The 121,896-nt window shown below is 38.9% G+C and overlaps 9 protein-coding genes across 14 annotated transcripts in view; 6 read left to right on the top strand and 3 right to left on the bottom strand.

Moving 5' to 3' along the window:
- Positions 1 to 7,583: 7,583 nt before the first annotated feature.
- prkacbb (protein kinase, cAMP-dependent, catalytic, beta b) lies at positions 7,584 to 24,356 on the top strand. 2 transcript variants are annotated; one of them, XM_041803067.1, is made up of 11 exons: positions 7,584 to 7,922; positions 12,700 to 12,708; positions 13,347 to 13,408; positions 16,514 to 16,642; positions 16,857 to 16,955; positions 17,060 to 17,142; positions 17,247 to 17,373; positions 17,460 to 17,555; positions 19,222 to 19,344; positions 19,445 to 19,609; positions 22,886 to 24,356. In XM_041803067.1, the coding sequence occupies exons 1-11, from the start codon at positions 7,877 to 7,879 to the stop codon at positions 23,009 to 23,011; spliced, it is 1,065 nt and encodes a 354-aa protein (XP_041659001.1). In that variant the 5' UTR covers positions 7,584 to 7,876; the 3' UTR covers positions 23,012 to 24,356. The 2 variants fall into 2 exon arrangements, with proteins under 2 accessions (XP_041659001.1, XP_041659002.1); XM_041803068.1 differs by lacking the exon at positions 12,700 to 12,708 and having other exon boundaries at positions 7,586 to 7,922.
- A 2,797-nt stretch (positions 24,357 to 27,153) lies between these two features.
- On the top strand, positions 27,154 to 28,831 carry exosc4 (exosome component 4). Its single transcript, XM_041803888.1, has 3 exons — positions 27,154 to 27,362; positions 28,010 to 28,216; positions 28,312 to 28,831. Exons 1-3 carry the CDS (start codon positions 27,192 to 27,194, stop codon positions 28,669 to 28,671), a joined length of 738 nt encoding a protein of 245 aa, XP_041659822.1. The 5' UTR covers positions 27,154 to 27,191; the 3' UTR covers positions 28,672 to 28,831.
- A 2,538-nt stretch (positions 28,832 to 31,369) lies between these two features.
- Positions 31,370 to 38,550, top strand: gpaa1 (glycosylphosphatidylinositol anchor attachment 1). The gene is made up of 13 exons (XM_041802431.1): positions 31,370 to 31,452; positions 31,775 to 31,892; positions 31,977 to 32,156; positions 32,934 to 33,045; positions 33,194 to 33,338; positions 34,524 to 34,625; positions 34,731 to 34,927; positions 35,023 to 35,219; positions 35,312 to 35,465; positions 35,603 to 35,674; positions 35,761 to 35,957; positions 37,282 to 37,452; positions 37,547 to 38,550. The coding sequence occupies exons 2-13, from the start codon at positions 31,819 to 31,821 to the stop codon at positions 37,788 to 37,790; spliced, it is 1,845 nt and encodes a 614-aa protein (XP_041658365.1). The 5' UTR covers positions 31,370 to 31,452; positions 31,775 to 31,818; the 3' UTR covers positions 37,791 to 38,550.
- A 3,074-nt stretch (positions 38,551 to 41,624) lies between these two features.
- On the bottom strand, positions 41,625 to 58,984 carry LOC121520528 (ranBP-type and C3HC4-type zinc finger-containing protein 1-like). 2 transcript variants are annotated; one of them, XM_041804019.1, is made up of 9 exons: positions 58,507 to 58,984; positions 51,325 to 51,499; positions 48,559 to 48,654; positions 48,317 to 48,458; positions 48,120 to 48,210; positions 46,471 to 46,756; positions 44,122 to 44,225; positions 42,540 to 42,641; positions 41,625 to 42,440 (listed from the first exon to the last, which is right to left on the bottom strand). In XM_041804019.1, the coding sequence occupies exons 1-9, from the start codon at positions 58,768 to 58,770 to the stop codon at positions 42,390 to 42,392; spliced, it is 1,311 nt and encodes a 436-aa protein (XP_041659953.1). In that variant the 5' UTR covers positions 58,771 to 58,984; the 3' UTR covers positions 41,625 to 42,389. The 2 variants fall into 2 exon arrangements, with proteins under 2 accessions (XP_041659953.1, XP_041659954.1); XM_041804020.1 differs by having other exon boundaries at positions 42,540 to 42,638.
- A 3,338-nt stretch (positions 58,985 to 62,322) lies between these two features.
- On the top strand, positions 62,323 to 70,227 carry LOC121519919 (alanine aminotransferase 1-like). The gene is made up of 11 exons (XM_041803026.1): positions 62,323 to 62,448; positions 62,530 to 62,619; positions 62,699 to 62,807; positions 65,291 to 65,424; positions 65,522 to 65,765; positions 65,849 to 65,928; positions 66,010 to 66,146; positions 69,450 to 69,624; positions 69,710 to 69,865; positions 69,987 to 70,099; positions 70,212 to 70,227. Exons 1-11 carry the CDS (start codon positions 62,344 to 62,346, stop codon positions 70,225 to 70,227), a joined length of 1,359 nt encoding a protein of 452 aa, XP_041658960.1. The 5' UTR covers positions 62,323 to 62,343.
- A 995-nt stretch (positions 70,228 to 71,222) lies between these two features.
- Positions 71,223 to 80,194, bottom strand: dhx30 (DEAH (Asp-Glu-Ala-His) box helicase 30). The gene is made up of 19 exons (XM_041804016.1): positions 80,023 to 80,194; positions 79,716 to 79,852; positions 79,519 to 79,629; positions 79,192 to 79,440; positions 78,957 to 79,106; positions 78,724 to 78,876; positions 76,434 to 76,907; positions 75,715 to 76,101; positions 75,543 to 75,621; positions 75,335 to 75,439; positions 75,052 to 75,227; positions 74,756 to 74,962; positions 73,830 to 73,911; positions 73,533 to 73,726; positions 73,269 to 73,428; positions 72,611 to 72,768; positions 72,331 to 72,431; positions 72,104 to 72,243; positions 71,223 to 71,885 (listed from the first exon to the last, which is right to left on the bottom strand). Exons 1-19 carry the CDS (start codon positions 80,192 to 80,194, stop codon positions 71,626 to 71,628), a joined length of 3,495 nt encoding a protein of 1,164 aa, XP_041659950.1. The 3' UTR covers positions 71,223 to 71,625.
- A 2,248-nt stretch (positions 80,195 to 82,442) lies between these two features.
- Positions 82,443 to 84,042, top strand: LOC121520529 (chymotrypsin-like elastase family member 3B). Of its 2 annotated transcripts, XM_041804022.1 has the most exons (7): positions 82,443 to 82,533; positions 82,622 to 82,793; positions 82,961 to 83,086; positions 83,293 to 83,429; positions 83,518 to 83,660; positions 83,750 to 83,902; positions 83,983 to 84,042. In XM_041804022.1, the coding sequence occupies exons 1-7, from the start codon at positions 82,494 to 82,496 to the stop codon at positions 83,998 to 84,000; spliced, it is 789 nt and encodes a 262-aa protein (XP_041659956.1). In that variant the 5' UTR covers positions 82,443 to 82,493; the 3' UTR covers positions 84,001 to 84,042. The 2 variants fall into 2 exon arrangements, with proteins under 2 accessions (XP_041659956.1, XP_041659955.1); XM_041804021.1 differs by having other exon boundaries at positions 83,750 to 84,042.
- A 69-nt stretch (positions 84,043 to 84,111) lies between these two features.
- wrnip1 (WRN helicase interacting protein 1) lies at positions 84,112 to 93,595 on the bottom strand. Its single transcript, XM_041804017.1, has 7 exons — positions 92,941 to 93,595; positions 92,002 to 92,196; positions 90,755 to 90,984; positions 87,172 to 87,392; positions 85,760 to 85,915; positions 84,972 to 85,051; positions 84,112 to 84,849 (listed from the first exon to the last, which is right to left on the bottom strand). Exons 1-7 carry the CDS (start codon positions 93,586 to 93,588, stop codon positions 84,568 to 84,570), a joined length of 1,812 nt encoding a protein of 603 aa, XP_041659951.1. The 5' UTR covers positions 93,589 to 93,595; the 3' UTR covers positions 84,112 to 84,567.
- A 15,231-nt stretch (positions 93,596 to 108,826) lies between these two features.
- Positions 108,827 to 121,896, top strand: part of mylk4a (myosin light chain kinase family, member 4a) — a 19,406-nt gene continuing 6,336 nt past the window's right edge. The window contains exons 1-6 of one of the 3 annotated variants that reach the window (XM_041802446.1): positions 108,827 to 109,675; positions 113,873 to 114,010; positions 114,362 to 114,458; positions 114,586 to 115,018; positions 117,661 to 117,989; positions 121,406 to 121,511. In XM_041802446.1, coding sequence (XP_041658380.1) covers positions 109,145 to 109,675; positions 113,873 to 114,010; positions 114,362 to 114,458; positions 114,586 to 115,018; positions 117,661 to 117,989; positions 121,406 to 121,511 — 1,634 coding nt within the window. In that variant the 5' untranslated portion in view covers positions 108,827 to 109,144. Of the gene's footprint in view, positions 109,676 to 113,872; positions 114,035 to 114,361; positions 114,459 to 114,585; positions 115,019 to 117,660; positions 117,990 to 121,405; positions 121,512 to 121,896 lie in introns of all 3 variants that reach the window. The other 2 variants (XM_041802445.1, XM_041802447.1) reach the window with 2 other exon arrangements.

The raw sequence follows: 121,896 nt of genomic DNA, 5'->3' as shown, positions 1-121,896 counted from the left end.
AAGTAGCTAGCTTTGAGAGCTCTCTCAGACACCAGAAAAATAGTTTGGTTCTTGTTTTGAAGTGACAGGTGTTTCATTTGGAGATGGCGTTTAAGCTTGCTTGGGACCATGGCACTGTTAGACAGCTTTTCCCCACACAGCAAGCATAACAAAGTCGGTACAGTCGGATCTTCGGTGAAAGTAAATCCAAATGAAAGGTAACTTTCACTGCACTGCCTGGAACTCACCGCTTTTGGCTTCTTTTGACCACCACTCATACCAGGAGTTTTCATTTTTCCTTTTCAAATACTGATCCATTGCTGTCGTGCTTCTCATCACTGCCACATTCATCATGCACCACTAATTCTGTTGTCTTAATTTTAAAAATAATTACTGCGCAACCCACTGCCACCCACTGACATGGAGGAGTATTATTCTTACCAGCCACCACATTGCTGGCACTAGTACTGAACAACTACAGCAGTGACTAAATAATATATGTTTTGTTTTGTTTATTTATTAAGTGAAATTGGATAATTTCCCTCAGCACACCTGACGATCTCTCATGGTACAGTAGTGTGTCGCGGCACAGTGGTTGAAAATCACTGGCTTAAGCTACACAGGCATGTTATCTACATAGCTTACGTAGCTCTGTTAGCTACCTAAGCTACGTTTGCTGTGTTAGAATGTATAATGAAGGACAAGCTTTTTTCCTGTCAGTAGATTGTTTACTGAACTTCGTTAAATTTTTTGTAATCAGGTTTGCAGGTCAGGTAGTTGGTAGACTGTAGTCTCTGTATATGGGTGCTTGCTGTAACTGAGACAAGTCTAGGACAATAAAAAACTTAGTAACAAAATCCGTCTTTAGGCATTTGTAACAGGTCATTTGAGCCTCTTGTCCTCGGTCCAAAGTATATATTCAACTGTAATATATTCAGTGGGAGAGCCGTCATGTGTGTTGACACACTCTTGGAAGACCTTGTGCAGTTTGCACATGATTTGTATCACCTGCATATCATTAAAACCACGAGCGTTTGCTTGCGTCGGATGTACAACAAAGACAGGACCTACATCATGCTGAAATATCTGATCGTTCTGCAGCTGAGGACAATGCAACACAGTCCTCGGCTGTGTTTTCTTTAAGCTTAATTACATAAACAATGCATGATTAAAAGTTGTACTGCAGCTCCACGCCAGCTGTTTGAGGCAGGCTGACACAGCTGTATACATGTGTCTTGCACACTAAATCAAATGTCCCATTGTGCTCATCTGGAGTGAATTAGGCTGAGAGAGGGAGGGGGACCTCAAGGCTTTGATATACAGAGGAGGAAATGGGTAATGTCCTGAAACCACATGGTTACATCCTAATAGGAGCTGGTGACTGATAAGAAGGAGATAGCCAGATCTTCTCTGTCTGTTTCAGACCTGTAACCTTTTATTTTCCTCAACAACCTTGAAAAGTGCAGATAAAAAGATACGGGCTGACTTTATAAAACAGAAAATCTGTAATAAATTAAGTATGCAGTAAAGGTCCAAGGGCATTTATATTACACACCCTAAAAACAGTTTTCAAACATAATGAGTCAAATGATTGTACTGTCTAGGTCTCAGTAATCTTAAAATGATAAAAGAATGCTTGCAATTGCAATGTTTTAGGTTTGAATCCATACAAGAAGAGGTAAATTTAGGGATCCAGTGACAACCAGAAGCCAGAGAGCTGCAAATATCACACACCCCACTCCCTATAAATCCAGTTGATGTGCTGTGGAGGAAGGCACTCAAGCCCCAGCCACTGGAGTGGAGTTGGTTGGTAGCCAACAGAGGAAATCTGTGGTTGTACTCAGTAGCTCCTGTGTGAATGTGCAGCAGGGTGTGTCTGAAATCCAGTCAGTCCACACAATATTTCAATAGCCTGGATAAATAAAGGCTCAAAATGATAATTACAAGATATTTGTGTCTGATTATTTTCAAGTGAAAGTGGATTTTTTGGAACAGGAAAGAATAATAATTCTTATTTGTTGTTGTTGTGAAATCCAGATGAAGTCAGGCTGATATAATGCAGATGAATCCATAGAAACAGCTCTAAACAGAAAATGGGAAAGTTATGGTGTTTCATTCATTCATTTGAGGGCATAAATCATTCCCTTTGAAGCACAGCAGAGCCTGTTTGCAGCTCACATAAGAAAGCCAATATGGAGAGCAGCTGGTCAGCTGGGATGAACGTGACATACTGTTTGTTGGGGAGAAAATACAGTGAAAAGAGAAATAAGGAGATAAAAGAGTGAAAACAGATGAGCGTCACATTCAATAATAAAAATATCTCTTTGCAGTAAGGCTTGCATGTGTTTTTCTCTGAAACACAACATGAAGCTCTTTGATGGGAGAGAAGTTCTTGGACGACAAGGGATACACAAAATACTGCTTTTTTAAACCATCAGGCATACCACAGCTCTAACAGGGCACGTTGCACCCTCACATGTTTGTTACAAAAAAGTGAAATTTGTTTACAAGAGAAAGCCCTGTTTGTAAAATTCACAACATAGGCAACCAGCAGAAGTGCAGAAGCCAAATGCAATACAACCCTGAACCGAGAAGGAAAAACTGACCACAATTAAATAAAGAAATTAAATTAAGTCACTTTGGCTGCGGTCAGGTCACAAACAGCACAGCACACAGAAGTGGAACAGGTTTCAGGTTATGTAACAGAGATCTGCTGCCCTCTTGTGTAGGAACGTGTCCCTTCAGCACGGCTTCTGAATGCATAGTGTGTCACGCACACAGAGGAGGTGGTGGTGGTGGTGGTGGTGGTGGGGGGGGGGGGGTCTTAGAAAGTCATATTCCTGTAAACACAACATCCACTCATTATAATCCACCCAAATACTAACCTTAGGATCATTAGATGGCATCTTTTCCTCTTTTTTGCTTTCATTAACATGTTTTTAATCGATATATATACATCAACTGTAGGATAAGGCCACAACATACAACTGTAAAAGTGAAGGGGGTCTGAAAACTTTTCAAATGCGTGTTACATTCCCTAATTTGTATCATTTATCACAAACAGGTCATTATGATATTATACTATTAATAGAATTATTATCCATTCTGACATGGGCCAGTGACAGCATGCAACATCAATTCTGATGCATTATGTTTATGGTGCAATTTATTATTAACCAAGAAAGCCTAGCTAAGTTTAAGATCAAGCGTGAAACATTAAACACAAAAACACCAAAACCATAGATCAACCAAGTCCTGAGTCATGGAGTAAAAAGCCATTGGTCAAAAACATCTACAACCTGTTGCATCTTCCTCCAATACCTTTAAACTACTTTTAAAGCAATTTAAGGAGACCAGTTCTCCAAGTCTTGAATTTTCCTGCATTAGATTTAAGGCTGCAGGAGCAGCATAGCCAAAACTCTTTTTACCCATCTTAAGATGGACCTTGGGTACAGATTACATAATAAATTTGTCACAGAGTGAAAAGTGTAGCTCCAAGAACTTTTCACATGAATTAAATCACTGTTTTTGTTTTTTTTTAAGAAATATCCCCCACAAAAACAAGAATTTCCTCCATGACCAAAATGTGGTTTCCTTCAGTTTTCAAATTATGAATTACTGTTAAATTCCTTTTTTAAACATATACCGTCAGTATTTGCATACCCCCATATGTGCCAGTCTCTGTTATTGTTTTAGTGCAACATCAAACAAAAATTGACACAAGTTTATTCTTATGACAAAAATTGGTCATTCCACCTCACTCTTACAAAATTATGCATTTTTTAAGGATTCATCCCAAGGCTTTTTGTTCAGCTCTTTTGCCAAGGATTTATTTTTAAATAGAATTTTTACTGAAAATTTTTAATTTATCAGTCTCTGTCCTCCTCCCAGGCATGACACACAGCCTTTCAATGCCAGAAATTTGCCACACTTAGCACAGACATTGAGAACCCTTTAAAAACTTCTGTTATGTGAGCATATCTGTGTATGCATTCATGCTCATGCGGCGCAACGAATAGAAGCAATGAAAAAAAAAAACATGGGAATCACAGGATCACTTGTGATAGACTTGTGCATGATGGACCTGCATGTGCACCACCATTACAACACAGTGAAGAAGTGAGAATCATCTTCATTAACTCATATTTCAAGGGCAAGAAAAAAATATGGTTCCATTAAAGTCAATATGTCAAATTTTGGTCAAAATGAGGTAAACTGTGTTTTTTTTTAATCCTAGTGTGAGATGTTTTCACCTACCCATCTGTATGGAGGCTAAAGTATGATCACAGCCAAAACTAATGCAGAAAATAAAACTCTGAAGATTCACAATGGTCAAAGGGGATGTAATAGTTCTACTGAAAAAAAAAAACAGCTGGAGAAGCTTTTTGCAACTAATTAGCTTAATTATTAAAAAGTCAGGGTACAAAAGGAGCATTTCAGACAGGGAAAGCTTCTTAGACGTAAAGATAGGCAGAGACTCACCAAGGATATTTAATTATGGACCAATTTCAGTAGCATATTCCAAGACGTAAAATTGTTAAGACTTTATTATCCCACCATCTACAAAACATAACATCAAAGGAGTCAGAGAATCTGCAAAAATCTCTGCGCACAAGGGACAAGGCTGAAGGTCAATACTGGATGCTCGTGTTCTTTAGGCCCTCAAGTGGCACTGTGTTACAAACAGGCATGATTCTGTACTGGAAATCACTGCAAGTGCTCAAGAACACTTACAGAAACCAGTGACAGTCAACATAGTTCACTGTGCCATCCACAATACAAGTTAAAGCTGTATCATGCAAAGTAGAAGCCATATGTGAGCATGATCTAGAATCGCAACTTGTGCTCGCTCTTTACCTTATCATTTTGACTGGATTTTTCCATACCTCCACATAGACCTCACATTTATTTATTACAAATATAACAGATATGGTGGAATGATTTACAGATCTGCAAAAAATAAACACATATTTAATTGAATTTGTACCTTTTTTGGTCCTTTCTTGTCTTCCCACTACTCTCACAGTACTTCTACACTACATGTTACAATCATCCATTCACATCCCATTCACACATGATGGCAGAGGATTCTATATGAATTATCGATATAACTAATCCCATTATACACATTCAGAGTAGAGTGTTTTTCCCAAGGGTGCTTCATCATTTGGACTGTAGGAGATTGAACAATCAGCCTTCTGAGTTGAAGACAACTGACTCTATCACAGTTGTTTTTCCCCTTTGTAATTATTTGATACAGAGAATATGCTGCAGTAACTCACCTAAAGGGGAGCTCGCAGGCTTAGCAGCAGTTTATAATTCAAATAGGAAACACCAATCATCAGATACCTTATCTAAATATGACAGCTGGTGGAGTGTGACAGTGAAGGAGGAGACCTCCCTTCCCACATGCTGATGATAATTAGATGTATGATACCTGCACAAGGCTGAGCAGTGAGATCTGACAACGAGACCACCACAGCTACAGCAACCTGCACTCTACATAACCCTGAGTCTTCTGAGGCTTATCCCTCATTATCCAATCATTTCTAAACTTACTGGTGGTCTTTAGGACACTGGGCTGATAGGACATCTGACTGTCTGCCTTAAACAGCCAGTGTGGCTACACTGCAGTGTTGAGATATTACTTAGAAATCCTGAACAGACAATAGAACATATGCTTAATCATAAGGTCTGTATAAAAATGCAATCGAGTGATATTACAGAAATATTATCATCTAGAACAGTAGTTCTCAACTGGTGGGTCAGGAACCAAAAGTGGGTCATGAGGCTGTTCTCACTGGTTGCCAAGACGTTTCTGGTTAAATAATAAAAAGTGTCAAAAAAGTCATTAAAGAGCTTTTGTTTGTTTGTTTTTCTCAGTTTATTTGTTTTGTACCCTCTGAGGTCTAAACTGCACTACTTTTTTCACTGAATAAAACAGTGTGGTTGAATTTTTTAGAAATCCAGGTTTCAATTTTTAATGAAGGGGCTGGTGGTGAGTCCTGAGGTCAGAGGAAAGGAGAACCACTGATCTAGTAGGATGCCATTTTTGCCCAGTCTCTCACTTATGGCTGAATCATGAACACTGACCTTAACAAAGTCAAGTGAGACCTCCTGGATGAGTTATGGATGCACTAAAGTTTTCCCTATTTGTGAACAATGGCTTTCCATCATGGTTCGCTGGATTTCCAAAGCCTTAGAAATGATTTTGTAACCCTTTCCATACTGATAAATGTCAATGACTTTCTCATCTGTTCTTGAATAGCTAAAGTTCGTAGCATGATGTGTTGCTTTTTGAGATCTTTTAGTCAATAAGGCTGTGTCAGGCGGGTTATATTAAGGTAATTTCTTGATTCAACTGGTCTAACAGTAATCATTCCTGGGTGTGGCAAGTGAATTTGAACTCAACTTTCCAAAAAATGTGGTAAATGGTTTTTGTTATTATCTTAATAATAATAATAATAAAATACATGATAATTATAATAATAATAATAATGTGTCAGAGCACTTTCACTGTGATTAAGTGAATTAAAAAAAAGCAACCCCTCAAAGTAAAAAGATATATATAGAATTTTATGGTTTTCTATTTCGATAAATTTACATTCCCTAAATTAGAACAAATTCCAAATCAGTGTTACTCAACCCAGCTCAACCAAGGAGCCAAATTGTTGAGAAATACCTCTGAAAGAGCCACAATCTAAGTGGTGAAATGTGGATGAAATAAGATAAGGGTGGCAAAAAATGGGCAAAAAGCAGCAAAAAGGTGGGATAATGGGCAAAAAGTGGCAAACACATAGCAAAACATGGGTGAAAAGTAATTATAATGGGCAAAAAGCAGCAAAAAGGTGGGGGACAATGGGAGAATAGCTGCAACTACATAGCAAAACATTAGCAAAAAGTGATTAAAATTGGTAAAAAGAAACAAAAAGGTGGGAAAATGGGAGAAAAGGTGCAAACAGATATCAAAACATGAGTGAAAAGTGATTAAAATGGGCAAAAGGCAGCATAAAGTTGGGGTAATAGGAAAGCGGTATGTAAAGGCAAAAGGCATGTTAAAAAAGTGTCAAAAAGGTGGAAAAATTACCGAGTGCAAAAACCATGATGAAAGTGGCAAAAAATGGGGAAAAGTGGCCAAAGAAAACGACAAAAGGCAAAAAAAATTGCAAATAAGGGCAATGGAAATATTCAGATAATAAATTAAGGTTCACAATAAAGTTTGACAAGTAAAGCTATATCAGTGTGGGAAACAAACTGATTAATGTGACTTACAAGGGATAATTTCTGAGGTCAAAGTTTCCCTTTTTTAATGTTTTCTGGGGGAATAAGATTTTAAATTAAGACATAAAAGAGACACAAATGTTCACAAAGGAGCCAAATGTGGTTTAAGAGCCTCGCGTTGAGTATCACTGGTCCAAATCAAACAAAAGTCCAGGTTATATTAAGCCTCTGGCAAAGTCAACACGAGTACTCTAATGTCATTAGACTATCAGTGAATGAAGCCTAGTTGTGATGCCTCAGAAACGCGGAAGCAGGTCATCCCTGGTATCTCCTCTCAGTCATCTCTTACCGTGCCGTGAGTGTTGAAGGATGGTCGGGGAGGGGGGAGCAGCAGGAGCAGACTAGTCCGAAACAGAAGTGACCGCTAGCTTCATGTCCACCAAACAGACATTACTGAAGTAGCAGGAGCGGAAATCTTTGCTGGGGAGAGGGAGAGGGCGAGACGGACTGGGGGAGAGTAAGGGGGTCAGCTGGTAGGAATACTGGACTTTTCCATGAGATAGCCAGCGTTTGGGTTATTTTGCTTTGGGTTGAACTAATCTATTTACGGGGCTCGGGGATATCAACTGTAGGAAGGTTAGCTTGTAGCCACCGCCATCTCCTCGGAGTCGGAGCCATGGGGAACGCTGCCACGGCCAAGAAGGGCAACGAGCTGGAGAGCGGTGAGTTTGTTTGCTTCATTTATGTTGTTTTTAAGCTTGTGGCACTTATGGAGCCTCCTCTACGTTTATAGCTTAGCTTGTTGCAAAACTATCAGAACTGGCAGCTAATAGTAAAACAGTGGAGGGCCGTGTGTTTGTCCGTCTTTCATGTACAGTTAACCCATAGACGCTGCAAACAGTCGCTCTTTAGATAATAAAAGTCAAAACTCGGGATGTTTTGTGCTATTTTACGAGCTAAAAGGGCCTCGCTAAGTTAGCAAGTTGCAGGAAGACCCCGTGGATGTTGTGGTTTGCTTTGCTGCAAGGAGGTGGAGAAGGGGAGAGTTGGCAGTGGAAACAGCCTATTAAAAGCCATTACACGGCAATGCTTATCGATAAATACACTTTGCTGATGCTTTAACCCGTTACAGGGTGTTTGCATGCCAACTGGGGCACTGGGAGGATCAGGCTTGATGACCACCTAGTTAGCATGCTAACTTTAGCCGTGAGGAGGGGGATTAGCCTTCAGAGGCCCCCTGTCATTTCACTGCCTTTTGATGGTGCTAGCTGCTCAGGCCTGTACAAACAGAGTAAGGTAGCCGTGGCGTTGAGACTCTTCCCATGTAAAGCCGTAGATAATGGCTCTAAAACCTCAGGCTAGCATCACATCATCTCCTCTGTGCTGTCATACTTGGGTAAATATGAATATTTGTGGCTTCAGCCAGAGAAGCTAGCTTTATCACATGGAAACTTTGTCCCGATTATGTTAAAATTACACCAATAAGCCACATTCCCATGTGTTATTGCTTTAGATAACAAATGTTTTACTAGAATACACTGTGGGACTGCTCTTGACCCAGGCTTCACTGCCGTGTTTTATTCCTGGCTACATAAACAAAGCTTTCCCTCTGTACTGCAACTGTGACCAAATATGGTGAAGAAATGACAAATGCCTGCTTTCCATTCATAAAACTGGGAGCTACTACTGTCTTCCTGGCATTTGCAGACACACACACACACAATCACATAAACACCGGATTGTGTGCCTTGGTTTTATTAAAAGCAATGCTGCTGTTAAGGTCCATCAATGCTCACTTCTCACACTCAGCATGTCATTGACTGAAGCAGCTTGTCATCAGACCTTCGTCAGAGGATAAGGGGTATTACAAGCTTTGAAAGGTTTGACGTAACTAGGACTAGGCCAGTGTTACTTTGCGCTCATATGCTTTGATGTGCACATCTTGTCATCACTGAGCATCCCCTTAGATAAACTGAATTGTTCCCTCATGCATGGTTGTAAACATTAAAGCTGTTAAGCATTTCCTGCTAAATGAATTGCATTTCTTCTCATCCTCAATAGGCACTTCTGCAACTTTCAAGCATTTTGCATACTTCAGAACATACATAGAACAATCTGTGTTCAGTCACGATTTGTTTAAAGTAGCCCCGCTTAATGATGCAGTGATGATTTCTTCAGAGATTTATTGACCCATTGAGAGAGAGCAGGCACACCGTGCGAGCAGTGCCAACCAAATACACTCAGGTGGACAAAGATGATCAGATCAGCAGTGACAATACTGGCAAGAATTTCTTTCGAGAGTTACTGTGATCCCTAGATCCTGCACCTTGGCAAACCGGTAAACCTGTTTAAGCTGACACTGGGCCTTGAGCTGCAGATCTGTCTGGACTACAGCCGCTCTGGCTACATGACCTGGTAACCTATAGAGCTGTGTATACACCAGACTACCTGTGTTTACTGTATATAGCTATCTTTAGGTGTAACAGTTGGAAGAGCATCAGTGCTGTCATGCCTGCATGGGAAGAGATTAAACAGCTAACAGCATGACACCTTTATTTCACAGTGACTATGAACTTTGTCTCTAACTAATAACAAAATTCTGGCGAAGATCATAGCATATGTAAATTTTGACTTGGATTTGACTCACCAACTAAAAATAATACTGATTTCATTTTTAACACAGATATCTAGATAATTAACAGAATTGCAAATTACTGGAAAGGCATAATTAAATGCATTTCCCCCTTGTGCACAGCTTTTCTCAATATTTTGAGAAGAAGCTGCAAAGAGTTATTTGATAATTGTTTTCCTCCTCACATGCAGATGTAAAACTCAATTATGACATACATAACAAATGCACAGCTGAGATGATGATACCTTGAATAGCCACAACCATATTTTGACAGACAGCTTCTAGTTTCTGTAATATCAAAACAGTAGTTTTCCTTGCACATTTTCACATCACTTAAGTCGATTATGAACAGATGCCTGTGTCAGAGTGATCTTCCTAGCTAGCCTCCAAGGTTTGAAAAGTGGAGCTACCATGTAACATTATTAACACCTTTTGTTTTACTGTAGATACTGTACTGACTGTGGAAATTAGGGCCAGTACTGATGTTTTCAGTAACTCAGCCTGTAGCCAATATCCATAATGATGTTTTGTCAACATGTAAAAAAAACAAATCATTTAGTTTGTCCAACAGGTGACTTCTTCTTATTTGATCCAGGTGTTAGGTATACCAGATGCCGGGATTAAACTGGTAGGACAAAAAGTCTTGGTTGTATAACAGTAATAGAGGGGGTGCATGATATTAACACTATATCAGTATCAGCAGATATTAGCTTAAAAAGGGAATTATTGGTTTTGGAAGATTTGTGAATTTCTGCACATATTACTTGCACATATTTTGTACCTATAGCAGTGGTAAATAATGACCATACGAAAAAATAGATAAGTGGAGTTTTAGCCTGGGCCAACAGACCTACATCAGCTGAAGTCTTTTTTCTTCATTCATCACCATTCCTTACACTTTAAAGTGTGTTTTAAGGACTGAAATTTACTAATTTATTCCTCCTCAAATTTTGAATTGTGTAAAATAACTTGGAAATATCTGCATATTGGACATCAGCAGAAATCCAATATCCTGCATTCCTAGATACAAGTGAATCCTGGGTGTTTAAAAAAAGCCACAGAATTCCTTTAACTATCATAATTTAAAAAGATGCGGTGTAACAGTGCAGCTTTATAAATTATGCCTTAAGAGTGTGTGTCTGTTTTTAGCAGCAACATTGCTCATATGTGAAGATGCCACAAAAGTGATGACAGAACTCCTGTAGGCCTAATATATCAAACAACAATCCTGTCAAAGTAAGGATTCAGTGTTTTAACATGCTCATACTACCTTTGTCACAGAAATGTGAGTTTAAAAACACTTTCATTCTTCTCTCTGGGGATGCATCAGTGACAAGAAATTATATATAGTGTATAATCAATAAGCATATGTGACAGCAGCAACACCAGACAAAATTAAAACCATTAGAATTAAAAAAAATGTTGAAACATGTGTTAACCCATTTTTTAGGGGATATGTAGATAAAGTTATTTGGTTGTGGTCGGCTATTTTAGATGCTAAAGTAGTCTGTAACTTTCTTATCTTTCTGTATTCTTCCTGCAGGGTGAATTTGTGGCTTGACGGAGCTGACCATAGTGACACAATGCGAAATAACATTTACAGCCTTTATTTTGTATTGGCTCAAAGCATTTCATACTATGCCTGCTGAGCTTGGTGCAACTTGTTCCTTGTATAAAGTGCTTTTTAAACACATTGTGGTAATGCCATACTATGTAGGGCTTAACAGTACTAAAAATTGGATTTTGCCCACTCCTTTTGGATGCAACAGATAAATATCGGCCACTAATATTGGTTCATGCCACATAATTTGGAAATACAAATGTTAAACTGATGCATCGGTGCATCCCTTTTATTTACTGATTGCTGTATTAAATAGGTTTTGATTAATAAGCCAGCGAGAATGCTAAACAGCATCTCAAATGTGAATTTTCATTGCTTTTCTCTAATTTACATAAATATTTTTGATACTTTTGGTAGGTCAGAAGAATCAAGTTTATTGCCAAGTTGCGTTGCCAGTGTTTACCCATACCAGGAAAATGACTGGGAAATTAGAGGCTATAAAACAGCAGGTATTCTACCACCAAGGAACTTAAATACAACGGGATAAAAGTATTAAAGTCTATATAAAATTTAATAAGTTCAAAATAAAAAGAAGGTGCAGCTACAGTGCAATGAAGGAGCTGTACAGGTGTGCAGGTATGTGCATGATTAGAGCACATATGCATTTATCTTCTGATGACTGGGAATTAGGACTGTTTTTGATGCTTATTGACCACACCAATAGCTGATGCAGGGAAAGCTGAAAAACAGCTGAATGGTTGAAACTAGAATGTCTAAGGAGCTTTGGGTGAAAAATCCTCACCCAAACCCTCAGTAAACTGATTGTGAAAGCAGTTGACAATTTATATTATTTACAGTGTTTGATTTGAGCTGTTTCTCTTTTAAAACAGTCCTCATTATTTCCAACCCATTTCTGAAAAAGTTGATCTCAGCCTTAAGTTTCATGCTAGGCCTTATTTTAAATATAACCCCTCTCTTAAGTATTGTAGCTTATGGTCAAATGTGAAAGTGTTGTTCCCTGGTATGATGCCTTATCTTATCCATCTGAACTAAAACTGTATTTCTGCTCCACGGCATTTTGGTGAACCTGTTCTTTGAATACTACAGATAACACTCAGTGTCTGTTTAAATTCCTCAAGTGAGCGTCAACTCTGTTTTCATTGCTGTTGCTTTTTTACTCACTACATATGCTGTTGATGTGTTACATTGGTTGTTATGTACATGAACTCTATATTTCTCTGTCTTCTCTTTCGTGTCATCTCATCCATGTGGGTGATTGTTCCTGCAAAACCTTGGTGATCAATAGAGATTTTTGGTATGCTCATTCCTCCAAAAGATGACCAGAATTGCAGAGTAGCATTGGTCTCACTGTGACAACTTCTCTAGCTGTGCTTGCTTTGATTGTGTGCTCTGATAATGAGTCCATGTTTTTGTTATCCACATTCTCTCAATCTGGATTTCCCCTACATTGGTTTGTCTCTGCTTACCATTTTTATGCTGTGTTTAATAGCCTTTCCCCAAACTGTGTTAAGTGATGCCCAAGATGATGAGAGAAACCTCCCATGTGACTCTCAATGTGTGTTTCCCCCCCTTTTGAATAAGGCTACTAAATAACAGAAGCAAATGTATACTGAGTTTCTTGGCATGCATCACTTGTTGTCTGCCTGTCGTGGATGTTTTCGTCTTGTGTTTGTGCTTTGTCCAATCTTTAGAATAAAGTTTGTGATTTTTTTTAGCCGCCCATTTGATATTACATCCAGATGAGAGTTGAATTTTCCCAGATGTGTGCTCCGTTGACTTACAATTTTAATTTCCATTTCTCCCATGTCTGCACTTCCCCTTGTAGTACTAAAGCATTTGATGTGATCTTAAAACCCAAATATGTATGCTAATATTTAGATATGTGTCAACAGACTAGCCCAGTGCTAACTTTGTCTTTCTTTGCCCTTTTAGTAAAAGAGTTTCTAGCCAAAGCCAAAGAAGATTTCTTACGGAAATGGGAATGCCCACCACAGGTATGAATGATGACACTCACTGTAATTTTATCACACTTCTCTAATTTTATTGTAAGAGGTACATGATTAAAGTTAATTAATGAATACATTTGACTCTTTCACACTCAAATTCTTAAAAAAGGTGAGACGCTGTTAAACATGAATAAAAACAGAATACAATGTCCTTTTAACCTGGAAAAACAAACAGGACAAAATATTTAATGTTCAAATTAATTAAATTCAGTGTGTTTTTGGAAATACCTATTCTGAATTTGATACCTCCAACTTGTTTCAAAATAAGTTGGGACAGGAGCATGTGTAACTACTGTGTTACATTACCTTTTCTTCTAACAACACTCTGTAAGCGTCTGGGCACTGAAAACACAGATGGTTGAAGTGTTGAATGTAGAATGATTTCCTATTCTTACCTGATAAACATCTTTAAGTTGCTTTTCAGTGTGGGATAAATTTGGTCATATTTTGCCCTTCATAATGTGTCATACTTTTTTTAGAGAGTCTAGTACCTGTACTCTTTTGCTGTGAAGCCATGCTGTTGTAACACGTGTAGAAAGTGGCTTTGCACTATCATGCTGAAATAAACAGAAACCTTGCTTAAAAAGATGCCATAATATACCTCCACACCATCATAGATGCTGGCTTTTGAACTTTGCTCTGATATCTATCTGGATGGTCCTTTTTTCTCTTGTACCTGGAGGACCCAAGGTCCAAAAAAAACTTTGAAATGTGGACTAGTCAGACTAAAGCACACATTTCCACTTTAGGTCAGTCCATTTAAGGCACAGGACCTGAGAAGTCTGCAGTCCTTCTCAATGTTGATATTTGTCTCTCATTTTGCATGGTAGACTCTTAACTCACATTTTGCTAGCGTCAGGCCAAAAACTTGTATCTTCAAAATCAACACTTTTCGGGAATGAAAAAATCTGTATTTTTCAAATGACTATGAAGACTGAATGGTCAACGTTAGCATCTTTATAAAACTTTTTTTGCTTTACATTTTGTTAAAACCCACTGGCAGATGTAAAGGGTGACCAATAGCATTGATTTATTAAAAGAATAAAATAGAATAATGAAAGATGGAGATACAAGGTTTTGGCTCAACACCAGCAATTTGTAGATGCAGGTACATACGGTTTAAACAGACAATGTTTCTTTTTTAAGTCTTCCAACGCCCATGTTGTAACATCCATCACAGAATGATGTCAGTCTTTTTAATGCTGTTCTGCCTGATGGATCAAAGGTGATGGCTGTTCAGTGCTGGTTTGTGGCCTTGCCCCAGTGTGCAGAGATTTCTCCAAGACTCTCTGAATCTTTTGAGCTGTAGATGATGAAATCTCAGAACTCTTTGTGATTGCACATTAAGGAATGTTGTTCATAAACTGGTGGACTATTTGTCCATGCAGTCTTTCCCAAAGTGAAGAACTACATGCCATAATTGATTGTGAATGACTGAGCCTTTCTTTTCTTTTTAAATACCCAATCATGGTATTTAACAGTTTTCCCCCACTCATAGATAATAATTGTATGGGCCACACAAGTATATTTGCAGACCATTTTTTCTTGAATCTGTATGTTATTAACCATCCATACATTAGAGAGGTTTCCACTCGTGCATTCCTCCAGTAAATGCACTGTCCAGGGAGCAACATTTTTCTGCAGTTTCTTGCTGCAGTTATTCTACTGCACTCCTGCGTTCTAGGATGGTAGTTGCAGTACAGCACTTGATCAACAATGGGAGTTCACATGTGAAGCTCACTTGTTGAGCATCTTTATACAATGAACTAGTGGTCAACCGATATTGGTTTTTAAGAGCCGATATGATAATGATTATTAGTAGTTGACTAGACCGATAACCTATATTTAGATCTGATATGCATTAATATGTATTAAAATGTACTTTATGTGACAAAAGTAAAATTGTATGATCAAAAAATGAAGTAAAATTAACAGTTTATCCCCGCTTTATCAGTATGATAAGTGGCACAGAGCAACACAGTAGCAGCAGGGAAACCGGAAGTGTTGCCGTATGCTCACCTTGTCAGGCCTAAGTGTCGATTGGCTAGTAATCATGTGATATGTAGCCAATCAGACTGAGTTGTATACAGGAGAGTTAGTGAGACTATGCACAGTGAAAATAAAGCACCTGGGAAAAGACAGCTTACAGTAGAGCAAAAGCTGCACATTTTTTTTGTTAAAAAATTGATTTATTATCAGTAAATGAAAGTGCCAAAAGCCAAAAAACAAATGTAATAATCTGTGAACCTGATAATCTGTCAACCTCTACAGTGCACTGCTGATAAAGGCTGTCAAAAGGGCAAAAATGCACAAATATGGCCTGTCCCAACAATTTTGGAACATGTTGCATGCATCAAAGTTAGAGTGTGTCCTTTGAAACAGGGTTATCAGTTTGATGATTAAATATCTTGTCTTTGTGCTTTATTCCATTAAATTCAGGTTGAAATGGACTTGCAAACCACTCTAATGTGTGTTTTTTTATGATTCACAGTGTCCAAACTTTTTTGGAATTGGGGCTCCTATTTAGATACTTTGACAAAAAAAATGCTTTTGATTATTTTCCTTTCTAAATGTAATACTTTTTAATTTTTGAGGGTATATAGTTAAAATGATTTATTTTTTTTTATAAAGCACATCTACAAACTTAAAAAAGAGGTATTTAGTTTTTTAAAAGGCAATAACAAAAGAGAATTGCATTATCTTTCTTATGCCACAAGGAATGGTTACATTCCTACCATTGATACAGCGTACTTTGCTGAAAACAAACGTTCTCGTAGTGAATAATTCGATTTTGAGGCAGACATGGCCTTGCAGAGGGAGTCTTACAAGTAATCAGCCATTTATCATTGTTTTAAGTGCCATCTTATTCTGAAGAGGAACACTGTCTGGTGCTCAGCTGTGGTGCTTTGACATTGTACTACAGACTGTTCTTAGAGTACTGTAAACAATGCAGATTTAGCGCCTCTCTAGAAAAACTACCTGATGACACCTTTTCTAAGCCAACTTAAGTGTTGTTTTCTGTTTAACTTGGTGTGTAAAGGTATGAATAACATTGCTGATTCTGACTACACTAAAAGGATTTTATTTTCACAGAGCACAACGTGCCTAGATGACTTTGACAGATTAAAGACCCTGGGTACGGGCTCATTTGGCAGAGTCATGCTGGTGAAACACAAAGGAACAGAACAATACTTCGCCATGAAAATACTGGACAAGCAGAAGGTCAGTGGGAAAATGTAGCGAGAAATGTTGACATGTGTAGTATGTACTCTAGTCTGACTTAAAAACAAAACAAAACTTGTTTTTCTTGTGTAACATCATTACAAAGGAAGACAAGCTTAACAGATAACTGAAAACTTCCTCTCAGAGTCTACTATCTCTGTCCATCCGGTTGGTTGATTTCTTCTACAAGGTCATCTTATCTCTTTATCTTTAGGTGGTGAAACTCAAGCAAATAGAACACACTTTAAATGAGAAGAGGATATTACAAGCTGTGAGCTTCCCCTTTCTTGTCAAGCTTGAGTATGCATTTAAGGTACAACTTTGTTTAATTTATTTTACAATATATTGAACTGCAGTTATGCATTGTATTAAAATTAATGCATTCAGCATAGTGAAAGTGTCCTTTACTTTTCTTAGGACAACTCAAATTTGTACATGGTGATGGAGTACGTTCCAGGTGGAGAGATGTTCTCACACCTAAGAAGAATCGGCAGGTTCAGGTGAGTCTTTTATTGCAGTTTCTGTAAACTCAGCATGCACAAGTCCAATTGATTAACTTCTGAGATTACATTAAAGCATTTTGTTTCTTCCTCGTTCTCTGCAGTGAACCACATGCAAGGTTTTATGCCGCCCAAATAGTGCTGACATTTGAGTACCTCCATTCATTAGATCTCATATATAGAGATCTGAAACCAGAGAACCTTCTCATTGACCACCACGGCTACATTCAGGTAAGCTAAAGCACCCAAAAATAATCACAAACACAGATCTATTATGTTGTTCTTACAGGATGTGGTGTATGCACTGTCTGCCCTAGGTGACAGACTTTGGATTTGCCAAGCGAGTAAAAGGCAGGACCTGGACGTTGTGTGGGACACCGGAGTACTTGGCACCAGAAATTATTCTCAGCAAAGTATGGCCTTTTTTATATGTAGGAAAATCTATTTCCAATGCATTAATGTCTTAAAAGTTCAATTAGCTGGGTCTGAAACAAAGTCACAAAACACCTTTTTTAGTTTGCACTGAGCATTTTTGAATGTACATTCAATTGTCTGTGTCTCAGCTGGGGTGTAATGTGTAAGTGTTGCAGTATCCTAAACTGAGTTTCTCTTGTTCTATTACATATGGAGATGTCTTTAGCAAAGTAGCAAACTTCGGCCCATGTTGTATTAAAAGATATTTTTAATGTGAGAGACGCCACACATGGCATCATAAACTAAATGGGCAAATATATTCAGCCCCCTGACCATTATACCAATGACATTGTATTTAAATACTTGTACTTAAATATGAACTTCGCCCCCCTTTTGCAGCTATAACAACCTCCACTCTTCTTTGGAGGCTTTCAACAAAATTTTGGCATGTTTTTGTGGGAATTTGTTCCCATTCATAGGGCCCTCTGTTTTTTTTCCAAATTCTGTTTTTTTTACCAAATTCTGCTCTTTCCGTTTTAATTTTTTGGAAATCCGGAATACCTTTCCACTAATTGTACCATAAAAAAGAGTGTCCTCTTTATGTAAATTAATAAAATGTTCACTGATTAAATAGAAATCACCCTACATTTATTGAAAAAGGACCACAGTTGGCCCAGGAGCTGTTGTTTGGATAACCCTGATATAAAATAATTATAATCAGTGTAACAGTCGGATATTTCCAACATTTTAAGACACATCCACTTCTATAATCACATCCTAACTGATGTTATAGAGTAAATGAAGAAATCCTTCTGTTCTCTTAAACACAGTGATAGGAACATATTCCCCAGATATATTCCTCTTTCTAAAAAACACAGCATTTCAGTCGAATTCATTCATTGTCAGTGATTTTTTTATTGGCCAATTCCGCGATTCTGTTAAGGCGGAAATCATAGGGCCCTACATTTATTCTGTAGAGCATTTATGAAGCCAGGTACTGATGTTGGACACTGAAGGCCTGGCTTGCAATCTCAGTTCCAGTTCATCCCAAAGGTGCTCTGTGCAGGCCAGTCAAGTTCTTCCTCATGTACCTCGTCAAACCATGGCTTTATAGTCCTTGCTTTGTGCACTGTGGCACAGCCACGTTGGAATAGAAAAGGGCCCTCCCCAACAAAGTTGGAAGCATAGCATCATCTTTAATGCCCTGGTATGCTGTAGCATCAAGATTACCCTTCACTAGAGATAAGGGGCCTAGCCCAAACCCTGAAAAACAGCCTCATACCATAATCCCTCCTCCACCAAACTTCACAGTTGGCGCAGTGCAGTCAGACAGGTAACATTCTCCCAGCATCTGCCAAACCCAGACTTGTCCATCTGACTGTCACACAGAAGTATGATTCACCATTCAACAGAGCAAATTTTGCAAATGGAGCCTGCATGTCTAGGTGCTTGGTTTTACAGTCATGGACGAAAGTATTGGCACCCCTGGAATTTTTCCAGAAAATACACCATTTCTCCCAGAAATTGTTGCATGATAATGTTGAGGACCATCTGATACTCAGACCTTTGCCGACTTTGGTCAGAACTAGACCAATAATCAGCTTGATTATCTTGTAGTGTGTGCCAGGCTTCAGTTATGACGGTATTTGTCTTGAATCATTTTAGGGATATAACAAAGCTGTGGACTGGTGGGCTCTTGGAGTTCTCATCTATGAAATGGCAGCTGGCTACCCTCCATTCTTTGCAGATCAACCCATTCAAATCTATGAGAAGATTGTATCTGGGAAGGTAAGCAGGTGTTGGTTTGTAGATTTATCTGTATGAAAACAACAATCCCTTAAAATTTGAACGTACATTCTAAAACATTTCTGTGTCTTCTTCCTTTTAGGTACGGTTTCCTTCCCACTTCAGCTCTGACTTAAAGGATCTGTTGAGAAACCTGCTGCAGGTAGATCTGACCAAACGTTACGGTAACCTGAAGAATGGAGTCAACGACATCAAAGGCCACAAATGGTTCGCCACAACAGACTGGATCGCAATCTATGAGAGAAAGGCAAGACAGCACACACCTTATGTAGCGGTGCCAAATAAAGTTACCCTCATGAAAACAAGTTAATTAGATATTAATAAGTTCACATTGTTTTTTTGTTATTGTATAGTTCCCAGCTATAATCTTCATCAGTATCATTTCATACTTCTTTGTTTCTATAAAGGATATTTCTTCATTTCAGTTTTGTTTAACAGTGTGATGTCTATTATTTGCAGCCATTGCTCTACATATTTTTCTACTGTTAATTACTCTGCTCCACTGCTGGCTGTGAACAATCAGCATGTCATTTTGCAGGGTGACAGTGTTAATGAAGTTCTTCGATTAATCAAAGTAGATATTTAGCTCAGGCTTGAACCTCATTGATCTGTTGATTCTGTTTAACCTCATTATTGTAACCTCATTATTATACAATCAAGCTATTATTTAGACATTATTTCTATCTCAAAATCTGCAAAAGTCCACCTAAACCTGTGCTGATATATTATAGCTCAGTCTACTTCAGCCCCATTTTTACTACCCATGTTCTTCCCCAGTTTATGGTGACCCCGTTCTTTATGATCAATACTGGTTTTAAAACAACTGCCTCCACATGAAAAAGTGTAACTGGATTCTGTGATGTTGAAAGAGTTGTAAAAACATGAATTATTCAGCTGAAGTTGGTGTGAACATTCAGAAGCAGTTTTTGTCTTAAGTTGTGAATGAAACAGTGAAACAGCTAAAAGTAACACAATAAAACGGTCTAAACTACTGCTGCACTATAAGGTTACTTATGATTATACTGGACATTACTCAATTTGCAGTTGTGTTTACAATATAATACAAAAGTGGTATCATGAGTCTACTTGCTTGGTTATCACAGAAAATGCATTACTCAACTCAAAATAATAATAAAATACAAAGTGGCATTAAAAAATACAAAAGAATTAGGTTTTTAGAGTACTGCTTTGAAAAATAACTTATTTTTTCCCCCATTTTTTCTGTTTTGAAAATAAAGGTATTCTGCAAAGTGCAATAGTGGCACTGTTGTAAACTTAAAGGCCTTTCAGCACTTTTATAAACCTTTAAAATTCTAAATTATAGAACAATAATTGCAGCGTTTTGTGTGATTGTTACCGCACAGCCTGACATCAAGATTGCAATTGTTATCACAGTGCTTGCACAGCGCTACTCTTAAACCAAATGTCAGGGACACAAACTTAGATCTGTTTGTTTCAACCTCACTGTTTTAGTAAAACACATAAGAATAGTAGTGTGCATGAAGTAAACATTAAAAAGAGAAAAATGAGGTCAAATAAAGACCAGATTCAGCAAAAATTGGCCCCATTATCTTGAATTTTGCACAACAATACTCAAGTTGCTCTGCCTGCACACAAATACATCAAGCCATTTTAGAGGCCATGTATCTCTGTATCTTTCCACCTACATTACCCTTTCTGGGACAGCTAAAACACTTTGTTTAGTAAATACGCTGTGGAGGGAGGTGGACTGACAACTTTGAAGACCTAGCGCACAGTAAAACTGTATTTGTATGGTGCCTTTTACAGCTGTGCATCATCACTTTTTTTGTGTTTTGATTTGATTCAATATCACAATGCATCACGATGCATGGCATCCTCAATTTAATATATTATAATGCTACTTTAATGCTACTAGGACCAGGTTTGCTGGGCCACAATGTACATTTACAAAGACAAAATAAATGGCAGTGGCTCATTAATAGTACTTTGCGATGTGACTCCACAAAGTAATGTTAATGTACCTCAAAGTAAAGCATTTAATGAAAATATGTACATGTTTATGATTTTTTAATGGCACTAGTTTCAAAACCAATACACCTAAGAAGTCGTCTGAGAAGTATGAAAGACAATTGGAGCTACGGTGTGGCATGCAAATTGAGACGGACACATAGACAGACAGATTGCAAAAATTGCATGGCCCTTAACCTGTGAAAACTCTTCACAAAATCTTTTTTTTTTTCTTGTAAATGGCTAGCACCATTTCAAAAACGTGTCCATGTGAGTATTTGGAACATCATGTAAGGAATTATTTGTAGAAACACGATTTATCAGCTGGTAAAAGCGGTGGTGTTTATCTACAGTGCAGCCACCTGCTGACCTGACTTTGATCGTAAAAATCATCATTGTTTTTTGAAAATCAAAGTCAGTTTCATTTGGTTTCTTTTAAAGCTGAGGAAGCTAGGAAGTGTCATCCAGCCATGCCTGAAAAAGTGCACAAATGTTTGACACCGTTTTGAATGGCAACACTTGAAGTTGGGATTAAAGGCTGCTGTCAACAGGAGAGGTCTGGATAATTGTTAAATGGGGATTAAGACGCTCACTGACAAGCAGTCTCTTCCCAGAGTAATTAAGGGTATTGCACTTGTTTGTACAAACTAAGAGTGATGAAGGTCTCTGTGTTAAGTGCAGAAGCCCTAAGCAGACATGCATCCATGAATTTTATTTACTCATGTTTTCTGTGGTATAGTAATTTCCAATTATTTTCTTGGGGTCTCTACTTATTTAACTATTTTTAACAAAAATAAAAATGGGCTTCACTTGCCTCTTTCATTTAGGAATTGGTAGCATGATATGTCATGGTCTGGCACACCACAGACCAGCCTGTTGTTTTGTTTTGAAGATTGCCACGAAATTAGTCCATCATCATGAGGAAACAAACTCCAAAACCAGCTTTTTCATCCCAATATTGGGATGAAATGAAATTTCATGAAATGAGTCAGTCTTGAGAAAAAAGTGAAATTAACTTATTATAGAAAAAAAGGCATTGATAACCTGAAATAACAAATTACTAAATCAAGATAACATGAAAACAAGACATTACACATTATCACAGGAAGGTGGAGTAAATAAATTGTCCTGCTGCATGTCCACCGTAGTGAAGAAAACATAAGGCCCTGCTTTGTTGTGCTGCATTGCAAATGTCTGCTGAAAGATGCCTGATTGTCAGTTTCAGAAGTTGTCTTACCTAGCTTGTCTCAATTTCAAAGCCTGAAAGGTGTAAAAGAAAACATTTCAAACACTGACATCTGACAAGCGGGGCTTTTAAAGCATAGTGACCCCTTAAAGCTGTCAGAATTCAGTGTATTTTACCATCATATGTCTTCTCTTCATTTCCAGACACTGTTTGACAGTGTAAGGCACTCTCTGGGTTCTTTCTCTGAGAAATAATTGCCCTTTCTCTTTCTGCCTGTCTTGTGATTGGCAGGGCAGACAGAGATATAAATCCTGCCCACTAAAACATGTATCTCTCTTGTACCTGTAGGTCGAAGCCCCGTTCATACCAAAGTGCAGAGGGCCAGGGGACACCAGCAACTTTGACGACTACGAGGAGGAGGAAATACGCGTTTCAGTAACAGAAAAATGCGCAAAGGAGTTTGCAGAGTTTTGAGATTTGAGAACATGGATATATCAGGGAAATAACGGGATATTTGCACTCTTTTAAAGACTCGGGATGGAGCAGAGACCATCATTTTTTCAGATCTACCACATATTCCCTTCATTCCACAAGGCTGAATGAGGTCTCCATGATCCTTGGGTGCCGATAACTTCTCACTGTCACGTACACCTGCGTATTACAGCAGACACATCACTTTTTTTCTTTTTTTGTACCTACCCACATTTTTTTTTTACTTTACAGCAGTTAGTAGGATGTTATTACCCCTTTTTGAAATGTGATATTTTTTCAATTTATGAGGGAAAACTGAGACAATGGCCAATAAGAGTCCAGACATTGTAACTGACAGTTTTACACACACGCAGATGCTCATGTGTGGGTTGTATACTGTTCTCTCTTGTTGCTAGTGCTGCATATTTACCTGTTTGTTACAAATCTTCACCATTTTGGCTATTATCAAATTCTGGCCAGCTTTCAGAGGTAGCATTGGTCCTATGTGCTTATCTTTTTGTTTGTCAGACATGTAAACATGTTGGGTGTTGAAAGAAAGACCAAATGGGGAAACATAAGAAGGGAGTCTTTTTCTTTTATTTGCTTTTTGTCCAGAAATCAAATCCTCACACTCGCCACAGAAGCATCCTGTCGCTGTCTTCTTGGTATTCAGGCTCAGTCACAGAAAATATAATACCATGTTATGCTCAAAAAAAGCAAATCATGTTTGTTTGATCTTTTTGGGTCTGTTAGTTACATGTAAAATTTGTCATTTTTACTGTTGTTTTTCTTGCTGTGTCTAACATTGTAGTCATATTGTCCCTAGATTAGGGTCTGCTTGTAAGATCCTTTCATATGAGTCTGTGGAACAATATGACTTTCATCAATGGGAAAAAGAGTGAGTTTGAATCCTTTGTAGGGTTTTTTTATTGAGTGTACTGTGAACTTAAAAATGTCATAATGGATTCGGTTGGGGCTTGTGCCCCAACTTTGTTAAGCAACCTTTTAAAAGTAATGTATTAATCAAAGGTATTTGAAAATCTTCAAATACAGAAATTGTCTGTTTTGAATGCTCTATTTTTCCTGTTACCACCCTCAAACAGATTTCTGTTTCATTCTTATCAGAGAATGTAGATTTGATTTGAGACTTATAGGTATGCATATTTGAAAGCTTGATCTCAAGGTACAGTTCTCCTTACAGTACACTGGCTAAAATGAAGACTGCTTCTTTTTATCACATGTAACCTTGTTATTGTAAAACTCATTACATCATACATATATTCATGGTTTCATATATGTTTTTATTTATACACATTAGAGATGCTAATAAATTTTATTTTTAAAAGTGTTGAGGTTGTTTTTCTACCTGTGCGCTATATGACCTGTTTCATCTTGGTCAGTCATTCGCAGTTTTGCAATGCCTGGAGCTGAATCCATAGTAGTCCAGGATAGGTAAGTGTTGGAAAAATATACCACAGGAATTCTTGGTAGGAGGTTTATTTTAAAGCTCCTGTTAAATTGCTGATTTTGCCCTCCTTTAAACAGAGGCGCATTTTATCTCTCCTGTTTATTCCTGGACACATACATAACAGTGTTTTTTGACAAATGAATCACATCCTGTTTTATTTTACTCCAGTGGTTCTTAACCGGTGTAGCTTCAGGACCCATCACAGTCTCGTAATTACAAATTATGACAGAAAATACCATCTATTTGTCCATCACTTAAAATTATTTCTTTTAAAATGCCCTGGTTTTGACCAAAGATGGAACAAAACAAATTACTTAACAATGAGACAGAATAAAAGAACACTCCTTTTACTCTTAATTTCCTGTGATGATTTCCATTTTTGGCAATTTTCCAGAAATTTTGAGAAATTATCTCATCATAATAAAGATCACAGTGTTGGTATCCTGAAAAAGAAGATTATTAAGTTGTAATATTTGAAAAACATTAAAATTTACCCATAATCATTGTAAAAAAAAAAGAGGAATATAGAACAGGTTGGGGGTCAAAATCCATCACCACCTCCTCAGGAGAAATGCAATTTTTTTTGTTTTGTTTTGTTTTTTTGTTTTAAAGAATTCAGCGACATGAAGATATTTAATTGAGAATGGTTCAGTTTGGACCTTGGCTGGAGCAGAACATGACAAAAAAAAAAAAGGGAAAAACAAATTTGTCTGAAAGGCATGAAGTTACAGAAGGACATGCATACACTTACTTCACAAGATTGAAAGGAAACTTGGGCAGTTATCTCACTTGGGAAACTGGCTTTTTTATTCCAAGAAAAGAAGATAAATAAGCTAAAATGTTTTGTAAATTACTGAAATTTACTTGCCAGTTCCACCCACTTTTCAAAAAGTTGGCAACTACAGTCTATATTTACAAAAACTGAGAGAAAAGCCCCCAACATCCCCAGCTTCATGAAGAATCTGTCCTCTGCCTTTAAAGATGATGCCATCCCCACCCTTTTATTGCAGGCACACATTGATGACCCACAGGAAACAGCTCAATTTTGGGTTTGACCCACCAGTTTGATGACCACTGTTTAGTCTTAATCTTGTAACTCACCTTAAAAACTTGGAAAATGTAAAGGCTGTTTTGAAGTGTGCAGTTAAGTGCCTTGCCTAACACCTACCCTGTGGCAGTGATTTAACAGCATTATCATTAGGTAGAGACTGTCTTTCTTTATGCAGATGATCTTGTTTGCTGTTGTAGGTCATAAAAACGTATCAACATTACTTTCAGTTCCGTTCCATGACTAGCCAAATGCTCCAAACAGGAGCCAAGGCTTCCCAGAAGCAGGGGAAAGGGGTTAAGTTTTCTGGTGCCTAGAGTAATGGAGGGGCCCATGAACAACAACGTTATGCAACAATGTTAACAAAGACATAATCCATCCTGAATCTAAGTAATGATTGCCATTTAATTTTATACAAAAATATTCATTAATGTGAATATTCAATTAAGCAACAAGAAATAAACATTTGAGTCACTGTTGCCTGTTTCAAACTGTAAAACCCATCTTTTTTTTTTTAAGTTGTATGAGCCTGTAGTATTAGCAACGTTGTGGGTGGGCCTATTAGACTAGGACAGTAATGTTGGTGCTTACAGCCATGCAAGGGGAAGTGTTAAAGACCTGCAACAATTTTTTTTGTCCAGTCCAAAGCTGATTGGAGCCAAGCCCAGGATGTGAGTGCTAACCAGGGGGCGAACGCAGATGTTAAGAGCCAATACCTGTTTGAGAGCCATTATATACAGCCATTACATAATGATATAAATATATATGATATTTATATCATCATTACTATTACTATTTTTATAAATTTTAAGTGTGTCTATGTGTTGTTTTGTTTGTAGGGATGATATTTTCTGCACACAGCTCTACCACAGACACACCATCTCTTAAAGACTTGTGTTTAATAGTATAACATGAATGTTTTATATCAAATGTGCCATACAGCCTGGCCAGTGAGCAGATTTCATCTGACCTACAAGGAATTTTGGGGGTACAGTATATTTTGAAAAAACATATGTCTTGACATTTCTTAATTTGGCAGGTCAAATGAAACCAAACTGTTACCCAAACAAAGAGCCCTATTGGGATCTAAAAGAGTCGGCTGTTGTTGCTGAACTGAGCCAAATAATCCCTGAAAAAATAATCACTGAAAAAAAAAATGCAATTTCCATCAATATTAGCAATATTGCAGATCCAAAGTGCATGTGTTGATACAATTACATGGCATCATCAGAGAGCCCATTTACTGGGACTTTGAAGGGTCAGGTCATTTCTGAGGACGGGCTGACAGGAGCTTTAATTTTGTAAAAATGTAATTTATAAAGATTTTATGTTTACAGATAATACAAGTCAGAAATGTATATTTAGTCTGTTGAAGATAAAACAAAAACCAATGCAATATCATTTTAAAAAAAGGTTTCCTGAAAAAAACCGTGTTTATCATTTATGAAACGTAAAATGTTATTTCAACAAATGAAGGTAAACTAATCATGATTTCTTCCCGTATATTTTATGTGACGTGTTTAAAAGCAGCATTAGTTTTGCTAAACCAACCTTGCCATTTTTGGGCCTCTATCCTTGCCGTAGTTCTTCCAGCGAACTGGTGTATGGGTAATGTAGTACAGCGGAAGACACGTGGGGCGTTCCTGTCCATTTGAGTTAGCGGAAACATGGCGGGTTTAGAGCTGCTGTCTGACCAGGGTTACCGGCTGGATGGCAGAAAATCCACCGAGCTGCGGAAGGTCCAGGCCCGTATGGGAGTGTTCGCTCAGGCGGACGGCTCTGCGTATTTGGAGCAGGGAAACACCAAAGCTCTGGCTGTTGTCTACGGTCCTCATGAGGTAAGTAGAATGGGGTAAACACCAGCACGAGTTATTAGCCATTAGTGCAATGCAACGAGCTTGTCTGGTTGTAATAAAGTGGGACCGTCTACATCAGTTTACACCGATAAATGTACGATTAAGTGTTTGTTTTCAGCGTAAGTATCGCCGTTCACCTAGATAAATAACATTTTCTATAACGGAGCAGGTCGTTGTTGGCTGGGGTGGTCCAAACTACCAAAACAAATGAAGTGTTTGTTGCAGCTACAATGAAATACAATTTAACTGAATCACTATGCTTTTATGAAGCTTGAATTACTCATTCTTTTTCAGATGTGTTTAACTAATGTATGCTGGACTGTTTTGAATGTGTGACTAGTGCAAAATTCAACAATCGTCTCTAAATTTCTGTCAGATTTTTGGGTAAAACTTATCAATATAGTAATGCATTCTTGTTAAACATAACCAAATACCTCTCAGAACGTCAGTCAAGACACTGTTCAAATACAATGCCAGTGTACATAATAAAGTGACCACTTAGAGTATAATAAAACAAATGATATAATACAATAATAATATTAGAAACCAAACTGTTTTATTTTAAGGGTTAGCAAACAAACTCTTTAACCTGTAATGCCTCAGAATATATTAATCTTGTTATCCCACAGATGCGTGGTTCACGGGGTCGGGCTCGATATGATCGAGCTGTCATCAACTGTCAATACAGCATGGCTACATTCAGCACAGCAGAGAGGAAAAGGAGGCCACACGGAGATCGCAAGTCAACTGAGATGAGCCTCCACCTGAAGCAGACGTTTGAAGCTGCAGTGATGACCCAGCTCTACCCACGCTCACAGATTGACATCTATGTCAAGGTTAGAGTTGATCACGAGGGGTCACTTAATTGTGAGGTGTGCAAGAACTATCATCTTGGAGAAAATGCTAATTTGAAGAATTTCTCTCCATACAGATTTTGCAGTCAGATGGAGGGAACTACAGCGTTTGTGTGAACGCTGCAACTCTGGCTGTGATTGACGCAGGCATCCCCATGCGGGACTATGTGTGCGCCTGCACAGTTGGGTTTGTGGATGAGACGCCACTCGCTGACCTTTGCTACGCAGAGGAAAGTGGAGGGGTGAGCTCACTGGCCTTAGCACTGCTGCCCCGAGGTGGACAGATCGCTCTGCTGCAGATGGACGCCAGACTGCATCAGGATCACTTAGAGACTCTGATTGAAGCTGCCATGACAGCCTGTAAAGGTGTGAGCAAGGTGCTGGATGAAGTGGTGCGACAGCATCTCCAAGAAGTTTCTGTGCTCTCTGGAGAGTGATGCAGGGAGGAGGGGGGCATCAGACCTAAGAGGGTCATTGGACTGATTAGGGAGGGATGATGGGAAAACCTTGGAAAAATTGTTTATTTTTTATTAATTTGTAGCAGTTCTACTTTTGTACAAAATATACATGTAGTAAATAAAATGATAAATATTTGAACACTGCAATGTTTCTTAATTTTTTTTATGTGATTCTGAGCTATCTAAGTATTTAAAGTTTCTTTTTAAAATCTTGATGCTTGGGATTGAGATTTAATGTTTGTAAAATAAATGCATAGAGACTTAAAGGTGCAGTGTGTAAATTGAGAATATAAGGGACATCTTACAGTCAGATTCTAGATTGCGATGCTCAGCTCTGGTGGTAACCATCTCATCATTGGAAAAAATTAATTCTGTGCTGTGTAAAAAAGTATTCGCCCCCTTTCTGATTCCTGATTTTTTTGCATATTTATCACATTTAAATGTTTTGGATCATCAACCAATTTAATATCTCAAAGACAACCCAAGTAAATAGAAAATGCCGTTTCTAAATGATGATTTTATTTATTAAGGGGGAAAAAATAAAAACCTATCTGTTCATAATCATTAGTTAACTGTGATTAACCACAGTTCTTGGAAAGCTGAGTTCACTTTTACTGGCCACACCCACCTGATTACTGTCAGATTTGTTGAATCAAGAAATCAGACTGCCAGACAAAGGGAAGTAGGCTACAAGATCTCAAAAAGAAACACATCATGCCACAATCCAAAGAAACAAATGAGAAACAAAGTGATTGAAGTCTATCTTTATGGAAAAGGTTACAAAGCCATTTCCAAGGCTTTGGGACTTCAGCAAACCACAGTCAGAACCATTATCCACAAATGGAGAAAACTGGGAACAGTGGTGAACCTTTCCAGGAGTGGTCGGCCAACCAAAATTACTTCAAGCGCAATAACAACTCATACAGGAGGTCACAAAAGAACCCAGAATGACATCCAAAGAACTGTAGGCCTCACTGGCCTCAGTTAAAATCAGAGTTCATGAGTCAAAAATAAGAAAGACACTGGACAAAATGGTATCCATGGGAGAGTTCCAAGGCCAAAACCACTGCTGACAAAAAAAGAACACAAAGTCTTGTCTCATGTTTGCCAAGAAACATCTTGATGATCTCTGAGACTTTTGGAGAAATATTCTGTGGACTGACAAGACAAAAGCTGAACTTTTTGGAAGGTGTGCGGCCCGTTTCATCTGAAATAAAAATAACACAACATTTGATAAAAAGAACATCATGCCAACAGTCAAACATGGTGGTGGCAGTGTGATGTCTGGGGCTGCTTTGCTGCTTCAGGACATGGACCACTTGCTGTGATTGATGGAACAATGAATTCTGCTGTCTACTGGAAAATCCTGAAGGCTAACGTCTGGCCATCAGTTCCAGCTCTCAAGCTAAAGCAGTCTTGGGTTATGCAGCAGGACAACAACCCGAAGTATACCAGCAAGTCCACCTCTGAATGGCTCAAAAAAAACAAAGTTAAGGTTTTGGAGTGGCTCAGTCAAGGTCCGGACCTAAATCCAATTGAGATGCTGTGGTGTGACCTTAAACGGGCACTTCATGCTCGACAACCCTCCAATATGGCTGAGTCAAAACAATTCTGTGAAGAAGAGTGGGCCAAAATTCCTCCACAGTGATGCGAAAGAGTCATCACCAGTTATCGCAAACACTTGATTTCAGTTATTGCTGCCAAGGGTGGCACAACCAGTTATTAGGTTCAGGAGGCAATTACTTTTTCACACAGGGCCAGATAGGTTTGGGTTTTTTTCCCTTAATAAATAAAATCATCATTTAGAAACTGCATTTTGTATTTGCTTTGATTGTCTTTGTGAGATATTAAACTTAGTTTGATGATCTGAAACATTTAAGTGTGATAAATATGCAAAAGAAAAAAAAAATCAGGAATTAGAAAGGGGGAAAATACTTTTTCAGGGCACAGTATTTGTTATTTTAACCTTTTCGTGGCACTGCAGAGACTTGCAAGATTCAAAAATCGAAGATGGCAGAGTCCTTGGAGGGGACCCTTCCTATGTATGACTACAAGGCTGATTATATTATTAGGGATAATGTAATTCTATCTTAATTGAAACAAGACTATTTAAAATATTTATAGAGGATTTAAAATTTTAAAAAATTTAGATAGGCCTACTACTACACCTTTAAATGCAATGGGATTGTACATAATTGTACAGTTTTGAAAGCAAAAACAGACTTAAGGTCGAAAAATAAATTGTATATCAACCATTACATCTTCCGTATTAGACACAGTTGACTCTTTCACTTAAAACCTAATGGCTTTAGGTAAATCAGGGGTTGCCAAGGAAGGGCAAAGACAATAATAACACAATTTTCAAAAAGGTTAATTGTTTCCATTATTTTTAAATCGTATTATGTAGCAGGCTATATCTATTTAATTCAATTTTTCTGCAGAAATTGCAGGCGAAATATGAGAATATAAAGAGGACGATTAACTCACCTTAAAGCATATTCTAAAATCATAGATACACATTTAAAAGACATGCATTTTAAATACTGCTTTATTTTTATGTTCGATTATTTTCAAAACTTTTATAAATTCCATTATTTATTTAGTTTTTTTAATTATTATTTCACCTCGTATGTTTGACCGGAAGTCAGTCCGACGCATTAACCGTCCCGCAGGAACGAGGAAGTTGAAGCATTTAGCAGCGGCTGCTGTGGAAAGCTCCACCTCTGCAGGTGGATGTGAACCACTGAACACTGGAAAGAGGTATGTTGTCTGACGTTAAGTTAGACATTTTTGATCACTGACCTCATAACTGCTCAAGTACTGTTGTAAATTCAAAGAGAAGGTCTGTTTTTGATATTTTACCATCTCGTGAAGTCAGGGAGCTCGCTAGCCACCGGCTAACCACAGCTGTCAGTACATCTTTTGTCATTGATGACAGAGAAAAAAAGGTTCTGAGCTCGAGATGTATTGAAAAAACATGAAATAAGTACAGATGCATGATTAAACAGCGTCGTTCCTTCAATAGTAATCTCATAAAACCAGTTTTTAGTTAATATATTGACATTGTATGTGTTGCTGTTAGGTTTCAGTGTATGGGAGTATTATTAATTTACGACTGACAGCAACATGGGACTGCTGTCTGACCCAAACAGAAGACGGGCTCTGATCAGCCTGCTAACCCGCCTCAATGCTCCAATCTGGTGAGTTTCAGTCACTGACACACCTAAACACCAGAATGTATGACTTGTCACATTTCTGTAATTATTTCCTCTGCCTCTTCCCAGTGTGGTCTGTTACATGGCAGGTGTGACCTGGTTCATGGGGTTAGCCTTTGAGCCTTTCACTCTGCGGACATACATGTCAGAGAATGCCATGGGATCCACCATGGTGGAGGAACGCTTTCCTGCAGGGGAGAGAGCACTGGCCACGGGCAGAGAGTTTTCTGCTCATAAGAAGAAAACAGGGTGAGCAGTTTAAAGCTACAAAGGGAAAAGACAAGACAATAATATATTTTTTTACAATTGCCGTTTTCAAAAATACTGTACTTTAAAACCAAATGGTATTGATTCTTTAAATATTCTGTTACACCATTTGAAGGGGTATGCATAAGGAGGACGTGACACTGTCATAATCATGACGTGAGATCTGTCATTCAAATGAAGGAGGCTTTATGAATGTTTATGAATGTTGTCATTAAATGCCATTCAGTCAATTATATCACCTTCAATGCAAAATTGACATTGATCCCTTTTTGCTTCTTTGTAAGGTAAGGTTGTAGCCAGCTGTTGTAGCCCAGCATAGAGAGTGGGGTAAGATTGAGTTTTTACTTGTGTGGCTTTCAAGGAAAGGAAAGCTGCAGGGCAACCAAATAGAGTGCAAGGTACATGAAAAACTTCCACTCTTGATTTGGGTTGTCCAGTGTCAAGTGGGTATGCTCTTAGTTTAATGTTTTATGTCAGTCTTATGCATACCCCTTGAGATAAATTGTTACCAACTATTCTGAAAAGCCCTGCCCTTCCCAAATGCTTTCTATGGGAGTTTTCCCAGATGAATGTGAATATATTTCCATGCAGTAGATATATGAAACAGTCTGTCTGGCATGTCAGGTTAAGATTTTTGTGCAGATAAACAGCAGAGCAGATGTATGCTTGGTCAAATGTGATATGGAGTCTTTAAGAGTTCAACAGAAACCTTTTTTGCACATTTTCATGGTCTTGAGCCCATAATGTTGTTTTCTGCAGTGGGATGCCAGTGAATTGGCTGGTGAAGACCATGAAGGAGCGGGGGCTGGAGGTGTATACCCAGACATTTTCTCGTACTCTACCCTTTCCTGATGAAAACAAAGAGAGATATGTACGTCTCTGATTGCATGATTTATTTACTTTTTTTTTTTTTATACCAAAGACCATTTTTTGGCAAAACGTGTGCTCCTAAAAAGTGACTAACTTTTTCAAAGCATATTCATTGAATCATCATTTTCCAACTATCTCCTATTTCTCAGATGGTAAAAGGCACAAATGTATATGGGATTCTTCGGGCCCCTAGAGCTCCACGGACTGAAGCCTTGGTGCTCAGTGCCCCCTGCAGCCCAGGGGACAACAACCAGGCAGTGGGGCTTCTGCTGGGCCTGGCTCAATACTTCAGGAGTGAGTAGAAACTTCAGCACTATTCTAGGGCTGCAGTGATTGATTCTTTTTGTAATCGAGTACTCTATTTATTCTTCTGGCAATTAATTGACTGAAATATAGCAGTTTTTAAAAATCAGTCACTTTTGCTTTTTTCAAAAAAAAAAAAAGTCTTACTAGACAAATGAGAAAAGAAGTTTATTTTCATTTTCCAATTTGTAATTAAAGTAAAGGGGCACTTAATCATTTTAACACCCTCTAGTTTATGCATGAATGTAATATTTCACATTGTGGCAAGAACAAAGTTCCTTCATTCACACAGTGGTCTGATGATGCCTCAAAGGTAAACCTTTAGATTACAGGAATATGGTCTATTTTTTCAAAGGGTGTTCACTTTTAATTTTTGCAGGGTTTTTTTGTGAGTTTATCCATTATAAAAATATGATCTTTTAAGACCATCCACTGACATGGAGAAAACATTTTAAGGGATAAACCTGCTTCTATGACCTGTTGAATCCTGGCTGTACGATGATGAACTTTAACCTATTTAGTCTCTGTCTCTGTCAGTGTCTGTGGGTTAGCTGTAAATCCTTTCCAAATTATTCAGGATGCTGAAACTTTTTGAAAAATACGCTGCAATCAAGACATCAGTCTGGTGAATTTTAGATAATTTATAATTAAATGTATAACGTGCGCATGCAGAAGAGAGAGGGAGAGAGAAGGAGCACCAAAACAGGATGTAAATTGTGAAGCCTGACTGTGTTGTGTGAAACTGTCAGGTCAATCAGAGAAGTTAATGAAATTCCCTGAAGTCCGCAGACACAAACTGAGCGCTGCAAGTCATGCAGGCAGCATGTAAACTCGGAGATCTGCGTAGGTTCAGACATGGTGCCATATTTTCCATGAAGCCACGGCCAGTGGATGCATAAAAACGCAGGACAACTGCCTGTAAACTTTACTGCCTCAACTCCTCTTCCCTCGTGATTTTCACGCCTCACATCATGCATGTACACAGCCCAGGCTTACAGCATGGGCGTATATGGATTGATGACTGATTTAAGCGAGGCAGATAATTTGCCTCGAGGGATTTTTTTAATCGAATCACTTGGATAATTTGAGGAATTGTTTCAGCTCTACACTATTCCCAGCATTAAATGCAGATTAAATGCCTTTACATGTTTTAATGGTTGCTGTGTTCCTTAATAGCTCAGATTTATTGGGCCAAGGACATCATCTTCCTTGTAAATGAGCATGATCTGATTGGTATGCAAGCCTGGCTGGAAGGATACCACCACACCAACACTACAGGTAATAATCAGTATTCAACAAATCAACAGAATATAATAAAACAAGTTATCAGTCTGTCCAAATGTTGTTAATTCCTTAAACTTTCCTCTGTACTGGTGACTACAGGAATGGACTGGTCCCCACTTCAAGGCCGTGGTGGTTCAATCCAGGCTGCTCTGTCCCTTGAACTCAGCAGTGATGTCATCACCAGTTTGGACCTGGTGTTAGAAGGACTCAATGGCCAGCTTCCCAACCTGGATTTAGCCAATCTCTTCTATGCCTTCTGTCAGAAGATAGGAGTCCTCTGTACTATCCAGGGCAAAGTAATGACTTGTAATGGGATGTTGGTTGTAATTCTCTTGGCTGTCTCAGATCTGGAGTCTTTTTTTAATTAAACTCTTGGCGATTGTTCCTATAGCTGCAGAGGAATGATTGGGACAGTGTGTCAGGCTACAGTCATGCAGTGCAGACCATGATGCTGATGGTGATGAAGCAGGCCAGTGGGCGGCCTTGGGGGGATCATGGCCTCTTCTTGCGCTACCACATCGAGGCTGCCACTGTCAAGGGTGTCAACAGCTTTCGTCAGTACAAGACTGACGCTACCACTATTGGAAGGTATTTAAATGTTGTCATTTGATGCTTTTCTCACTAAATCTTAACCTCTTTTACCCTGACAATCACTTTTTGATACTATAAATGTCCTCTAGGCTCTTGGAAGGAATGTATCGTAAGCTGAATAACCTCCTGGAGCGACTGCACCAGTCCTACTTCTTCTACCTCATGCCGTCCCTTTCTCACTTTGTCTCCATTGGTTACTACATGCCAGCCTTTGGCCTCCTAGCCGTCATCCTGCTACTACGTGTATCCTTTTATAACCATTTTACTTTCACTTTTATTCAATCAAAATCAAATCTGTGATAATGTTAGCATGTCAGCAGCTGTCTCTAATTGATGCCCCACACTATAATCAATCTGTTTTCCCCTTGACAATTGTACAGGCCTTAGATCTGTGGGTGCAACTTTCAACTCCGCCACCAAGAACAGAAGATGGAATCGCTGACACCGAGCAGGTGAAACACAAGCATTACAACATACAGAGCAAAAAAATGGCTTAATCTGTTAAAACACCACATTTATCAAATGTCCTTCCTTTCAGGTGTCCAGTCCAGGGGTGCTATCAGTGTTGACTCCTCTGGTGATCAGCCACCTGACGGGTGCTGCTCTGTACGCGCTGCCTATTCGTTTTCAGGAGATGGCTGTGGAACATTTCCCGGTGTCAGAGACTGAGGCTGTGGTTATGACGGCTATCGCTGTGTACACTGCAGGACTTGCTTTGCCACATAACACACAGAGGTAGCTGCTTACTTCTGCAACACCATGATTCAGACTATTTACATTTTTTGTCATTGTTTATTTTTACACCCCTTTTGATATAAAATTTTCTTGGTGTTAATGGCAGTTTCATCTTTACAGATATATGATATTTTGGCCTGATTCTTTAGGGAGAGTGTAATGTCTTTGTCACATCATTCTGAAAAACTAACAGAAAAAAACAGTGTAAGCAATGCCCTTCAAGGAAAATGAGTTGTTACTTGAACAGCTAATAGGGATGGTGCAGTTTAGTGCATTTTCAATACAGAGTATGAAACTGGGGATTTTCAACTCCAACTCATCCTGAATTGGACCTTATTGTGCACAGTGCACAAGATTAAATAACATGAACCCATGCAACCCAGAGCTATGTAGCCCTGGTAGTTTTGCAGCAAACAAAGCTAACAAAGCTAAAGTTAAACTCATTAAGCAGCTACGTATCCATATTATCTGTGTAGCCAAGTTAGCTTTGGCTATACTTGCTAAAGCTAACTTAGCTATTGGCAACAGAGCTACATAGCTATCATAGCTAATGTATTTAAAGCTAAGCTCATAGAGCTGCTAAAAGGCTACATAGGTACACTATGTAATCGTTAGCTGCAGCTACGTTTGCTAAAGCTCACGTTTCTAAAGCTAACAAAGCTAAACCGAGCCACTGTTCGTGTCATTACTTCTGAAAAGGATCTATGCATAATTTAATCCTGGTTCAGACAGCTGGTCTTTTTCGGTTTTGTTTATGAAAAGTTGCTTAGTCTGTAATGTTTGCATAGTTATTTCATAAATGTAACTGCCAGACTTTGTTTATTACTAAAGTTGAATTTTCAAAAAAACAAAACAAAACGTTAAACTTAAAATATGTTTTACTGTCAAATTATGGCACTTCCTTTCTGAAATATGCGGTGTCTCAGATGAGCGGTCTGTGAGAGTGGCCATCAGAAATTTACGTTCTGCAGCCAGACCCTCCTCCAACTTTTGATTCTAAATTCTAAAAGCCATTGACTCTAGAAATTTAAAGGATAGCAATCTTGAAATGAGCTCAGCCTAGACCTATGTTATTGTGAAAGATTTTAAATCTGGGATTGATTTTCTTTATTTGCTTATGTGTCCTTTAGTTGACAGCCTTTTATAGCAAATACTTGCAATGCAAACAACCATTCAACCATCTTAAAGACTCCTACCTTATCCTGTCCCTGCGCTGTCACTTAGCTGTTTACACATCTCTTCACCAAGACCAAAGCTTGTAGTAGCCTGTTTCACCAAGACACTGTGATTTAAAAGAATGATCTGTGTTTTCGTGCTGTCAAAGGCTCCTGTCAGGTGAGGGGACAGAGCAGGGCTGGAGAGTTTTGAAGCTGGTCGCTGTGTTGTACCTGGCAGTTTTACTTGGCTGTACCGCCCTCATCAACTTTTCCCTGGGCTTCATCCTGGCTCTCAACCTGGTGCCTGTAGCTGCCTTCGTTACACCCCATGTGCCAAAGTAATACACCTGCACACGGACATTAACATTAGCTCATACTGCCACACGATGGTTGACAGAAACTAAAACCTCACTCAATCTTTTCTCACCCCAGGGTCCTATCAGCCTTCATCCTGGTCATCCTCAGCCCGGCCTGCACACTCCTCTTTTCTGTCTTTTTCTTCCAAGAACTGGTGGAGGTGCCAGTCAGCTTCCAGGATGGCTGGTTGCTCTACCTGTCGGTCATCTCTCAGGGCATCCTGGACCACTGTTTGTATGGCTCTCTGGTATACCCCCTCATAGCCCTGCTGGTCTATCCCTGCTGGCTGCTTTTCTGGAATATTCTCTTTTGGAAGTAAAAGCTTGTCACAAGGGACCAGTGAAGAAAATCCCTCTGAGTTTTTCTCAGGTTTGTCTTCATAGGGAGAAATGTGAATGACAGACAAGTTAAATCTACTGAAAAAGAGGAATAACTTTCAGTGACTTGGAAAGAATCCTGTGACTCCCCTTTTTTGGACATTTTGTTGTTTTTCCTCATCTGTTTTGAAGTATTTTAATCTTAAAGCATTTGGCAAAAAATCCTGTTGACTAACCAGGCAGAATGGACTGTTTGTACAGAAGCTGAGAAATGGACATACTTGCCATTATTATTTTGAACACTTTCATCTCAGATAAAAGTTTCCTTGGAAAAATGGGTTCATTATCTTGTCATCTTGAGATAAAAAAAACTTTACTCTTTATATGAAGGAAATAAACAATAATTGCAGGCATGGCAGTTCTAAGCTTTTGTATTTTTTACTGTACATCTTACAAAGACATTTAAAGGGAGAGGGGATGATCTTTTCCAGTTACAACTTTAATGGTTGGGCTGCTTTCCATAAAAATTTTGGTTTAAGGTTTTATTTATGAACTTGTTAGTGGTACAAAAAGAGAAATGAATGCACCGTTTTGTTTTCTGTTGGTTGGACGATGATGATTGAAATGGCTTCAAGAAGTTTGGTTTGTAGTCGGCTTTCTTGATGTCTTTACATCAGCGTCTTTTGAAAAGCCATCACTACAGCTAATATTTTTTATATTGTTTTGATAACTTGCTTTGAATGTGTTCATTTGATATTTATAAATGTCAAAATAAAAAAAAAATAGAAGTTTGGCTCTTATGTTTTCTAATCCAACATTTAAAGTTTTCTCAATCCAGCATCTTCATGTCAGTCATTAGACCAAGGCGATTTCTTTTTTTTGTTGTTGTTGTTTTTTGTTTTTGCATATTTGTCACACTTAAATGTTTTAGATCATCAAACAAATGTTAATACTAACATTTGTTAGCATGTTAGTATGTGACAAAGATAACCAGAGTAAATACAAAACACAGTTTTTAAAAGATGATTTTATTTATTAAGTGGAAGGCCATCCAAACCTACCTGGCCCTATGTGGAAACAGTAATTGCCCCCCTGTGATTTACCACAGTTTCTGGAAAGCTGAGTTCAATTTCACTGGCCACAACCAGGCCTAAATACTGCCAGACCTGTTGAATCAAGAAATCACTTAGAACCTGTTCGACAAAGCAGAATAGGCTAAAAGATCGCAAAGAGCAACACATCACCTGGATCTAAAGAAATTCAAGAACAGGTGAACAGTCATTGGCATTTATCTGTCCAGAAAGGGTTAAAAAGAGTTCTAAGGCTTTTGGACACCAGTGAACCATGGTGAGTCATTACCCACAAATGGAGAAAACTTGGAACAGTAGTAAACCTTCCCAGGAGTGGCCAGCCTACCAAAATTACTAAAAAAGCAAATTGAAAACACATCCAGGAGGTAACAAAAGAACCCAGAACATTTGAAGACCTGCAGGCCTCAATTGACTCAGTTATGGTCAGAATTCATGATTTAACAGTAAGGAAGAGAACGGGCAAAAATGGCATCCACAAAAGAGCTCCAAGGAGAAAACCACTGCTGACCAAAAAGAACACAAAGGCTCTCCTCACATTTGCCATTTACCATGCACAACCTCAACTTTATGAATTAAAAATTATTCTTAAAATTGATGTTAATGTATTTGATACAGGACCTCCAAAAACATAAAAACAGATTTTTTAAAATTTTGATTACATATACAGTGCTTAACAAATTTATTAGACCACCCTAACCCTAACCAAAGTAAGGTTTATGCCACAGCTGCCCTAAATTAACAGCCTTGGTAATTACCAAAATCATTTTTTTATGTTTCTGCAATGGTTAATACACCAATATGTAGAAGCTCTTTAACCAAATGATATTTTTAATGCTAAAATATAATTATTATTGTTATCCATGAATTTTCAAATTTACTGATTTACAAAAAACTGAAAAGAATAGTAAAGCACATTAATATTTCTTGATATGTCAAATTATAGTTATTTACTTGCATTCCTGAACAAAAAAAAACCGCTTTAGTGGTTGAATGTTATGCTTGATTAATTTCTGACTTCTCAGAGAAGCCCAGTAAGCTGGCTCAAATTTGGGTGAATTCAGTTTGAAATCCCTCATTCCTGTTCAAAATGGTAAAACGTGGAGAGCTCACTGAAAATGAAGAGTCCGCATTACAGCACTTCATGATGCTGGATGGTCTCTGAGACAAATATGACAGATGGTCTAATAAATTTGTTAAGCACTGTATATGAATAAATCAAAATATTATTAATTTGTCTTTTCAAAAGTTAGAAATTTAGAAAATGTTGTAAAACTACACACTGAAGTGGTAAAATTACAAATATCAATTTAAAACTTAATGTTTACACAGAATACATATATATCCATATGTGCTGTTTGTCAACTAAACAATGCCCAAGTTTAGATTAATTTTTGTACCTAAGTATATGGAGAAAAATATGGCATTCTTTTAATTCCCAGACAGTGACGGATTCCTTAGGAGTGCATATTAAACATACAAAGTTGTATAAGTGAGTCAAAATTAAGCTAAATGCAGAAAAACACTCATATATTCATGGGCATTTTTTTAATCGCCCTGCTGTAAATTATTTCATGTAAACAACTACAAGAATTAAATTACAAAGACTTCATTAAGAAGTAATATTAGCAGATAGTAAAAATCTAAGGATTTTTAATGGCATAAAAATGCAAAAGTTATGGAAAATTACCAGTGCCAGTACAGTATGGAACACTGTACCCTATGTGTAAAATTAATCTTAATATCAAATTCAAATGATCACATTTCCTGTTATAACTGACCTTTTTACATCAAAGAAAAACTGAAAGTGAAAAAAGTGAAAATTCCACTTTCACACAAAGTGATTGCAATGCAAAATGTGACTGTCTGCATGCTATCAAGTGACAAAAATAGCACATGATGAAGTCATGCCGGCTTGATTGTGGACTCCTAAGGTATAAGGGGCATGGCTGATTGTCAATAATGAACATGTTTAATATTTACAGTTTCAAATTGGCAGATCAGAGAGTGTGTAATCACTCTTAACTCACCTCACACCACAGAAAAATCTGGCAAGATGATCTTTTAAGTGTCAGACAATAAGGCTTTCGCTAACTTTTTGGTAGGAGGGGACGGACTCGGGCCAAAATCAGCTTGAATGTTTTATGCTTAAAGATCCAAGATTCATTTGACCACTTTAACTCCACTTTTTTACCTATTTCAAAATTCATCAGAAGTTAGAGTCAGCATTTCCAGTATAGGCTTTGTAACACCTCTTCAGAAACCAAAGGGTGACTTCACTGAGACTACATCAATGTTTTATCTTGCATTATATATATTTTAAATCAGTGGCTCTCAATTGACCTGCAGTCAGGACTCACTACTGCCCGCTTTTGACCAGTCTTGGCCCAAAGTTAAGATTTTTTTAACCATACCCAAACGTTTTAATGAAAAACGTGGTAGCATGGATTTGAAAAGGAAAAAAAAAGATGTGACAAAACAAAAACATGGAGACATTTTCTTAAAAATACAGCATATTACAGACTTTTTGCCAAATATTTTTTTCCAGGCATACATCCACAATCCACTGAAAATTGCTTTGCAATTCATTTTTGGTTCCTGACCCACCAGTCTAGACCCATGGCTTTAAATGAATAAAGTAAAATATGACTCTTGAGAGATGACCAAACAAGATCTTTCTTTAGGCTGTGTACTGAAAGTACTTTTTCAGTTATTGAATCCCTGAAAAACATGACCAGACTGAGTGTGTTTTGTTCCATTATGTTTATTCAGCTAATGCATTATTTTACAATCTTATGTACTGAAAACAGGTCATTCCATTGCTGTCACAGCTGAGAGAGAACTGGGTAAAATTAGATCAACTGCTAAAACGTACATCAAGTACTCAATGCGTCCTGTTAGAAAGAAAACACATAACACAACGATATAAAAAATAAAAGCACTTGAACACCCTGTAAACGTGACACACCGTCTTTCCTCAGCCACGGCATCCTGCATGATTTTGCCACCAATGGATGACGCACAGACAAACTTACACAGCAGGGCATTGCACAAGGCTACACCTTTTTCTCTCACTTCACAGTTGCACAAACTGAAAGTCCCTCTTTCTTTCCATCAGAAACTAAAGAACTCACATCACGTCTCTCTCCCTTAAAATAAATACCAGGCCGTCTGTGTTTGCACCACACACATACACCCTGTTAAATAAATAACAAAGAGGTCAGTCCAAATGTATGTCATGATCATGTCCATGTTGATGTGACGCTCTCTGTCTGCAGTTTGTGGTCTAATCCTCGGCCAGTGCAGCTCTGCGTCATGCTACAGTGCTTCAAACACTCCGGTCGTTAGCAGCCAGACAGCTGTCAGAGGACTCTCAGTGCACTCGACAGGCTTTATGTGAGTATTTGTCAACATGTTAGAGGCAGATTTAGCATCTCCTCTGTGCATGGATGTGTGGTTATGCGTGTGTACGTGAGTGAGATGAGACGGCCAGCAGACAGCGATGATGGGCAGTCAGCTGCTGCTTAATCCAGACTCTCCTCGGTCGTCCCTCCTCCCTTTCTCCTTTGTGAGAGAACAGAACACATAAAGAGGCTGTCACTAAGGGGAATGGACATGAAGAGAAGCAGAGAAGTATTGATTGGCTAAGGTATTATGCTGTACCTGATGGATGTGTGAGTCAGGTCTGGCTGTAGCGCAGATTTCGCAGCCTGGACGTGACGGCTTGTTGATGAAAGTGCATGAGGGACAAGCCCACTCTGTCTGCTGAGACAATGAGAGTTTGAGCTGTTAAAACTTTTACATCAAAGTCAGACAAAGTTCAGATTCGTTTTATGAATCTCTTTGAAAACTCCTTTTAGCCTCTTCAGTGAGGTAGTGTGTTAAAAGAAATTCTTTAAGATGTACATGCTGTGTTATGTTCTCCAAAAGGAGGACAAGTATGTGTCCGGCTTGATGCTGCGCCGGACACCAGAAAGGCATTGAAATTCTGGACTGTCCAGCCTAAAGCCGGACAAATGGCCACCCAAGTTGTAACTCGTAGGCTTGTTCGCGACGGCACGGTTACCGGCTTACCATCATAAAAATAAAAGTAAATGTTACGCTACAAAAAGGCAAATAATCCATAAAATAACATTATACTAAGATATTGAGTGGTTTTCGTAATTTTTAGATCTCTATTAACACAGAAATTTACATTTGAAGCTCGTTTTCTTCCCTGCATTGGCAGCCATCTTCTTTGAATGATAATATTGACCACGATTGATTTAAAATAAATCAATAAAAGGGTAAAACATGAATTTTTGCTTTTTCTTACTAGAAACAGATTCAGCTATGTTTTTGTAATTCTGTTTTCATGCTTGGATTAAAAAAGGGAAATAAAAAATCCAGGCTGATACACCACTGAAACCTTGAGTTTGGCGTTTAATGCTTTTAAAAATAACATGCCTCTCAGTTAATCATTTACCTCTTCTTCTGAGTCTACATACAATTAAAGGCATGAAAAATGTATGAACCATAAATTTATGTAACATTTCCTCATCACCAATAAACCCTAGAAAAGGAGATTTGTATGGTTTTAATGTTGGGCTATATTTCACATTATCTTGAGCGGAGGGCGCTCAGTATTGAACAAGTTTAATATCATTTATCTATTTTATTTATGTAACCTTTAACTAACCAGGAAAACCCTAATGAGAAAAGAATCTCTTCTTCAAGAGTGTCCTGGACAAAAATGGCAGCAGTACAGTTAATAAAGTTACAGGCAGACAATAAGCAGCCAAACATTCCAACTTATGAGCACACTAGAAAGTGTTAAATAATTATATTGGCTAATTTTTGTCAAAATTAAAATCAAATTTATAAAGAGGTGTTTTTTTTTTTTTTACAATTGCATTTTTTTCCCAAGCCTTGAATAAAATACATAATAAAAAACAGACCATTATCTAAAAACAAGAAAAGAAATAAATCATTTTGAACAGCTCTGAAGAAAAATGCAATTTTCAGAATATAGGCAAAAACTGTTTTTTAAGAGTATAAATTTCTAGCATAACTTGGCAGTTGACTCCTATCCTCTCTCACTGGGAAAACAGAGTATTGAGATGCCAGAGGCAAATTGTCAGCTTTGATTCAGCACACTGCATGCTTGCCTTCTTTGTGTTAGACTGGCAAAAGCTAAATTTCTTCTGAAATCAATCAGATTACTTTTTGTGTCCCTCTTTCATAACCCATCAGACTTCTGGCATACCTGTGTTTTACTGGCTTTGTTGCTGTGATCATTCAGCTGCAGATTCTCAATGTCAAGAACATCTTTGACGTCACCCGTTCTGTCGGCTCCACCACTTGGGCTCCCTAAAGTTCACAAAAAAGACAGTTTTTAAACCTTCTTTTCTCTACATTGAATTTGGTATTTGTAAGGAGTCTGGTATTCATGCTGTACTTGAATAACTGCAAGGACTAGAGTTTGGATTAAAATGGGATAGTATTAGAGAATGGAAGTTTTGTAAATGTTTTAAACAATATTATGAAAAGTTACAATATTACAAAGATTGAGAACTTTAGAAAGGTTATTGATATTAAAAAGTCAGACCTCGTTACTATAAAAAAGTTATGAATCACAGAGAAAAAAGGGTTTTGAATGCAGCAGAAGTATATGTTTTGCTGGTTTGGAAATTACAACAGTTTTAGGCTTAAAGGATAACATGAACTTGACTTAAACCCTTTAATTTACAAGCCCAAATTCAAATGAGTTGGGACTTTGTATTAAATGTAAATAAATAAACAACGTGATGCTTTGCAAAACACTGAAACCTCATTTTTAATAGAGAATAGCCATGCTGGTGTAATATTTGCAGAATGTTGACCATTTGGAAGCATATTGCTCCAAAACCTATGTATCACTTGGTATTGGTGGTTCCTGTCAGCATTGTGCGGGACCCCAATGCCATGTGTAGGTATGCCCCCTTTTTAAAGTGTTCCTGAGCCCATCATGAGCACTCTCCTTCTCTTTCATTAAAAGCCAAGCTTGATCACACATTGATAAATCCTTGCTCTGCTGTAAATACAGACCATTAATAATCCATCCAGAAGATCAAAAACGTGCATTTTCTTAAATTAACTTATAGAAAGTAAAAATGGATGTATTGGACTACACTATCCATACTACAATATGGACAAAGGTATATGGCCACACTTGTTAATTATTGAACTCGGGTGTGTCGATCAGACTCATTGCTACAGATGTATAAAATCAAGCCCCTAGCCATGCAGTCTCCATTTGCAAACATTAGTGATACAAAATGGATTGTTCTGTAGTGTTCAGTGACTTAAAACGTGGTGCTGTGATGGATGCAATAAAACAGTTTGTGAAATTTCATCCATGCTGGATATCCCACAGTCAACTGTGAGTGATGTTATTAGAAAGTTGAAGCGTTTAGGAGCAACAGCAGCTTAGCCATGAAGCAGGAGTCCCATGAATGTGTTTCCATGGCCTCACAGCTGTATGCAAGCCTCACATCACCAAATTCAATGCTAAGGGTCAGATGGAGTGGTTTAAAGAACACAGACACTGGACTGTGGAGCAGAGAAAACATGTTCTGTGGCATGATGAATCACACTTCTCTGTTTGTTAGTCAGATGGGTGAGTCTGGGTTTGGTGGATGCTGGGAGAACGTTCCCTGCCTGGCTGCATTATGTCAACTATGAAATTTGGTGGAGGAGGGAAAATGATATGGGGCTGTTTTTCAGAGTCTGGGCTAGGCCCCTTACCTCCAGTGAAGGACAATCTTAATGCTTCATCGTACCGACACATTTCGGACACTGCTATGCTTCCAACTTTGTGGCAACAGTTTGGGGAAGGCTCTTTTCTATTCCAACATGACTGTGCCCCAGTGCACAAAGCAAGGACTATAAAGACATGGTTCGATGAGGTTGGTGTGGAAGAACTTGACTGGCCCTCACAAAGCCTCGCATTCAACCCCACTGAGCACCTTTGGGATGAATTAGTTGGAGATTGTGAGCCAGGTCTTCATGTCCAACACTGGTGCCTGATCTCATAAATGCTCTACAGAAGCAATGGGCACATTGCTGTGGAAAGTCTTCCAAGAAGAGTGGAGGCTGTTACAGCAGCAAAAGGGTGACCAACTCCATACTGAAGTACATGTGTTTGAAAACTCACTGTAAGGTGCTCAATCCTGTGTTTTTTTTTTTTTTTAGCATTTGACAACTTTTCTAATCTTTGTTGCTGCTGTCCAGACTTTTTTGAAACATGTTGTCAGCATCAAATTCAAATTGAGTGTATACATTTCCAAAAACAGAGACATGGTGTCAGTTTAAAAATGTAATATGTTGTTTTTGTTCTATTTCCAGTGTGTTATGGGGTTTCATTGCTTTGCAAATCATCACATTGTTTGTAAGAGATTTAGCAAATAAATATTTTGAAACTGGAATTTAAAACTAAGCGGCGAATCTTTTGCATTCATTTATGCAAAAGACTGAAGTCTCCGAAGCTCACATACATCACCAGGTATCTAGTATCTTAATTCCCACACTTTTCATCTGCACTTTTTCACAGAATAGTTACATTTGTAAAGCTCACCCTGTTTGTTATGGATGAGCCTTGAAGGCAGAGTATTGTAGCCCCTCCAGTCTTGGGAGGTGGGGCCGTTGCCTGGTGGGAGGGGTGGAGCAAGGAAGGCGCTCTCCAGGTCCTGCTGGAACAGCTGGCGGGTAATGCGGGCCTGTCGGGCAGATATCAGGTAGAGGTATGCCGTATCGCCGTCCTTCTGCACCCCATAGGAGGCCAGCGACCTCGGCTCAGTGCACAAACACTGACCGATGACCCAGCGCTGCACGCGAGGATGGAAACCGTACTCGAGGAACACCTGAAGAATGAGGGTGGAGTGAGTCAGCTAGAGCAGATACTGGATCTACTTACAGTAGCTATAAAAACATTCACTCCCTTGGATGTTTCACCCTTTTATTGATTTCATAAATTAGTCATGATCAATATAATTTGGCTTTTTGACAAAAAATAAAAACAAACTCTTTAATGTCAAAGAGAAAACAGATTTCTACAAATTAATTTTCTTAAGTAATAGTAGTACAGAGACTCCTGTGTCTGGAAGGTCCAGTCACTGGTTAATCAGTGTTCCTGGCTACCATTACACCATGAAGACAAAATAACACTCCAAGCAGCTCAGAGAAAATGTTAATGAAGAGTATAAGTCAGGGGAGGGATACCAAAAAATTCCAAGGCACTGAACATCCCCTGGAGTTCAGTTAAATCCATCATTAAGAAATGGAAGGAATAAAGCACGTGTAAATCTGCCTAGATCAGTCCGTGACTGAGTGACTGTGCAAGAAAGAAACCAGTGAGAGAGGCCACTAACACACCTATGTGTTACTACTCTGAAGGAGTTACAAGCTTCAGTAGCTGAGATGGGAGAGACTCTGGATACAACAACTGTTGGCCGTGTTCTCCATCAGTCATAGTTTATGGTAGGGTGGCAAAGAGACAGCCACTGAAAACTCATGAAATCTCAACTAGAGTTCATCAAAAGGCATGTGAGAGACTCCATGATCAAGTTGAAGAAAGTTCTTTGGCCTGAAGAGAACAGAATGGTGTTTTTTGGCCATCAGACAAGACACAATGTTGGCGGACACCAAACACTGCACATCACTACAAACACACCATCCCCACTGAAGCACGGTGGTGGCAGCATCATGCTGTTGGGGTGCTTCTCCACAGCTGGCCCAGGAGGCTCGTCAAGGTAGAGGGTAAAATGAATTTGGCAAAATATGACAAAATCCTGGGGAACAATCTTATTCAGTCTGCACGAGAACTATAGATCCCTGTGCAACCTGCAGAGCTTGAGCAGATTTGCAAAGAGGAGTGGAGTAAAAACCGCAGTGTCCAGATGTGCAAGCCTGATTGAGACCTATCCATACAGACTCAGTTCTGTGATTGCAGCCACAGGTGCATCTACTAAATACTGACTTAAAAGGGGTGAATATTTATGCAGTCACTTATTTTACATCACATGTTTTTATTTAATTGACATCACTTTGTAGATATCTGTTTTCACTTTGACATTAAAGGGTTTTTTTTTTGTACATTTTTGTAAAAAAAAAGCCAAATCATATTGGCCATGATTGATTTATAAAATAAATAAAAGGGTAAAACATCCAAGGGGGTGAATACTTTTATAGTTACCGTAATTATTGCTTCACTGATGATTCTCTCACCTGTTGCTTGAGTGCAGCCACATTCATGTAAGGAAAGACTTTGACTGTGACACAACAGGATGACGAAACATCCTCCACGACTACAGATAAACTGTAAAAAAACATATGGCAGCATGAGAAGCAGAGAAACAAATAAATTACAAGAAATACCAGTCACAGAAACTTTGAGTGAATCCTAAACACTTTTCATTCCCCACCTGATCTCTCCGTCTGTGTAGTTCTTCTCTGTCAGTTGAATCGTCAGCGCTGCTTTCTGCTGGGCCATCGCAGCGGCGTGCTGTGAGGCTGCCTGAGTGTCCCCTGCTTCGATCGCCCTGGCGAGCTCCAGGCACAGCTCCTCTAAAAAAAAAACAAAAGAGACAAGTAGTCAAAGATGACATTTTTAGAGCACGTCCTGAGCAGGGAGAGAAGAAACATGACAGTAAACAGAGATACACACCAGTGAGCGGCAGTGAGGCTGAGCTCCACTGCTCGGTAGAAGCTGCTGTTGTGCTGCTATGTCTGCCGTCTGATTCACATGTATTGATATTTGCAACTGTCAGTGGAAAAACAAGAGAACTTTGTTACAAAAGAGCTCAAAATGTGTCAACAAACACAAACAACTACTAATATCAGTTTGGCTGATAAAGGTATAGAGTTCCTAAACACAAATTGGCAGAGTCCTTCAATAACAGAAGGTTTTCAGCCCACAGGCACTCTAATACTCCTTAAGTATCTAAATGTAATCACACACTTTTTGTGTAGCAACTTTAGCTGACAAGACTTCACAAATAGCTTCTTAATAACTCTTTTCAGCTTAAAGTTCAGCCCTAATATCATGTTCAACTTTGAAAAGTGGCCTCGACAGTGTGACACTAAATTCTTCAACAGACAGTGATTAATATCCCAAAAAGGAGCTCACTCAGCTCTCCAAAGTCTTTCTTGCAGGCAAAAGTTACCTTCTGAAAAATTTTCAAAACTTTACTCCCTCCACATGTAATGCTATATTACGAGAGTACTAAAAAACCACAGTCAGTAGAGAGAAGAAGTCATAAAGCAGAGTGGCTGAGAAGCAGCTTACACACCAGGATGCTTGTTATTATGACTATTTTCTAAGATTACATGTGGGGCTTTTTGCCATTTAGACAGCTGCAGGAAAAATGGAGAGCTTTTTTATCATTTATTTTGGTTGTTGTATACAACTGGTGTCACAGTTTAACTGGTGTTGGATTAACTGGAGACACTGTTTAACATTCTATTTTGCTGCTTGCCACTTGACTTATAGAAGATTTAAGTGTCTTTAGAGTCATTGATGCTACTTTAGAAGACTTTGCTGGACCAGGTATGTTTAAAGAGATTAATATTAAACAAGAAAATGTAAGTGACTTTGCAGATGCCTGATTAAATTAAAATAAATGGCAGGTTCATGAATCCCCACAAAACACTTTCTGAGTAATGTTATTTTATCTAAAAGCCAAGCATTTGCATTGAAATTCCCTGTTTATGAAATTAAAATACTATAAATAAAAGGTAAATATTTGACTGACAGGTGGATTTCTAGAAAAGAAAACCCATAACAATTAAGTAATTCCAGAAAAAACAGTTTCAGTCTTAACTGTTTTGGAGTTTCTTTAATATCTGTCGGGATTTACGGATTAAATTGATATATATTCTCCTAACAATCTTTTTGGGGAGGATGGGAAGTTCTAGACCATCCAGGGTTGCACGGCACTCAGTCAACAAGACTGGTTGAAAATGAGTCTTCATGTATTTCTGGGCCCACTGCAACCGTTTCTACTTGTGAGCAATGGATTGGGCGGCCGAACAGTAGGTTTATACACGACTGCAAGCCTCTGGAGGATCCTACACCTTGAGGTTGGTGGGACTCCAGACGCACCAGCAGCTTCAAATACCTGTTTGCTGCTTTGTAATGGCATTTTAGCATCTGCTCTCTTAATCCGATGAATGTGTCTGGTAGAAACCTTCCTCATTATGCCTTTATCTGCATGAACCCGTCTGTGCTCTGAATCAGCCACAAATTTCTTCACAATGCGTTGATCACAATTAATTTTTCAGGAAATATCGAATGTTTTAATTCCTTGTCCAAGGCATTACACTATTTGACACTTTTCAGCAGAAGAGAGATCTTTTTCTTTTCCATATTGCTTGCAACCTGTGGCCTGCTTAATAATGTGGAAAAGTGCATTTTGAGGTTTTTATTTAAAAAAAAATTAAGGTTATCATCATAAAGTTTGTTCAAAAACATTTGAATTATGCTCTAATGGCTGATGACTTGAAAAATACTCTGACTGTCATTTGCATAAATATTTAGGAAAATAAGACAAAAATGTCATTTGCTTAATAATGTGGAAAACGGTGTAGATCAGATGTTCTCAACAAGCCCTCATCGGATGATGACCAGCTGATTCTATTTAAGCACGCTATTGTCTAACTGCACTCATGCTACCATAAGGAAACTGCTCTAGCCTGCCTACTCTTTGCTGCCCCCTCTGCAAGCTCTTTTTTGCAACCCTCCTCCACCCCAGCTCCTCCTTTATGCTATATATGACTTTATCAGTGACATTCTGTTGTTGCTGATGCCTGCTCTGCTCTGGGTTTATTGCTGCTTCTCCCCCTGCCCCTGGTTATCCTTCTAGCTACAGCAAGAGCAGGAATGTGTGTTGTTCCTGTTTCGTGCTTTCCACATAGGCTTGAGGAAGAGCAGGGTGACACCAGAACAGCAACACCACCAAATATAAATAACAGCAACTAGAAAAGCACTCGGAGAGCGCAGACCTCCACCATTAGCCCTATCTCCCAATAGTGAAGAATCCTTTGAAAAATTCCTGGATCCAGACGGTGATCTGAATCACTCCCAAAATCTAATCAGTTCTTCCTTGTGCCATTTCGGACATTTCCTAAAAAATTTCATCAAAATCCGTCTTTAACTTTTTGAGTTATGTTGCTAACAAACTAGCTAACTAACAAACGAAAAAACCCTCCCAATCACATAACCTCCTTGGCAGAGGTAATAAGAGCAAATTAATACCTGCTAATAAAGACAAACATTTATAACTGCAATTCATGTGTGTTTCTTGACAAAATGGTCCTGACTTAATTACTGAGTCAGCATCATTGTAAGTGGCTATTATTTGTCCCTTTCTTTTATTGTTCACAGACAAAGCAGGCAGGGATGAATGATAAATAAAACAGTTATTAAACTTACCTCTGTGTGCCTCTCTTAGTGATGACATCACCACTGTGGCCCACTCCTCGGCTTCCCGGTCGCAGCGGAAGTTGAAGCGGATGCAGTCATGGGGCGGAGCAGCAAGACGCATCTCATGGCAGCGTGAGGACTTGACCTCATACTGCACCAAGCGCAGGTCAAACTCTGCAATGAACTGAAAGTAGAGTAAAACAAAAAAACATTTAGTTAATTGATACAGCTTGAGAAAAAGTTGCCACACTTCATTCTGTAAGAATGCAGTACAGTTTGACTTCTAGCCCTCTGGTTACCTACTTAGAGTTCTGGGGATTTGGCTTACAGTTATTTTCACACTGATTAAAGCTTGAACTGTTTATAACCTCTACAATGACTCATAGACAGACTGTTATGTGCAAAATCCAGGTAATATTAGATAACCAACAAAACTGGTAAATTAGTAATATTTAGGGGCATTACTACTTGAATTATGGCCTAATTAGTAAACACACAATGGCTGTAAAACAATGTCCCAAAGCTTTTCTCTCTGCTTTATATGAAGTTCTGGATATGTTTCATGTAGGGAGAATAAAGAACAAAACATGGATAATTATACAACTTCCTTGCAAAATGATTATAGAATAAAAAAAAGGAAATAATTCCCTCTAACCGAGTAGAGAGAAAGTAAAATTGTCACAGAGATGAAGAATAAAAGAGCGAGTTTTGCAGAGCAGATTTTAAACATAATCTGCAGTCTAACATTCACTGTGGCGATGGAGAGAATCATTAGGGTGCTTTAGTCAGTTGTGGAGGGATTTGACTCCTACTGCAGTGTGTGTGCGTGCAAATACACTCTGCTAAAATTGTGTGCGAGGAGTCTGCCAGCCCAGACAGCAGAGCTAAAAGAAGCCGGGATCAAAGGGAAACCGTGCAAATCAAGAAGCCGCTCCATCATCAGGGGAGAATCTGTCTGACTGAGATTCTACAGAGATGAAAAGGCGATTCGGAGCGTGTCGGGTTTTTCGGGAGACTGCACAGAGTGAACTCGACAAACAAAGGAAAAATTTTGGAGAGAAGTTAGGACGGGGTGAAAAAGGCAAAGTGCAATGAAGGGTCAACTTCTGCAGTGTTGGAGTGTGCGCGTCTGCAGTGACGGCCCATGATGGCTAAGGGAAGAGAGGACAGATGTTGTCCTTGTTATGAAATGTGTCCCACAGTCTCTGAGTACCATCATTACCTCAATACCTAATCAGCCCACAGACTGATTAGTCACAGACTCATCACTAGATGAATGGTTTTATGCATAAAATGCCAGAAAATAGTAAAAGATCTACACTATGATGAACAAAGTCTAGAAACGTCTATTCAGAACAGGACTGTCATTTCAAACTTTTGTTCGTGTTGGTTCAAATCAGATGATACCAATACCTGTTCTTATACCACAGCAACAAAATATTGATTGTGGGCAGCCAATATTGGATAACTTCTGGCTGTTAATTACCAAAAACATGGAGGCAAACTCGACACTACACACTGTCTAAATTGCACAAATACATTGATCATTCTGGGGGTTTGCAGTGTTGCCAAGGTATTACTGATGGGAATATAATTGCACCAATTGTAAAACAGGACTGATGCCCAGACAGATTTTTAAAATAACAACTTGGCTGAAGGCCAATACCAGTGTTTTTAGATTACTTATTTTGGTGTAACCCTCCCACAGTGCCAACGTTTCTCATGTTTAACCAGGAAACAGATCAGTTTGTTCAACAGGTCACATCATCTGCCCAATAGTTAATCTGTGCTCAGAATCAGCAGCTAGATGTGCTAAATGTTGGCATTAAATTGTTAAGACACAACAGATAAACACCATCAACTTATATCCATTCACATCCCCATTACTAGCCGATGGCTGATATCTGCCAAAGGGTGGATATCAGCTAAACCAGTGGTACCCAACCTTTTTCCTCAGAGCACCCTCTACTTGTATCGTAAAAAATGATAACCCCCCCTTAAGGATCAACCCCCAAACAACCTGACACATTTATGTCAGAGATCATTGTCAAGTTGAATTGTTTTAGTGATAAAATACCAGTAAAACAGGCCTGTACTACCAAAAGATCTTTCTATGAACCAAGCAGAGTGTTAAAAATGAACACAAAAAGTAAGGATGTGTGTTTTGTAGATTATTACTTTGTTGCAAAAACAATTCTTCACATGAAATCTTGTACCATTGGAAAGACTCTTTATTTCACTACCACATTTGTAAGGCAAATACATTTGTGTGGTGAGCAGCAGAGCTGAGTATTTTGACTAGACCCATGAAAAACTTGCCATTCTCTGCCAATGTAAAACAGTTTAGAATCTACCAAAGAAATTATATACCAAACACATTTTTTTGTACTTTTATGCTAAGTTTCATATTCAAACCTAATTTTGACCACTTCAGTCCCCCCCCCCGGAAGCTGTGGCATTCCCCCTAGGGGGTCCAGACTCCAGGCTGGAAGCCAATGGGCTAAACTACTACTACTACTTTCACTAAAGTAACAGAGGTTGCATCATTTTAAAACATGTAGTATTCTTTAGTATTGATGAAGCATCAAAAATGTTGACAACCTCAATTGCATTGGTTCTTAACGATGACAAAAATGATAATTTCAGTGAAATAAAGTTTGAATTAAATGTGAAAAAGCTGCAATCCCTTACACTAAAGAGGCTTTAATGAGTGAGCGTTTTCAATTTCTGCTTAAAATAAATAAAAAAAACCCTTTACATTAAGATGGATGATCAAAATATTTGCAGATTAAATTCTGGAAGCTGATCTGTTTTACTTCTCAAGTGTGTGAGGCAATTCTGCCCTCTGAAGACTTGCTCAGAAAGAGAAAATAACTAAGAAACCAAAATACCAGCTGCAAATGGATCAGAGCAATAGGAGGAAAATACGCCTTGTGGAATAACATTGATCAACATTGCCATAAATAAAACTGATATATTCGGAAAAAGAAATAGAACTTATCAGCTAGAACTCTATCTGAATGCTGTCTTCATGTGTACTACAACAACTGTGTTTTCAACATGAATCTAAATTAATACAAAAAGGGTTTTTTTAGGCTGCGAGGGAGCCAGAGGCCCTCAGGCACCCTCACTAAAGCCAAGGATTAAGGTAGACGCCTTTATATAATCAGGGCATTTAAGGTAAAAACATGGGCACTCAGGAAAACATGCCAACCAATTTTGTTTACATGGACAACACATAAATATAAATGACTGAAAAAAAACATTAATATGTAAAATAATGACATACAATAACAATGATAAACAAAAATATTTACATTCATGGAAAAATTATCACAAAAAACACAGAAACATTTGGACAAAATGAGGCACAATAGTTGCTTAATCATGGTTATCTTGTTTTCAAGATTGTAGGAAGCCAAAATTGTGACTGAAATTGGAACCTGATTAAATTCCCAGTACTACCTTACATCACCAGGAGTTTGCCATTCAGTTTTCATCATCTTACTGATGTGTTTTTTACCATTAAACTTGCATGAATTAACCTGAGGGTAGCTGATATCTATCTAAAGGTTTATCTGATGGTACTAAAGCTGAGTGAAACATCAAAATCAGGCTGCCAACCAACAGCTCAAATAAAGGCACACTGACCCTCTTTTATCAATATGGTGTAAAAATCAGACAGTGTAGATCTGGATGTCGAAATCAACTTTCAACAAAGTCCACATGGGATTTATGAAATTAGTATTTCTGGACAATCAAAGCATGGAAATAGTGTTGATAACAGTCATCGTTTAAGTAACGATGTGCATATATTCAACCTGCCTTGCTCCAAGAGTGTACAACATTGAATAGGGTTGAGTATTGTTGTTTTTTAAATATTGTTTTTCGTTTATTGATATTTTTCATACGGTGTCGTTGCTGGTGTTTTACATGGGATAAGAGAAGGAAACTTAACACGTGAATCACACATGTTTCTTGCCTTTCATCTGTGGTGGCAGGTTATAGAAATTAGCTAAGTATCAATAGATGTGTTGCAATTCAGACAAATAGGTATCAGCTGGTAACGTTATCATGTCAGTACCGGATTTTGATACTCATCCCTAACACTGAAGTATGTAATATGGCAAAAATAACTCTCCCCTTGTTATGGTGTCAGTCTCTTGGTAAGAGATGTGAGAGAAAATAAATCCTGTTGTCAGCCTGAAAAGTGGGATTAAAAAGAAAAAAAACAAACAAAAAAAACAACGTCTGGAAGGGAATCACTGCTGCATGACCACAACAGCACTAATGCAGACAACTGAACTCTGATTATGAACATCAACATTGACATTTTTTTTTTACCTTTACATTGTTTTTAAAATTGTTAATGCTCATATTGCTATAATGCTAAAAATGGTCATGGTTAAAACTGCTCAACAAATGGCTGAAAAGTGCAGCACACACTAAACATGTGATGTGTTTGAGAAAACAATGTAGAATTTTTCTTCTCTGACTCCGGAGGAGATTTTTTCAACTAAAAGAAAGTAACCTTGATTATTTTTATGAGAGTATAAGGTTTTAACTTGTTAGAATAAAGTCTACTTGGGAATTACTTTGTGCAATGTGAAATGATTTGGAAATTACACAGGCCAAGAGATCTGACGATAGACCGATAATGTCGTATGCAGCATAAATTCTTAACATTCAACTGCTGGCATGCTTTGACTCCAAATTCAATAAAGTGTGCCAGGGTTATGTAATTTGACTTTTCCATACAGTATAATTACAACTACTGAGTAGCAACCTGATGCCAAAGCCCCAAAACACATTTTCCCAATCCACTTACAATATAAAAATAGATGTCAGCTAATCGGTTCAAAGTTTTTATCACTGTGCTATAAAAAAACAAAACAAAAAACAACCACTCAAATAGCTGTTAGATCAATCATGACTACCTAAAGGTGTAAAAACACAACAGAACACAGAGCTTTTGTTTGCCCTTTGCGTAATCTATCAGAGCCACTAAGGTCCTGAGGTGGGCTTGGGGCCTACAGAGCAATCTCTCTCTCCAGGAAGGAGATTCATTATTTAAGAGAAACATACAGGTGCCATCTCATCTCATATTCATATCCTCCATCCCACACTCATCAGGCTCAGGTATAATGAGCAGGCTCTGACTCACCCCTCCTCATTCACAGCAGGATTTTTCCAGAGCTGAGCACTCAGGTTATCACAGAGTAAAGCAGTTTATCTTGCTCTGGTGAACAAAGGCTAAAAGAGTATACTCAACATTTAACAAATACAATTTAACTCTTAATGTTGCTTCAGAAATAAAGTGTAGATTTATGGGAGCAAAGAGTCAGCTGAGCAGTTAGATCCTCTATATTCATTTGCTGGTGATAAATGGATGTAAATGAAAGTGTTACTTCCTGTTTACACCCACATACGTTCCATTTTGTGTACAATTTGTATTCGTTATTCACTGTTACACTTGTAACCACTCTTTACATCTCATAGAAAGGCTTTGTCAGTCCTGAATGCTACCAAAAAGCTGCAGCTTTATGAAATGCATGTCATTCAATGCTTAAAGGGATATTTCGGATTTTTGAAGTTGGGTTGTATGAGGTACTTCCCTGTAGTAGTGGCATTAACCTGCAGTGATTTCTGTGAAAGTTGCTCCCGTGGTTATTACGAGCTCAGAGAGATCCGCGGCATAATGGCTGTAGATGGGAACGTTTATCCGCATAGTTTAACAAGTTATGAACAAAAATGGGCCATGAAAATAAGTTGGCTTGCCTGTACACTGTGTCAAAAGTGTACAAAGCACTTAATTTGCGCCCCCCCCCCCCCCCAAAAAAAACAAAAAACCTCTGTGTCAGGCACTAATTTACAACGCTGCTTTTGGCTTTTTGTCACCTTCTGCCACGCACTTATACCCTCTGATCAGCAGGCTTCTGCAGGGATAATAACACCACACCAAGCTAAAGCAAAGGTTACATATGCGATTTTGATTTGAGTGATGATTATATGCCGTTTACTGTGGGTATGTAAAAGTGGGTACTAAAAGAAGCAGCACAAAAACAGGTGGAGGCCAGCCTGCATCTGCTCCAGACTGAGATGAAAGATGTAAGACCTCAGTTTCAGGTACTATTATTATCAATGTAGGATTATTATGCGTGTCAGACAGTGACATGCTGATTTTCAGCAGAGATAAACTGCTCTCCTCTTGACTGTTCATGAGACTTCAAGAAATTTAAGAAAACTTTAATCCGATGTTTGCTGTGAGAAGATTTTTGGGCAACTTCGTCTTATAAGCAATAATGTCACACCATTTTTCAGGCTTGTACAGAACAAGTGAGAGCTAAATCAGAGTCACTAACAGTGGCATGGACAACAAAGTCATTTTCAGATGTAGAGCCAGTCGGTATTATACCCCTTATGACTGATTTTGCCAACTGAGGAGGAGAAAAACATTCTGATTGAACTTATACAAATTACTACTCATTTGTGATACGATATCTCCTCTGCTCTTCATTTTCCTTTTTCAGAAACTGGCCCTCATGCCAAACTAACTGAAAACCCCTGGTGTACAGTTTTGAAACAGATGGTGGTATGTTTAAAGGCACTGAATAACAAGCTTGTCATGCCACAAATGACAACCATAACGTTGAAAACTTTTAGTTTCTTTGATAGCTGACAGCTCAGAGTCTTACAGCAAAAAACTGTGCCCAGTTAGAGCGTTCCACTCAAGATTGACAACAAACCTCAATGTGAAGTGAATACAGAAAGCATGGAGTAGAAAGTGAAACTTAAAACCCCTCTAACATAAAGTGTTGCTAACAGGCTTTTCAGAAAGTGGAGGTTTCCTGTTAAATGCTTACATGGGAGCTTTAACCGGATGAGAAAGGTTAAGAGGAGACTGTCACTTTTCCTGATATCTGTTTGTAAATACATTAATCAAGGTGAGTATTTATATGTGTTGTAGATTTTGTTTTTATTGTCGCATGCCTTCATTAATCTGTAGTAATTCTGTTTCAGTGATGCTGCTCGCGCTGAGTCTGAAAGCTTCCATTAAAATGGCGTGTATGTTTACAGGCCTACGCGGGAGATAAAATGCAACATTTCACAAACTGGTTCATGACATCCACGTTTAGAGAGGTTAACGACACCACACGTTAAGAACAACCAGGTGTATATATGACATCTCACCACACTGCGGTTTCCGCTCGTGTCTCTCAGCGCTAGTCGGAACTCTCCGGCCCGGCTCGGGTCCATGCTGAGCTGCAGCCGCAGAGCCTCGCTTCCAGCTCCGGGGAGGCACAAGGGCCGGATCCCGGAATGGCACACCGAGACCCGGACTGACATTAATACGGTGCTGCAGCAAGCCGTGAGCGCGGGACCACCGCATGCAGTCTGCTGGGATGAGGCAGAGACCGGGGCTGGAGCAGCCCAGCCTCCCGAGCTCAGAGCCATGTCGCGGGGACTCAGAGGCGGAGTAAGGTGTCTGAAGCCCCGCGGCAGGTGTGACCGCTGCCCGCTGCTTGTGTTCGCTTTATAAGGTCCACCCGTGGCCGAAAGGACCGTGTTTCTTCACGGTGAGGCTGTGGGTGTCTCCACGCCTTGAAAATTCTTCCATATCGACCCGAGCCGAGTGGACACAGAGCGAAAGAAAAACAAAACAGGAAGTGCTGCGGTACGTCTTATATTTATGTCCGTAGAGAAACTCGGAGGTCGAATATTATACTATACCCCTATACCCCACAGACCAATACTTTAAGATAAAAAAAAAAGAAAAGAAAACAACAACAACAACAAAAAAAACATTATTATTATCATTATTTCAATACCACAAAGAAGCTAATATCAGTTATCAAAGCCAAAAAGTATAATCAAGTTTAATAAATTTATAAAATGTACAAACGTTAAACACAAACAAAACAAACAGAAAGACGTAACACATCCAATAGCAAATTTAAATGTGAAACACGTATTCTTCTTTTATGAGAGCAATCCTGAAGCACTTGTAATGTTAAGATTTACCTATATTTTATTTATCCTTTGTTTTAGCAGAGATACCCACTGAGACCAAGGTCTCTTTTCCAGGGCTGCCCTGTAGCAAAAAAATAAAAGACATAATAAGAAAAACATGTATAACATTGTTAAGGTAATTACAATAGTATCATTGTAAACCGATACCCTGGTTAATAAATCATATTTTAAAGCAGTTGCAATCAACTTCCTTGTATGATTCAGACACAGCCTCTTTAAAATGCCACATGATACCAGAGGGGGCAGTTTGACAGTCGATTGGAAATTATTCCACATAATGGCTGCATCCATATTAAAGCAGTCCTACCCCAGTCAGTTCTAAACCTTGGCTTTTTTTTTTAAGTGATCCAGCTCTGAGATCTGGTTGTACAGGTTGAGATGTTTATGGACAGGAGAGAAGCCATTTAAGATGGAGTTTACCAATGAGTGCTCTGTAAATAAACAGAATACTGTGCTGCTTTCTATGCTGACTTAACTAGAGCCGGCCTACATTAAATGTGAGATGTGACCTAAAAGACAGATCCATATACCCAATACTCAAATTATTGAACACATTCAGTTTTTACATTACATAATGTATACAAGGTGGCATCAAGATGGTCAGTGCTCTGCTTTGAGAAAATCATACTGTATATACATTGTCTTGTTGGGGTTAGTATTAGTTTAGGATCAGTTAGAGCTTGCTGGAATGTACGGAAGAGTATTGGGGCCACTGAAAAAAAAAAATTTTGAGACGAAATTTTTTTTTTCACTTGTGAGAAAAAAGTCAGAATTCTGAGATTAAAGTCAGAATTCTGAGAAAAAAGTCAGAATTCTGAGAAAAAAGTCAGAATTCTGACTTTAATCTCAGAATTCTGACTTTATTCTTCAAATGAAAAAAAAGTTTCAAATTTTTTTTCAGACTTCTGAGATTAAACTCAGAATTCTGACTTTTTTCTCAGAATTCTGACTTTAATCTCAGAATTCTGACTTTTTCTCAGAATTCTGACTTTAATCTCAGAATTCTGAGTTTAAACTCAGAATTCTGACTTTAATCTCAGAATTCTGACTTTTTTCTCACGAGTGAAAAAAAAATTCGTCTCAATTTTTTTTTTCAGTGGCCCTAATACTCTTCCGTAGGAATGCATTGGAATCAGACTGTAACCGAGATACAGCTTGACTTTGTGAGGGTGCTGAGGAATATATTGTTGCATCATCTGCTTAAAGATTAACTTTACAGTTCTTTAATTTTTCTGCAATGTTATTACAGAACTATCAAATAAACAAATAATAAATAGATAAATAAAATAAGTCCAGTTGAAACAGGAAGAAAAGATAGTAATTTTGTTGGACATTAAATGGATTGTTGTGCCCTTTCCATAGCATTCAACAACCTGCCTTACACATACAAATCTCTAAATGGTTGGATCACTCAGGAAAAACTACAAATTGCTTTTTTGAAGCAATATAGCTCCTTTAATGGTTGAGTAACATAGGCATTATGAATACTATGGCATATTAATATGATTATCAAAGATGTTGCAACCAGTGCAAGGACTCATTTCTGGAGTGATGTCAGCTGTTTGCTCAGTGTTAATCACAGGCCTGTAACTGGTTTGCAAAGCAGAAACTTCTCTGTGAGGAGGATCTGTTTTTATCTGAATCACACCTAAAGATCATGTGAGTTATATGTAGGAGTAGACAGCTGAGATACACTTTATGGACAAAAATATTAAGCTGCCTAACCGTTGTACAAACGGGGACTGTATTCAAATACGTACATGTATTTGATAAGGAGTCGGCCCCTCTTTTGCAGCTCCTTGGAAGACTTTCCACAAGGGAGTGTTTTTGCTGAAGCATTAAGATTGTCCTTCACTGGAGATAAGTAGCCTAGCCCAAACTCAGAAAAACAGCCCCATGCCAATATCCCTCCTTCACCAAACTTCACATTAGGCACAATGCAGTCAGACAGGCGACATTCTCCCAGCATCTGTCAAACCGAGACTCACCCATCTGACTGCCAAATGGAGAAGCGTGACTGATCACTAGTCAGAAGGCATTTCCACTGCTCCGCAGTCCAGTGTCAGTGTGCTTTACTCCTCTCCATCCACTGCTTGGCATTAGTCTTGATAAAGTGAGGCTTTCATGCAGCTGCTTGGTCACAGAAATCAATTCCATGAAGCTCCCGCCACACAATTTTTGTGCTCACATTAATGCCAGTGGAAATTTAGAGCTCTGCAGCTATGGAATCAGCAGAGCATTTATGCACCATTCGCCTTAGCAGTCGTTGATCCTGCTCTGTAATTTTGCGTGCTCCTTCACTTCAGGGCTGAGTTGCTGTTGTTCCTAAACACTTCCACTCTCTAATAATATCACTGACAGCTAACTGTGAAATATCCAGCAGGGATAAATTTCACGAACTGTTCAATTGCAAAGGTGGCATCCATCACAGTACTTAACTCTAATTCACTGAGCTCTCCAGAATGACCCATTTTGTATCACAAATGTTTGCAAATGGAGACTACATGGTTAGGTACTTGATTTAATACACCTGTGGCAACAGGTCTAATTAAATGACCTGAATTCAATAATCAACAGGTGTGGCAAAATACTTTTATCCATATAATGCATTTTTTCAGTGTCAAACATTTGTTCTACCTTTACTTCAGACTACTGTGAATTCCTTCCCAGATTTCAATGATTATGAACTGTTTCTTAATGTGGTGGTCTGGCTCTTGAGTGGTTACGGTGTAATTTCAGATGGTGACATACAGAGTTGATTTTAAAGGTTAATAGATAACAAAGAAGTCAATTTTTATTCACTTGCTGCCTTAGAGGAGGAACTGGAAAATGTGACACCACACCAGCTGCAGACTGTAATCATCTATGTATCTTTAACTAGAAATCATTTATGATCATGCATGTGAACAGCCTGCAGAAAGTAAGCCATTGACTCACAGCTCAGCTCAGATCAAGTCAACACAACTGCCTGTCAGGAAGAGGAGAGAAGTTAGCAAGATGTCCATCCTGCAAGAGATCAGCCAGAATGTAAAGAACATTAAGCCCTTAGAGTTCAACATCCTTGCCAGACAACTGAATCTGATCAAAAAAGAGCTCAGAAGGGTAAAAAAAGGGACTTTAATTGATATCTTTTTTGTTTGGTGTTGTCTGATATCTGTTTCTTTTGAATCCCCCTTTCCACAGGGAGTGAGGAAGCCATTCAAGGAGGTGATAGATGTCTCTATGGGGGACCTGCACATGTCCGGTCTGAAGCCTCTGTCATTCATTCGACAGGTATTGTATTTAATATTTGTTGTTTGAGATATTTGATTGGCCTTTTAGCCTAAAATCTTCTTATTGCTTTGTTTTGCAGGTTCTTGCAGCATGTCTTTACCCTCCGCTTGTAAACAGCAGCAAACTGCCTGTGGATGTCAGACAGAGAGCTCAGAAGCTGCTTGGAGAATGTGTTGGAGGAAGTGTAGGTAAGAGCTTTGCATTTCTTATTCAATATAAATGTTAAAAAGATAGCTTAGTTTAATAAGAGTATAAATACTACTTTCCTACAGACATTTACAACCCTAATTCCATAAAAGTTGGGGCTCTTTGTCAAATGGTAACAAAAAAAAAAAAAAACACCATGCAATGATTTTCAAATCTCACAAACTCACATTTTATTTGCAATAGAACACAAAACATGTCAGATGTTGAAAGTGAGACATTTTATCATTTCATGAAAAATATTAGCTAATTTTGAAATTGATGGCAGCAACACATTTAAAAAAAGTAGGGACAGGGTAACAAAAGGCTAGAAAGTAGAAAAAGCAAGGAAAGTGGTAATAACAACAAACTGTTAAAGGAGCATTTTGCAACTAATAGGTTAATTGGTAACTAATCAGTGACATTACTGTGTATAAAGGGAACATTTTAGAGAGGACGAGTGTCCTAGAAGTAAAGATGGGCAAAGGTTAACCAATTGGTGACAAACTGCATCTGAGAATTGTGTAACAATTCAGAGAATCTGGAGAAATCTTTGTGCAAAAGGGTCAAGACTGAAGGTCAATGTTGGATGCTCGTGATTTTCAGACCCTCAGGTGGTTCTGCATTAAAACCAGGGATGATTCCATACTGGAAACCACTGCATGGCCTTAGGAACACTTCTTGAATAAAGGCAAAAAGCCTTCAAAGAAATTGGAAACAAAGAACTCAGACAAAATGGAAAACTGTTCAGATGAGTCAAAATGTCAAAAATCAAAAATTGAAATTATTTTTGTAGGCGATGGGCACCCAAAGAAGGCACTGTATTAGAATCAGGTATGATTCTCTACTGGAAACACCTGCAGGAACACTTCCAGAAATCAACATCAGTCAACAGTTTTCCATGCCATCCAAAATGCAAGTTAAAGCTGTATCATTCAAAGAAGAAGACATATGTGAACACGATCTAACGCTGCTGTCCTCTCTGGACCTAAGCTCATTTAAAATGGACTGAGGTAGGGCACAGATAGCCTAGCAGTTGGGTCATACCCCATGTACGTGGGCAGCCTGGGTTCAAGTCTGGCCTGTGGCTCTTTCTACGTGTCGTTCCCCAGTCTCTCAGCCCAGCTCTATCCTTTGTCCTTTCTCTACAATAAAGGCTAAACAACCCCAAAAAAGGACAGAGGCAAAATGGAAAACTGTTCTGTGGTCAGATTAATCAAAATGTGAAATTCTTTTTGTAGGCCACAGACATCCTCAGGAGGCACTGTAATAAAAACAGGCATGATTCTGTAATGGAAATCATTTTATGGACTCAGGAAACTTCCAGAAATCACTGCCTGTCAACACAGTTCCCTGTGCCATCCACAAACGCAAGTTAAATCTGTATCATGCAAAGAAGAAGCCATACGTGAACATGAAACAGATAGACTACCATCTTCTCTGAGCCAAAGCTCATTTAATTGGACTGAGGCAAAATGGAAAATTGTCCTGTGTTCAGATGAATCAAAATATAAAATTCTTTTTTAAAATCCCTGGCACAGTGTCCTGCAGACAACAGAGGACAGGGGTGGGGCGGTCCAGTTTGTTAGTGCATAGTTTAGAAGCCTGCATCTCTGATGATATGGGGTTGCATTATTACCTATGGTGTGGCCAGCCTACACATCCGGAAAGGCGCTACCAGTGCTGAAGGAGGATTTAGAGAAACATATACTCCCATCCAGAGAGCCTGTCCTTCCTGTCAGGGAAGGCCTTGCATATTTCAGCAATACAATACTAAACCACATACAGCATCCATCACAACAGTATGGCCTCACAGTAGACGAGTCTGGGTGCTGAACTCGCATGCCTGCAGTCCAGGCCTTAACAATAGAAAACATTTGGTGTGCAGAAAACAAAATCCAGTAAAGCAGACCCATCACTGTTGAGCTACTAGAATCCTACATCAGACGAGAATGGGGCAACATTCCTCTCCCAAAACTCCAAAAACTAGTCTCCTCACTTCCCAGATGTTTACAGACTGTTGTTGAAAGAAGAGGGGATGCTACATAATGGTAAACATGATCCTGTCGCTACTTTTTTGAGATGTGCTGCAGCCATGAAAATCAAAATGAGCTGATATTTTCATGAAATGGAAAAATGTGTCAGTTTCAACATCTGATAAGTTGTTTATATTCCATTGTGAATAAAATATTCATATGCTTTCTGTTTTATTTACATTTTACAAAGCGACCCAACTTTTTTGGAATTGGGGTTGTATGTTAATGATGGCTAAAGCATCTTGGTTTCTTTGGCCAAGATTTTACAGAACTTTCTCCAAATTCTCTGCTTTACAATAATGATCAGGGGAATTGTATAATGTGCACAGAGTTTGTTTAAGAATCAGTCTACAGCTGACTGTCAGGGGCTTTAATGCACCAAAGAAGAAATCCTGATTTCGTCACCTGTTTTTTACCTGGTGTTGCATATCTGTGTTGTGTTTCCTCCCCAGGTTCTTACACCCATACAGCAGGTATACCAGAGATAGTCCACAGTATCTCTGAATTCATAACAAGACGAGATGGTGGGGCCCCATCAGTCCCTGAAAACATCTACATAAGCCCCGGGTCACAGTGGTCAATCATGGTAATGGCTGATAACCACATACAAAAATATTCTCTCTGTGTCAGATCAACTTTGAGTTAACTTAATCTTCTTTTATTTCTTAAATATTTTTCCTCAGAATATCCTAAAGGTGTTAGTGAACAGTGAGAGCAACCCTAGAACAGGTGTGCTGACTCCAGTACCAAGCCACTGCACCACCACCTCATGCATTACTAGTCTGGGAGGAGTCGTCGTTCCCTACTACCTCACTGAGGAGCAGGGCTGGCAGCTGCAGGTGGCGGAGCTACAGCGTGCGCTGGAGTTTGCAAAGGGAGTGTGCAACCCTGTGGCTTTGTATGTCATCAACCCTGGAAACCCCTCAGGTAAGAAAACACCACCAGGAAGGAACTAATTTAAGCATGTTTGTGCCAGACTGTGCTTTATATGGTAGTTTTCATGCCAACAGGTCAGGTACAAAGCAGAAAATCAATGCAGGAGGTGATCCAGTTTGTTTCAGAGAAGAGGCTCTTCCTTCTGGCTGATGAGGTGGATGTCAAATAGCACTAAAAATGATATGCAAATGAACTTTTCTGTGTGGAAAAATGCCCTGAATATTCTCCTCCACAGGTCTATCAGGATTTGGTTTATGGGGATGAGAATGAGTTCCTCTCCTACAAGAGGGTCCTAGCAGAGATGGGTCTTCCTCTCTCAGACACAGCAGAGCTGGCATCCTTCCACTCTGCATCCAAAGGCTTCATAGGAGAGTAGGTTTGTTTTTCAAATAAGAAAAAGCATCCATATATTAACTGAGCATTGAAGAAATGTACCTAATGACAAAACAGACTTTAAGGTATACTATGACTTTCAGAGTAGCTGTTCAGTAGATTTTGCACTTCAGCACCTGAACAAGACTGTTCCTCAATGCATGGCCCCCCGTCTGCCTCTCGCTCTATCCCTCCCTCAGTGCTCTGATCAAATTCAGTGTTTGTAGGACTGATCTACATTCAGATATGTAGCCCAAAGTACTTATTTCTTCAAAGTATTTGGTTTGGAAAACCCAGTGGCTATCCTTGAAATACTATTGAGACAAAACATGAGACAAGGGCCAAAGATTCCAGCCTGACCGTACTCAAGTCAAGACAGAATAAGGAGAGAGAGAGAGCTCAACAAGAGGATGGGGGAGGCAGAGCTAGAGTGAGGTGCCCTGACTGGGGCTAGCACTCGCCCCAGGTGAACTTGGCAAACACTTGACCTCCATCTTCTGCCTGCCATAACATGACTTGTAATTACAACTATCAACCATAATTCCCCCCCAGCCAGCATTATTCCTCCTGATCCAAATTCACTAACTGGCTTCATCTGACATCTCCTCAACTGTCTTTTGCAAACTACAGTGCTGTGAAAAAGTATTTGCCCCCTCTCTGATTCCTGAGGTTTTTGCATGTTTATCACACACAGATGTTTCTGATCATCAAACCAATTTTTATATTTCACAAAGACAACCCAAGTAAAAAGAAAATGTAGTGTTGTAATAACTATTTAATTTTTTAAGGGGGGGAAAAATCCAAACCTATCTGGCCCTTTGTGAAAAAGTAGTTGTCCCCCTTGTTAAATCCCAAGTTAACTTGGATTAACCACAGTTTTTGGAAAGCTGAGTTCAATTTCACTGGCCAAATCCAGACCTGATTACAGCCAGATTTGTTGAATCAAGAAATCTCTTAAATAGAAGTGAAGTAGGCTACAAGATCTTAGAAAGAAACACATCATGCCACTATCCAAAAAATTCAAGAACAAATGAGAAAACAAAGTGATTGAAATCTATCAGTCTGGAAAAGGTTACAAAGCCATTTTCAAGGCTTTGGGACTCCAGCAAACCACAGTCAGAACCATTATCCACAAATGGAGAAAACTGGGAACAGTCGTGAACCTTCCCAGGAGGGGTCGGCCAACCAAAATGACTCCAAGAGTGCAACAACGACTCATCCAGGAGGTCACAAGAGACCCTAGAATGACATCCGAAGACTAGTAGGCCTCACTGGCCTCAATTAAGGTCAGAGTTCATGACTCAACCATAAGAAAGACACTGGGCAAAAATGGCATCATGGGAGAGTTCCAGCAAGTCCACCTCTGAATGGCTCAAGAAAAACAAAGTTAAGGTTTTGGAGTGGCCCATTCAGCGTCTGGACTTAAATCCAACTAAGATGCTGTGGTGTGACCTTAAATAGCAGTTCATGCTCGAAAACCCTCCAATATGGCTGAGTTAAAACAATTCTGTGGAGAGGCCACACAGGGCCAGGTAGGTTTGGACCCCCACACCCCTGGAAAAAATAAATAATCATTCAGACACTGCATTTTCTATTTACTTGGGTTGTCTTTGTGAAATATAAAAATTGGTTTGATGATTCCAAACATTTAAGTGTGATAAATATGCAAAAACATCAGGAATCAGAGAGGGGGCAAATACTTTTTCATGGCACTGTATGCCCCTGTGCTGCCAGATTTCTAAGAAATGAAACTGCTGACCTTGCTACACCCCACTTCTACCGGAAGAGTTCTAACTTTCCATCCTCACTGTTTAGCTTGTGCTCGAAATCTGCAAATCTAAGCTTTTTCTTTCATGTGCTTCCTCCACAAATTCCTCCTATGGAACTGTCAGATCTATGAAATAAACTATACGCTGACTAGTAGACCACAGTACTCTGTCAGGCCTCAAACTACTGCAAATAACCTGTGGCACCCTTAGCCCCCTTTAGCTGGCCTGACTGGTGCCTACCGAAAATCCTGCCTCCTTTAAATGTGCAATTTTGTATTTTTGTATGGAAGAAGGTTGTCGGGAGTTTGTAAAGGAAAAATAGAAACTCCAAGATCTAGGGTAGAAATACAGTTATGCTGCTAAGACATCTTTAACTCTCCCTGAGCCTGGCCTGGGCCCAAGGGGAGGGGCAGGGATCCTGGCTCTACTTGGTTCCAAGTCTTAGGTGAGATTGGGCTGGTCTCAGGCAGAGAATCTTATCATTAATATTGCATCTTTGAGTGGGCCGTCTCTGTTATCCCTCATGGTGGCAGGGCTAACAGCTGGACGGGGATTCCAGGTCAGCTCAGGTATTGGAGCATATGCCGGTTTGGCTCTTTGCCGTGCCAGTGTTGGTTCTGTACTACTCTGGCCTCCTGATGACCATCATCCAGGCTTGCACAAGGCCCATGCCCCATTTCTCCAGGTATCGTCCCACCAGCCGCCCTTGGCATCTATACCAACCCACTGGGTCCTGGGCACCAAGTATGGAGTGACCAGGATCAGGCCTGCATCAGGTACCCGTTAAAGCCCAGCTGCCGTTTCCGTATCAGGCAGCTGACCCTTCCCATCCCTGCTCTGCTGAGCACGTCAGCATTAGACACACAGTCTTACCAATGAAACCCAAAAATGTGCCAAATAGAAATAGTCCCAAAGGAGTCTAGCTGGTGTTTCTGGCCATCAGTCGACATCCAGGTCTCACAAGACTTTAGTAAAACCAGGAGGGCCAAAGACCAAAAGACAGGAAGGGTGTCACTGGAAAAAAACATGTATAAAAAGTGTGAGCCTCTGAGTAAAACATAAACATGTTCAGTTAAGCTTCATCCCAACAGTGTGAACAGAGACATTTTAAATTTACAGGTGCAAAACTAGATCTAGATCTTCAGTTTGTGCCAACTGTGGTGCCTCCCTTTGACAAAGCAGGCCATTTTATGTCCATATTACCTTTAACCTATGCATGAATAAAGTGTTTCCTTACAAAAAATCTCACCCCTCTTTGCTTTAAATGTCTAGAATCTTTTGAGTGACACATTTTAAATGGCTGTTTTGGTAGTATGCTTATAGTCACCTACCCAGCAACAGCTGTTAAAATCATTTAAAACAACTTAATAGTAAAAATTGGTCTTGTTCTACTGGACTTGCTTGATTTTGTCAGTCATTAAGAGGAATCAGTAGTAATTTCAGTCTGTTTCTTCGCCATCCGAGTGTCTTAGGAAACACCACAACCTCAAAATGCTCTAAAAATCAAGTTTTTACGTCTTTTTTGTTACACTAGGTGTGGTCTGCGTGGAGGATATGTGGAGATGGTAAACTTGGACTCGGCTGTTATGAAACACATCCATACTATGTTCTCCACTGACAGCTGTGCTCCTGTGTTGGGTCAGATCGCCCTGGATCTGATGACGAATCCTCCACAGCCAGGAGATCCCTCATACCCACTCTATGTTACAGTGAGATGAATAAGCATGCTTTCATGATAACTAATGCACAAGTTTAATCTTGTTTAGTTTCAAATTTAACTCTTATTTTCTGCAGGAGACAGAACACATCAGGAAGACACTGGCTCACAATGTGAAAATAGTACCGGAGGTTTTAAACAGCCTGCCGGGTTTCTGCTGCCAGCCTGTGGAGGGAGGGGCATTTGCATTTCCGAGGCTGTATCTCCCACCAAAAGTTATTCAGAAAGCTAAGGTTGCAATCTTATCTTCAGCATCAACAGCAAAACAGAGTGATATAATCACTTAAAAGTTTCACATATCTGTTGTAAATGTCACTAAATGTTTCAGATCTATTTGTGATGGTTTATTATCAGGAAATGGAACTGCACCCGGACAGTTTCTACTGTATCAGACTGCTGGAAGAGGCTGGAGTGTTAGTACTTCCTGGGTCAGAGTATGAGCAGAAGGAGGGCACCTTTCACATCAGGTATGAATTATTAACATTCAGCATTTTTCAAATTTCAGAATAAAGCAATAAATGCAGTGCTGTATTTCCCACTTCCTGATTTCTTCTTATTTGTCACACTTAAATGTTTCAGCTCAAACAAATTTTAATCTTAGACAAAGACAACTTCAGTAAATAAAGAATGCAGTTTTTAGATTATGATTTCATTTATTTAGGAAAAACCATCAAAACCTACCTGGTCCTATGTGGAAAAGTCAAAGCCCCTCTTGTTAAATCATGAACTCACTGAAATTAACCACTCTTCAGAAAGCTGAGTTCAATTTCATTAGCCACAACCAAGCATGATAACTGCCAGACCTGTTGAGTTAAGAAATCACTTAAATAGAACCTGTCTGACAAAGTTAAGTGGGCTAAAGTACCTCAAAAACATCATGCTTGGATCTAAAGAAATTCAAGAACAGATGAGAAACAAAGTCAGTGACATCTATTACCCTGGAGTCCCAAAGCCATTTCCAAGGCTTTGGGACTCCAGCGAACCATGGTGAGAACCATTATCCACAAATGGAGAATACTTGGAACAGTGGTGAACCTTCCCAGGAGTGGCCATCCTACCAAAATTAAACACAGAGCACATCGAAGACTCATCCAGGAGGGCTTAAAGAACCCAGAACAACATCTTAAGACCTGCAGGCCTCACTTGACTCAGTTAAGGTCCGTGTTTATGATTCAACAAGAAGAAAGAGACTGGGCAAAAATGGCATCCATTGAAGAGTTCAAAGGCCAAAAACAGAAGTCAGAAAGGGGGCAAATACTTTTCCTACAGCACTGTAGCTGGTTTGATGTGGATAAGAGGCTAATTTAAAGCTAAAGTTGCATATATCATGCAGCAACTATGCAATGCACATGGATATATGGAAAAAGTGATATCTAACATCTAAACCTTTTATTTTCTTTGTAGAATTTGCATCATGAACCCAAAAGAAACTATGGAAGAAGTTTTGAGACGTATAAGCAGCTTTCACACACAGTTTATGGAGGATTTTTCTTAAAGGGAGACAAAAGTATGACTTCTTTTCTTCCTGCATCCATCTGCTGATTAATACTCATTAAAAAAATATGCAAATAAAAAGGATAGTTTCTCATGTCAGCATGTAAATATTTATTTCAATAAATATACTATGTTCTGCACACAGTCTTTGACCTTTGGCCAGTTGTCCTTTGCCTTTACTCATCTGAGTAATATTCAACTTCTGCTTCTCACTAAAAGCAAACAAGAAAAAAGAAACCACAGTCCAAAACCCACAGCTATGGATTTATCCACATTTAGTTCATCATTTACCCCAAAAATAACAGCAGACAACAGTCTGCTTTAGATTTTGTCTCTCAACAAGTCCATTTTAGCATATATTATAGCATATATTATACTTTCTCAGGTACTCACAGGTACTCTTTAACGAAAAAGAAAATATACAGACATCATCCTCTCTGGAAACTTGGTACCAGCCAGCAGATCCATCACACACACGTAGAAAGTGCTTTCAGGGACATTAATCCACCTCGCTGTCACTGTTGTGGGTCTGACTGAAAGGGTTAGAGTCTGTCTCGTTGAGCAGCTCCACAAGTAAAGAGATGAGCTCTCCGTCTTGAGAGGAATAGGTGATGGCGTTGCGTGGATTGCTGAGATTGCGGTACAGCATTGTCTGAACGGATGTGCGTAGCTCCCAAAGAAGCTCCCAGGTGTCTACAGGCAGTTCACAACGCACCAGAGGTCGCCCAGGAAGTGACACTTCCACTCTGTCTCCATTTACTGTGGTTTAAGAGAAAAAAGTTAGAGAGGAAAGTACGCCTCAAGTCTGAGGATGCAACAGAGATTTTATCTGAATGCTTGGGAGAAGCACATCTATATATTTTGTATGATAAGAAGGATCATTTTAAAACCATCTCTGAGGCTTATTATTGTCATTATTATCCAACCGGACAGAAATTTAGTAGTTAATTGCCTTTAATGTGGAGGTCACATCTTACCTGTCTCTGTGATGTCACAGTCTGTGAGCAGCAGCAGGGCGAGGGGATGGACGGCTGAAGAGTCTCTGATGAAAACATTTTCATTGGATTTGACAGCACTGAAGAAGGTCAGCCAGCGACAGGGGAGCTCTGATTTTCCTCTACAACAAAGAAGAGGACAATAGCACACATTAAACAGAATATACAATAAATATCTGCAAAAGCTGAATTTAGAAGCATGCTCAAACCTGTTCACAGAGGAGCGGTGGAGCAGCACAGGTCCACTGAAAGTGCAGAGAGAAATACTGTCAGGGCGGAAGCGTCCTTTAGTCACAACACCTTTCTTCACCTGAGAAAAAAGTAAACTGTTTTATCATCTGAATGGAACTTTTCATGAGAGTTAACACAAAGAGAAGATGAAGGTTTAGGAAAAAAAAACATAGCAAAAACTTTACAAAATAGCAAGAGTTCAGCCTCTAATAGTTGTACAAAAGTGCTTCTATAATAGAATCCCTTGTTGCCAGCTACCTGAATGAGGTTTGGATAGAGTCCAGCCAGCAGTACAGCTTTCAGCAGCTCATCCTCATTGCTATGCTCATTGTAGAGAGAAGAGTGACGCTGGCACTCATTGGCACGAGACACCAGCATGGCTTCATGCAGATTTTCACTGAACTGAGAGATGAGACCTGCAGCAGAGCAGAAAGCATTTTGTATGAGATAGAGAGAAAGAGGCTGTTAAATATCCAGATCCTGCACTGAGATGATTTACAGGCAATCAGTGTTGATTTCAAGTCTGCAAATCCCATTAAATACACTTGCCAGGCCTGCCTTCACCCTTCTATAAACCTACAGACTAAAAAACATCTATTTTTCTATATTTTTAAAATATGAAGAATTTCAGCCTCATTTTGAACTGGTTTTCAAATGTTATTCCATTGAAGAGATTTAGTTTTTGATACTTGATGCTACAATTTCAGAGGGCCATTTATGTCACCTGTCATACTACAGTGATGATTTTGTCCATAGAGATAGAGATACTTAAAGGATGTCACTATGAACAAATCCTGTCTTTAAACTTGCAAATAATAGTGCAGATAGTTAAAAGATCTGATTTGAGAAATTGCTTTGATTTGCTTTGTCTGAAAATATTGAAATAAGTCTGTATTCATGAGTGATTCAAACGTACCATTGATAAATCTCAGGCTGAACTTGGACAGAGTGTGCCTCTCCAAATATTCATCTCTGTCCTCTCTGTCACCCTCCTGCTGAGCTCTCCTCCAGCCCAACACGGCTCTAACAAACACTAAATAGTCGCTGAAGCTGGAGCCACTCAGAGCCTCTTTTGCCTGGACAAACAGAACAAAAACAACCAAAAGTTAACAGACGCACATAATCACTCGTCTGTATTTAAATCTACAAAAATCATAAGGTGACTGTTAAAGCATCTCACCTTGGTGACAAGTGCTCTGTTTTGCAGACTGTTGTGAAAAGGATCTCTAGTCAGACATGCAGCCACAGCCAGCATGGGCAGAACACATCTGAACATGGCACTGAGGACCAGCACTTTGCCCAGACGTGGGTCACATGACATGCAGGCAATGTGCTCTCCAAGAGGAGTCAGGGTTTCAGTCTTGTCCAGAACTCCTATTAAGAAAAAATGGATAGCTCAGATTTGGATTCACTGAAGATTTAAAGTTGGATACACATGAAAGTTTTAGTGTCACCACAAAATCCAGATCAAAATTACCAATATCTTGGAGATTACGGACAGCGTCTCTCACAGCTTCTTTCTCTGGACAGTCCAAAACTTGGGATAAGAAAGCTACAGCCTACAAACACAAAACATGATTCAATATGTTGAAATAGTGTCATTAGCCTCATAGCATAATTGCCTAAATCATTTTGGCCAAATTGTGATATCTGCCTAACTCTGCTCTCCTAACGCTGCTAATTCATCCATCCATCTTCTTCCACTTTTCTGGGGTTGGGTTGCAGGGGCAGCAGCTTAAGCAGGGAAGCCCAGACTTCCCTCTCCCTGGCCACTTCATCCAGCTCTTCCCAGGGGATCCCAAGGCGTTCCCAGGCCAGCTGAGAGACATAGTCTCTCCAGCGTGTCCTGGGTCTTCCCCGGGACCTCCTCCCGGTGGGACCTGCCCGAAACACTATACCAGGGAGACGTCCAGGAGGCATCCGGATCGCCGAGCTTCTCACCCTATCTCTAAGGGAGAGCCCAGACACCCTGCGGAGGAAACTCATTTTGGCCACCTGTATCCGTGAACTCCTTTTGGTCACTACCCACAGCTCATGACCATAGGTGAGGGCAGGAACGTAGATCGGCCGGTAAATCAAGAGCTCCGTCTTTTGACTCAGCTCTTTCTTCAACACAACAGACCGATACAGAGACCGCATCACTGCTGACGCTGCACTGATCTGCCTGTCAATCTCCCACTTCATTCTTCCCTCACTCATGAACAAGACCCCAAGATACTTGAACTCTTCCACTTGGGGCAGGATCTCATTTCCAACCTGGAGAGGGCATTCCACCCTTTTCCGACTGAGGACCATGGCCTTGCTGCTGATTCATTGTGCCTTATTTTCCAAAAAACCTTAAAACATGTCTTCGGCAACTATGCTGTGAGGCTAATGATATATGACTTTGTATTCATTACCTACCTTGCAGTTAGGACTATGGATTTTGGCCTGTAAGACTAAATTCTCCAGCGGGGTGCGGAGGATCTCTGGAATGGGGAAGGGAGTCATAGATTTTAGCTGTTTCTGTGGGAAGAGGTGGTAGGACTGTCCCGGTTGACATCGCCCTGCTCTCCCTTTTCTTTGGGTGACATTAGAGCGAGAAATCCAGACTGTGTCCAGACAGGAGACCTGCAAAACAAAGATTTATGTCCTCCAACTTTACATTTTCAATCAGAAAATGTCTGTTTTTTTGCATGTCTTAACAGATTAAAACTAACCTTAGTGTGTGGGTCATAATTCTGTTCTTTGTGAGTTCCTGTGTCCACCACATGAACAATATCATCAATGGTGATGGAGGTCTCTGCAACATTAGTGGTGAGGACAATCTTCCTTTGGCCCACTTGGGGGCGCTGGAATACAGCCTGCTGGTCTGTTACTGATAAACTAGAATGTACTAAAAGAAACAGTGAAAGAAACCAGAATGAATTTGAGAAAATCACCTAATATGTTTTGAAAAAAAGATGAAAACAGTCTTTAAAAAAAAAAATCTGTCTCTCTTACGTGGTAGGATCATGTGTGAGCCTGGGGAAAAGTGAGGCCTGGACTCCAGGGTCTCCTGAACAGCTTTTATATCCTGCCATCCAGGGAGGAAACACAATACCGCCCCTGAGGCATGATTGGAAAGATTTTATTTACAGAACAATATTAATTTAAATGCTGTTCATAATCAGCATCAAAAAAGCAAAGATTAGAGGAATCTGTTCTTTACCCGGCTCTCCATGCTTGTCGATGTGTTCGATTAAATCTGCCACTAAATCTACGTCTGGTGACAGCTCCTCTTTTCCTCTCTTAAACAAGATTAAAAAAATAGGAGGTTTAGGAATGTGACAAAAGAAACCTTCACATAGCAAATGTTAGTAAGATGAATCTGAAAGCCCCACCTGCTTGTCTTCCTGCTCTCCATATTGGACACTCGACAAAGGGCGACCCAACTCCCTTAATACATCCTCCAGGTATCTGTCCCTCACTGGGTGCATGAACCCAGGAACTTTGACGACTGGGCAGTCTCCAAAGTACCGAACCAGTCTGTCCTTGTCCCCTGTAGCGCTCATTAGCACCACTTTTAGGTCGGGGTTCTCCTTTAGGCTAGAGCGCAGCAGAGCCAGCAGCAGGTCTGTGTTGATGTCTCTCTCATGAACCTCATCCACCACCACATGGCTGATTCCCTTCAAGGAAGGGTTAGACTGCAGCTTCCTCAGCAGGACACCCACTGTGAGGAAGAGAAGGGCTCCCCCGCTCTGCTCTGGTGGACGGCTTTCAAGTCTGACCTAGGAATAAAAAAGATGAATAGATAAAAGTGTGGGCCTCATAACTTTGTAACTCTTCTAAATCTCAGGCAGCAAAAAAGGCATGCTCTTTTAAAATCTCCTCTTAAATCTATTTTCTGTTTTTATCCTAGAATATGAACAAAATAAATGCTGAACAGTGACAGAAAGTGTTGTCCATTAACCATATGCATTTCAGACAGAGCATAAATGAGCCTTTAGATGTGTTGTTTGCTTCTCTAGAGGCTAAAGTTAAGGCTTTGTAAAGTAACTTTGACTGGCAAAATAAAAAATGTGGTAAAGAGCAAGTAGATTATACTACGAATGTGAACTACCTGATATCCCACAGAGTGTTTTAGTGCTGGTCCCATCTCATGAGCAACCCGATGAGCCACAGACACAGCGCTGATCCTTCGAGGCTGTGTAACCAGGATGTTGCACTCGGCTCCCTCGCCTCGTCTCACGCACTCCTCCAGCAGGAAGCGAGGGATCCGAGTTGTTTTTCCACATCCCGTTTCACCATCGATCACGACCACCCTGGAGGACTGAACTGCTGACACCACACGGCGACGGTGGGCGTCCACAGGGAGCTCCACACTCAGCTCAGGGTTTACTCTCTCCCATCTCTCCATCAGACGGGTGTTGAGCTGTCGGATCTCGTGTTCAGACAGAGGCCTGTAAGGTTTGCCTGTGATGGCATCAGTCACCATGTCTTCCTCTTCTTCCTCTTCCTCCTCCTGGTTCACCGACTGCTGTCCTCCTGCCTCTTCTTCCTCCCACAGCTTCTGAACTTCTGTTGCCACTGGATACTATTAAACAGTAGAGAACCAGAGTCACTTTTTAAAGAACATTAATAAATAATCAGACTGTTAAACTTATTTTGACTCACAGAAAGTACATCAAAAATTGATCAATATCAGAAACAAAAATCAATGGTATTTCTACAATTAGATTTACACCTTTATCCCAAAAAGAGGCAGTGGAGGATCTTAAAAAAGACACTGGGGGAATCAAAAAAAGGCAGAAAACATGACAAAATCTGAACTATGACAGTTTAGTCTTTAATAAATCAATGCTACATGCAGTTGGACCCATTGATAATATCAATCAAAGAGTGGAAACGTACATACTTGCTAGCAGAAGAGTTTGATGTTGCTGCATTACATGCGTGAACATCAAATTGTTTGTGCCCGGGCCGCGTAATACTGTTTAAACGTCAGTACCTCACCTGCTTGCTCAAGGCTGGCCACACACTAGACAATTTTCAAATCTTAAACAATTTTAAAAACATGGGAGACCACAGACATATGGAAAATCTCAAACAATTTTTCATTTATAAATCCTCCGAGTGCATATTAGAGGCGCTGTTAACCAAACGAGGTAAAATATTCTAAAACCTCCGCAGAGCTTCAGCTATGATTTCTTTAAATTGATAGGTTTTTGAGCTTTTATACAAAATGCAGGTTAGAAATATAACTCTTGCATTTCTCAGTCAAAAAGGTCTTATTCCCATAGACTTAAGCCTGAAATGAAGAACGCTACTTGCTTTTTGACTCTTCAGAGGCTAACCATGTTTCCTGACCCATCATTGGGTGATGTGCTGCATAGTAAAAGTATCCCAGACCCAAACTTAGTAGTGGATTTTCAAAAAAGGCTACACTGAATAACACTGAGGAATCATTAACAGTCATTTGTACAAACAGCAAATGATCTGAATTCTCAACCCTCTCTCAACTATTCAGTTATTTACAAAATGTAAATATAACATGTTGTACACCACAATAAAGCTGTAAATGTCATGATTCTGACCATGCAAGCCATATCAGGATAAAACCACCACAGCAGCCACAATTAATGCATTTGCCAGAGAACAAACAATAACAAAAGTGACACACCTCACCACTAGAAGCTTTCCTGTACTTTCCTGATCAGAATATTCCATCAAAAACAGTCTTGCTGCATCAGAAAGAGTCCACACAATCTAAGTCCTGTCAAATATTTAGTCAAAAAACAGAATTACATCCATAAAGATCCATGGACTGGTTTTGTATAATTTCAAATTCTGTTCTCAATAATCCACTGGATTGGCGGCACTAATGTCTTTTTACAGGCAATTATTAGCAATGCAAGACAGAAAAATGTCTGCCAGTTTCCAGTTTGAAACACCTGGACTTTCCTCATAAAACAGGTTTAACATACTCATTTTCTGTTCTATTGTTATCAACTTTGAACTTGCTTCGGTCCAGGTGAGTTTTCAAGCTAACACCTCCCAGCTACAGTCATCAAGTGCTATATAAATAAAGTTTAAAGTTTGATCTACAGACCTCTTTTTCACAATACAAAATCAGACAGAACTAAATGTTTTTTTGTTATATTACTCAATACTAGTAGCAGCTACAGTGATTCTAGCAGTTTAGGAAGAAACTACCAAGTGTTACCTTTCTAAAGACACCTTGTTTGTGCGCTTACTCCAAATGGTTCAATCACAGCATTCAATTTAATTTAGGTATACCTGGGTGGGAGTTTTTGACTCATTTCACCCAGAACTCTAAGGGGTTAAACTAGTGATGGGCAGATTGAAAGTTAATTTCCTGCCATAAAAAAAAAAACATGAGTGAGACTCACCTTTGCAAGGTACTGTCTCATTTGTTCTTCCAGGTACTCAGGGACTTCCAGTGAGAAGGGACGTCTGTCTCGCTGTACAGCCTCCCTCACCTCCCCTCGATGGTACTTGGCATGAGTCAGTGGGTTGTTGTCCTTGTCAAGCAGCTCCAGCTCCTGGAGCAGGTAATAAGGAAAAATAAATTAGCAGGGCTCTAACATAAAAGTAAAAGGTAGCTACTGAAAGTTCTGCTCACCTTTAGTTTCATGCAAGCCAGAGCTGCTGCTCCTTTTTCTGCCATCACTCGATTTCTAGCTGTAGCTGAGAACTTCATCTCCTCAGGCCAGGACAGGGTCAGCTCACAGCTCTTGAACTTTCCTCCTGTTGTCCTGAACTGCATCAGCTCCTATTAGACATACAGTAGAGTGGCTGGTTAAGGGTTGATCTAACCGTGCTCAGCTTGTTGTGTGCAAAGGATGGGAGCTACAAACCCTGACTCTGTTGGATGACGTGGCCACCTGGATGACCCTGGTGAGGAGGGATTTGGGTTGTGGGAACAGGGAGAGAGCTTCAGAGATGCAGGAGGTGTCCACTTCAGGAGGCTCTTTGTCTCCTGCTTTTTGTGTAGGCATGTGGAAATTTTCTGTCAAGCCTTCATCTCCATAAAGAGCTGACGTTAGTCCCCCTCTTCCAGCTCTACTTCTAGGGGGCTGATTGTTTGGACCAATGACACCCATTTCCTGAATGCAGAGAGTGAAATGAATGTCACTTCGAATTAGTGGGATGAAATTTAAACTTGATTATTTTTTCTCACTTACCTTTAGCTTGAGACATGCAGCAGCTGCAGCAAGTCGCTCTGCATCACTCTTCCTGGATGCACGACCAACCTCTTCGATCTTGCAGGGCCACTGAAGTGAAACAACGGCTTTCTATAGAAAAAGAGCAACAATGACTAAACTCAGCTTAGAGGTGTTAAAGATGTTATATTACGTTTCAGTTTGACATCTGTTCTGACCTTGAGCCCTGCATGTTCAGTGCAGCTGTACTGGATGAACTGGGACATGTCGCTGACTCCCAGTGAACGGGAGATTGTGCTGTTCAGGAGACTTTTAGGATCTGGGAACTCCTTCAAGAGGTCAAGGCTCTCCTTACCTAAACAATAACACAAACGTACATCGTGAGGTCAGCTGTTGATTTTTTTCACATCAACAGAAAAGTAAGAGCCCGAATACAAACGTGACTGTCGTGTTTTCACAAGATGATGCCCTTGAGGTTGGGCACTGCTGGTTATCACCTGCTAACAGTAGGCCGATTTCACTCACCTTTATTTCTCTGCAAATATGGTGTATCGTTTTCCTGGGAGCCCCGGGTTTTTGTCCTGTACCAGCGCAATTCTCTGCTCCAGCTGGACGTAGTTTGGCCGCCTGAATGAGCACATTTTGTAATATTGCACAGTGCTCTGAGCCGCACGAGTAAAACACCGGGTAGCGCCATCTTTAAAGTTCTTCTTCTGTGCTTGTTGGCTGTAATTAACACTCAATGTTTACAGCGACACCCTTCGGTTCGGAAGGGCAATTCTCATTATTTGAAATAAATGTATTTTTTCTTGTAACAGTTAATAAATATGGAAGTCAATTTCTACGGAGCCCCTCAAAAAATAAAATAAAATAAAATAAAATAAATAAATAAATAAATAAAAAATAATAAAAATAAAAAAAGGATGTACGGAAAATACATATAATAAAATATATCTCAAGTCGAAATTATTAGATATTATTATTAGATAGTAATTATTCAGTATGATGAGACAAAAAGTCGCAATTATGAAATAGAGAGTAGAAATTCTGCTCATAATCATGAGATAAAAGTCGTGACAATGAGATAAAGTCAAAAGTATGGGACAAAAAGTTGGAATAATTCGGTAATAAGTCATAGTAAAATATATAGAAGCTATAATTATGAGATAGTAAGTCGTGATAATTTGACACAAAGTCAAAAATATGAGATATTACATCATAACTATAGATAAATAGTTGTAATGATAAGATAAAAAGTCAGAATAAAAGGATATAAGTCAAAATTCTGCTTTTTGTTGGTTATAATAATGAGATAAAGAGTCAAAATTGAGAAAGTTAGTCATGGTTATGAGACTTAAGGTAAATATGAGGATTAAGTCATAATAATGAGATAACAGGCAGTACAGTCAACATTTTGAGATAAAACACAATATTACGAGAAAGAGACACAATTATATTACTGTTAATCATAGTAATGTGATCAATAGTTAAAAGTATGAGAAAGTAAGTCAAAATTCTGAGATAAAAAGTCAAATTTATGAGATATTTATTTGTGATATTGAAATTAAGAGTTAAAAATAATGAGATAGAATATAAATTTAAGAAAGTAGATCATAATCATGAGAAAAAGGCACAAGTATGAGACAATAAGTCATAATTATGAGAAAATAAGTCAAAATTATGAGATAAAAAGACAAAATTATGAAATGGTTATGTCAGAATTAAAAGATAACTGAATTATGAGATAAACATTTTTTTTGACTAATCTCTTAATTATGACTTACACTTTGATTATTACTTTATTTCTCATAACTGTGACTTATTTCCCATAATTTTGACTGCTTATCTCATTATTTTTGACTTTCATCTCACAATATTGACTTACTTTCTCATTGACCCAACTTAAAATTTTTAATTCTATACTTACCTAGGTGTCATTTATTTTTTACGTGGCAAAAATGGGCTTCCACAGATAAGCAAATAACAGTTGTTGAAATAAATTAATAAGCATTTGACACTAAACAAAATGTAAACCACAATGTGGAACATTTGGCCACTTTCTACATATCATTAACAATTTCATTCAGGAACATCTTTAAACGTATTTCATTCAAAAGCAAAGACTCCATGAACAAGTCAAATCAAGAAGATCAAATGAAATAGCAGGGTTTTAGAGTTTGTATCAGTTCCTCACATTTTTCAATCTAAATCTAGAATCTATTTAAAACAACTTCATTTATGATAGATTATGTAAGAATGAGAAGCCTAAGTGGATTCAGGGGTACACATACATTTCCATAAGTGATGGTTCAATTTGGAGAAAAATGTAAAATTCCTCAGCAATTAATTCATAACTTGATTTACTTTTTGTGGATGTAATTATTAAGTCCACAACTGAGAAAACAGCCTTATTCTTCAACAGGATTTAAAAAAAAAATCAAAGGTAAAAACATTTCAACAACCTACATTATTAAGAAATAGAGCTTTGAGGTTTCCAGCTCTGTAATCAACCCTTCTTAGAACATATTTGAAACCATAATGTACAACTGTACATGAGCCGTGTTAAACTGGGTGAGCACCATCAAATGGCCTTAATCTGCAAATGTTTTATGGCTTCATGACTTCTGTTTAGGGACACATTGCCACATCCCTCATAAAACCTAACTTCTTGTCTTAAAATAACAGAGCATATAGTTCTGATGCCTGTGAAATTTAAAGAAAAGAAAACCTGCTTTGAAAATAATGGAACATTTGTATTCAAACAGCTTTTGGTTTATGTGATTGTTGCAATTATTAAGAAAGCATAAGCTGTAAAACTGTATTCTACACATACTGTACAGAGTCTAATATTCAGATTATCTGCCTTTTTTTTTAACACAGCTTGCCTTGCCAGCTGGAAAATAAGAAGAAAACTCCCAGGCTGTGTCTGGTATCATCTGGACTGCTGCCCATAAATAGCTCTGCATGAAAGGCCAGCTCTTCTGGATGAATTAGAGATGGAACTGATACTTGTCCTTCTCCTGGCTGTCACAACTGGTAAGTAACTACTGGCATCTAGAAATGGATACATGTTGTGTATATAACACATATAAAAAGCGTATGCATTTTCTTGCCTCTGTTGAAGTATCTGGGTGTGGTGAACCCAGTATCCAGCCTGACACCAGCCGTGTGGTGAACGGAGAAGAAGCCCATCCATACAGTTGGCCATGGCAGATTTCTTTGGAGTCTTTCTTTCCCACCTGTGGAGGAACACTTATTGCTCCTGACTGGGTCTTGACTGCTGCACACTGTATCACGTGAGGGCAGATTTAATTTCCTACAACTCCAAGACATACTTTTTAATGAAAGGAGTGAGGATGAAAAATACATTCACACGGTTTTTTATCACAAAATTTTGCATATTTTTACTTTTATATTGTATGCACAATATAAAATATACATATATTTACATTTTGCAATCCAGGTTCCACACATACAGGGTGGTTCTTGCTGAGCATGACATGAAAAAGGACGAGGGGCCTGAACAGTTTATCATGGTGTCAGAAATGTTCATTCATCCCAAGTGGAACGACAACTGTGTCTCTTGTGGGTAGGCCATGTTTTTTTCTTGATAATAAAGCAACATCTATCTGGCCTTGAAATGGTGCATACCCTGAGAGGTTTTGCTGAGCTGCAGCTGAGTAAATACACTTTTTATGAAAGAAAATGAATACATCTTCACCTGTGGGAAAAAAAAATGGCTTTTTGTTCACTAAACTTAGAGAACAACTTGATTACTGCCATGTTTCATTGTAGGAATGACATTGCCCTGCTTAAACTGGAGAAAAGTGCTGTTATCAATGATAAGGTTCAGACAGCCTGCCTTCCTGAGCACAGTGCCACTCTTGTCCACAACCAGCCCTGCTACGTCACTGGCTGGGGTAGACTCTACTGTAAGAACACCCAAAATCATGACACTGGTACCAGTAGAGATCTATCAGATCTTCATATGCTTGTTTGACATGTTTTTTTTTTCTGTAGCCAATGGTCCTATGGCGACTACCCTGCAGCAGGCCCTTCTTCCTGTAGTGGATCACAGCACCTGCAGTCAGAGCGACTGGTGGGGGAGCTCAGCAAAGACAACAATGGTCTGTGCAGGAGGAGAGAGCAAGTCAGCATGCCATGTGAGAAACAACACAACAACTAACACACTTTCGCTAAACAAACACCACAGATTTTCATCACTCTAGCTAATATCTACTTTTGTCTTCAGGGGGACTCTGGAGGGCCTCTGAACTGTAAGGGCAGAGATGGTAAGTGGTACGTAGAAGGGGTGACAAGTTTTGTGGATGGACGAGGTTGTAATACTCCCAAGAGGCCAACAATGTTCACCCGTGTGGCATCTTTCATCCCCTGGATCAGTGAGGTGAGGGCACTTGCCTTAAAGTTAAAAAAATCAAAATTTATTGTGAAAGTTATAACCAAATCTTGTGTTTTTTCCCCCAGACCATGGTCAAAAACTGAAGGAGTTGCTATAAAAGAAGAAGCAAAAGAACAATAAACTGTATCATAAAACATCCTTTTATATTTGTCTTGTATTTGATCAAATTATGTACAGAATTTAACATAAAAAAAAACATTTTAATAAGTTTATGCAAAGTGGAAAACGTTACATGGACAGAACAAAGGTAAACAAACATGTTTTGAACATGGTCAACATAGAAAGGTGTATTTTAGAAATACAAAGCTTTACTGTGTGCATACTGTACGTTTTGTTTATCTATTCTGTTTAAACCAATATAGATCTAAAAATAACTGTATATGTTTGAGTACTTTAATAACATATTCATTAAAAAAATCAACAAGTCATTAAATGTTACATGATGGTTAGTGGTGATCCTGATGGATGTTATTCCTTCTTTTCCCTCAGCAGTTAATCAATGCAGAAAACACAACAAGACCATAAAATTAACTCAGATCTGCAGCATAAGCCTTACATTCATCCCCATTATTGGTCATTTTACAAGACTGCTCTCATTGAGCAGCCCCAGTTTTGACTTATACTATTTTGTCAGTCATTGCCACACGCCCTCAGGGGCCTGAGGGTGTCCACGTAAAGAAGTCTACATCCCGTAGCTCCTCTGGTAAGTACTCCTGCTCCACAGTGCCACTGAAGGCTGGGTTGTATTTGTAGCCTTTAGCATAGCCCAGCTGTTTCATCAGCCTGGTGGGGGCGTTGCGGAGATGCAGAGGGACGGGAGGTAGGGGACCTTTGTGATTCCTCAAACAGGACTTCACGTTAGCATAGGCCTTGTAGACATCCACGGACTTAGGTGCTCGTGCCATATAAACTACACACTGAGCCAAGATCACCTGATGAGCAGTGGAAGAAGAAAATGACAAAGAGGTGCATATACATTCTTGCTCAAATATCTGAAAAATAGGATGTTTTGTCATGACTTAAGACTAAAAGACCATGATCATGTCAGGCTTACCTCACATTCAGGCATGCCAATAAAGTGACAGGCTTGAAAGGCAGACACAGCCTGAGGAAGAGCAGCAGGATCAGCCAAACCTGAGGGATGCATGATGAAACAAAAGACAGACTTTTTGGTCACATTGTATTAAATCATCTGGTTTTTGCTCAAAATCTTTTCTTTTAATTTTCTGGGTGTATTTTTGCTGTTTTACTTTCCCCCCGGTAACAAAACAGCTGAAGCAGCCAGTAGCCCCACACTGTGCTCAAAGGAAAAAGTTGGGAACAAGTTAAAAAAACACCATACAGTCTAAAATAAACAAAGGCTTGAGGCTAAAAAGGCTTTTAAAGAAGTGATTCTTTTCATCTCACTACAATACAATGATCACTATAATTTCTACTGACTGTGATAATAGAATCTTTTATGCCAGAATAGTTTGTATTGTAAATAAGAAACTATATCCTTACATTCCCACAAAAGTCTAAAATAAGAGCAAAAATAACTCAGATGCACCTTAAAACACACAAAACTAAATTCCATTCCTGTCTGCATAGTAAAGTAAGATCAAATTTGACTTAAAAATCAAACAAGTTTTAAAAGCTGCTTTGGAGACCCTTTGTCCCAGAGGTGATGACTAAAATGAAGCACATGTCTGTAAAATGTCATCCAAACATCAATGGCCACTATAGTGGTGAGGCCAAGAGATGTTAGCAACATTTTAACATCTTTACAAATTGACAACTACACACTGTCTTATCCTTATGTAGTTAAGAGGGCCAGAAGATATCATTTATAATGCTGCTTACCAATATCCTCGCTAGCAAAGCGGACCAGTCTGCGAGCCACATAGAGAGGATCCTCACCCCCCTCCAGCATGCGGCCCAGCCAGTAGAGAGATGCATTCTCATGGGAGCCTCTCAAGGACTTGTGCAATGCTGAGATGCAGTTATAATGCTCTTCACCTGAAGAGTTACAAACAACACATGTGGATGAAAAGCAGATGCATTAAGAGATTTAAATGATCAGTCTGAAACTTTCACAAAAATTGTTTTAAAGACACGGAAATCAATTATGGTAAGTTTTTCAAAAGCTATGACTAAAGGAGGAATAGTGTATCCATTAAAGCAGCTGGTCAAGCTGGGGACTGTTTCATCACCCTGTTAAGGGGGACAGTAAATCTCGGTCTTTTAGGACAGCTGATGTGTTACATAACAGGATGGCATGAAAGACTCTTTAAGAATTAGCTAGGATGAAAGAGTGAGAGTGAGTTATCTATGGATACTCAGGGAGAGAGGTAGGGCGGCAACCACAGTAGATGTAGATATTGCACTGAGTGGAAAAAATACATACATTGATTTATGAATTTTCATTTGGGGATGACACTGTGGCTCTACCTACGTTTGCACTGAAGTGCTCCGATGTGTTTTGCACAAACAAAGCAAGCACATGTCATCCACACGCAACCATGGACAATCCTATAAACACACCCTGATTACATGCATTGCTCAGGTTTTGACCCCTTATAAATCTTATACAATGCATTTCATGTAAAGCCTCATGACATCATAGTGATCCCAGTCTCTGGGAAGTAATAGGATATGATAGTTAAGCCAGGAGTAATTTAGATTCCATTTAAATAAAGGTATTGACAGAGGATGTTTTAATGAGAATGCTGGGATTATTTTAATAATCATAAAAAGAATACTGCAATAAATAATACATGATAATACACTGTAATACAGATGAGAACCTTCTGAAATGCTCTGTATGACAACTGTAAGACATCCTTCTTCACTGGTGTATCTGAACAATCTTGAGCACATATCTTGCCTGAAATCTAAACTAAAAATTTCAAAGTTAAATTTATTTTGAAGATATCAGACTTCCTTGATAAAAAGTCACTCCTTTTCTTGTAAAAGAAGAAAAAAAGCATTTTGTTTGGATGAACCCTGTTCCAAAGGGCAGACACTTAATGCGTAAACCAAAAGAACTGATTGGGTTATGCTGTTTCATAACATGACAATGACAAAAGCTGTCCTGGAACTGATTTTCTCACCTAAGTTTTTTTTTTATTTTAGCCAACATTAGTAACAATTTCTAAGTCTACCAAGTGTTATTGCTTTACAACAAGTAGAAGTAACTGGTTGTTTTATTTAATCTAGGTAGACCTATCATTGGAAAAGACATCACTTTGTTTGACAAAAACATCTGGGCTTACCAGCTTTGTCATAGAGAATGTGGGACCTCTGAAGAGCTTCCTTGATGTGCTCCTCCTTCACCAGTATTTTCTGAGAACCACCCTGTTCTGATGAGACGTATCGGGCCGAGTTCACCTGAGCCTGAACAGCCAGTTGCAGACAATTGAGTCCGACTCTGGCGTCCCCATCACAAAGAAAAGCTATAGTGTCCAGGGCTTTTTGTTCAATGAAGATCTTTGGCCTGAGAACAACAAAAACACAAAAGATACCTAAACAATGTCTATACTCCTATTAAAGTTCTGACAATGATGATAATGCTTATTCTATCACAGCTACTGATATTTAGTATTTCTACCACTTCAACAAGACTGAGATTATGTTATTTCGTGAATTCATGGCTGCCTGCAAACTCAGAAAATTGTTACAAGACATCCACCTAGGACATCGGAGACATCACACTTCCTTGCCAAAGACTTCCTTGGTCTTGGTCTCAAATGTTGACAAACCCTTTGTAGGTAAGGGGGGTGCCACTCTTAGCTCCTCAAAAGCCTCAAGCACCTCTAGAGGTGATCAAAGTAGACCCATGAACAGCTCAGCACAGGTATAACGCAGGAAGCATCATCAAAATTCTTTATGCCTTCCTTTATTTTAGCACTATCTCAGTGTCTGGTCTGTTCTGGCAATTGTCCATTAGAACTCCCTCCAAGAGGAGCAAATGTACACAAAAACATCAAAAATGTAGGAGAGGGTACATTAAGCTGTTTTCACACTGTTTTTATTATTATATTAATGCTATGTGTGATTGAATATATTTACACTATCAACAAATGAATGGTTAAGTTCATTCTAGCAAGCAGATATCAGCACATTACAACTTCATAAAGAAATTTTAGTTGGGGGGCAGGCTGGGTTTAAAGTTTAAATTAAGAATTTGCTTGTATTGGTATATTTTTACCTGAAGTGTTCCTTTGTGCAGGCATGACAACAGCTCATAAAACTTGCAATATAATAGGTGTCTTCCCAAACATCCTTCAAACAACGAAGTCTTCATTCTACAGGTTTGTAGTTAGAAGTAAGAATTACACAGTCTAACAGACTATTGCAAAGTTTGTTCCTTTCCCTATCCTCCTTACTGATAATACACGTGTGGACAAAATTATTAAAACACCAGTAACTATATAACAAAATAGAGCATCACAAACAGCCAACTGATTAATCTCAAAGTTGGTCAAACAGCTTTAAGGTCCAGCATTAGTACATTCATTTTTATTTTTAATCATGGTCAATCGCATGCTTTATTGTCCCTTTCACTTGTTAAGCCACTGCAACATCTCCCTGGAGCCACAATAAAGTAAGATAAGTACACCACTGCTTTTTATTGTCTATTTTCAGTTTAAAAACCTCACAAACAGCTCAGTGGTAAGGCTGGGTATCGTCACTGTTTGCCTGAATCAATTTGATTCCAATTAACAGGGTCCCAATTCAATTCGATCTGATCCAATTCAATTTGATTCGATCCTTGAATAGTCCATAAAAGGTTCATTTTTCCACTGTGAAGTTTACGTCATAACCTTTGATCAACATAATGTTACTTTTTTTTTCTTTCAAAATAAAAGCAAGTCAGTTACCAAAGTGCTTTAAAGACTTTGAGCACTTTTTCACATTTACTGATTTTGTTTCCCCTTTTCTAGATCTTTGCTTGTGTTGTCCTTTCGCTCATATGTATGTCGCTTTGTACAAAAGCATCTTCTAAATAACATCAAAACATAAAAGTCGAATTTCAAAATGTGACAAGAGGGGAGATTATTTGGGATTAACAACATAATTCTGAAATGAAGTTTGGATATTTAAGAACACTTTTTTTCCCAGTAAAATACAACAGTGGACAAAGACGACCACAGTAGCGCTGACAATATTCATCAGGTGTGCCGCTCCAGCAGATCAATCAAAGCATTTGAAAAGGCACAACTCAAACAAAAAAATGAGTGTAACAAGGAGGAACAACAAAACGTCTCACCAGCCAGTTATGACTTTCCCATGATTTAAGATCCTTTTATTATTCCAATGGTGCTCTGGTTTTGTGAACCAAATGAATTTTAAATGTGGTATCTTCAACTGTCAGCCTCTGAGGAGGGGGAGAGGAGACTCCATCATGTCTGCAGCTGCTTCAAAGGTAAAGCTATGCTCAGATTTCACACAGCTCTAACCTCTTTATCCGCCAAGATGAGCTGTGAAAAGTTCTACAAACTTTGTAGTAGGTCCCACTGGTTGAAAAAGTAATCCAGTGTTGAAGTCTGTGTTGAAATCAGCGGGATAGACGTTACTTAGCATACTTAACAAGCTAACTTACGGTTGTTTGATGATGTGTTCAAGTTGGCTGGGAAATTTTAGCATTTAAAGAATGGGCATATAATATATCAATATATAAATCAAAATAACCTAGTAATTCAAAAATGTATTTATTTATTAATATTTGTATTCATTGAAGACCTTTTGGAAGGAGGTTGCAGCATTATTCATAATTTTAATGTAATTTACTCTGCCTGTTTATTTCAATACAATCTAATAACATCAAAAAAATGTTATTTATTCGTTTTAAATACCGTACAGAAAATGTACTGAACCGTGACTTTAAAACCGAGGTACAAATCGAACCAAAATTTTTCCATACCATCAAATCCCTAGTTAAAAGCGTCTGCAACACTAACCTGTAGAGCCACTACTAACAGCTTTTCTCCATCATAATGAGAAATTCATCAATGAAACGTAAAACTAGTTTTTTGCTGAGTAAATACAACCTACTGAGTGCAATTTTTGTTGAAAAGTCATATTCAGAACAATAAATATTACACTGCACTTTATGTGTAAGATTAAAATTCTAAATGAAAATGAAATGACTATACTGCTCTGTAAAATGACATGGTTAAGTGTGTCTAATCATCACCTAATAATTAATTTAATTTTGAGCTGAATGACATTTCTACAACTCTAGCCCATTAAATGATGAAGATTTCGTCAGTAAATTGAACTCCTCTGAAACAATTAACAAGAAAATAATCCCAAAAATAACATCCCCTGTTTTTGTAAGTGCAGTTCTTTAATTTATCGCCTTTTAAGAAAGATGTGCTGTTCACATGTTTTGATCTGCTCCCCTGATATGAACCCACCCTTTAATAGGAAAGCTGTGTTGCATAGGTTACCATGATGATTTATCCTGGCTAAAAGTGAACCAGCTTCATTCTGGTTTGAGCCTCATGTTCGCTGTCTAACCCTTTAATCTCTCCATGTGTCACAGGCCCAGCTATCAGAGCTTCACAAACAATACATCTGACAAAGTGTTTTATTATTTTTCTGTGGTTCATAATCACATACCCTCAGCAGCCAGCACTCACAGCTGTCTCATCGTCGACAAATCATGAGTAAATTCTTCTCTGTCAACATGTCGGACCAGACCAGAGCTAAAAGGATTGCTGGGGCTCCAACAATGACCTGCGCACTCCTCCCATGTGTTATCTGAGTCAACCCAGAAAGCCAAAAACAGAAGGAGAGAACAGGCCTAACTCTTGAATTTAAAGTGATACTGAAGGCTGGGGGAGAACTTACCCATGTTCATCTGATTGGTCTAGATCCTCAGTTTCTCGTTCCGGTACTCTGATGCCCAGTATATCGACAGCCCTGTTCAGAATCGAACCCATTGCCTCCACAGAGAGTCTCTCCAGGACTAGAACCCTGCACCTGCTCAACAAGGCAGAATTTACCTGGAAAGATGGATTTTCTGTGGTTGCCCCGATCAGAATAACGGTCCCACACTCCACATGAGGAAGGAAGGTGTCCTGCAGAGCCAGTTACACATAGAGGAGAAACTGGAGTGAAAAAGTAAACATGGGAGCAAACATTGACCATCACTGAAATGGCAGGATTTCCAGGGTGAGTATTTGTACAATATTTGACTTCTATTAAAATGTTTAAAAATATTCCTTCATTCAGCTATCATGAGTTCATGTGTATCATGTGTTGATTGAGCTATTAGGAAAACTACTATTTTTGAATGCAAGCTTACCGAATTAAAAACCTGAAGGAACCTCCTCACTTAAGGAGATTATAAAAGCCATTTCATTTATAATAAAGTTACTGAATGAAACAAGCAGAGCCAGAGCAAGCAGAACCTGAGAAAAACAGGGTAAACCTTAGCTCAGACATTGTCTGAAAAAGTTAAAATGATAAAGAAACTGTGCTCATGATTCATGTTACCAGTGAATGAAGCAAATATGTTTATTTTCCTGATGGAGAGCTATTAATTTTCCAATCTAATACATATATATTTGGTAGACATACAAACTCCATATATAAAACTTAAAGGAGCAGTGTGTAAAATTGGGACTATCAACATATAACAGTCAATTCTGGAGTGTGATGATCATTTCTTTGGTGATAACTGTGGGAACCAGTAAAGTTTAAAAATCAATCCATGCTTAACTGTTATTTGGTTCCTTCTATGGTGCCATAGAAACAGGCAAAATGCAAAAATCCAAGATGGCAGCTTCCTTGGAGGGGACCCTCCCTATGTATGAATAAAAGGCTTATTCTGAGTTAATTTAAAACATAAATTTAAAAAATGTGTTATCAGATGTCAACACTAATTTAGATCAATCTACTTATAAATGTTATGTTTCATTTTAATCAAGCTTGTTTTGCTAAATGCTAATAGGCTAAATATTACACACTGCACCTTTAAACCACCAGTCACCAGTATTAGGGTTTTTCCCCAGTAGTTATTTGAAAAAATGCCCTGGTTACAGTTGGCAATACAAACACTGATCAGAACGTTCCTCTCTGGATGAATACTCTACCTGTTGGGATTTGTTGAAGCGGTGAATTTCATCAATGAACAGGATGGTCTTCCTCTTGCACAGTCGCAGCTCATTCTGGGCCTGCTTGATCACCTCTCTAACATCACTGACAGACGCACTGGTGGCAGAAAGACTCATAAAACGGGCCGTCCCCTTCTTTTTGCTGGTGCTGGCAATAATGTGAGCCAGAGTGGTCTGAAAGACAATTAGACAGCACCATAGCAATCACTGAAATATCAGAATCTGAATAAAACGTATGCAATACCTCAATGATAACTAATGAAACAACCCTGAGACCTTTACAAATCACATCCTCACTGTAAATCCTTATAACAGGCTCTAAAAATAACCCTTCAATTGGAAAGCTTAATGCTTCAAGACAACTGACAGGGGGAGATAAAGAGTTAGATTGTTACTGAAGCATGTCGATAAAGTCTAGGTATGACAAGCTGCTGAAAGACAATCCATCTTCGAAGCTAGGTATGCCTAAGGAGTCATTAACATGCTGTATTCAGGTGTGATAAACAACACTGGTGAGGTCAATCCTTACAGCCAGAGACATGATATCTTACTATTTAACTGTGCTATAAAAGATGTGTCTCTCTCTATTAAGTTCAACAGAATGCAGGTTTATAAAGCTAAACTAGAGACTTGATGTCTGACATATTCTTCTGCATATTATCTAATGTTTCCTATTGTTATGGGGTCAAATATATGCCTCTTTTGTCACCAATCAAATCTGCTTTGATAATTTACATTAAACAATTGTTGAGATATTATATTCCTATTTTACAATTCCAAACCTAAATAGAACCAGCATAAACCTTTTCTAATCGTAATACCTCAAGGACAAAAATTCTAAATAAAAATATTTTTTAAAGTACTTGCAAAAGGAAATGTGTTATGATTAAACGCATAAGAAGCTACTATCAGCCTTACCTTTCCGCAACCTGGTGGTCCCCACAGGATCAATGATGGTATTTCCTGGGAGTCCAGAAGTGAACGGAGGAGTGTTTCCTGGCCTACTACTTTGCTCTGGCCGAAGTACTCCTCCAGCGTGTTTGGTCTCAGCGTGTCTGCCAGCGGTTTATCCATGGTTAGCAGGCTCCGCGGAGGGATACTACTTGAAATTTTCATTGCTGGCCCGTTTGATCCCGGGAGTTGGCCGTTATCTGAACCGGCAGGTCCAGGCTCGGAGTCCCTCAGCAAAGTACGTTTAAGTCCCTTGTTAGCAGTTTGTTTACCTGCCAGTGCACCAATACGTTCACTCTGAGTCGGAGTTTTACTCTTATTGCCCTGAAACAGAGAAAATACAGAAGATGACGTTGTACCCGACCTGGACGAGGAGGAGGAAGGTGAGCTGACCGTTGGTCTGTTGACACTGGTGCTAGGGGAAGCAGCCTCGGCACTAATGCGAGATTTCTTTATGGGAGGTTCGGTCCCGTCAGTTGTTGACGGACCGCTGTCCGCCACAGTGTTCAACAAGCACACGTCGAGGTGTCCATTAATCGTAGAGGGCGTGAAGTCTTGAAAACAAACCGGACACTGTACAGAACCCGGTGCTGTGGATGTCATCTCGTTCGCCATTTTGGTTCCCGCGAAACTTTTGACCTTTAGTCACGTGACCAAACAATCCTTCACAACAGTTAAAAAGTTATCATGAACTAAAAATTATCCCATGCAGAGCCACGACTTCCCCGTCTACGCCCCATAAAGTGATTTTAAAAAATATTATTGTTGATTTTCTTATTTTTTAAATTTCATTTCCTGTCATCTATTACTGTACGTGTGCATTCATGTGCTGTATGGAGGCTCCGATATCGGAGCATTTTAGATAACGTGGTTTCTTATCAAACGCCTTTTTACGTAAAAATTGGGAAACCTTGATTTTTAATTAGGTTTTCACTGATTAGGCTGCTGGCATGGTGAACTTGGCTCACGCTGCACATATAATGTAACAGAAACAGAATGATCGAGTTTTAATGCGTCAACAGAGTCTGGCTTGTCCCACAGGGTATAGTCCATGAATGCAGCATATCCCTGACATAAGAGGTTCCCATTACTCTCCTTTAAAACTGACCTTTTTGTTGAGCCAAAGCACAAACTACTGTAGTGCAATGATGTGCTTTAACTATTTAGTACTCAAAGCTTGTAAAATCAAGTAAAAAAAGTTTTGTCTCCCAGTTTACACACAGTTAAATAATTAAGTAAGGGTTTGAGCTGTCAGTTGAGAAAGTTTCATGGCAAAAACAAAAGACATCTGTTTAGACTTGAGAAAAATAATTATTGATGCTCACAAAGCAGGGGAAGGATATAGAAAGTTATCACTGCATTTCCAGATGTCAATAACTAGAGTTAAAAGTATCATCAAGAAATTCAAAGAAAGCCACACAGTACATAACAACAACAATAATAATAATGATAATAATAATGATAATAATAATATCTTAGATTTATATAGCGCCTTTCAAGAAACCCAAGGATGCTTTACAAAACATAGAAGACATGGAGAGACTGTGTGAGGGATAAGATGATTGTAAGGGGTGGTTTAGTGAAGACTGTAGGCTGTGGTGAACAGGTGATGCTTGAGACATTAATAAGCCTTACAGAAGTAGAAAGAGAAAGATTTCAAAGACTCTGGAAAGAAAACTAGTGAGAGATGTGTCTATGCCTCCAGCACAACTGCCAAAACACTGGTGAATGACATAGCCAAGTTGGGAATTCTAGTTTTAAGGAAGACAGTCACTAGAGCCCTGTACAGGAATGGACTCTGTGAGGTTGCAGACAAAGAAAATATCCACCGCTGCAGAAGAGACACCTTCATGCCAGGCTGAACTAGAGAAAGATTCTGCGTACTGGAAGCATGTCCTTTGGTGAGATGAGACCAAACTAGAGCTCTTTGGTCACAGAGACGTTGCTGATGTTTGGAGAAAGAAGGGAGAGGCGTATAACCCAAAGAAACCTGTCCCCACAGTGAAACATTGCAATGGGAGTATTATGCTGTGGGGATGCCTCAGTACATCTGGAACTGACTATTAAATCAGGGGGACTGATAATTTTGACCCTGGCAGTTTTCGGTTTTTGTGAAATAATTTATTTTTTGTGTGCAAAGTAAAATAATGTAAGCATCCAAAATGAAACTAAGATGTTTGGTAAAGCTGTGTTGAAAATTCCTCACTGTTTAACAGCAGTTTGGAAATACTTGGGAAAAACTGTACGTAATATTACCACAATGTATGAAGAGTGTTAAGAACAGACTAATAGGATAGTAGACTAAATTTGAGCTAAATAGATTTAAAAGACCACTTACATTTGAAGGGTTTTCTGTATAAAAATAGTTTATTAAATCCACAAGTATATGTTAGAATTACTATACAGTCTGAAAAGAAAAAACAGCTTTTCCCTGACAACTATGCTTAATTGCGGCCTTTTTCTACCTCTGCTCTCAGATAAAACACCTGGCCAAGAGCAACACACCAGGGAGGCCAACCAGGCCTGGAAGACGGACTGAGTGCTTAAAAGAAACCGTCTAGCAGCCAAGTGTCACCCCCCCTCAGGGAGAATGGCCAAACTGAAGTCAGTCCACCAGTGTGCCAACAGCTGCAATATCACCAAGCTGGCTTTACTCCCATACCTGGAGAAAGTGAAAACCATGCGCTGCTTCTGGGAGATGAAGATTGAACCAGAGGTATTAATTTGGCAGGGGAATTATGTATAATATATAATTGCTGTGTGAAAAAGTACTATACTTAACATTTAGAGTAGTTGAAAATTGCCTTTTTATTCTGCAGGATCACCAGCAGAGGGCGGTAAAAGTCACATTTTTAGATAAGGAGAATGTAGTGACAGTATAGCTACTATTACATTCAATGACCTATTCCTGGCAGAAAATGCATAACTGCTGTTCTTTTATAGTTAAGAAATAGATATTAGGCAACTTTGAAAGATACTTAAAAATCATAAAGTATTGGTGTTATTTAGTTATAATATAAGACAGCATAATATTCACCAGAGTAGTAAACAGCCAAATATAACAGTTGGATGCAATACATAACAGGCCAAATGTAAAATTAGATACATGAGTTTATTCACAGTGTTATTATTCCAATTAATGCGATGATCTAAGAATGCCAAAATAAGGTCAAGCATGTGATTTGAGAAAGAGTTAATCACTGGTAAGTTGCAGGTGTCAAGCAAACTGAGACATTATGAGCAATCAAGGTCCACTTTTGCTTTTATTCCACTCTATGCCAGCCAAGTTCATCTGAGAGCTGTGAGCAGAGCTCCCGTCCAGGAGTAAGTCCACTATTGTATTTGGCAGAGCTGTTGGAGAAGCCTGAAGTGGCTGGGGAGATATCCAGACATGCCGTACATAGCTATGATTGGCCACAGCCAGCCAGATGATGCATTCTTGGCCTTGAGGCCATGCTACTATCACACCCTGAGTGTCTCTGATGTACAATAGAGATTATGGGGCTGGGTTTGAAACTCCCCATAGAAATTGTCCATAGAATAGTCTAAGCCCTTAGTTTCATATTTTGATTTTCTTCATTTTATATGTTTATACGTGATTATTATATAGGATCAAACGATGTAAGGGAATCTAAAGCTGCCACAGTTGAGACTATGGGGTGTAAGCACCCATGTGATAGTCTGTGTGACATTTGGAGCAGTAATTCAATAGCACAGGCTATTTATTTACACCACATCCAAGTGTGTGTGTTGACAGGGAGACCACAACCCCTATCACAGTTCTCTCAGTTTTCAATGTCAGTGCTGTGTTCAATCTTAATTTTTCATCTGGTGTCGTCAAGTTTATTCAGACCCACCTTCTTAGAAGAGAATGAAAGTCTTTCTTCTTAGTGAGAATGACAGGATTAAATAAATCTGGAGAGTTAGTCTGCCAGACACCCACTGTTGGCACCTGTCACTCTTGTCATGAGGACAAACTGGCTGTCCTCTGACTCTGTGTTGATGGGAGTGGGGTGCTGACTGAATTAACAGAGGCTGTGGAGGATAGTGTAGTATTAAAGTTTGGGCGGTCCGTACGTACCCAGGCAGGGAACTGTCATCTCCTCCGACTCACCACTTGAGACTCTTCTCCGTAAGCTTCAAGAGGTCCTTTGTAGTTAAAGATAGGAAGAGGAAAGCCAGAGCAGAAGGATGAGGAGCAAAGTTAAGGCCATGGAGAACTTTGTCACTGGCTGGGACATTTGGCTAGTAAACAGCATGTGTACGGTTGCCTCCTACCTCTGGCGTGGGTTGTGTGGTTTACTCTGCTACAGGAGGAGACGCAGAGCATTCACTCCGCTGAGGTATTCCATTAAGGTAAAAACGCAGTTTGATCTGTTTTGTTTGAGTAAATCATCAGCATAGGAGCACTGGTATATTTTGCTTTCTAAAGATTAATGTAACAATTCAACATCTTAGCAATGCTGTTGTTAACTCATCGGGGCTCTCTTTTTATTTATGTACTGCATTTTCAGCATTCTCAGAATCATCTTTCATAACTGCAGAGAGTTAATTTTTTTCACTGGAATGTCTGGCTTAGAGAAGGTAGAATGACAGCTAACTTGGGTCAAAACTTTTCTTATATTAGCTAGTTCTCCCATAAATATGCTGTTTTTAACATTTTTTTCCAGAAGTTAGAAGGTTTAGAAGAAGACACAAATTCATGCTGGCAATGGCACATTATTGTTTGTTTCAGGGGAAGCAAATGTTTTTGATTTTTTATATTTTTTCATTTCTTTAAAGATTTTATAATTCTTCCTTGCAAATATTGATTTATCTTTGATTGATATAGCCTGTTAGATTGTTTTGTGCAATTGCAATACATCAAATATTATATACCATTGGAGATTACCCCATACCAACATTACCAACAACGGTGGTGGACGGCTCCTATCCCTGCGCTGCAGGACAGAAAGACTTAGAAAATCTTTCATACCATCAGCAATTAGACTTTATAATTCTAAAGTAAATAGATGAGACTCCCAGACGATTGAATTTCCCTTCAGGGATAAATAAAGTTCTTGTATTGTATTGTATTGTATTGTATATGCACAGCTGTAGTTCAATATATGAAGCATAATACAAAGAGAAGTAATACACTGTACAGTTTTTGCTTCATATCACATAAATGACTATTCAAAGCTTATTGAATTTTTTCACAGTGCTAGCTGGATGCTTCTTAATGATAATTTAACCAGATGCCTTTATAAGTTTCTAATACACAGTAGATCCCTTCAGCATTTTTTGGCGTGTCTTTAGAGGGGGCAGCAGCAGCTGGGTAAAGATCAACATTTAATAACCTCCTCTGATAATCTCTCTGTCTTCCAATGGGAATGTCTAATGAAACAGGAGAGGATAGCCTTTATGTTTTGACTGACACATTGATTTGTTTGCATCTTTTCTTTATTCTGCATTGATTATGATCTCCCTCTGAACTTTGAGTCACAGTAGTTGAAATGCACCCATGATGAAAAAGTAAAAGAGAAATGTGCATGTTAAAGTCCCTGTAAAGTGAAATCCAAACGCTGTCTTAACACACTAGATATGTTGAAATAAAGTTGCTGTAAACATGTGAAATTACTGAGATCTATGTGTGACTGATTTTTTATTAAAACCGTTACAAAGTTGTCTGAGCCCATGACATCACCAGTCTTGATGGGGAATTACCCTGCCCCCCCAGTACTACAACGATGTAAAATCACTGAGCAGTTCATCTTAGTACAGTCTGTTGTTAGCTGATGTTACTGTCTTCACTGAAAGTTAAAAGCCAGTTACATGCTGTGTTTTCATTCGTTGTAAGGTAAATTCCACAAGTCTATCAGCCATGGTGGCCTTTAGGTCATTGAAAGTATAATAACATAGAGATTTGTACCAGAAAACAGTACAGTTTCCCATCTTCTGTCTCTCTGCTCTGGCACAGAGCCAGGCAGCTGCTCTGTGATCAGAGAATTTTTTTTTTTAAATCTGTGAGGATTGTATTTCTCATGAGTGGGCATGACTTCAGCTCATTCAATTGACATGACCACACTTCCTAGAGCAGATTTTACTGCCTCATTCTTCATGATTTTGAAGCTTAATTTTTAAACTTAGAGATGCTTTTCATGACTGAAATTTGGCCTGGTGGTTCATAACACACTGGCCTGTCATATAACAAACCTAAAATAAAGATTGTTGACTTTAAAGATAGCATGAATTCATATAGAACCTGTCCTTAGAAAAATCACCATGCACAGCTAGTTTCCTTGCACTTTGCTGTTCCCTTTATTCCCTTTGATGTTATTCTTGGCTTCCTCTGATGAGGCAAAGGTTCTCCTTTGGTATCAAACACATTATAAATTATGCAGGACAAGACTCTGAGATCTGCGGGTAAAATTCAGCTCACAACCGGCGTTGAACACAACACATGTGTTGTTAAAGGAAAACAGCAGAGGCTCATGTGCTCTTGTGTGTTGTATTGTAGCTTCACATTACACACAAAGGAAGCCCGTCAGCCACTTCAACTAATTTTAGCAAGTGATGGAGATGAGTTTCCGCTTTGATAATAGTATTATGATTACTTAAGCCTCATACAACAGATAAGCACCTGTCTGTTTATGTTTTGCTATTCTTACATCAGCTCTGTTACTGGGAACTTTGATAAGCACTTTCATTTGAAAACACATTACATTTTTGATATCATTATATGAGAGTTATATTCCTTTATGTTTAATGTTTTCTATAATGTGTATGTGCTGATATGTGAAGAAGCCGCTTTTCCTGCATATTAAGTAATTTTCGCTGACTGCTTAATCTGGTAAATTATGAGATTACTCCTGAACTCACAATGTAATCCTCCCGTTAAATGTCACGTCTGATTTGATTAGTAAACTGAACATATGGTGGCTAATCCCTCCAGCAGAAATGCAAAGCTCAGTATTATAGGGAAAGATGAGACTGGTGGTTATGATGCATGTGTGTTTCTATACGTTACACATAGTGTAAGGAAGGATAAAACATGAGATAAGTGGTTGGTGGTGTTTATAATGCAGAGTTTAGAGACTAAAGGTACATAGAGTTCTGCTAGAGGCTGACAGGCACACTGCAGTGTTTCATTGATCAAACACAGGTTAAAAATACTGATTATGCTGCCATCTAGTGATCAATGATGCCTCCATTTCTTCTGCACAGTGGTTGCATCACTGTGGCACTGAGTATGGTGGGAAAGCAACAAACATGTTACCTCACTCAGTAATATTAATCATTTTATTACTCTTTTTATATAAAAATGACTATGACCAAATCTCCCTGTCCTGATTCTCTATATTTACTTATTCTTGCATATCATATGTTGTCACGTTACATATTTATAAATACACACATACTTCATTTATTCATTCCATACTACCATGATAGTTTACCTCAGGGACAGAGCTGACGCCTCTCTTGTTTCCATTCCTCTGTTGGTATTCAGAGATCCACACTGACATTTGCTGTTGTGGACCCCAGTATATGGCTGAGCTTTCTTTACATTCTGTCACTAACTCTTTATACCAGGAGTGTCAAACTCATTCAGGCTCGGGGGCTGGATTTGTTCCAAAGAGACATTCACAAAATCTAATCTGATCCTTATTTCATCTGGCCTGGGATCAGTGCACAGAGTCCAGAGAGGAGATGAGTAAGAGAAAGGAGGGAAGGAGATAGATAGATAGATAGAGAGAGAGAGAGAGAGAGAGAGACTACTCAGAGCTACAAACCCTCACCTACTGAGTGAAAACTTTACTTTTAAGCACATGTCTGAGCCACAACAGTCTTTCTTCTGCATGTCAGTTCTCTCTGATCCCCCTGACATCCATGCATGCTTCATGAAAGGGGCCATCTCCATGTGTATTTATGATGCCTTGATGGGGCTGCACCAAGACCAAACATGCCGATCTCCTGTGTCATAGGACAGTCTGTGTCCAGATGAGGATTAAATGTTCAGCTGTAAAGAATCTGTTTTTTATTGTATGAGAGGAATTTTAACCATTTGATGAGATCTGGAGTTAAATATGCTAAAGGATTTATAAACTATGTCCCATTTAAATGTAAGTGATCAAGACCTGAATTGCACTTCTTGTTGACATAAAATTAAATTGCATGTAAATAAAATTAGTTGATATTAGTTTGGCATCACAGATTTATTATAATGAGGGATTAAATCAGGCTGGAGATTGAACTGAGTCGCTTGCCAGAGGCGAGATACGATGTCTGCATTTGTGGCTGACAGACAGTTATGCAGGGAAAGTATCTGTTTTCCTGAGAGCTGCTTCAATCCCCCACAGGGATAGAACATTGGTTTTACAAGGCAAAGACCTATGACGTTCGTTAAGGCCCGAGGAAGGAAACAGGAAAACTGAGGTGGAGACGGGACCTGACTCTATGAGAGAGCGAAGTGCAGCTGTGCACGGTGGTTATGTTCTTCATCTTAATAAATAAATAAATAGAGAATAAATCCTTCTCCTTCAGTCTTAAAAATCATGCAGCCTGTATCAGCCTCTTTTTGGACAGCATGTTTGCAGAGCTGAGAAGTAGTTGCGCTGCTGTGCATCTTTTTACGATGTTCCTCCCTGAGGGTTTAATGTGCCATATTTAACTCATCATATCACATCGTATTATGATCTTTCTTTTCTATATTATAAATAGATCATGAAAAATGAGAGAAATTTTGTATTTCAAACACTTAATGTAGTAAATATTAAAAATTAATATATTTTTTTGAAATGTCTGTCTTTTGTCCTAAACGTCTCGTTTAGGTATGGCACCTGCTGGCAGGCCGGAAGTGGCCCGCGGGCCGGAAGTTTGACACCCCTGCTTTATACCCTTATGACATCCGCCATGTAAAGCTCCTCTTACATTTCCATGATGATAAAAATAATGCATGTGGGAACAATCTTTAGTCAGGATACTGTAGTAGACTGATATTATTTATCAACGCAGTAAATAAAATTACTTGGGCTGAATAGAAAGTGAAATACACTGGTTGTAGCTCTTTTGAAGTTACTTTGAGCAGCAAGTAGATACATCTTTGCTTTATTTGAAGATATAATCTTTATTCTTAATCTCTGTTTTGCACTTTATAACTGAAACTGTTATTTCCAGTTAGATTCTCTAAAAAGACAAAATTGAAGTGATTCCAGCTTCTTGAATAAAGCAGTTCACTGGGTTTCTCAGTCTTTCTTTATGTCAAACTGAGTCCTTTTTGGGGTTCTAACTATCAGTAGGTAAGGCCACCCATAGGGGGGATAAACGGCACCTTGGGGGTCCATGGAGGTTGACAAAATCATGGTCCAATATAAAGTAAAGCTGTGATATCCATATTCCATTTTTTACCTGAATGATAACCACTCTTATCAAAGAAACATTTTTTAATTTATTTACAGGGCCTTCAAAATCTAAACTCCTTTCTTAAAATGGAGCAAAGGTGCTGATATAGGGTTGAAAAGTGGCAAAAATTGGTTAAATGAGGCAAAAAAATGGGCCGTATAGGCTGTGTAACAGGATAAATCAAGGTGCAAAAATTGGTAGAGGCAAAATTAGATGGAAAGTTGCAAAATGTGTTTAGAGTTGCAAAAATGGGAAAAGTATGGTTAGATAAGATAAAAAAGGGGCAGAAGTTGGTCAGAAGAAGCCAACATTGGTAAACACAGGGAAAAAAGGACAAAGAGCAGCATAATTTATTAAAAGTAACAAAAACAGCCAGAAAAATTGGTGAAAAGGGGTTAAACATGGCAAAGAAAACATTTGGTGGATAGTGGAAAAATTGGGTTAAAATTGGCTGAAACAGCCAGAAAAAGTGGTGAAAGGGGTTAAAAGTGGCATTTGGTTGATAGTTGCAAGAATGGGTAAAAATTGGCAAAAATGGGCGGTGAGAGTGGTTATAAGTGACAATAACTGTAAGGTAGCAAAATGAGCAGTAAAGGTAGTGAAATAGGACTGATAAAGTGGCAGAAATTGGTCAAAAGAGGCGATTGGTTAACAGAGGAAAAAAATAATCAGAGAGTGGTGCAGATTGGTAGAAAGTGGCAAAAACAGCCAGAAAAAGAAGTGAAAAGGGGTTAAATGTGGCAACATTTGGTGTATAGTGGCAAATGGTAAAAATGGGCAGAAAAGTATGAAAATGGGTTTTAACTGACAACAAATACATGAAAGTGGCAAAATGGGCAGAAAAGATGATGGAATAGGATTAACAAGTGGCAAAAATTGGTTAACAGAAGCACAAATAGGCACAAAGCTGCAAAAAGAGGCAGAAAAATGCATAACATTGATGAGAAGTGGCACCAAGGCTAGCATCAATGCTACTTATACAACACACATGCATTGATAATCTCAGTAAATCACAACTGGAGAGGTTTTATCAGGGGCCCAGCAAAATCTGTGGGCAGGCACAATCATTATACAGTTAATATGATGGTAGAGCACGAAAAAATAAATCCCACACACAAAGTCTTTTTTAGCTCATGTGCGGAAACCCATATTTTCTTTTGCATAAATTAGTTTTCATAAATGAAAGCATCTCCCAGCTTTATCTTCCTCTATGCAGGAAAACCTTTGCATTCTACTGCTGCTACTTGAGATGCCTCTATGTATGTTGCTTTAAATAAAAATCTTATTTTCACTATTTTAATTTCTGCCTTGCAAGCTAATTTATTTTACATTTAAATATTTTTTGGGTGAAGCTTCACTTTGCATTGGACTCTTTGCCTCTAATGTCTATATTCATTCTTTCGACAGATGCACATTGCCCCCTGCTGTTCAAAACAAAACCCTGTAGTCACCATTTGGATCAGACACATGCATCTTCACACGACTTAGAGACCCTCTGAGCATGTCAGATGCTAAAAAGGCACCAGTCCATATGTTATATGATCTCTTTAATTTGGACACTGCATGTCCCACATACATGCACATGTGTGCATTGAGGCTCAAGGTATAAAACCAAGATGATGAAGTTTATGAAGTAATACATAACGATATAAACAAAGCAAAATAATATGTCAAAGGCAGTGACAAAATGTGCTTATATGCCAGCAGAAAACCTGAGATGATGGAGAAAGAACAGAGATGTCTCAGACATTAGCGTGAGGCGTTAAGTTTCATGGCTCTCACACACATATAAGCCCACAAGTTTCCTAGAGAAAGTGAAGCCAGAGCTGGCAGGCTGCATGGCGCGTATGAGTTGAGTCTGGAGAGGTGACTGGACAGTAGCCACATCGATTGCCTCGCTACTCCCTAGGACATTGTGTTCTCTGGTAGGGAGGTGCTGCTCCATTTTTAACAGTTCATCTTGTCCCCGTGCCAAACAAAAAGCCCAACACAGAAGACCAAGCAGGTCACAGTGTTCAATCATATAACCTCAAATAAGAACTTATTGTTCAGAGAGAGAGAAGACACTGTCTAACCTCAAAGCATTCATGCATTTTAATGCGCTTTTTCTAAAAAATACCAACAGAACCAGCTATTCTGTAGAAGCAAAACCATCAGACTCAACTATTGGGTTTGATATAACTACTTGTGCTACTTGACTGTTTACAAGCAGTTGTTTGCAGAAGCTATAATGCATACACTCACCACTAATGTACACTGATAATTTGTTTTTCATTTTGTTAGGATTGCCAATTTCTTGGTCCTGTATCAGTTTAAATCCCATAGTAATTCAGGGCTGATACAACAAAACATGATGTTGTTTATAATAGCTAGATTAGCAGATGCATGCTTTTACATCAGTATTGGCCCTTTGACGGACATCTGCCACTGGTAAATAGTGCAAGTTTATATGTCAGCAGTAGTTCTTATTTGTTGTGTCATATAATTTTGATGTGGGCATAGAGCACCCCTAACATCTGATCCAGAGAGGAGATTATTACTGGGCATATGCTGTGACTTGTTGGACAAAGTATGATCAGTTTTCGTGGTCAAACATAAGAGAAACTGTCATCATAGTGGGAGTGTTAACCAAAAGAAGTGATGAAAAAGCCCATGCCGTTGGTATCAGCCATAAGCTGAATGGCCATTTTTAACGTCAGAACTGGAGTCAGTCTTTGTTTTTATGACGTGCATCTCTTACAAAAAACACAACTTACATGCTAAATTTTTTTCATCACATGGGACATTGATTACCATTTTGAAGTGTCTAATCTAGTATGTAAGTGATCAACATCTCCTATATAAACTTAGCACGAAAAGTTCCTTTTTGTTGGTAGATTATTTCTTTGTTATAACAATGCTTGTTGGCAATAAATCTTACTGTTGGAAAGCTTATTTATTTCCCTTTTAAATGGTGCCACATTTGTAAGGAACATGCATTTATGGGATGAGCAGCAGAGCTGAATATGTGGGTTGCATCTATTAAAAATTTGCCAAATTTTCTCTGCCAATGCAAGTTTTTTCTGTCATTGACTCTTGTTTGGTGTTTTTGGGAGGATTGGATGATTAAAGTCTGAAGCAAAAAAACATATTTGTAATTTCCAAGTTTATTCATTTAACAAATAGGAGCTTCAGTAGTGTGTGGAAGAACCATACACAGCCACAACAGCCTGGCACCTCCTCCTCATGCTGGACACCAGCCTGGTCACACACTGCTGTGGGGTAGCATCCCATTCTTCAACCATTCATTGTGTTGGTCACTCCTGCACAAACAGCATGCCCAAGCTGATCCCACAAGTATTCAGTGTGGTTGAGGTCAGACTTCCTAGCAGTCTTATGAGACAAAAGATTGGCTGTGTGTGGTCTGTTCTGGATTGCCTGGGCGGAGAGCTGTCGGCCGTATCATCCTACAAACCTTCACTGCAAATCTGTAGAAGACGGCCTAAGGTTCCAAAGTGCTGACAAGGAATCAGTCTTCTTGGGGAGTCGTCTTCTTTGGAAGCCCACTTTGTGGCCTGTCTCTGAGTCCTCCGTTACATGGAACTTGGCCTTCAGTTTGGAAATGGTACTAGTGCTCACTCCAAATAGTGCTGTTATGTGGTTATGTGGAACACCAGGTTGAGTAACCCTATCGCAAGGGTCCAATCCAGATCAATCAAACATTGAGCAGACCCCAACTGACCACTATAGCAGGACCCAAGCTCACGGGGTACCAGAAGCTCAACACAAGAGTCAATAGGAACAGCATAATAAGCTGTTTGGCATTGGCAGATTTTTTATGGGCACAACCCGCATACCTAGCTCTACTGCTCATCCCACAAATGCATGTTCCTTACAAATGTGGCATCATTTAAAAGGGAAATAAACAGGCCAAGAAGCGTAGTAACAACATAGAGATAATCTACCAAACGCAAATTTCCTTACAGTTTGTTCTAAGTTTATGTTATCATGTGTGAGATAATCAGCAAGTTCACCTTACCTGTTCTAGCACATTTTAAGGCATTTAAGTCTAACAGGGTTATCTTTATTTTTGTTTTAATCATGGCGGTTGGATCATGTATTGAAGAAATCAGGCATAAATGTAAAGAGCATTCTTTTGATATTGACTATTCAACTAAGCTAGCAATCAAGAAAATAATTCCCATATTTAGCTTTGACCATGTGCCATGGCAACACAGACACAGTTAACTTGCTTTTCGATTAACTTGTCTTGAGCACACCACAACAAATAAAAATGGCAATTACATGATAGTGATTTGGAATTAAGGATAAAAGTATGCATGATAGTTAAAAGTCAGAAGTTGCTATTTAAAGTTGTGAAGCAACCTACAGCATATCATTTTACCTTTAATTTTTTTTCACTCTTAGCGTCAGTCAATACGTGTTCAAAGGGCAAAGTCACCCAGGACTCACCACATTCATGGAACATTTTATCCCTGATAACATTAGCTTTCTGAGCCTTCATGTGGTTGAAATTTCCCCTAAACATGCTAATTACTTTGCTGTCACATTAACTTAACAACATTTCCATCATGCAGCAGTAGACAGGCCGGTGTTTCTCAGTTGCTCCCTCTATGTGTACACATGCTTGGGCTTGGCAGAGAAGGTGAGAGAAGATTTTGAGTCCCAGCCATGGTGCCGTTACTTTCTTTGGTATAGGTTTCACTGTAAAGTGAAAGTGATATACACTTGATATTAACTTTGTGTCATAAGCTGCCGAGGCCAAGGGTCTGTTTATATCCCCTGCAGGGTTTGATAACCTTAAAGTGCCCCATAGCCATTAGCAAAGACAGATATAATGTGATAGAGCAATCACAGTCTTGCATGTTGACCTCTAATGCCTTGCAAAATAACAAGTTTACCAAAGCTGCAGTTCAAAATCTCTCCTGTTAGCATTCATTCTTTCTGTTTACATGAAAAGAAGTCCAGTGTGCTCCATGCACACCTCTGCATGAGAGTTGGCTGTTCATGCCCCTCAAATTGACACAACATGCAGCAATTGACCTACGTTGTCTGTCATCTGTTGGATTCCATAGACAGGTGTGACTGAGCCGTCTCTCTTACTCTCTGAGTGATTGATGACTGATTTTACTTCCATCTGTTTCTGCCCTGTCAGAGTTCTTTCCGCTGTGGTGATCTGTTGGGAGTGAACCCAGATGAAAATAAAAATACAGGAAGAATGAAGCAGGTGAATCTGTTCTTATTAGTGTCCTAACATTTCAATGGCACAGAGCAGCTTGGCTCTGCACTTACGAAGGAAAGTAATAAGTGACTTGACTTATTCATTACCTTACTTTCCCTTAACCCCACTTGACTCCACTATATCTGCCAGGTTCACTTCCGTCCTCGGTGTCTGCACCTCTGAGCCTAGGTTTTTGGCTTGAACCAAAGGGAGTGCAGTGAGTTAGGATGGGGTCACTATGGCTTAGTTTGCAGTCTGTGCCTCTAATGTCAAAAGTATTGACACCATAGTGGCTGTAGGACAGCTGGAGTCATCTAGAGGTCAGTTATAAACTGAGTAAGGAAATTCAAAAGTATCTTTAGTAACAGATCATTAGTTCATCTAGTGGCCCATTCCCAAAGTGTTAAATCCTTAGTGTAGCTCAGAGTTTACTTAGGAATTAAATATGCCTTTAGACCATGTGAGTTAGCATTAACACGTGTTTGTTGTTGGAATAAATCATACATATTTTGATTTATAGGGAACATGGATTCTGATCATATTACAAGAGCTAAGTTAAAAACGATCCTTTACTCACTTAAGCAAGGTTATCAGTGGATGTTTTTGACAGAAGAGCAGTCATGATATAAATCATCTGAGTCAGCCTTCTCTTCTTTCAGCAGCAGGACTAAACATCTTACTGTAGGTCCCTACAGCCAGAGACCACAGGCTTCCTCTTTCCCCCTGACATTGGGTGCATGTTACAGGCATTCGAGAGATAAAGGGAGAATTTGCATTGCGACATGGTTGTCATTCACAGTCTTCCACAGACAGACAGCGGTGTCATATAACCAGCAGACTTTGTGACTTTCTTTCCAGTCTTTTATTGATATGAAATTGTGTTTTGAATATCCGATAAAAGTTTTTGTTCATACAAGCAGCCAAGCAGGTTGCTTCTCCTTTTCGGGCTCCTTTGGACCAGGCATTTCCATCTGTCACAAGTAGTTCCTGTAAACGTCATCTGAGTAGGAAAAACAGTAAAAATGAATGAACATTGTCACACACTGAAGAAGCGTCGTACACAGTGACAGTTTTGACAGCCAGCATTTGAGTGACGGAGGTGGGCTTAACACATAAAGGCTCTCAAATGTCTCATAGCCCAAGCACTGCCAAACCCCCACCCCAAACACTTGACCCCTGCTGACGTAGGCTGCCCATTTACATTTAGGGACACCGGCTCACTACATTCTTAATACCACTTCCAGCGTGGAAAGAAGCAGGCGCCGGCCGGGGATAAAGAGGGAGAGAAACACAGGCTTTTTTGAATGCTGTCAAAGCTCACCTTACAGCTTTAGAGGATTAAAATCTTTATCTGGATCTGCGGTGGTTGCTGATTTTTTTTTACCTTGAACCACCTTCTTTCCACTGAGAAGGTGATCTTTTTTTTAATTGTTTGCACACAAACTGGGAGCACTGAAAGGTAGAGCTGGCTACGAATATTGAAAAGGTCTTTTGTTCTTTAAGGACACATTCGGTCCTATTTTTACCTCCGGTTGGTGTCCTAACGTGATTTTTACAACACCGGAAGCCATGAGTTCCTCTGTATTGAAAAAAGCAGGAGATGGCAACAGCTCAAGCTTTGACCTCATCCAAAACCGGATTGAGTCGCTCAGCAGCAAGATGGACAAGCTCATCAACATCCAAGAAAAGGTCCTCAATCGACTAGACGGGATGTCTCAAGATATCGACTTCATCGAAAAGGACATGGAGAATCTGAAGGTGGACAAGGAGGAGATCCATCTTCCTCCCAAGATGGTGAACCAAACAAACATGGTTGGGCGTGAGGTGAGGCAGATCTACCAGGAGATGAGCACCATCATGTCGGCGGTGAACCAGCGGTCCGAGCAGCAGGCTCTGAAGCTGGAAGGGATGGAGAAGCTGGTCCTTAGCATGCAACAGGTGATCAGCTTCATTGGGGAGACAGTGAAGAAATCGAAGGTTATGGAGCTGATGTTCAAAAGGCCTGCAGGTCGGAAAGGCTCCAAGTCCAAAGACAATAAAGGCAAGCAAGCAATTAAGAAGAAGTCATCTACAGACACAATAAACAAAAAGATCGAGAAGGTGAGCCTGAAATAAACACATGCAGTCATATTTTCACTCAAGGTTTGCACCTGTTGTATGAGCAAAGAGTAGGATTATTGCTGTTGAGGAGTTTCAAGTTTTAAAGGTTTAGACTTCAAGGTGAAAGTGTCTATCAGAGCTTCTATCACCATGGACATCCAGTCTCATTCTTGTCTTGCATAACATGCTATGTATTACACCTTTGACTTTGGTTTCTTAGATCTTGCAAAGATCTTCTAGTTCCTGGCAGAACATGTGAAAACGATCATGGCAGCTTAGCTGACCTCTCCAACACTTCCCTGGACTGTGAATGTTGGCCAGTGTCTTAAATACCTCTCCAAGAGGGCAGGGGTAACAGGTAGTGTCTGGGATGTGACATGTTTACACTTGCCAAGTGCTGATTGAAGCAAAAGTAATTAAGACACCTAATTTTGTAGCGTTATATAAGCTAGTGCACAATAAATATGTCACTTATATGAAAGTGCATGTATAGCTGACAGTTATTCTCGGTGGATGCTGAGTGCAACATAGCCACCCCGGCATGAGGGGACCCCCGGCGGGGCACGAGAGGGCCGGTGTGAGGCCAGGGGTGAAATGTGAGCGGCCCAGTTTAGAAATGCTGTTTTTGGATCAGGGCTGCTGTGTTTGTGGTCTGAAAGGGCTTTAACTCCTTCAGCTCAGCAGGAGTCAGGTTTCAGGGAACTGTGATGAGTCAGGATTCCTCCTCTTCTCTCTCTGCTTCCCATGCAGACTTACTTAAACGAAGCACATTTCTATTTTATTACCGATAAGTCTTCATTTCTGTCATCGCCTGTTACCCTCTGTTTAAATGCAGGTATTACTATTTATTGCCTAAAGTCTTTGCCATGTGCTTCTTGGCGAACTACTGAACTTCCCATGGCTCAAAATAGCTCTCTATAAAGTTTTACTGTGTGTCCTGCTGATAATGCTGCCACAGAATGAATGATTTAGAGGTTCCACTTATGTCTGCTTATAACATGGTCTGCAGCATTTCAGGAATTTCCACCACAGACTAAGTTAAAAAAAAATAAAAATAAAAAATGGTAAATTCAGATGTTAATTAGTTACTGTGATGTTAACTAAAAGCTCCTGGATGGAACTTTTGAGTAGTGTAAATTTAGTGCCGTCTATGAACAGAATATGGCAAAGTATCTCTTCTGATTTTGCTCATTTGCAAAGTTGTAATTGATGTTTCTTGACAGAAATTCTCATCGTCCTTTATGAATCTTGGCCATAAGAAATGCATAATGGCTGTTTTGTAAGCCTGCTATAAATTGTCCTGTTTGACATCTGTTCATGGAAGGAATGGCAGTCATACTGAGTAACTAGTTAGAGATAATCTGTCTTTTCCCTGATGATCTAATTCAATTTTAAAGACACATAGGCTAAGCATTTATATAAGTATTTGACTTTGAAGGTTCCACTTTGCCTGACTTTAACCCTTTATGTTCCATTCAAAACTCAGGTCACCTCTGAATCATATCTGAGTTTTTCTTTATTATGCAATCACAAGATAAACCACGGCTGTATAAAGGTCACTAAGTGCTGCACTTACAGATCTGGAATATGTTATCACCACTCTCCTAACACTTGTGTTGCATCAGCGTTCAGAGTCATATCCCTTTTCCTCTGTGACCTCATATGAGTAAAGTGCAAACTCACCTTAGCTGCTTTGACGTCATATGACAACATTACTATCACAAACATAAGGAATATTCATGTGGCAGTACATCAGGGTTCCTGCAGATCCTTGAAAAGTCTTTAACATTCATAAATTGGACCCTTTAGATTTTAAGACTACAAAAAGTGTTATTTTTACTTTGGAGAGGTCTTGAATTTTAAGTAGCACTTTGTCTGTGACATATGTCATCATGAAGTCATGGCTTTCTTGCCAACTTGATTGGAATCATTATTTTTTTGCATATTTGATTGTCCACATTACAGTTCTCAAGCCTGTCAAGTTGTCCACTATGAAAGATGTACAGGCTCCACTTATTTTGACAACCTCCCTGAGAAAAAGTGTAATTATCATTTTTAACCCTTAGAACCCTGGGCCAGTTTTTGCTATTTTTGGTCCACCTGTATTTTTTATACAAAGATGCATGTACAATCTCAACCCTTTTAAGCACAATAAATTTACAAACACCTAATTTTTTCAGGACAACCTGGGCTATCAGAATATGTGTTCTACAAGGATGTCAAATGTATGTTTCAAAAGCTAAATGGTCAGAAAAAAGGAAGAGAACAAATTAAATCACTCACAGAGCTTTTTACAATTCACACTCTAATCAAAAATGACCATGACTTTTCACATCTGCATGTCTATAGGCCTTATATATCAGGGAAAAAATAACAACTTTCTAACAAAGACACAAAAGACACTATCACTATCACTTATTTCCATTAAATCAATTCACATTTTTGCACATGTGCATAAAATGCACATAAATCCCATTTTAGGAGCACAAACATCTTCTTTTCATTATTTGGGCCATAAAGGAGTATTTTTTTCATACCTTTCAAACTGGCAGATGACTAACTTGCTACCACCAAGAAAACAATAGAGAAATTGGAGCATTGTGATGGGCTGACAGGCTAACAAGAAGTTGTTGACTTTTGTTTCTGGTGTCAAGATGAAGACTGGTAGAAGACTGCTAAAACATAATTATTAGTCAAATGATCATGGATTTAGCAATGTGGGTGTGTAGTATCAAATCTCTGAATAACCGCTGCGCTTTGTGCATGGATTCAAATGAAGGGATATAAATGGCAAGAGCCCACTTTAGATCAGGGAAAAGGTAGGCTTCAGATCACAATTTAATCCATAGAGATCTGTCTTATGGTTCCTGAGATGTTGAGAACAATGCAGTGATCCAGCGGGGTTTGGAGGGTAACCAACAAAAACTGTTTCATATCAGGTTAGAACACCAGAAAATATGTTATGATAAGTATCACCATATGGTATATTGGCAGAACAGAGATATTACATGTGCCAGAAATCATCAGATCTGGGCATTTAGGTTCCAAAAAAATGTCTTAGTCCTACACTTGACATTTCATAAATAGTACATTAAATCAGAAAATTCAGTTCTGGTCCAGTGTCTAAAGGAATCTCTGATACCTTTTTTATAGTTTGCTGGCAAAAAGTAGTAATAGTTTTTTTCATTTCAGGTCTTTAAAGGTCTTCAAAGCCCTATATTTTATTTTTAAAAGTGTGAAGGAACCCCAGTACATGGTGTAGCCGTTTTTATGCTCATATTTCTGAAAGGTGAAGAAAATCTTAAAGAGCATTGATCCCATTTTATGGCGAGATTATGTCCTGATAATTAATAACCACATGCCAGCCTGACAGCTCATGTGTGACTCACATTTCAGGGAATTTCTGTGGTCGTCAGAGCACCTGTCAGGTGGCTGCCCCCTCTTCCTTCACCTCCAGAGGTGTGAGATATCCACCATGTAATACCTGTTACTACAGCCTCCTCACACTTTCCCCCCTCACCCAATCAGAGTGCTGAACTCCAGTAAACACAGCTGTCACTGGGGAAACACTGCACTGGAAATAATCCCTCTGTGCTGTTTACCTCACGACAGCATTCAGAGGACAAATATGAGACCCCCAGGGTTCAAGACAGGTTTTTCCATGTTAACCTGATCACGAAGTGTTTAGTGAGTTTCCTCAGCTGAGAAATTTGAACAACAGCCTATGGTAGCTCGTAATATTTTCCGCTCGGGGGGTCGGCATTGCATTCCACCTCAGAGTGCGACAAGTGATAAGCTATAAATTCTCTGCCCTGCTGCTGTCTATCCATCAGCCATGAATAATCAAAGGCATGCCATGATACAAGTCAGTCTGCGCATGGAGACAGGCAATAAATGTGCTAATATGTAAGCTGCCAACAAGTGTTCTTTCTTTCATTATTTCTGTCATTTTTTTCATTCAGTTATTAATTTGACTTCATTTGCCATGTTTTGTGCTGCCCTAACATCATCAAAACTGCTCACTGTCATTTCATGGATTTTTTTTCTGATTCATCTGTCTTGTTTTGTTTGACATGCCAGCCTTCATCATGTGTTCATCCTCGTTTGTTTTACTTTCTTGCTTAACATGCCTTTTTCTTCCATTCCTCATGTGTTCGTGAAACCCTACTAAGCACTGCCATCTTGTCTTTTTACTAGAAACCTACCTCTAATAAGGCCAGTAAAGGGATTCAGGAGATAATTCCTGCATGTGAGTCCAGTTCCCCAAAGTCTTCTCACAAGATAAAGCTCCGTGGGCCAAAGCATTTCCTCGCCTCTCGCAAATGTGGAAACTTTGTAGGTTTATTGTGCATATGGACTGTACGTATACAAGGACTGGTCTTTCTATTTAAAGTACACTTTATGTGCTTTTGCTTTTCTTGCTTCAGTCTGGCTTCTTGTTCACTTTGTTTAACATGTAATGACCTGTCTAACGTGTAAATACCACTTTGCTATTTTTTAACATTTAACATTATGAGATGATACATTTTAGGCTTTTATTTAGCTTTGGGATATTTAATAGTCACTATGACAAAACTAAATTTTTGATTTGTACAAAAGTGGTTTGTAAGCTTTGGCTCATAACATTTTGACTGATGTAATGTCCTTCAGAATTTAATTCTCATGTTTACATGTTTGATTTCACAGCTGAAGGATCACAAAGGAAAGGATGGGACAGATAAGCCCTGTCTGAGTCCAAAAGGTCTGAAAGCTCAGAAGAAGATGAAGCCCCCAGACACAGCAGGTCCTAAAAAAATACAAAAATACTCTTAAGTTTCTGTTTTTTTGTGTCTTCATCTGTTTGAGAGCTATGATAAACATTTAACAAGTTCTCAGAGACTAAAACTAAATTACATGTGGACATTTTTTAGAAAACATCTCCCTGAAGAAACAGGCCCTGCTTCTAGAAGAGGTGCAGAAACTGAACAAGGAAAATACAGAGAAATCAGGCCAGCAGACAGCTTCTGGATTATTGGATCTGGAGGCTGGAGTTTCCCCCAAAGATCAACAACTTGAAGCTCCTCCTTGCAACCTGGTGGATTACCTGCGTGAAGATTCCCAACTGACTGTGACTGGGGAGGATGAGGTAGAGGAGATTGTAACTGAGGAGGAGGAGGAGGAAGAAGAGGTGGAGGAGGAGGCAGTGAAAGAAGAACAGGAGCCTAAACTTGAAGAGAAAGAGGTGAAGATCAGTGAACCAGAGGGAAAAAAGGATGAGGTTGTATCTCCAACTGAAGATGTAGCCAAAATAGCACCAGAGCTCCCTGCAGCACCTGAAGAGAAGAAAGAGAAGCCTGTTACAAGGTTAGTGTTACTTTTATGATTCTGGAAGTTACGATGACATTGTCAAGTCATCAGCTTTTAAGAAAACTATGTTAGGTTATTTTTAAAGACTCCTGTAAGGAGTTTTAACTGGGTGTGAATAGACTGAAAGTGATGCTGATGTTTTGGTATGAGTTACAATAGTGAAAAAGACCATCAGGAACAAGATGTCTACTTTCTATTGACTTTTTTAAATGCCTAAACCTGAGAGGACAGGGTATGTGTAAGACAAAGTAATAAACTGCACGCTTGCAAAAAAAAAAAAAAAAAATGTTTTGCAAGACAAAGGTTCAAGATGAGCAATATATTTCAACATTAAACACAGACTCAAGGATGTATTATTTTTCAGAGAAACCTCTAAGTCAGAAGGGGGCACCAAAATCAATAGAAACAAAAATGTCTTTATAGGAGGTTTAATTAAAACTTACTAGTGCAGTCAAAATTTTCAATTAAATTTGATTAGTTAATCACAGGGGTGAAAAATGTGATTAAAACATACATGCTGATTAATCGCTCTCTGATGCCATCACACAACCAGCTAAAGAAGCTTTGTAACCTCTAATGGAACGCGTAAAAATTCTCTGTACCTTTAATTTTTATAATTTAAATGGATAAAATCCATATTCCATGGATTAACACCAACCTTGATTGACTGCTAATCTGCCCTCCATCTCTAATTCACCTGTTTCAAAAGCTAGTAGAAAGTTTTCATGCCATTCAAAAGCGTTTCCTTTTATTGTTTTGTTACTTTTATCTTTAAACGAGCTATATGTAACTTTTTTGCTTTCTCACTTCCCATTTTTGAGTATATATTGGTGCGCACTTTATCCCAATGTGATGAACGTGGCTCTTTATTTCTTCCTTGTTTGCCTGTATAAGCCTGTTGAGTCATTTATCTGTAAAGAATTCGAATGCTGAATTTTCCGTGCAATCTCAACGGATGATTGTCGGGTGCTACGTAGTACGTGCACCCCCCCACTATGTTTATACCTGGCTACGGTGTGTAGAATGGAAAGAAACAGCAATGGAGAAGGCTGTTTCCGGGAGTAAACGACTGCCTAGCGCAACCCAAACACCCACTCAAACTCAGTGTAAACATAAAAAAACCAGGTTGTTTTATCTGCTGAAGCCCATCCAGCTAAACGAGAGCTTGACTGACAAAGGGGGAAATCGAGGGTAAATATCGGTGGAGCATTTGAGCTCTGTGCTTGAAATAAGTAAAGATCCAGAGATGGCCGTCTTTCTGTAGAAAAGGTAGGGCATGACTTCGGACCATGAAATACAATGTAGTGGTTTATGTTCTATAAAACGTATGCTAAATTACGTTAGCTTGCTTACAAAGATGTTACAACACTAACATCACTCATTTAGTGTTTTATTTTGTTACTTCACTTACCTCCTCTGTTTACATGGTGCCAGTGAATCACCTTGGTCTGCCTGTGTATCAGCTGATAAACCGGAGGCTCATTCATGTGCAAGGAGTGCGCTGTCGTGGACAAGCAACACAATACTGTTGTAATTTGCTCAATGGCCAGCAGTGTCGCTACACTAATTTTTTTCTCAAAAAATTACATATAGCCCCTTTAAATTTACCAGTAATTCAGTCTTTCTCAATTAATCAACATATGCAATGAATTTTGATTAATTAATTACAAGGCCTAATTAGAATTTTTTTTTAATCGAGATTAATCACAATAATCAGGATTAATTAAGGCCCACAGTTTGTGTTTTTTTGTTGCTGTTGCAATTGATTGCATGCTTTATTGTCCCTTTCAACACACTGCGGTTAAGCCTCAGTGACATCTCCCTACGGCCACATAGACTTAAAATAAGTCCACTACTGCTCCTTAATGCCTCCTTTCACTTTAAAAAGCTCACTGACAGCTCAGTGGACAAGTCAAAAGTCATCTGAACCTTGCATTATCAAAAGTTTACCTTTTACTGTTCCATAACATCCATAACAAGTTCCTTCTATTTCTGTGGTTAAGTTCATGTCATAACATTTAATCTACCCTTAAAAGCAGGTCTGTATCCAAAGAGAAAGTAATTTACCTTTAGTTTAAACAGTAGAAAAAAAAACCAAAATGACACAAAAATGTTTTGAATGAAAATAAATAAACAAACAAATAAATAATAAATAAAATAAACAACATATATTGTAAGATTAATTGTAATGAAAAAAAAATGTGAGCATTTGATAGTCCTACTTTTGATGGAAGAAATTTCTTAAATCGTCTTAAACTGTTCCTGGAATCCTAAATGGAATATTTACAGGATTTGTGTGTTTCAGTGACCATATTGCCAAAAAGGCAGACATAAAAGTTCAGAGGTTTCAGTATTGGTTTTATCCCTTTTTATAACTGAATTTTTTTGTCTGTTCATATTTTAGTTCAGAAATCTTGAACAAAATAAACATGAGAATTTGAGTAAACCCCAGCTACCTGGGTTTTTATATATTAACTTCTGCCTTTTATGAACACTGTTGTTATTTCTGTCATCCACATATTGCATTGATATTGTAACCTAATCTTTTGAGATGCTGAATAATCAATTAAACTGTGCCTTAAGCAACATCTTAAGTAGGGAGGGAAAATAAAAAATAACACATTCTTGTTTTTTTGCAGTGATGACAACAAAGATGCCTCCTCATCCCCTGAAGAAAAAGTCCAGATTTCAGAAGTCAGTGTCATCAAGCCCTTTGTGACTGAGGAACACTTTGTAGTGGAGGAACACACGACGACCCAGGTTGTGGAGGTGGTGGAGGAGGAGAAGAAAGAAAACGAAGAGGATGATGAGAAGAGTCTTGAGTCTGACGGCTGGGCCGTCTTCAGAGCAGATGGAGTAGAAATTAAGCTAGATCTAAAAGAGAGGGTGGAGCGAGAGAGGAGGGAAAAAGAAGAAGAGAAAGCAGAAGAGGAAGAGGATGATGACGACATAGAACGATACTTTATAGGTAAGACGGTATTCTGCAGTACTTTCTAAGACTTTTAACAAATGCAGTCATTTCCTGATTTTAGTTCTTAAAAAGACCCAGAAGAAATGAAAACCATTGCAGCCTTCACATGTTTGAGCTTGTTAAATATCCTGTGTGTGGCTAAAATGTTTTTGTTTGAATTCAAATTCCTACATTGAAATTATATTGCGTTTGTAAATATCTTTATGACAAGTTAAACTTACTAGATTTACATGGTATATGTTATTATTATGTTAACTACATTGATTTTATGTATGGGTCAGTTTTTTTTTTTTTTTTTTTTTTTAACAGATAATCAGTTACTGGCATTTATCAATTTATTTTATGAAACCTACTTTGTTTGGATACATTTTCAGTATATTTTAATAGTATAATATGATTTCATATTTTGGCATCTCAAACCCTAAAAATGTCAGGTGGCGTGACCGTCTGAGTAAATGAACAGGTTACTGACGGTATTGGCATTTTAATCATGAGAAACTAAAATGAAAATATTTAGCATAGTTTTATGGTTGAAATACTTGAAAAAAACACATTTTCTCAAAATGTATCAATCAAAACTATGCCAAGGTGGTGCAATCATTATCATGGGAATTTTTTCTTTAAGTGATTAAAACATATTGTAGTATAATTTATCATCTATTTGACTCCAGCTGACACTCATAGCAGAGTGAAATAGTTTGTAGATCCTTTTCAAGTAAAGATATAAGCATTTATTTTCAGTCAGAGATGGGCAGGTACACTTTCCATGTCAGGTGGTACAACCAATGTAAAACTGCTAAAAAATGTTTTACCTTGAAACTCTTGATCTTATTTTAAAATATATGTGTCCATTTTCTAACAAGAAAAGAAGTAACAATATGTTTCTAATCATTTGCCCATTTAATCTGAAAGTAGTTGTAAATGTCAGGTGGCAAAACCAGTGTTTCAGGTGGTAAAACCGCAAAATGTGTCAGTGTATTTAACAAATAATATTATTTAAAGGGGACATATATATGTGTGTATATATATATATATATATATATATATATATTTATTTTTTTTTTTAATTTATTTTTGGGCTTTTTTTGTGCCTTTATTAGAGAGAGGACAGTGGATAGAGTTGGAATTGGGGAGGAGAGCAGGGAGAGACATGCAGGAGATGGTGCCACGGGCCGGATTTGAATCTGGGTTGCCTGTGTACATGGTGCGCGCCTTAACCACACGACTACCGGCGCGCCCCAAAGGGGACATATTTTACACTTTTAAGACAAGTTTGTATTGTTCTCAGTGGTCCCCCAAACATGCCTGTGAAGTTTGTTTTTGAAAAAAAAAAAAACACTCTAGTATTGGATTTTTGCATGTCTAAAAACCCCTCTGTTTCAGCTATGCTCAGAACAAGCTGTTTCTGTGTCTGTGGCTTTAAATGGTAATGAGCTGTCTGACTCTGTCCCTGACCACACCCTTCTCAGGAAATGGATGTGGCACTCCTGATGTTACAATGTGACGGATACTTTTATCCAAAGTTAAGGACCTGACTGGGATTTGAACCACCAATATCCCAGATCTAAGTCAGAAGAGTAACCCACTGAACTATTCAGCATCTCAGCTGGCAGGTGAGAGGAAGATCAGGAGAGGAGGACAGAACTTTCTTCCAAGCAGGGAGGGCCAACTGAACCTGGGGGTGGGTGCTTACTCCCTCCGTGAGGTCATGAGGGTAAATTTCTGGAACAGCTTGTTTCAGCACACATTTTCTGAAAGGTGGAGAAAGAGAGGGTGGAAGGGAATGGATTTTTCTGGTACTTGAGGGAATGTGAACAGGCCAGGGACACATATTTTTGTTAGAAAAGACTGAAAAAGTGATTTTTGCATAATATGTCCCCTTTAAAGTTCTGAAAATATTTACTTTTTACTTCTAATTCTTATCACACCCCTTAAATGAGGGCTGTAGTCCTCCAAGTATATAGCCCAGGTTCAGATCTGGCCTGCAGCTCTTTCTTGAATGTCTTTTACATTTTTTCTCCACATTCTCCTCTCTATTCACTGTCCTATTTTTTTAAGATTTAATTTTGGGGTTTTATAACTTTATTTTGGAGATGAGGAAAATGGCTAGAAACAGGGATTAGAAGGTAGGGGAGAGACATGCAGGAAAGGAGCCATAGGGTGGATAAGAACCTGGGCCACCTGTGCACACGGGGAGCAACCTAACCACTAGGCCATCTGCACCCCTCCCTGTCCTATTTTAATAACAGCAAAAAGCCCCCAGTTAAATCCCAGCAGGAAAAAAAAACCTTATTATGTACCAGAGAGCACTTAGAAGTTCTTTTAAAAGTGAAATTTATAAAATGAAACGAAGCCTGCGAGTTAGTTCTGCCAGTAATCTCAAGCACAATCATTCACACCTGACATGCATCTTTATCAAATCACATGACTCACATCCTCCTAAACTAGTGGGCTATTTAAGCTGCAAGATTTCCTTTCTCTTCTTCTGCATCATCGCTGCGCCTGGATCGTTGCTGTGCTCTTGCCTTCAACCCACCTCCACCCCAGCATCCACCCCTCTGACTAGGGGTTAAAGCTGTTATATTATCGCTCCTCAAATTCTGTATGTAAAATCAGTGAGGAGTGATTAAGTTGGAGCCTGGCGCCAAATATGTCATGTTTCACAATAAATGCTTAATCAGACTTCAATGTGAGATTTTTGGCTGAAATACAGTTATTTTCTTTTGCACCACAAGGAGCTCTAGCCCTAAGGCATATTCACTGAAAATACAGAAATGTGGATTTAAGTGATTTAACACACATGGGATGTATAATAGAAATGTGGAGCATACAAAATATGAGATAAAAGGATGATGTAAAATAATTAAAATTGGAATAAAGTGGGAAAATAAGTGCATTTTCACAGGGATGTGTAATGGATTGACCAGATATAAATTTTAGCAGTGGATATGATTAATTTGCTTAAAGTGGAAAAGATCCAAATGATGTTGTCCTGGTAAAGCATGAGAAGTACAGAACACATGTTGCTATCTTTTGGTGTCAATATAAAATAGATTCATAAAAAAAACACTGTTTTTGAGCCATTTATTTATAATCCTTGTTATAGCCACTGCTGAGGATCCCTGAGAGCTCATATGTCACAGTCATGTTATGGGATGTAAGATGAAGCTCTTGAAGCAGCGTGACCCTCAGACTCATTGTGCTAAAGCACAGTTGTTCCTCTTAAATATTTACAACAACAACTGTGTCTGGTTGAAGTTTATCATAGCACCTTAATGCCCCATGTGCTAACTTGATTAGAGCAGTGATGAACTCATTGAAAAGCTTAACTGCAGCTGATTCACAATGAAGCTCCTGTGTTCTCACATTCCTCCTGACTTATTAAACAAGATTTTATCTTTTCTCCACTTCAGACACCAGCCCTCCTCCAGCTGCACCTTTTAATCACCGCATCGTTTCTGCAAAGCCCAACCAGATCATCAACTTCTACACCATCAACTGGCAGGAGGTCCTGGGCGGGTGAGCAATAAACTTAAAAAATCTCCATGTAATGTAAAGAGACTCAGAGCTATCAATGACCAGTCATCTCCATCAGATCAAAGACAGTAAGAAAGAGCGTTTGAATTCCCATAAAGCCTAATTGCATAACCCTCCCACCTCTCCTCTCCCTTGGTTCATAGCTTCAGTGTCACTGCGGCTATTTTTACCCCAGGCCTGGGTGGTATGTGAAACCATATCCCTGGTGCCAGCTGGTAGCTAATCACTAAGTGTTAATCCAAGTCTTCAAAGAGGAGACACAGCACAGCTCAGATTTAATGAAATAACAGATTAGGCAACAAGACAGCCCAACAGTAAAACTTTCCTCCTGAGGGAAGATCACTTTTTGATTTGTCATGGAAACATA

Source organism: Cheilinus undulatus, linkage group 13, assembly GCF_018320785.1.
Source record: "Cheilinus undulatus linkage group 13, ASM1832078v1, whole genome shotgun sequence".
Lineage (NCBI taxonomy): Eukaryota > Metazoa > Chordata > Actinopteri > Labriformes > Labridae > Cheilinus > Cheilinus undulatus.
This window is presented reverse-complemented; position numbering and strand designations above follow the sequence as displayed.

Coding starts and splice junctions, on each gene's coding strand:
- prkacbb (XM_041803067.1), top strand. CDS start 7,877: ATGGGGAACGCTGCCACGGCCAAGAAGGGCAACGAGCTGGAGAGCG. Junction 16,956..17,059: donor AGCTTGAGTATGCATTTAAG/GTACAACTTTGT, acceptor TACTTTTCTTAG/GACAACTCAAATTTGTACAT. Junction 19,610..22,885: donor TCGCAATCTATGAGAGAAAG/GCAAGACAGCAC, acceptor TTGTACCTGTAG/GTCGAAGCCCCGTTCATACC.
- exosc4 (XM_041803888.1), top strand. CDS start 27,192: ATGGCGGGTTTAGAGCTGCTGTCTGACCAGGGTTACCGGCTGGATGGC. Junction 27,363..28,009: donor TTGTCTACGGTCCTCATGAG/GTAAGTAGAATG, acceptor GTTATCCCACAG/ATGCGTGGTTCACGGGGTCG. Junction 28,217..28,311: donor AGATTGACATCTATGTCAAG/GTTAGAGTTGAT, acceptor CTCTCCATACAG/ATTTTGCAGTCAGATGGAGG.
- gpaa1 (XM_041802431.1), top strand. CDS start 31,819: ATGGGACTGCTGTCTGACCCAAACAGAAGACGGGCTCTGATCAGCCTG. Junction 35,220..35,311: donor GACGCTACCACTATTGGAAG/GTATTTAAATGT, acceptor AATGTCCTCTAG/GCTCTTGGAAGGAATGTATC. Junction 35,675..35,760: donor GAATCGCTGACACCGAGCAG/GTGAAACACAAG, acceptor CCTTCCTTTCAG/GTGTCCAGTCCAGGGGTGCT.
- LOC121520528 (XM_041804019.1), bottom strand. CDS start 58,770: ATGGCTCTGAGCTCGGGAGGCTGGGCTGCTCCAGCCCCGGTCTCTGCC. Junction 48,211..48,316: donor TACACAGACGGAGAGATCAG/GTGGGGAATGAA, acceptor GTTTTTTTACAG/TTTATCTGTAGTCGTGGAGG. Junction 44,226..46,470: donor GCTCATCCATAACAAACAGG/GTGAGCTTTACA, acceptor TGTGAACTTTAG/GGAGCCCAAGTGGTGGAGCC.
- LOC121519919 (XM_041803026.1), top strand. CDS start 62,344: ATGTCCATCCTGCAAGAGATCAGCCAGAATGTAAAGAACATTAAGCCC. Junction 62,449..62,529: donor TCAAAAAAGAGCTCAGAAGG/GTAAAAAAAGGG, acceptor CCCTTTCCACAG/GGAGTGAGGAAGCCATTCAA. Junction 66,147..69,449: donor TCCAAAGGCTTCATAGGAGA/GTAGGTTTGTTT, acceptor TTGTTACACTAG/GTGTGGTCTGCGTGGAGGAT.
- dhx30 (XM_041804016.1), bottom strand. CDS start 80,194: ATGGCGCTACCCGGTGTTTTACTCGTGCGGCTCAGAGCACTGTGCAAT. Junction 78,877..78,956: donor TGGCTTGCATGAAACTAAAG/GTGAGCAGAACT, acceptor TACCTGCTCCAG/GAGCTGGAGCTGCTTGACAA. Junction 73,727..73,829: donor CCGTAATCTCCAAGATATTG/GTAATTTTGATC, acceptor TTTTCTTAATAG/GAGTTCTGGACAAGACTGAA.
- LOC121520529 (XM_041804021.1), top strand. CDS start 82,494: ATGGAACTGATACTTGTCCTTCTCCTGGCTGTCACAACTG. Junction 83,087..83,292: donor GACAACTGTGTCTCTTGTGG/GTAGGCCATGTT, acceptor GTTTCATTGTAG/GAATGACATTGCCCTGCTTA. Junction 83,661..83,749: donor AGAGCAAGTCAGCATGCCAT/GTGAGAAACAAC, acceptor TTTTGTCTTCAG/GGGGACTCTGGAGGGCCTCT.
- wrnip1 (XM_041804017.1), bottom strand. CDS start 93,588: ATGGCGAACGAGATGACATCCACAGCACCGGGTTCTGTACAGTGTCCG. Junction 90,985..92,001: donor GCTTCAACAAATCCCAACAG/GTAGAGTATTCA, acceptor CTGGCTCTGCAG/GACACCTTCCTTCCTCATGT. Junction 87,393..90,754: donor GACCAATCAGATGAACATGG/GTAAGTTCTCCC, acceptor TGTTGTTCTCAG/GCCAAAGATCTTCATTGAAC.